General features: G+C 40.0%; 1 protein-coding gene across 4 annotated transcripts; it reads right to left on the bottom strand.

Moving 5' to 3' along the window:
• Positions 1-27447: 27447 nt before the first annotated feature.
• Positions 27448-139259, bottom strand: SGK1 (serum/glucocorticoid regulated kinase 1). Of its 4 annotated transcripts, XM_070461669.1 has the most exons (14): positions 138363-139259; positions 93511-93726; positions 55359-55434; positions 32632-32707; positions 32110-32185; positions 31593-31697; positions 31406-31489; positions 31174-31305; positions 30796-30908; positions 30336-30459; positions 29810-29905; positions 29194-29349; positions 29002-29091; positions 27448-28625 (listed from the first exon to the last, which is right to left on the bottom strand). In XM_070461669.1, exons 1-14 carry the CDS (start codon positions 138429-138431, stop codon positions 28458-28460), a joined length of 1581 nt encoding a protein of 526 aa, XP_070317770.1. In that variant the 5' UTR covers positions 138432-139259; the 3' UTR covers positions 27448-28457. The 4 variants fall into 4 exon arrangements, with proteins under 4 accessions (XP_070317770.1, XP_020763992.1, XP_020763989.1 ...); XM_020908333.2 differs by lacking the exons at positions 55359-55434; positions 93511-93726; positions 138363-139259 and adding an exon at positions 35481-35654; XM_020908330.2 differs by lacking the exons at positions 55359-55434; positions 93511-93726; positions 138363-139259 and adding an exon at positions 33749-34040.
• Positions 139260-144179: the final 4920 nt, after the last annotated feature.

Below are 144179 nucleotides of genomic sequence, written 5' to 3'. Positions count from 1 at the left end.
CGGTTTCATCTTAGGTCCATTGTAAAGATAGAAAGTGAAAGTGTTAGTCACTCAGTCATGTCCGACTCCTTGTGACCCCAAAGACTGTAGACTGCCCGGCTCCTCTGTCCATGGAATATTCCAAGCAAGAATACTGGAATGAGTCACCATTCTCTTCAACCCCTCAATAAATAAGTTAAAAATCCCCACTGAGAACTAAATATGTATAAAGTACCCAGCAGTATTTCACAGAAGGAGCAAACACCAAAAGCCATCTTGGTAGCAGAATATTTGGTTGTTCCTCTCCTGCAGACAAAGGCTGCATGTTTCTGGCTGGTAGAACAACAGTAATGGTCTAAAAGGAACTCTAAGAAGATTTGCAGAATTATGTAGACTTCTCAAAGTACAAGCAGCCTAAATCCCCTTAACATAGTTATCACATCATGGGAAATTTGTTGCCTACTTCGTTCCTGTAGTAACACTGAAAACTTGTCCAAAGAGAAGGAAGAAAAGTTCTCAGAAGCAGTGAGTGGAGGGAGGGTGATTGAAAAGCACTGGTCTGTTATATAAAGAAGCTCTGGGAACATTAGACAGTCTCTTGAGGAATCCCAAGGGGAGAAGGTACTCAGGAAGCCCTGGAAGAATTGAATTTAATTGAACGCCTTCTGAGGTGAAGAGGCCAATTTAAAGTAACAGTAGTAATTTTAGCTCAAAGTCCTTGTGACTGTTCTCACATGGGGTCACAAAACTATCCTCAGGGTCCCTGGAGGATCAGGCACATTCCCGCACTGTGGAGCTATTTCCTCCATCCTGCCTTGGCCCCACTAGATCTTTCTTCTTTTCATTCTCCCTGCTTTCCTGCTCTAAACACAGAAATACACACCCTTACTCACTCCCTTATAGAAAAAGTGACTGCTGATCTAAATAACTGTTTTCTAGGTATCTTTGGGCTTCCTTGGTGGCTTGATGGTAAAGAATCTGCCTGCAATGCAGGAGATGCAGGTTCGATCCCGAGTCAGGAAGATCCCCTGGAGAAGGGAATAGCAACCCACTCCAGTATTCCTGCCTGGAGAATTCCATGGACAGAGGAGCCTGACGGGTTACAGTCCATGGGGTCACAAAAAGTCAGACACAACTGAGTGACTAACACTTTCACTTTCACAGCATCTTCTATAAAAGTTCTACTCCCTCGCAGAGCTGTTCATTTTTCCCAAATGACCTCAGTTACTCTCCTCAGGCTTATCTCCCAGCTTCTTGGAGCAAATTCATCAAAGAACTGCACACCTTCCCTGCGTTCAGATGCAATGAATTCACAGATTTTACATGTTTCAGTTATTTTCATTGGAATCCTTCTCCCTCTAAAACATGTGGCATTTAGAGAAAATGTATCAGCAAGTTATTTGAAAATATTTGTGATTCTGTTTCGTGTTCGCATGAAAAGAAAAGGATATTCATTATAAGAAAATCATTCTTTTGCCTCAGAAACCAGCCAGCAGAGTCATCAACCCAAGAGCTCACTCTTAAGAAATCATTGGCATAACTCAGATTCATGCTAAATTCTTCCAAATGTAGCATTCAGTTATTGGAGACTGGTGGTGACGATCCTATTCAAATTTCTTTCCATAGTCACAGCACAGAATCAAATCATTTCATATTCTTGACTGGATTTTTGTCGGGAGGACATTGAAAACCATGAGTTCTTTATATTGGGGTCGGGGAGCTGTGGGCCACAGCTGTCCTCGGAGATGCACACGCCTTGCTGGAGAGGCCAGATGTCCTAGCATTTGGGGAAATTGGGTATATCCCGATTGGACCAAATAAAAGGGCCTCTCTGTGAGGTGGAAAGGGCAGCCAAAATGCAAAAGACTCTCTCTCTCTCTTATAAACAGTGAGTTACTGGACTTCTCCAGTGAATCATGGGACAGAGTGTCCTACATTTCTCAAACACTCCATAAACCAATGCAACTGTGCTTTCTGAAATACGTGGCTTCACAAGAACATTTATGTAGGGGGACACAAAAGCTGAATTCTGGAAAACAAGCTGGGGTGGTTCTTAGAAATGCTTTGAGAGGAACGGAGCTTGGGAAATGCTGGGAACAGAGTGGTGTGGAAGGAGCTAAAGTTACCTCCATGGGAAAATGAAAATATTTATAATAAAGACATCAGGAAGTAAGATCTGAAAAACCCACAGAGATACAAATAGAGTGAACTGTGGATTGCCTGGGGCTATTCTTGTTACTATTTCAGAAGGTCCATGAGTCCAAAAAGAGAGTCAATAATTAATTAATACAGTTAAGGTAATTCAAAATACCAGAGATCCTTTGTAGCTAAACTTAAATCCAGCTTTTCTCACACAACCAAAAATATACACATACATACATAAACACATAAATAGGTAACCAAAAACACACAAACCCACAATGGCACACAACCCTTATTCTTCCTTTCTGCTATTTGAGCAATTTTGTTCAGATCAATCAGATAGGTGGAGCAAGGCAGGTGTTCACACAGGTGAGGGTGACCACGTGCGACGTGCGTTCATGAGAAGAAGTAGCATCTTGGTGTGAAGTGCTGGAGCCAGTGTAGGACCGGTTGGAGGCAGCATAGACAGATGTCACTCTAGGAGAGTTGCTCAGCTCAGGTCATCAGAAAAAGGTGATGAGGACACCCATGCACGGAAGGGGGTGGCAGGAACAACAGGAAAGAGGCCCTCTCCTCCTCACAGAGAGGCCGTTTTATTTGCTCCAATCGGCATATGCCCAAGTTCCCCCGGGGCTAGGATAACAATAAAGAAAGCAGATTTCTCTTGTTGGAATGAGGAGTTACAATCATGAGAGAAGACAAGAACTAACTGAATTGGAATTAGAAAAACTGATGTCAGTTTGCTCTTTAATCTAGACAGATGAGAGAGATACGGAGCTAGGGAAGAGGCAGAGAAGGAGAGTGGGAGGGAGGGCGGGAGAGGGCCCAGAGAGAGAGAGAGTCCCAGAGCAGTCCTGGGAGCAGGGACACCCCAAGACTCAGCAAAGCAGCGAGCGCGCCTAACACCCTTGGTCTCTAAATACCGTTTTCCACTAAAAGAAACAAGAGCGTTTTGGATAAATGGCTGATTTCAGGGCTAGATTAACATCTCTTTTGCCAGAAAGTAATGTTCAAATAATATGGGGAATAGTTTATTCCTGGCTCTAACTATAATTATTATGTTCTTACCAAGTGTCATCAAACATTTAAATAAACAACATAATTTCAGCATAAAAAAATATAATATGGTGACCTGATTAAAGTACATAGAAATCCAGTTAGAGAGGTCCCCACATACCAAATTTGGGACAACTTGAGCACCAGAATAATGATAATGGCATTCAGTTCAGTTCAGTCACTCAGTAGTGTCTGACTCTTTGCGACCCCATGAATCGCAGCATGCCAGGCCTTCCTGTCCATCACCAACTCCCGGAGTTTACTCAAACTCATGCCCATCGAGTCGGTGATGCCATCCAGCCATCTCATCCTCTGTTGTCCCCTTCTCCTCCTGTCCCCAATCCCTCCCAGCATCAGGGTCTTTTCCAATGAGTCAGCTCTTCACATCAGGTGGCCAAAGTATTAGAGTTTCAGCTTCAGCATCAATCCTTCCAATGAACACCCAGGACTGATCTCCTTTAGGATGGACTGGTTGGATCTCCTTGCAGTCCAAGGGACTCTCAAGAGTCTTCTCCAGCACCATAATTCAAAAGCATCAATTTTTCGGTGCTCAGCTTTCTTCACAGTCCAACTCTCACATCCATACATGACCACTGGAAAAACCATAGCCTTGACCAGACAGACCTTTGTTGGCAAAGTAATGTCTCTGCTTTTTAATATGCTATCTAGGTTGGTCATAACTTTCCTTCCAAGGAGTAAGCATCTTTTAATTTCATGGCTGTAATCACCATCTGCAGTGATTTTGGAGCCCAAAAAAATAAAGTCTGATACTGTTTCCACTGTCTCCCCATCTATTTCCCATGAGGTGATGGGACCAGATGCTATGATCTTAGTTTTCTAAATTAGGACCTATTAAATAAGGTAAGAAATGAGTATATGTTGAAAAAAATGAAGGAATGAGTCAATTGAAAGTTTGATGTGGATGGTTTATTTACACTGTCTCAGTTCCTTCCTGTCACAAGACACTCATAGGGGCTTCCCAGGTGGCGCTAGTGGTAAAGAACCCAGTTGCCAATGCAGGAGGCATAGGAGACATGCTCTATCCCTGGGTAGGGAACACCTCCTGGAGAAGGGAGCAGCGACCAACTCCGGTATTCTTTCCTGCAGAATCCCCTTAGTGGGCTACAGTCTGTAGGGTCGCAAAGAGCTGGACACAGCTGAAGTTACTTAGCACATGTGCACAAGAAACTCATACCAAATATTTATCAAGTATAGGGAATAAAGAGCAATTTTATAGTCTACCACACCCATTTTAACAAGTAGTCCAAGGTAATATTATAGGGATTAGGACAATTTGAAATTCTGTGTCATTGAATAGAATGTAAGGCAAAACCCACTGTTTCTGTGATAATCCTGCCAAAGATGTGTAATTTGAATAGATCATGAAGAAATATCAACAAACTGACATTGAAGAACATTCTACTAAACACCTGGGCTGACATCTAAGATGTCAAGGTCATGAAATCAAGGGAAAGATGGGGAATAGTTTCAGACTGAAGGATACTAAAGACACGTGACAATTAAATGCAAGACAAGATTCTGAACTTTTGCTAGAAAGGACACTGGACAAATGGAAAAGCTAAATTGAAGCCCAAGGATATGTTAATGATAGTAATGTTATTAATGTTAACTTACTGATTTGGATGGTTGATTGTGGTTCTGTGAGAGAATAGCTTTATTTGCGGAAATAGACAGTAAAAAAGCTGGGGGTGAAGGGGCAACACATTAGTCACTCTGAATAATTCAGGAAAAAAAAATTTGGTACTGAAATTTTTCTTAGTTTGAGATTGTTTCAAAACTATTAAACAAAGTAGAATGGCTCAGTCTTACAGATTAACTGGTGGTGGGGGTTTAGTTGCTTAGTTGTGTCTGACTGTTACAACCCCATGAACTGTAGCCCACCAGGCTCCTCTGTCCATGGAATTCTCCAGGCAAGAACACTGGAGAGGGTTGCTGTTTTCTACTCCAGGGGATCTTCCCCAGCCAGGGATAGAACCCAAGTCTCATGTCTCCTGCATTGGCAGGCAAATTTTTTTACCACTAGGGCCACCTGGGCCTGGTTTTAAAGACTGGAGAGTCAGGCTCTCTAGTGAGGACTGATTTGCTCGTGATCTGATTTGCCTTGGGTTCCCTTCTCTGCAAAGCTTCAAGTTCAGTTCAGTTCAGTCGCTCAGTCATGTCTGACTCTTTGCGACCCCATGAATCACAGCACGCCAGGCCTCCCTGTCCATCACAAACTCCCGGAGTTTACTCAAACTCATGCCCATCGAGTCGGTGATGCCATCCAGCCATCTCATCCTCTGTCGTCCCCTTCTCCTCCTGTCCCCAATCCCTCCCAGCATCAGGGTCTTTTCCAATGAGTCAACTCTTCACATCAGGTGGCCAAAGTATTAGAGTTTCAGCTTCAGCATCAGTCCTTCCAATGAACACCCAGGACTTAGCTCCTTTAGGATGGACTGGTTGGATCTCCTTGCAGTCCAAGGGACTCTCAAGAGTCTTCTCCAATACCACAGTTCAAAAGCATCAATTTTTTGGTGCTCAGCTTTCTTCACAGTCCAACTCTCACATCCATACATGACCACTGGAAAAACCATAGCCTTGACCAGACGGACCTTTGTTGGCAAAGTAATGTCTCTGCTTTTTAATATGTTATCTAGGTTGGTCATAACTTTCCTTCCAAGGAGTAAGCATCTTTTAATTTCATGGCTGTAATCACCATCTGCAGTGATTTTGGAGGCCAAAAAAATAAAGTCTGATACTGTTTCCACTGTCTCCCCATCTATTTCCCATGAGGTGATGGGACCAGATGCCATGATCTTAGTTTTCTGAATGTTGAGCTTTAAGCCAACTTTTTCACTCTTCTCTTTCACTTTCATCAAGAGGCTTTTTAGTTCCTCTTCACTTTCTGCCATAAGGTTGGTATCATCTGCATATCTGAGGTTATTGATATTTCCCCTGCAATCTTAATTCCAGCTTGTGCTTCTTCCAGCCCAGCGTTTCTCATGATGTACTCTGCATATAAGTTAAATAAGCAGGGTGACAATATACAGCCTTGACGTACTCCTTTTCCTATTTGGAACCAGTCTGTTGTTCCATGTCCAGTTCTAACTGTTGCTTCCTGACCTGCATACAGGTTTCTCAAGAGGCAGGTCAGGTGGTCTGGTATTCCCATCTCCTTCAGAATTTTCCATAGTTTATTGTGATCCACACAGTCCAAGGCTTTGGCATAGTCAATAAAGCAGAAATAGATGTTTTTCTGGAACTCTCTTGCTTTTTCGATGATTCAGCAGATATTGGCAATTTGATCTCTGATTCCTCTGCCTTTTCTAAAACCAGCTTGAACATCTGGAAGTTCTCGGTTCATGTATTGCTGAAGCCTGGCTTGGAGAATTTTGAGCATTACTTTACTAGCGTGTGAGATGAGTTCAATTGTGTGGTAGTTTGAGCATTCTTTGGGATTGCCTTTCTTAGGGATTGGAATGAAAACGGACCTTTTCCAGTCCTGTGGCCACTACTGAGTTTTCCAGATTTGCTGACATATTGAGTATAGCACTTTCACAGCATCATCTTTGAGGATTTGAAATAGCTCAACTGGAATTCCTTCACATCCACTAGCTTTGTTCATAGTGATGCTTTCTAAGGCCCACTTGACTTCACTTTTCAGGATGTCTGGCTCTAGGTGAGTGATCACACCATTGTGATTATCTGGGTCATGAAGATCTTTTTTGTACAGTTCTTCTGTGTATTCTTGCCAGCTCTTCTTAATATCTTCTGCTTCTTTTAGGTCCATACCATTTCTGTCCTTTATTGAGCCCATTTTTGCATGAAATGGTCCCTTGGTATCTCTAATTTTCTTGAAGAGATCTCTAGTCTTTCCCATTCTGTTGTTTTCCTCTATTTCTTTGCATTGATCGCTGAGGAATGCTTTCTTATCTCTCCTGGCTATTCTTTGGAAGTCTGCATTCAAATAGGAATATCTTTCCTTTTCTCCTTTGCTTTTTGCTTCTCTTCTTTTCACAGCTATTTGTGGTCCTCCTTAGACAACCATTTTGCCTTTTTTGCATTTCTTTTCCATGGGGATGGTCTTGATCCCTGTCTCCTGTACAATGTCACGAACCTCTGTCCATAGTTCACCAGGCTCTCTATCAGATCTAGTCCCTTAAATCTATTTCTCATTTCCACTGTATATTCATAAGGGATTTGATTTAGGTCATACCTGAATGGTCTAGTGGCTATCCCTACTCTCTTCAGTTTAAGTCTGAATTTGGCAACAAGGGGTTCATGATCTGAGCCACAGTCAGCTCCCGGTCCTGTTTTTGCTGACTGTGTAGAGCAAAGCTTCAAATCTGATGTATTTTCAGGTTCTATATTTCAGGCTCTCCTTACTTCATTCTATATCTCACAGGTGACAATGAAACAGTTTCTCTTTTCTTTATTTTGCTGTTATAACTGCTTTGCCTAAGGCTAGACCATGACCAGCTACTACTGTGAAAATAGCTTTCCAATCTGAAAAAAATCTCCACACAAAATTTAATAAGATCTGTTATTCCCCAAGTAAGTGGATTTCCACTTTTTAAGTGGTAAATGTAAATAAGTTAGAAATGAATAAAACCAGGCTATAAGTAAGAGACTGTCTTGGATAACAAAGAGCCCAGAGTGTAGGAGACCTGCAGAGACCAAATCCTAGTTCTGTCACTCCCTAATTATGTGACCTGGGGTCACTTACTCTTCCCCTGTCTTAGTATTCTAATCTGCAGAAAGGTTTAAGATGAATACAAACATCATGGCATATTCTACCACAATTTTATACACTGCAATTTAAAAGAACAATGCCTTCATGATCTATTGTGGAGTGAAAAAGCAAGTTGGCATTATGATATGAAAGTTGAAAGTACACTGAATAATGCTGTATATTTGTGTGGGTCTACATAAATTCACATAAAACCTAAAACAAAACTGATTATGCAAGAAATTGTTACCTTTTTAAATTTTTTACCTTCAGAGGAAAGGAACTAGAGTAAAACTATGATCAAAGAGAATTTAGCTTACAGGTAATATTAGTTTTCTACAAAGAGAATGATTGTATATTATTTACATACTTAAAGGCTGGTACTAAAAATCATGTTACAGAATTTCTATATTCTTTTAAGCACGTGATCAATTTTTGATCAGCGTCATAAAAGGAAGCGAACAAAGTGCTTGGATCCAAAATATTAAGCTGGAGAGGAAATTCAACGTATTTTCCTCTGGGAAGACAAGAAACATTATTTGTTGACTTTGTCTCCAGCTGATTTCCAGCTTGGTGTTTCATAGAGACTAAGAATAAAAGCTGTCTTCATTTCCCGGGTGATCTCTAGCCTGGTGGGAAAGGACACTAGTCTGGAGTCACGAAAAAGGGGGGTGGGGGTGGGTAAAAGGTGCTATGAAGCCCTGGAGGTTTTAGCTGAAAGGTGACAGTTTCCTTCTTCGCTCTTCTTCGTTGTTAACTGCTGTTACAGCTTGGAGATCTGGGCTAGTTAAGGTTTCATTCTGGGGGTGGTTATGTTGAATAACCTTTGGAAGTAACCAGGTTTGGATTTCTCAGAGAGACTTTTCCAGCCCTGCATGCTTTGCGTCTCTGAATACATGCTTTAGAAGGCGAGGAAACATGTGGTAGTGAAGAATCAAAGCAAGGACCGAGTCATGTTCACAGGGAGCTTCCACCAGTTGCCCTTCTGCAGTGTCTGCACCAGCACAGAAGTTCATCTGTAGCAAGGAAGAGGGGATGGTGACCTTGCTGGTACAATGGAAACGGGGAGCCAGCATCTCCCCTCACAACAGCAGGGCCTCACATCCGGGCTGGAGAGGTCCCTTGTGCCTTAGCTCTAGAATATTTAACCTCTCATTTTTCCCACTTGTAAAGTAGGAATGATAATAGCGCCAACACATGTAACCCAATGCCCCATTTACAAAGCACTTCTAACTCTTGGATTAAAAAAAAAAAAAAACTTAGAAAATGCATCTGCATTACTCAGTGGGATAATGGACCAGAAATAGCCTCCCTTTGAAAAAGTTAAACTAATAACATTTTTACTGGCTATTTGATCTCAGTATTTGTGCCCAATGCAATGGATATAACACGATTTCTTATGTTGCTTGCATTTTTACTATGAAGCCACAGAAAGTTCAAAATCAAACCACTGCCATTTTTGAAGGTGGAGAAAAGAATATAAAACAATTTTTCCCGATTTGATAAAACTAAAAGCCTTGACTAAAGAGAAAATACAGTGCTTATATCCATTTAGTCAAATGCCTGAACGTAAGACTGATTTAAAAGGACCTGAAATTCAGGAGTTGGCAAAAATTGGAGACAACCAGAATGCCAGATTTTTCTGATGGGCTCTAAGGAGAAAATGGAATAGAAGAAGCCAGCAGCCAAAGACTTCCATGAGAAGCAGAAATAATCCATACACAGTAGGTCTCAGAAAAGAGGAGCTTGAGGGACAATAGCCAGTCTCTTCAGTGCGTCTGCGAGCTCTGTCCCTCCCTGACCCTCAGGAATGATGCTAGACTCCTGGGAGTTTCTTCCTGGACATTAGCTCCAGGTTTGGATTTGGAAACTACTTCTCATCGGTTAAGGGTTACTCACAATTCACTTTAATTTTTCTAGCTATAAATTGGATGTGACTCAGTACACTTGGTCTGTAATTTTAGGCAAGCACAAGAGCTGGCACAAACCGCCTCCAGAAAGAATGTTATGAAGTTGCCACATACTCACATGCTGGCAAATGGAGCAGACTCGGTCTCCATCTGAGCCTAGTAACTGCCTTGCATCCTCGTCAGCACAGATCTGCATCTGAAGAGACTTGTTTTATCCCAACCGTGTGATCCTAGGTTTGTGTCACTTTTACCTGAGCATCCATGATGTAGGTGCTAGAAGCAGGTGTGTTTTGGATGATCTAGATTGCACAAAGTAATCTTTCTCAGTGACTGCTTTAAATTGCCCCCCAACAAGTGAGGATCTAGTGTATTTTTTAACTATCACTTCTAAGGAAGGGTTTTGTGTTCGGCCTCCTGCACACTAACTCACAACCCACACTGATGGGGAAATCTGTGATATGAGCCGTGTACTCTCTTGTGAGAGTCTGGTTGGAGATTGGGGAATGGAGGGTGGGAGCCTGGAGAGTGTCTATTTCCAGGCTGTGTCCCAGGCTGTTCTGGCAGCTGCTGTGATACTGGTTCAAAATAAAAGTTATGAGGCTTTTCCCAGACAATGCCTTAACTCTAATTTCCCTGAGGATTCTTTTGTGAAACATCAGTGGCTGAAATAAACATAACTCTTCAAGCCTCTAAGAGAATGGGATGTGGTCCCCTTGTTTTGGCAGGAAATAGTCTGTCCCAGCAAGTAAAGTACAGACATGGCACCTCTATATCATGATCACCTAAAATAGTCAGCTGAATGGCTTTTTCATTTCCTGGTCATAATCTGATTCTAGGACCCTTTCTTAGTTATTTCAACGAATTGTGTGAAAACTTGGGTTTAAGTTATAAAATATCAGCAGAAATTTTTAATAGAAGCTAAAAATAATAGATTTATGTCTTTAGAGCACTTTGCTATACTTCTAAATGGCTTTATTTGATTCTTAACATTTCTGAGAGGTTATCTGAAGTGTGAAATATTTAGAACTAGAAGGGAATGTGGGAGTTACTTGTCCAGGTCTCTATCTGATGAAGGAATTTCCAGTACAAATTGCCCACCACTTCCTGCTCCCACCCATCAAAACAGTTTGAGAATGTGATGGTTAATTTTATGTGTCAGCTTTTATGTGTCTGAATTCAAGGATGCCCAGAGAGCTGGCAAAACGTGATACTGGAGTGTGTTTGTGAAGGTGTTTTTGAAAGAGATCTGCATTTGAATTGGCAGACTGAATAAAGAATATTGTCTTCACCAATGTGAGTCATCATTAATGATTGTCATCATCTGGTCTGTGGAGGGCCTGGAGAGAACAGAAAGACCATCATCTCCTGTCTTCTGACTTCGGTGCTCAGGGACTTTGGACTCGGACTGAATTCTGTCACAGGTTTTCCTGGTGGTCCAGTTTGCAAATGGCAGATGGTGGAACTTCTCAGCCTGCATAATCACATGAGCCAAATCCTACACTAAATCTCGTGTGTGTGTGTGTGTGTGTGTGTGTATGATACATAACATACATATATAAATATGCATGCATGTACGGTAAGTCATTTTAGTTGTATCCAACTTTTTGTAACCCGTTGGACTTTAGTCCGCCAGACTCCTTTGTCCACGGGGATTCTCCAGGCTAGAATGCTGGAGTGGGTTGCCATGAGCTCCCCTCCAAGGGATCTTCTCAACTCAGGGATCGAACCTGTGTCTCCTGCGGCTCCTGCATTGCAGATGGGTTCTTTACTGCTGAACCACTAGGGAAGCTGCCTATATGTATGTCCTATTGATTCTGTTTCTCTGGGGAACTCTAATAACTCTGGGGTCACTACCAATATTTCGCTGTCTCCTCAGATTGCATCAGCCTCCCTTTGACCTCCACCCATTTCTAGTTCTGTCCTGCCACACAGCATGGCAAGACATGACTAATTCCACTTCTGCACAAAATTTTTGTAGGAAACTATCATGCTGTCCATCTGCATACCCTCTTTACTCCCCTCTCAAACCAAATATCTCCCCAAACTCCTCCTTTCCCAGCTAGATAGATGCTATGTTTGCTTATGGAACCTGCTTTCACTAACTTTGCCATCTTGCTCCTTTCCATCTGAATGGTTTTCTTGGAATACCTTGCTGTTGACAGAAACAAAATTTTTTTCTCTTGGTATTATTTATTGTTAAAAAAGGTGGAGGGGAGAACTGGCTATTTTTTTGGACACAATATTTCTGCTAAGAGCAATTTGATTTTTGGAAGCTTCATTTGCACTTAACTCATACTGAAAATGTGAAAATGCAGTCAATTAAGTTGGCTAATGTTCACATGTACAATTTTTTTAATTAATTAATTTTTTTGGCTATGCTGGGTCTTCATTGTTGCATGGTCTTTCTCTAGCTGTGGCGAGCTGGGGCTACCCTTCCTTAAAGTGCCACTCTCAGACTGAGTTGCTCCACAGCGTGTAGGATCTTCCCAGACCAGGGATCGAATGCATTTCCCCCGTGTTGGCAGATGGAGTTTTATCCACAGCACCATCAGGGAAGTCCTTCCATGTGCTATTAAGTCCAACATTTTTGTTAGAATAGCTGTGAAGTTGATTCTTTCAAATTTTATCTGAAACTCTCTATATATTTTATAATCATTTTTCATCTTGTGTGATTCAATAATTGCTTTGAATTCTAACTCTCTCATATATCATGTTATAGGTACTTTTTTGTCTCAAGTTTAAATTTCAGGCTATTGACTTGTTTTGTTCATCATTTGTTTTGTTGTTTATTTCTTTGTTTTGACTAATTGGCCAGTTGTCATGGATGTAAGTACTATCCTCCTTGCTTTTCTAACACAGAGATGTTTTTTAAATGTATGGGAAGTAGTGCACAAATGAATGATTCACTCATTCATTCAACAAACACTTAATGAACACTTACCATGTGCCAGGCACGGGCACTGGGGGTTCCATAGAGATCTGCTTGATAAAGTTTCTGCCCTCAGGAGGCTTGCATTTTACAAAGAGGTGTAAATAAATGATTGCAGAGCACGGTATAATAAAGGAAGTAAACATGGTGGGGAGACAGAATAATTTCCAAGAGAGCTGCTTTAGACAGGATGGAGAGAACACATCTTGACCGAAACCTAGAGCAGGCGAGGCTGCCTTCCAGGAAGAAAGTGAAAAGGGAAAGTGAAACTTGCTCAGTCGAGTCCGACTCTTTGCGACCCCGTGAACTATACAGTCCATGGATTTCTCTAGGCCAGAATACTGAAGTGGGTAGCCTTTCCCTTCTCCAGAGGATCTTCCCAACCCAGGGATCGAACCCAGGTCTCCTGCATTGCAGGCAGGTTCTTTACCAGCTGAGCCACAAGGGAAGCCCAAGAATACTGGAGTGGGTAGCCTGTCCCTTCTCCAGCGGATCTTCCCGACCTAGGAATTCAACCAGGGTCTCCTGCATTGCAGGTAGATTCTTTGCCAACTAAGGTATCAGGGAAGCCTTACAGGAAGAGAGAAGAGCAAACAGGAAGTCCTGAGACAGGAAAGACCTTGACCAGTATATCCAGGGCTGAGATGCATGATCTAGTTTGGTCTCTATCTGTCCTGTTCTGACTCTGACCTTGACGTCCAGCACAGGATTTCTTGGGATTGCTCCTGACTTCACATACCAGAGGGGTTCCCTTGTGGCTCAGCTGGTAAAGAGTCTACCCACTTCAGTATTCTGACCTAGAGAATTCCATGGACTGTATAGTTCATGGGGTCGCAAAGAGTCAGACACGACTGAGCAAGTTTCACTTTCACTTTGGGCTTCCCTGGTGGGTCAGATGGTAAAGCATCTGCCTGCTCTGCGGGAGACCCGGGTTCGATCCCTGGGTCGGGAAGATCCCCATGGAGATGGAGATGGCAACCCACTCCAGTATTCTTGTCTGGAAGATTGCATGGACGGAGGAGCCTGGTAGGCTACAGCCCATGGGGTTGCAAAGAGTCGGACACGACTGAGCGACTTCCCTTTCCTTCTCTCTTTCAGGTATCAGAGCGCAGCGAGGAGCCGTTCCCTGGAGCACGGCCCTGGGTGGAGAACACCAGCGGCTCACCAGCCCTCACCTGGCGAGCGTGGGATGCCTCTCTAATGGACCGTGTCACGGGACATCTCCATTTGAAAGAGCACGTGCCTGAAGTCCCAGGCTGAGCAGGCCCAGATACAAGGCATGGGTTTTGGAGAGTCTCCGGAACCGCGGAGCGCCACGCGCCTGTCCCTGCCCACGCTGGCGCATTGCTCTCACAGCTCAGGACGCCGGCCATCTTGCAGACACAGTCCTTCCACTAACCTTATGGCTGCTGCCAAGTCGCTTCAGTCGTGTCCGACTCTTTGTGACCCCGTGAACTGTGCCGCCAGGCTCCTCTGTCCGTGGGATTCTTCAGGCAAGAATCCTAGAGTGGGCTGCCATTTCCTCCGCCAGGGGGTCCTCTCCACCCGGGGATCGAACTTGAGTCCCCTGAGGCTCCTGGCTGAAGGCAGATTCCTTATTACCTGAGGCTCCTTCCCTGGTGGCTCAGACGGTAAAGCGTCTGCCTACAATGCAGGAGACCTGGGTTCAATCCCTGGGTCAGGAAGATCCCCTGGAGAAGGTAATGGCAACCCACTCCAGTACTCTTGCCTGGAAAATCCCATGCACGGAGGAGCCTGGTGGGCTGCAGTCCATGGGGTTGCAAAGAGTCAGACAGGACTGAGCGACTTCACTTTGACTTTCCTGAGGCTCCTGTGTTGCAGGCAGATTCCTAACCTTATTACCTGCTTTCAGTCTTCTCATGTCACAGAGATATTATGCCAACTCAGCAGCAAAGTCATCTGGAAAATTAATATTGAGGCCTCGTGATACCAGGCTCTTGCCCAGGTTAGCTCTGCGCCCCAGTTTTCCTTCTTCCCCACACCATATTTGACGAGGAGGACATGAACTGAGGAGGACCCGCCCTGTGGGCCTTTCTCAGAAGTCCGTGATGCAGGGGGAAAAATAGCAAAAATATGGTCAGAGCTCCAGAAGAAGAGAAATAGTAATAAAAACTCAGTCCACGTGGATTTCCTCCAAGCAGACAGTAGAAAACCATGTGTACTTATTTTGACAGCGCTGCTTTGATTCTAGTAATGCTCTGAGAGGGATTTTAACCTCCCCGACTTCCTCTGTAAAAAATGAAGAAACTGACATTAGCAGCCTGCAATTTCTTGATGCCACGTAGAGTAAGGCCAGTGATGGTTGGGTGACTGGACGTCATAAAGAGGGAAATATACCCAGGTTAGAATGAAACATGCTCTGTTTTCATCTGTCAGCCTTCTGACTGGGAAGCAGTGGAAATATCAGAATCTCTGGGGTCTGCAGGACTGACCTGAGGCCTGTCTTTGCGGTTTACTATCTCCACGGAAATGTTATTTGCCCTTGCTAGCCCCAGGTTTTCTCCGTAATTCAGGAATGATAGTGCTTACCTGATGAAATAAGATATGTGTCTACAGCGCTTAATACATAGGTAGGTTTCACCAGATGTCTGGAGAAGGAAATGGCAGCCCACTCCAGTGTTCCTGCCTGGAGAATCCCAGGGACGGGGGAGCCTGGTGGGCTGCCGTCTATGGGGTCGCACAGAGTCGGACGTGACTGAAGCGACTCAGCAGCAGCAGCAGCAGATGTTAGCTCTTTCATCTTTCCCTCCTTTCTGAGCTATTTTGAGTTATGTCCAGGACTGTGTATACTTTCAGCAGGACAGAAAACTCTCATAACTAGAACAGCATTTGATACGTTTCCTCTGCTCGAACATAAGGGGGAGTGACCTGAAAATCTGTCTGCAAGGCAAGCCTTCCAACAATGTTGGGAAGACTTCTCTGTTCACATTGTTTGGATATCCAGAAGTGGCCATTCTTTCTGATGGTGTTTAAAGAGACAACCCAAGAAATAAGAGCCATGTGTTTTAGTTCCATTTCTGCTTTAACTAGTTATGAGACCTAAGATAACCAATTAAGTTTTGCTTCCTCCTTCATTAGACCAATTGAATTTGAACATCTGTCTAAGTCCAACTCTTAGGCTATTAAGAATTTCAGTATAGTCACTAGATGTTTTGGAATTGTGAGTAGCTTTTATTTGCATTCAAAGACAACAGTGTTATACACTATGCTCTTAAAAACACTAATTTCTGCCTGCTTTTACACATTTACATTTTTTTCTTATTATTTTAAACTTTTTGTACCACTTTAGGGGCCAGTGAAATATGAGTGATGCATTAATAATCATGGGACCTTTTAATCATATATTATGTATCATGCACTGTAATATTCATGGCTTTCTCTCATCAAGGCAGGTATCATCATTATTTCCAATTCATAGAAAAGAAAAAGTGTGTATCAGGGAGATAAAATCATTTGATTAAGATCGCAAGGCTAGTAAGGGAGCACAGCTTTATTTGGTGTTTCTGACTTGACATTTCACTGCTTCACACAATTATACTGTAACAAGGAGAGCACACGTCTTAATTTAAAAAACATAATAATAAACAGAATTAATTTAAACAAAAGAGCTTCAATGTCTTCCACTGCCAACCCACTGCCCCTCAAACACCCAGATGTATATGAGGAAAAGTTAGACTCTTGATATTAAAAAAAAAAACAACATTAAAGACCACAGTGAAACAAATATTCTCATTTCCTGAGCTAAGTAAGGCAATAACTTTTGTACTGTGAATAAAAACGGTGCCTGCCTATCTGGCAACAGAGGATGTTGCAGCCAACAAATCACTATTTGCCATCCCCTCCTCACCCCCTACCATGCTGAGCCCTGGGGGAACTGAGGATGATGACAATGGGTTACTAGCTGGCAAGCCCTCAGCCACGCCCAGAGATGCACCCAGAGGGCGCTAGGGATGGGAAAGAACAGGACACTGACCTAGGTGGCTAAGATGCACGTCTAAGCAATGATTTCAATGAGCCCAGCCTCTTACATCTTCCCAAACAGGGAAAAGTGCTAAACTCATTAACTCAAGATACCTGGTTCTCCTTAATTAACAGTAATCATTTGAAGCTCTGACTATCTAGACTTTGTTGCAAAAACTCCCATATATGCTGGCTCCTCCCTTGCCTCTTCAGAGCAGTTAGCTGAGAGGCTGCATCGTGGGCCTAAGTCTTCAGTTTTGTCTGCTGAACAAAATGTAATTCTCAACTTTCACTTTGTGCTTTTTATATTTTTCAGTTGACAGTGTGATTATTTTAATTATTGTGTAGGTCTTTGACTAGATTGAAAACCCCCGAAGGCAGGGACCTTTGTTCCTTTCTGACTGGCATTCTATCACTAGCACTAAGCAAAACATACTCAGTGATTTTTGTTTTTAATTAAAGCAGTGCTTTGCATATGAATGAGCGAAATATAACAAGACAAGCTGCAGGTGTGAACTCAGCAATTGTAAGCACAACTTATGGGCCAGTCAAGAAGGAATAGGACGGTTCCAACAACACTCCCAGCTTATCTCTTCATGTTAAATCACAGACTGTTTATCAAACACCTGGGTTGCAATTCTCATGAGGACAATTACAAAAGGTGAAGCATTCTGAGTGAAATATGAATTCGTGACCTAAAACTTGGCTTTTTTTTTTCTTTCTGTCTTGACTTATCAAAATAAAATTCACTTCATATAAACATTATTTATAAATAAAAAATCTGAGAGAAATGTACTGAATGTGAACCAAACGCCTTCAGTAACAGACTTGTGATAAAGATAATGAGTCAGGCATCATTGCGTCCACTGGGTGGCGCTGCAGACTGATGCTGACCACTTCAGAGCGTCAGAAAATTTCTAGTTACCCCTGCATGAAAAAGTTCCTTTCATTTGATTCTCACAACAGCTCTATGAGGAATGTAGCCTATGTATTCCTATCCCTTAAACACCGACTTTAGACGCCATTAATCATTAGAAACCGCCTTTCTAGAGATTTGTAATATATATTAAAGGAGATTTTCTCTTTAAAATGGCCCATTCACCTTTGAGCTGTGTATTCCAAAGCTATTTATTTGTAACCTTTGGTTCCTTTCTCCACTTTCCAGGGTCTGTCTCAAAAAGACAGTCTCTGTGGAAGGGAGACTGAAATAGCTGGGCTGCACATTCCTGGGGGGGGTTCACTGCTCAGTAAAGATACCAGGGTACTCACACAAGGTCTGGGGTCAGAGCCATGAGCGTTTATTAATTTAAACTTTTTAGAGGTTCTATTTTAGCATTTGCAAGAAGGGAATGGAAAATTTTACCATTTGCCTCACTAGTCTAATACATAAGATGAGTTAATATGTAATGGTGGGAAGTGTTCTGTAAATGTAGGTTTTCATTACTTTCTGGAAACTTACTCCATTTTCATTAAAATTCTTCCCATTCTTTAATGATGTTCAAACCAGGAGTCCCATACTGAAGACTCTCTTAGCTTTTCAAACCCGAAGGTGGCAACTTGCTATGTCTGATCATTAGTTAACTAATCAATAGCAGTATATTTTTTTGGTATTTTCTTTTATTGGACTTCTCTGCTCAGACGGTAAAATGTCTGCCTACAATGCGGAGACCTGGGTTCAATCCCTGGGTCAGGAAGATCTCCTGGAGAAGGAAATGGCAACCCACTCCAGTATTCTTGCCTGGAAAATCCCATGGACGGAGGAGCCTGGTGGGCTACAGTCCATGGGATCGCAAAGAGTCTGACACAACCGAGAGACTTCACTTTATTACCTTTATAGTTTTATCTTTTGTATTTAGGTCTTTTTCAATCTAAATGATGTTTATTTTTAAATGTCATGTGAAATAGAGTTCTAACTTATTTTTCTTCAAATAATGAGCTAAATTTCCTAACATCATTTAGTAAATATTCTGTTTTCTCCAAAAAAAGTCCTTTTAGATTTACACTGGAAATTTACTGAACATAAATTTTGGGAGGATCAATATTTTTGCAAATTATGACATCCGGTCCACTAACATAACATACATAACATAATAGAGCTAATCTTTTTTTCTCTATAAACACAAAAAAATTTTTTCCCTGTATTAAAAGTTAGAACTTTTATTGCTGGTAAAGAAACACTGATTTGTATAGGTAGATACTGGATAAGGCATTCTTGATGAGCTTCCAAACAGGCTTTATAGTTTGTTGATCCCTTTGGCATTTCTGTGTAAGTAATTACAGCATCTGCAGCCATGACAATGTTCTCTTCTCTTTCCTGATTCTTACACTTCTTATGTCTTTTTCTAGTTTTATTTTTATTTATTTTGCATGGCCAGGACCTTGAAAACTATGTGGAATATGTTGAATAATGACAAGGATTCATGTTATCAGACTCTCCTTTTATCTCTCTGTCTCTTATCACTTTCTCTCCCTCTATTTCTCTGTCTCTATCTCTCTGTCCCTTTCTTCATTTGGGATTTTCATTTAAACAAAGTTTAAAAAATATTGAAATAGAGACTTGTATTTTCTCTGTTTAGCAATATCTTTTTTTTGTTAATTAATACTCAGCCTACAATTTACTGGTTGCAACTGGAAGTGTGGGCATCCCTGAGAATCTGAGCACACAGACTGTTCTCCATGCTGCCAAAGGCACACAGCAAGAGGAGCTGATTGGAAGCCACGTTTTAGGTTATGACACTTACAGACAATTACAGACAGAGGTCCCAGCTCCTCACTCCCCAAGCTGGTACCAACAGCACCATTATTTACTGTCTTGTTAAATTAAAAATACATTTTTTGCACTCTGACACATTACCTCAGATCTTCTACAGTATAAGAGAAGTGCTTTTAGTCCTAATTTGGGAGAAAAGAAACCAAGGCTCAGACAGACTGGGTTTCAAGAATTAGAGATTTTCCTAATTTATTACACTGCCCTCCCTCAACATATCTCTTCTTGGCTTCCTGTTCTTTGGGGCCCAGGAGAGCCTGGCCATCTTTTTCCTTGTTCTTGTATAGAAAATAGAAAAAATTTTAGATGGTTATACATAATGTGTGAGTCCATGAATGGTCTGCTTTAAAGAGGGTGCCTTAAATATTCCTGGATCATAAACCAGGGAGCCTCTCTGCTTCCTTTCCAAAGCTGGTGATGGAATTCTGATGGACATTGGGGCCACCAGGTGTGTGCATATGATTAGAAGCTGGGAACAGTCTCTGTCAAGCTGGAGTGATGGATTTTGTGTTATCTAATGCCAAACTGGGCCTTCAGTGGTAAAGAACCCACCTGCCCTATAGGAGACAAAGGAGACACGCGTTCCATCCCTGGGTCGGGAAGCTCCCCTGGCAGAGGAAATGACAGCTCATCCCAGTGTTCTTGCCTGGAGAATGCCCACGGACAGAGGAGCCTGGCGGGCTACAGTCCATGGGGTTGCAAAGAGTAGGACACAACTGAGCGCAATGCCAAATGAGTGTCCACAGAAGCTTCCTTCCTCACTGCTGCATGGCTGGGAGGAGCAGAGCTTTCAATCCTCAGTTTCTGGGATTTTGCTTATAGTTGTGTTGCTCCTGTATGAACAGACAAGAACGCAAAAGAGAGGATGGCCCACTGAGTTTTACATAATTGCATATGACATTAGACTATCACACTTGCAGAAGTTTCTGGCCAGAGACTCATTTCACTTGGCCAACTAGCGGTTTTTGGTTTTGATTTTAACTATGATTTTAATTTCAGTGCTTTTAAGAGAAAATACATGCTCATGGCTTCTTTTGTCTTCATTGAATCTGATTTACAGCCCTGGCTCCTGGGTTTATGACCCCTGGAGCTAGTGGTGACTCCCGTGTCCTGACATTTTTATGGTTCTATGATATTGGAAAGGACAGGACAGTTGATAGAAAGAATGACTTGAAGGAATGTAGGCATGGTTGGAAGGGGAAGTATTATCCCCCTCCTCAGGTCACTTTTATGAAAACATTCAGGTATGCTGTAGGTATGAAATAGCTATCCAGTAACTGGAAAATCAAGATGATTTCTAGCTGTGTTAGAAAGAATGTAACCAGAGGGGGGTTGCTGAATTGTTAGGCTTTAAGCATTGTGGACCAGGCAAAACTCATGCATAGCTGCAAAGGGCAAGCTTGAAAGTCAAGTCCCCTGTCTCAGTGAGCTTACTGTTTTGTTTGTTCTGCAACATGAAACCAGATTGCTGTGTCTTCATTTCACCAGATGAAAAAGTTGACAAGCAGTATAAGGGTTGCATTACACAGAAATTTTTTAAGCCCTAGACTCACACAAGTGAGATTTTGAACTTTTAAAAAGTATGAACAATTAGAATAACTTAAAAAAAAAATCAACCAGCAACCAAGACACTTCCTCTGTCCCGCCTTTAAAATCCTAATTCTGAGTTATTGGAAGCCTTTATGCTTGCCTCTACACATCGAATTTCTGAAAGGACACACAACACGAGTTTACTGTTGGTTATCTCCAACAAGGGAAAACTGGGATGGGAATTGCTGAGCATCGAGACAATTGTGAAATGATTACTTATTTTGACCCATCAAGTTTTTATTTATTTACTTTAACAATAGCATGTTATCCATTTACAAATAAAAAAAGAAAATCTAAGGAAGCATCATGTATTTCATATTCTTTCCTCCTCCCTAATTATCTGTTCTTCTGTTTGCTATGATTTTAACAGTTGTCACATATGTTTGAGAGACTGTATTTTCTCTAAACTTATCCCAAATTGTCCATTATTATTAGGTAGCATATAATCTAATTCAAGCGTCGGATCTTTTCTGTATGTCCCTTTTCTGTGATCTTTCAGAGGAAAATATAATCATTGTTTGCAATTAGGACTCCAAGTTGTTTCCAGATTAACCCTAATTAATCTAATGAAGTGAACTCTAATTAATTATCACCAAAACAAATAGAGTTGTCCTGACCTTCACTTGCAACACTGCCACACACTTGAAATCAGATGGCTTAGGTCTGGCTAGGGAAGGCGATGACTTTGGCCTCTGGAATGCCAAAGTGGCAGTAAAATGAGGCTGAGCAGAACCATGTTAAAACCAACCGGATGTCACGAACACATTGGCGGCCACTCATCTGTTTTATATATGTGTCTGTAAAGTGACACTATGTCTTCATGCTCGTAATCCTTGTTCTGCTGTTGACCAGAGTGATTATCTGTCCGTGTGTTTTTTGTGAACAGTCTGTACCCTCTATATTGTTGTTATAGCATCGTCATCGGGCCTGCTTTGGTACAGTAGGCGGGGCCCAGAACAGACCACACAGAAGGAGGAAACCTAGAACCCTGCCTGTTGGAGTCCACGGTCTCCAAGCTATCCAAACACAAACATGATGTTATAGGCAAACCCTGAATAAGCATCTAGGACTGCTCTGGGCTTGTTGCTAGAGTCCTTCACAGAACAGGTGTGGAAAGTAAACAAAACACACACATATATATATAGAGAGAGAGACGGAGAGGGAGAGAAATGAAGCGTGTTCTTATAGAGCAAATATGCATTGGCCAAAGCAAACTAGGAAAGATCATAGGTCAGTCACACAAAGTCTAAGCGAAAATAATTTGCTAGTTTTGGTGACTGGCTAACAATTTTCATGCAATGTGAAAACACATTTAACCAGTTTTTCCAATTGGGTTTAATTAATGTGGGTGAGTGTATTTTTCTTAATAGAAGTGTTGTTCTGATTCACACCAGGTTAGGTTTAACATCATTTTGCTCCCAGTACAAGGCTTGAGGCATATGGAGTAGGATTTTAGGAGCATTTTGATGGATGAGGTGAGAAATGTCTTAACAGGATGGGGTAGCGATTGAGTACAATGAGTAACATCTCGCCTTGCCAAGTACACTGATTGATTATCCATCGGCTGATTCATCACATCCTGGGGATATTGGAGAAACTAGTGGGTGGTTTTTGTCCTAAATGGTATTGTTGCAGCTGAGACAACCACTCCAATAAGTGGAGTCAATTACGTTAAAGAAATAAACTACATTAATACATCCTTCTTCTTCCTTCATTCCCATCAGTTCACGAAGTTCCATTGATTTGAGGCCTTCAAAATCTCTGTCCTTTTTTTCCAACCACCAATGGAATGATTGTCAGAAGTCTCCTAAGTGGCTTCCTTATTATTTTTTTAATCCCAAAGTTCTCCCCACGATTACAACTCTTGCCAAGAGTCACCAGAACGTGCCTTTTGATCATGCCTTTTCCTCATGGAAAACCTCCAGGTGTTTCATTTTACTACCTAATGAAATCTGAACTTCACGAGACTTTCAAAAACATCAGTCACAGGTCCATCTCCCTATTCAAAATTACTTCTCACCATTCTTTAAAACATTTCCCCCCTATAATCTGCTAAAGAGAAGAGGAAATCGAGAAAAGTAATGAGTGGGGGAAGATGAAATTAACTAGCATTTTAAAATTCCAGTTCCTTCTGACCTTGTCTCATGCATAACTGTGAAAAAGCAGGCAGGGGATGCACGTTTCCCCCCTAAAGAAACTGAAGTTAGGAGATGTTTGCCCAAGTTACTACTTGCCCAGTGCAACAAAGTGGGTTGGGGGAGCTGGAATTCTGACCTTCGTCTTCCCGAGCCCCACCCTTTTCCCAATGCTCCACTCCTCGCGTTCATACAGGTTCCCCTCTGGCATCCCCACCTCAACTCCCCAGACCTGGAATGCCCTCCTTTCTGCCTCAACTTCAAGATCCAGTTCCTAAGACACTCTACCTGCGCCCTCAAGATCTCCCCAGGCTTCTCTGTCCCAAACTCCCTGAAAATTCAACCCCTTTACTTGACCCCCAAACTGGAGAAGATGGTCCTCCTCTGGGTTCCCATAGCATCCTATTTTTATCACAGCGTGTGTTTTTCAGCTTTGTGTCTTTACTCTCGGCTATGCTGGTCTGCTCGCTGGGCACGGGCTTCCTCTGGCTGTGAGCGCCGGCTCCTCTCTGGTCGCACTGCATGGCCTCTCCTTGCGGTGGCTTTTCGGGCTACAGAGCGCAGGCTCTGGGCATGTGGCTCGGTGGTTGTGATATACTGGCTTAGTTATGTGTGGCATGTGGGATCTTCCTGGACCGGGGATGGAACCTTTGTAGCTTGCATTGGCAGGCAGATTCTTAACCACTGGACCACAAGGGAAATTCCATATATTTTAAAATAAACATATTTATTGATATATAACAAGCATATAGAGAAGTCACATAAGTATTTAGCTTAATGATATATCAAAAAGCAAAATCAGGCCTGTACCACCAAGATCAAGAAATTACCAGCAAGCAACCAGAAGACCAGCCCTCTTAATTTTTATCTCCATTCTCCCCTCCCCAAAGGCGATCAGATCCTGACTTCAGCTTTGCTTTGCTTGCCTGCTTTCAAATTTTATACAAATCAAATCATACAGGGTGGCTTCTATGTCTGTGATGTTTATTCCCTGTTATTGTATATAGCAATTATCCATTTGTTTTTATTATAATATGGTATTACATTATATCTATTCATTTTACTAATTATATTTATTTTGCTGTTGGGAGACATTTTGAATTGTTGCCATTTTGAGGCTTATATAAATAGTCCTACTGTGAATATCATTGCAAACTTTTTGTTGAATATATGTGCACTCTTTGGGGTACATATACCATGGAGTGAAGCTACTGGATCATAGGTTATAAATATATTCATCTTTATTTAGTAGAAAATGCCAAACATTTTTCCAAAATGGTTGTACTGATTTATACTCCCACTGCAATGTGTGTTTCCCCCTGCATCTCATCTTCATCAACAACTTATAAATGTCTACGTTATAATTGCAAATTCTTTTTTTTTTTTTTTTTTGTCACACCACACAGCGTGTGGAACTTCTCTGACCAGGGATCGAACCCATACCCCCTCAGTGAAAGCGTGGAGTTTTAACTACTGAACCATCAGGGCAGTTCTATAATTGAAAATTCTTTCTTTCTCCCTCCCCACCCCACTTTCTCTTTTTCTCTCGTTACCTTAGCATGACACTTAGAAGGTATCTGGGTAAAAGTCTAGTGAAATAGTAAGTAAATGACTAACAAACACAGAAGTGTTGGCTTCTATATTCTTGTCACTTAAGTGGTGACATTATGCAGAATAGTGTAGTGATTACAAGCATAGGCTTTGGGACCAGACTATCATGATTTGACTTCTAACCTCACCATGTCCCCACAAATTACCTTTCTGTGCTAATCTCTTCACTTTGACATCAGAGAGTCAATGAATTTTGTATAAAGTACTTAGAGCAATGCCTGGCATATAGTACGAATTTTATAATATTAACTATTCGTGTTGTCTAATTCTTAAGGCTTATATCCTTTTAGACTCCCTAGAAACAGTCTCTAGGGAGACTCTAGTAACCTAGAGAGTTTAGGAGTCTGCTCTAGGCAGCCAACCCCACAGAGAACTTCTAGATTCCTGAGGTTCCCTTTAGCCTTCATTCTCCACCGGCCTTATACCACGGGTGGGTGCCCCAAGTAGATGGCAAATTCCCTAAGCATGGTACTTGAGTTATCTTCATGGTCGCAGCGGTTTAAAAGCCCCACTTCAATTTGTGGGAATCTTAGCTGAACACATTCCCCCTAAATCCATATTTGAGCAGCTATCCGGCTGAAAACCTATGAAGTGAATTGTTCCTTTATCCACCATCACGTTCAAATGTAGTTTCAAATGCTGACAAAGATGCGTCCCACACCCCTAGATAGATACTTCTGCACATGTACTACTTGACATCATAGTGTTTAGCAAATATTTGCTTTTCTTTTTTTTTTTTTAATATATTGATCCCTTGTTCTTTCTGGACTTACCTGTTCTGGCCCTGTTCCCTTCCCTCCCACTTGTGTTTGATCTAATTTCCTCCTGTTTGTGTGACAACACTCGGTCTCCTCTGGCTCTTATTTGCTCTCCAGCAATGTAAATCAGATCTTACATAGCAACTGACTGAAGCCAGAAGCCACCTTTCTACCCTCAAAAGATTGAAAAGCTGTGTAATCCATGATTAGCTCCTCTGAGTTATGTTTAATTAGATGGGAGAATGCCAGCTTGAAAGATCCATGTTCAGATAAAAATGTTTTAAGTACTTATTGTTCATAGAGGGGCTGTTAACTGTTTTTCATCATGAGAATGAGGGGAAGATACACAGAAAGCCTTTCTGTCAGGACTAGCATCAATCTTTACTAGGACTTTATAGATTTTCTTTATCATTGTAGTTGATTTTTGAGCTTCCCAGGTGGCGCTAGTAATAAAGAATCTGCCTGCCAATGCAGGAGATATAGGAGTCACAGGTTTGATCCCTGGGTGGGGAAGATCTCCCGGAGAGGGGCACGGCAACCCACTCCAGTATTCTCGTCTGGAGAATCCCCAGGGACAGAGGAGCCTGGTGGGCTACAGTCCATGGGGTCACAGAGTTGGACATGACTGAAGTGACTTAGCAGGCATGTAGTTGACTTTGGCATTTGCGGTAGGTAAGGTTTAAAATGCAGCTAGTGTCTGGAGGGAAGAGCAGTAACTCAGATGCAGAGCTGGATCAGGGGCTACCCTTCAGCAAGATATAAGAGCCATGATAAAAGGGAAAGTGACAGTCCCCAGAGAAACCCCTGAGCAAACTGAGAGGTCAAGATAAAGGGTGTGCAGGCGGCTTAGCGCAGCAGCAAGACCAACTATTGCAGGATCCCGTGTATGCCAGGAATTTGTGGAAGGCCTAGAAAAGAGAAAAAGTCCAAACAACTTGATGCAAGATGATGATCTCATAAAATGCTCTTTTCCCTTCTCCCACAGGAACTATTCCAGTGGCCCGAATACAGGTGGGCCCACGCAGTGCCGGGTGCATACCAGCTTCACAGGCTTCTGATCCAGGTAGGAGATGTGTCCCTTTAGGCTCCTTCTCAGAGCTGACACTGGACTCAGTTCAGCTCTGGTTACTCTCAGGAACCAGGAGTCCTGCCGGCTCAGCATTTTGGGAACATGGCCACTTATCCTCATCCTCTTCCGTGGCATTCTCCTAGACTTGCAGACTATTATCTAGATTTACATTTCAACAAACTGCTTTACTGATCAAGTCAGCCTTTCCCATCAGGCTCTGTAAGGGCAGAGGTGTGTCTTGCTTTATCTCCAGTACTTAGAATAGAGCCTGGCCCAGTGAAGGCACTCAAGTACTTGTTAAAGAATTACCTGTTACTTCAGACAAGTCAAAGGTCAGGACAAGCAGCCAACTTCACAGGACAGGCAATAAACATAGGGAACATTACTTCATATGACTGTCCTTGAGGCAGTTAAATGGACAAGAATTTGTTTGGATGGATTTTTGGATAATGACTCACATCATAAAATGTTGGTAAAGCCCCCAGATAGAAATTGGCTTTAGGGAATTCCCTGGTGGTCCAGTGGTTAAGACTCAAGGGCTTCCACTGCCAGGGGCACGGGTTTGATCCCTAGTTGGGGAACTAAGATCCTGCAAACCACACAGTGTGGCCTGAGGAAAAAAAAAAATAAAGACTTTAAGACTGCCCTATTCTCTTCTGAAGTCAGAAGCTGATGCTTCTGGAGGAAGCAAGCCACTGTTGATCACAGCAGCATTTCCCTGGTTTTCGATTTTAAATGGATCTACTATTGTTCCCTTAACTGAAATATACAAAATAACACACATGACACAATTTCTGTAAATATTTTTCAAGGTTTTATTGCAAACCAAAGTTGGTTTATCACACACAAAAAGGTGTGTGGTAGGGAGGGGAGAAAGAATTGTACATATTATAACCATGTTAATTACAGTACATTAAAATGGTGGTTTACATTACAAATAAGCCTGTAAGTTTAAATATACTAGTGTTATAACCCAATGTACAGACTTTCTTTATACAATACATACAATTATCAGGAATGCAAAAAAAAAAAAAACACAACATAAATAATGCCCATTTTATAGGTGACATTTTAAACAATGAAAACACCAGGCTCTGACTGACAACTGGGGCATTGGTCCATAAAAACCCTTTCTAAAAATAGAAATATTTGTAGCAGCAATGCTTTCTTTAAGCATCTGGATACAAGTCATTGCAAGACCATTTTCAATAAATTTTAGTTATTAAGTATATCTTACAAAAAAAAAAACAGTCTACACATAAATTTATCTTCCAAATATGGAAGAAACAAACAATGTCCCACGTTGTCGTGTTCTGCGTCACATTGATGCTTATAACTGAGTCCTTCTGGGAGCAAGCATACCACACTCATACGGCGGATCACACAGGAGTCCACAGGAGAAACGGAACGAAAACACTCGGCAACAGGAAAAGCTTTGGAGCTAACACGATCTCATCAGAAAAGGCACATTTCATAAGATTCGTTATCGTGGCCCCGACAGGCCTCCAGAAGCGCCTTCTCAGAACAGCCAGTGAGACCACTGCCATCTGTCTCGGGCGGCCTTCTACTGCTCATTTCAGAGATAGCACCACATTGGAAGGAAGAATAAAGAGGAGAATCTCACAAGCTCACTGAGGAGGATGTGCTCTTCGAAAAGCTTCCAGCAAACAGTGTGCAATAAGACTGCCAAGATGTGCAAGCTTCCAGGGATGTGCAAATTCTCTTTTAAGATGTCCTGTCAGCTGGCAGCTCTGCCAAAAGGTTAACTAAGAAAATCCTTTGCAACCAACCCTAAGACCGTTTAGAGGAAAGAGTCCATGGGAGGTGCATAGGAAAAGCCCAGAAAGGCTTCAGCCGCTTCCTTGACGCTGGCCGTGAGGAGGAGGCTGTCCGGGGACCGGCCGATGGAGTTGGGGACCGGCTCCTCGGTGAACTCAGGATCAAAGTGCCGCAGGTCGCTGGGTCCGCTCTGTTGCGGAAGAGGAAAACAAAACAAAACAAAACATGCTCCATGTCAAGAATTCACAGTGGAGATGAGGCAGGGAAATTCTCGTGCAAGCTTTAGGCGCTATATAGAGACCATCACAAAACCCACAGGCCATGTAAAGTTTAAACTAGGAAGGTCATGTTTTGTCTTTCGCTACTTTAATTTATAAATGTGCTGAAAAATTATATGAGTTTCATTGAGATAGAAGTTCTACTCTTCTGTAGGGTAAAATAATGGTTGATGAATAAATAGCTGCCAATTTATTCCTTAGGGGGCTCCCCACCCCCACCAATGCCATCAACTCTGACTTAAAAGAAGCCCTTGCTTGGGTTTCCATCCATGCCTGAGAGCTACTCACCACATTTGGGTTAAAAGGGGGAGTAATCTTCTTATTAATGAGATCTTCCCAGTTAATTAGGGAGAAGAAGACATGATTCTTAATCTCCATCTGTTGAGAAGGAAACATGAACTTAGATGCCTGAAATTCAAGAAGGGCAGTGAGGTCTAGTGCTCTCCCAGACAGCCCAGGAGGACAGGAAAAGTGACTCACAAAGTCATCCTTGGCACCCAGCCTCTTTGTCCTGTCCTTCTGCAGGAGCCCTTCCAGGACGTGTCTTGCAGAGTTTGTAATATTTGGCTTCAGCTGGAGGGGCTTGTTCAGAATGTTGTCGTACATCTCAGCTGTGTTCCGGCTATAAAAGGGAGGCTGAAAGAAGGGGCAGGACCACTTACTAGTCAGCCTCAAGTCCTGGAGAGCACTCACTACCAATAAAGACTCAGACTAGAATGCATGAGGCTGGATTTGACAAAGTCTATCACTTGATAGGTTTTCTTTGCCCTGGAGTTTTCAGTGTCTGTATTTTGCCACTCTGATGGGGGGCGGGGTAGATGCTAATAAGCCATGCTTTTCACTCTCAAATATGTGAAGTGTGGGCAAACCTAGTGAAGTGTGAACTTACAAAAGAAAAATCCACTAGGTAAGGGTTTATCCTAAGACACCTATAATTTAGCCAATACGCCCGTCACATCAGCATCTGTTAAGCTTACTGATAAAGGGCAAGACACGATGATCAAGTCTGCAAAAGGGTTTGTGTGCCCAGATGAGTCTGGAGGGAGAAATATATCCACCCAGGGCAATATTCTCTGATTTTCAATGGGCTACTCACCAGGCCATACAGCATCTCATATAAGACGGCCCCCAGGCACCACCAGTCCACCGTTCTATCATAGGGCTGCTTATGAAGCACCTCAGGCGCCAGATACTGAAAGACCAGGAAAAGAGAGCTTAGAGCCCCTGAACCAGGCACTGCCAAGACCAGGGGAGCGCCTTCAAAGACACACTGGGTCTACTTGGAGGATATATTTCTCTAGACTACTTCCTGATAAAATTGATGCCTTTGAGGCTGACTGTCCACTTATGTGTCCGATATTTAGAAAGCTAGTGGGTACCCCTCAGCTATCTTGAGAATTTAGAAACTTTCTATGATCATGGATCTTATCAACAGTTCATTTTAATTAAAGCAACATGAGGCTTTGGAATTTCTCATGCCTCCAAGAGTAAATGCATTTTACTTGCACTGAACTGGACTAGAACACTTCTAAGAATACTCTTTCAATAGTTAAAGGCACTAGTGCAATGATCTCCTCCTGGAGGAGTGGGAAGACCAGGCACCAAATCAAGAGTGTGCCTACCTCGGGCGTGCCGCAGAAGGTGGAAGTCGTGCCATTATGTTCAATGTTCTCCTTGCAGAGTCCAAAGTCAGTAAGGACAATGTGTCCTTGTGAATCTAGCAAAATATTCTCTGGTTTTAAGTCTCTGTTAAAAAAAAAAAAAAGTAGTCACATAAATTAATTTCACTGCATGAGTAAAGATCATTGCTATAAAGATCATTGCTAGGGCTGTTAGGAGCACTTTATATTTACTGTATTTGTGTTAGTAAATCTAAAAGGGAGTCCTTGTTCTGTTAATCTCTTCTGAATTAGGCACAATCCGCATTGGCTAGCTGCCTAGTGGAAGGGAGTCAAGACCAGTCACATGCTGGAGATCTGGTTTTAGGTGAACAAGTTATGCCTAATATTTTAAGGTGCTGTCAAAGCCTGGGCTATGGTCCCCTTTACATGAGAAGGGCACCTTAAGAGCTCTTCAACTCACCTATAAACGATGTTCAGAGAGTGCAGGTAACCCAAGGCACTGGCTATTTCAGCAGCATAGAATCGAGCCCGTGGTTCCAGGAAGCATCGCTCCCTCTGGAGATGGTAGAACAACTGTAGAAGACAGAACGGAGTCAGCCCGGGCTGCCAAGCCAGAGGACAATGCATTGAACCAGGCTTGACATATACATAACTAAAGAGGACAATGGCAGGAAGCAGCCCTAAATAGTCTATTAACTATCTGAATGCCGGGAGGTTAAGGGAAATGCTAATGCTGTTAACTTTTCTCCTAACTATCTTTTACAAACTTTCCTCCCAAATTAAATGAAGCGGGCCACGCACAGACACCCAGCAGTCGGCTCCCACCCCCTCCGCTAACCTCTCCACCGTTGATGTAGTCCAAAACGAAGTACAGTTTGTCGGCCGTCTGGAAGGAGAAGTGAAGGCCCACCAGAAAAGGGTGTTTCACGTTCTTCAGGAGAACATTCCGCTCCGACATAATATGCTTTTCCTAGAAAAAGGACAATGAAGATTCAGTGGCAAATTTCAACTTGGCGCCAAGATTCCAGTGTAATGTTAGTGACCGGCTTCTCTCCCAGCCCAGCTCATACCTCCTTCTTTTTCAGGATTGCCTTCTTTTGTAAAACTTTAACTGCATAGAATACTTCTTCTGCTTTGTGTCTTGCCAGGAGAACCTGAAATTTAAATTAGAAATCATTTTCCTGTTCACATCCAGGGAGAATGTAAAATTAGCGTATGAAAGACTATAAACAACAAGAGCTTCAGATGTGAAATTACCTTTCCAAAACTGCCTTTTCCAATTACTTTCAAGAAGTGAAAGTCAGACGGTTTAGCATGAGGATTGGATGATGGGCCCAGGTTGATTTGCTGAGAGGGACTTGGCTGGAAAATAAGAGATTTTCCTTTAATCTTTTCCTTGCTTCAAAGAAAGATTGTGATAGTAAAGTACAGGCAATGTAAGAGATGGGATATCTGCAAATGACTAGGCAGGTCCCCAGACATCTATAAACACATTTCAAAATACCTTTTGTCCATACATGTGCATATTGCAAAACAGAGTATGGAAATTGTACACAATCATACTGTTCTTAAGCAGATAACACTTTTATGAAATACGCCTTTCAAAATGCTCCACTGATTCATACTTAAGTGCTTATGTCAGTTGTCTGCTATGAGCTAACAAGGCATTCCTGCCTTGATACTAACTAAAATGCTATTTAAATTCATCCACGTAGAGATACTGACTCATTTTTAAGATCCCTCCATTGATGTTTCACGAATAGAGAACACTTACTGGAGGAGAAGGGTTGGCATTCATAAGCTCAGGCTCCTGAGGTGGGGAGATTTTCAAAATGGACTGAACTTCAGGGCTGCAAAGAGGAAAGGAACAATTTAGAACATCCTAACTCGCCACAAGGGGGCAGACAACACCAACAGTGAATTTCTGGCTCTACTCCGGAGGATTCAGTGTTTAAAAACACCCGAATCAATTACTGTTAAAGAAACTAATAGCTAAAATAACAAACCCACTAAAACACAGAAATGGGGGTTGTTCTTCAAGGAGAGAGGAGGTGAATGGGGAAAATATGATAGTTTTATCTTGCATCTCTAGTGCAAGCCAAATCAACAAGTTAATTTTAATGTTTGAAATGTCTTCAATAATTAGAATTTAAAGAGAAAAGGGATCCCCACCCGCGGGAAGTCTTTGGCTCCCTGATCAATATATTAATGGGAAGTGTATCTTTACTGCTGGTAAATGGAAACTTCACTACTTATTTATATTTCCCCCAATTCCCCCCCCCCCCCCGAAACTTACTGTTTGCATGCATAGGAGTTATTGGCAATCTTCTGAATAAAGTCGTTCAGGCCCATCCTTCTCTGTTTCATGAAAGCTGTGAATTAGAGAGGAGAAGCGTTTAGACAAAGGCTTTGTAAATCCAACGCCACACACACTAATCTGATCCTGGGCATTCAAAAACTTCCACTTCGCGTAACCTAGAAATAGCCTAGAAGTTCAGCCGTATCCCTACACTCACCGATGAGAATTGCTACCATGCCTCTCATTCTGGAGTAAGTGAGGGTGTCTCTAGCAGCCTCGGTTTTCACCGTCATCGCCAGAGAGCGCACGGGGAGTCGTTACAAAACGGAGACCGGCTCAGCCAACGTTGCGCTCAGGCCCGGTCTCCAGCCTTATAAGCGTTGTGCCGCCGCGGGGGCGGGACACACGCGACAAAGAGTCCGCGGGGCAGTCCGGCCCCGCCCTCAGCCCCGCCCCCAGATGCTGCGCCGCGCGACTGGCGGCAAAGGGGCAGGCGGCGGGCGGTTCCGCCCCCGAGGAGAGGGCCAGCCGGGAGCAGGGGTTGGGGGGCTCGGGGACCGCCCCGGGAGGGCCCGGCCCGAGACTGTTTTCCGCCTCCCTCTGCTCCCGGGCCGGAGACTGGGAAAACCGCAGGCGGAGGGGGTGGGAGGGAGGGAGCAGCCGGGGTAATTTTCCACTTTTCTCATTTATTCCGCCTTGCGAGGAAATCAGAGTCGCGGCAGATCAGGAAATCAGAGCGGTTTCTGCCCGGTGCGCGGCGATCGGGGTGGCTCTGCGCCCGCTCTGGTTTCTCAAACCCTCAGTTCGGATTCACCCCATGCCCCGGCGCCGACTCTGATCCTCTCCCGTAATTCACACGACAGTCTCCCGAGCCCTCGCCGGGCGTGCAGCGCGCCCTCAATAGTTATCTCGGGCGCAGAACGGCAGCGCCCGGGGAGGGCGGCCCCGCACGGTCTTATCTTCGGGGTCAGCGTGGTCCCCTGGCTCCCGCCGCCCTCCTTCCCCGGTCCCATCCTCAGTGCAGCCCCAGATACCCAGCCCCTCTTTCCCGATCCGAGCAACTAGTGGAGGAGTGCGCAAGGCAAGTCCCCCGCGTGGCGGCAGCCGCGCTTACCCAGTCCGGTCAGCAGGAAGGACTCGCTCCTTTTCTGCGCCTCGGCCCTCTTTTTGTGGCGGGGCCGGAGCAGGGACTCGAGCCGGGCCCTGGTCAGCGCGCCCTGCATCTCCCCCATGGGCAGCGGCGGCCGGGCGCGCAGCGGGCTGGGGCGACAGCAGAACACTGACGTTTCCTTGAAGGAGCCGCCGTGACTCAGGCCGGGCAAGATTTCCTGCCCCGCGTCCCAAAACAAACAAATGGCCCTTGTGCACCGCCGAGCCGCTTCCGAAAACGCCTTTTTTGTGCTTTTGGCCCAAGCCAAGCAAGGCTGAAAAATCCCAGAACTTGGAAGAGGAGGAAGGAAGGAAAGAAAGAGGGAAGGGGGAGGGAGAGAGGTCAGGAATGTGGGGGGAGGGGGCGGAAATAAAATTCGTCTCTGCACTAAGGGGGAAAAAAAAATCTGCATTTCACTTTTTTTTTTCTCCTAATGTAATCTTTGGGAACATTCTGTCCTTTCCGCATGTAATTTTCCCCCTTGCATTTTTAATCCCCGCCATGGCAAGAACACGTGAGGAGGTGGCAATTTAGGGGACCACCTGCCGTGACCCCGGATTGGTGCGGAGCCGGCACCGCGGGGTTCTCCCGCTCCCCGAACTCCGCTAGGTCGCACCCCATGGTCTTAGGTTGTACGCGTCTTCCCTAGCCCTCCTCCGGTTTAATTCAAGGCAGACCCTGGAGTTTTACCACCTTGCTCTTTCTCTCGAGCCCCTGGTAACTGTAACTCTGGAAAGATTAGCCGGGCGCCTCCTCCGCTCCAGAAAGCAACGGAGGGAGGGGAGCGCTGCAGAACGGCCGTGCGGTGCCTTCCAGTAACCCCGCCGCTCCGACAGGCCTGGGAGCTGCAGCTGGACCGCCGGTGCGAGGACTCGCGCCAGCGCCGGCAGGAAAGCCAGGAACAAGGCGGCTGGGCCAGGAGCGGGAGAAGGCTGCAAGCGACTAAGTTCGCAGGGTCGGGCGCCTGTCTGCGGCGGCTGCCCTGCCATGACCCCTTACTTGCCAACGGCCTTGCCATTTTGAAGTTGCCTACTGGATCTGACACACTCCGAAAATACCAGCTGTCACACCAAGAATAGCCTGTGAAGGGGTGTTTCTTTAGTCTTGGGCAGGAATTTGTTTTGCAGGCACAACCACCTCGTTTGCCCGAATGTGATCTGTAGCCTCAACTGCTTCTTGGTTTATTCAGTTACAACAGCCCCAAACTGGCAGAAAACAACACATCCTGGAAACTGGCCGGGAGATTTTGCTCAGCACCCACTCTTTATTTTTTTAAGCACCCACTCTTTAATAAGCACTTACCTACTGCCTGAAAGGGACACTTCCAACCCTAAGCAAGGTTTTTTAGAAAACTCCAAATCACAGAAACTGGCCCATTTCTGCTTCCTCTTCCATGGATTCATCATATAACATGACTCTATGATTGCCCATGCCCCCATATCCCATGCTCCACCTCAACAAGTCTAGCCTGGGGCCTGCTCCCACGAGGTTCCTTCCCCTTTTGAGAAAGTCAAAATTTTGAAGAATGCCCAGAAACACCAAACTGCACCAGTTTCTGCCAGTTTGTTTTTTAAACATTAAGAAACCTCCAGAGACTCACTTCCTGTGCCCACCCCATGCCAAGTAACCCCAAATCCTCCGCAACATCTTTATTCCACCCATTCCATCCAAATGATAGTAATAAAAGCAGACAAACCTTTCAAAGGGGATTTTATAGCTTCCTCTTTCATTCCTCAGGTTGCCTAGGATATAAAGTTTGGGGATTCCTTTCTGGAGGCTGGAGGTAGAGCTTAGTTATGGCTAGAGTAGCCTCCCTGCTATGTGCCTGATAAGACTGGAAGCTGGGATGACAAGGGAGCATGACTCGGAGGCGACTGTCCCAGCTTCGCTATGAACCCACTTTATATAAAGGCAATTTCCATACAGGAAGGGAACAAGCTGCAAAGTTCACCACTGGGCCACTTTATTCCCTTCATTGCAACATCACCCAGAAAATTATAGTCATCAGTGTCCTGGGTTTATTACACCCCCAGCAAGACACACAAGAAATGTAACCTGACTGATTATCATCACAAATCAGTGCAGAAAAAATTCAAAACACATGCACAGGGTTCATTTTCTCTCAAAGACGCTCTTTCCCGCATTCCAGGAGGAACGAGGAATTTAAGTCAGAGGGCTCTAAGTGGAATAAAGAGGCACAACCATATGATTTGTGGTTGGAACCGAAAGGCATCCTCTGATGTGCTCACCCCTCCCCCTCCCCTAATGTACAGCCTTTGGAGACAGACGGTCTGCTAAACTTATCATTTAACGGGGAGAATCAAGTTGTTGAGACTGGCTTTTCGTCCAACCGGATACCTGATGGGTGGAGCAGGCGCCCCCTGTTCTGTCCCAGCAACCTAGTAAGACTTCCGAACAGGAAAGTGACACACGGCGGCGGGTGGATGGGGGTAGGGGGGAGGTAGGCGGGGAAACTGTGTGACGCGCGCCTAACTCTGCACAAGCTTTAGGTTGTCCTGTGGCCACTGTTCCGACGCTTCATCTCTTCTTCCTTCCCGTCGCCAGCCTCCTTCTTTGGTTCAGACAGTGCTCCCACCGGGAGGAATCCGGCCCCTTGCCTCCCACTCCGTGGAGGTGCAGTGGCCGGAGTTGCGTCACCAGAATCTGTCCGTAAATACAGTCTAGAGGGCGCTCGCGTTCTCCCGGAGAAGAACTCCCGAAGGCGCGTTTCCCCCGCTTCTCTCCTGGGGCTTAATCAGTTCCAGGTAATTCCTCTACAACACCTCACGCAAAGAAAAATATATAGACCGCTTGATATGAGATACGCTAATCACCTCCCCACTCCCCCAAGCCAATCGTCTCCTTTATTCCTCATACTGGGGAAACTGCAATCAAAACTCCCTAACGGGAATTATTCACTGAAACAAAACATTTCCCAATGTATGTGTATCTTAATACGAAAATTATTTTAGCTTTTCTTCTTAGTGATTAAGTAAAATTTTTCCTGATTGATGAACTACGAATACTGCGGCCTGAGAGTTTACTGAGATATGATTCTTTCCGTTTAATTTAAAGGCCCAGAAAACAAATTCTTGGTATTTCTCAACATATTAGAGAAAGTATTTTGAAACATAAAAAGACTTATTTTTTTAACTGTTAAAGTGTTTTAATGTCAATATAAAATAAAATCAGGGTTTCATTAGCAAATTTCAGAACATGGACATTGATTTCTAAAATTATTTATCTTCTTTTCAGAAGTCTAAATATGAAAACATATAAATCTTAGGGGTTTAAAAAGATATGGTATTTTTCCCCATTTTAATACAATTGCAATTTACAAACATGCAAAATAATTAAGCTCCCCTCTTGAGTTACTTCTTTAATAATGTGTGTGTTAGTCTTCAATCCTTCATTCCTAGATACAATATCTTCCATTGATAATACAGCAATATAATTATTTCATATTCTCAAAGTGTCATAAATTCTAGAACAATCCTGCGCACAGTTTAGGTTCCCATATTTATTGGTTTATTGGTTAATGCATAGAAAATCTTTTCCTTGGAACATCACCAAAGAAAGGACATCCAGAAAACATAATTATTACTCCAGAGAGCGACAAAACAGATTAGTTTTTGTTGAAGGTTGTCACCCAGTGCATGTCTTTTTTACCGTATTCATCAATTAGAAAATGATGATGACAAATGAGCCCATTCAAGATAGCTATTACTAGCAATAATAGTAATAGTAATAATGGTTGGATGGCATCACTGACTCAATGGACATGGGTTTGGGTGGACTCCAGCACTTGGACTCCAGCATGGGAGCCTGGCGTGCTGCAGTTCATGGGGTCGCAAAGAGTTGGACACGACTGACCGACTGAACTGAACTGAATTACTAGCAATGGTGGTTAAATCAATGTCTATGTATAGAACACAGGTTCTATAGTGATTATTACCTCCCCTATTCGTAATCACCAAAATTGACATGCATAAAGGAGTTAGGAATGTGATACAGCAGATAACTAAGAGAACACATTATCTAGAATAGTAGTGTTGAGTTATTAAAACCCACAAAACTACAGGCTTTATTTATGCAGGGCTTATTTTTCCCCTTCGACAGTGGTTTTGAATAAGCAAGACTGTACACTGTAAGATCCTCAGAATAGAGTTCTGTTAAATAATGGACATGTAGCTGTCTAGTCTGCAGACCTTCCTTTGTTTCCTCTAAGAGCATTTGTTCGTTATTAAGGATTAAGCAAGTTCTTTTACTTCTGAGTTGCACAGATGAGAGGCAGAATTGTGAAGTAACAATGCTTGCTTTGAAGACCAGATTTATCTCCTTGCAGCAGCCTTACTTTGTCACTGAAGTAGACTCCTATGCCTCTCCCACCTCCTACCCATGGCAGCGGCACACTCTGTGGTCCCCCAAACTCTGAAATATTGCCTCCTAGCTCCTTCCTGTCAATGCCAACTGCTGCAAAGCCCTGCTCTCAGCTAATCATCACAGGAGATGTTGAACTGATCCATCCTTCATCTCTTCCTTCCTTTCTTCCTCCCCCACTGCCTCCTTCCTTTCCATTTATTCATTCCTGCAAGCATTTAGCAAGCATGTATCAAGTAAGTAAAAATACTGGGTTTGGCCAAAAAGTTCCTTCAGGTTTTTTTCCTTACCATCTTACAGAAAAATCCAAACGAACTTTTGGCCAACCCAATATTAAGATCAAGGAACATAAATTTGAGTAATATGGTTATCTAACTTCTAAGCACTCATTCTAAGTGGGGAGACACACACATAAATTATGATATGACATGATGACTGTTAAGAGTCTGAGAAATCTGCCATAGAACAAAGAGGAATTTTCTACTGGGGAGGGCAGTGGACTCAAAATTGTTGAGGAAGGTCTCCACAAAGAAGTGATATTTGGGTTGATACTGGAAAGACCAAGTAGGTACAAAAGAGAGACACCAAACTAGGCAGGGGAATTAGTGAGCACCACACTTTAAGGTGCTGGGTAGCATCTCTGAATAATTTGGAAATATGGTCCTTAGTCAAACCTCACACACAAGCAAATGAATATGTCGCTTTTGCTGCTACTGCTGAAGTGGGAAAACAGCACTTACAAGTGAAATAAAAAAGTATCTTAGCTGCCTCTCCCCTCTTCCTCTCACTGCACCTCCCCCTCTCTGATAACATGGAATTAATAATGTCTTAGAAAACATACTCATTTGAAGGCGTGCTGATTATTAGCCTGAAGAGGCACTTCTCTATCTGATACAGCTCTAGGCATGGTGGAACTCATTTGATTCATTCATCCACAGATTCTTCTAGAACTATGCATCAGACATTGTGCTAGATGCAGGAGATACAGTACTACACATGATCTCACCTGGTAGGGGCCAGGTGCAGAATTACCTACAAAGGTAGATTGAGCCCTATTGTGAATAGATCTGAAAGTCACTGAGGAAAATCCCTTTTAAGTAGCAAAACATTACAAAGTGTTTTGGAAAGTTAATTCAAACCAAAATGAGACTGGTCACTCAACTATCACTCACTCCTTAAAAGGATATTTGCTTTTTTTTCTACCCCATCTCATTGAAACTGAACAAATTTGCATACACAAGCATATATAAAGAAGTGTTGGAAGTTGGAGTGGAGAAATTTATGTAGTTGGAAGATGGATGAGTGAAAGTTTAGACAAGCATAGTTATAATCTAGCAGGCGTGTCTGCATGCTAAGTCACTTTGTGACCCTATGGACAGTAGCCTGCCAGGCTCTTCTGTACATAAGATTCTCCAGGAAAGAATACCAGAGTGGGTTGCCATGCCCTTCTCCAGGGCATCTTCCCAACTCAGGGATGTAACCTGAGTCTCTTATGTCTCCCGCATTGGCAGGCTCTTTACCACTAGCATCACCTGGTATGGGCCACTTAATCTGCTGGGTCAAGGTCAGAGCAGTTGGATGGGAATTCCTTCAAAGGCTTGAAAAGGTTATCCTCTTTGTTTTTCAAAGTCCTTCGTCCTCCCTTGGTCTCCATGCATACAGTGTTCCAGAGTAGGCAATAAAAAAACTAAATGCCATGATAACAGAATAAATTCTTACTACCAAGTGTTTGAAATAAAAGCTAAATTTTAAGATGGAAAAAGCAGAGAGCTAAACCAAGCTAAAAAGCTAAACCAAGGGAGTTTTTGCTTGCTCAAGGTGGATGGGAGATAACAGAATGTAAATACAGGTCCATTGAGAGGGGAGGATCAATGAAAGCAGATCAGAGAAGACAAGCAGCACAAAAGATACATCTTCTAGTTGTTTAGCTCATATCTTTCAGTTACAGAGAGAGGTACAAACTCCAACCGATGGTGGCCTGTTCTTTAATCCTTCAGGCCTCCATGGAGCACCTCTTTTGTGCCAGGCACTGTGCTAAAACCAGGATCTAATAAAAATGCCCAAGATGAGCAGTGTTGCTATACTCAGGGAGGGGAAAGTCTGTATTTAAAATGTTAAATTGAGCAGCACTTTCCCAAAAGCACAAGTATGCTTACATATATATTCTCCTTTTCCTAAGGCCCTGCTATGCCTTAATGCCATTACAATACAAGCTTGGGCATGTTGAATCCTTTCAATTATCTACTTTCCCAAGTGAATGTGCAGGAAGTTTTCTTGCAATTCTCATAGTGTACAATTCTGTGATATCCAGGAAAAGATAAATCGAAAAAGGCGCTTCTGAAGGCCCATGTCATGTGACTTATTTTAATAATGCTCCATACTCAGCTAGTCCTTTGCATGCCTCTCCCCTCCCTCCATTGTCAAGGATTTTGTGCTGTTAGTCATTTAAATCTCCAGGGTCTTATTTAGCTCTCAGGTGTCTCTCTGGGCTTTGAGTTCCTTGAAGACCAGACAACACAAACAATTCATGTTGCTCCTATGCCTAGCTATCACTGATTAGATCCTTCTTTCTCCTTTCCCTTCCCCTTCCAGATTTTGCCATCTAGGCTAGCTGTTCTTCTTGCAGACCAAGCTTGTATCTGGCTCAGAGAACCTTCTGCTGTGTCCTTCACCTGGAATGCTTCCCTCCCTGGGTGCTCACATGACTGGGTCCTACTTGACATTTGTCTCTCAGAGTCAACACCACTTACACGGTGTCACTCATGCTGTTTCAGTGATCTGCATATTAGTTTTATTAGCTGACTTTCTGAGCATTTGTTATATATCTCCCCCAACTAAAAATAGTCTCTGTGAGCCACAGATAGTACCTACCTCTTCTGCAGAGTAGCACTGATTTAAATGTTAATCTCACACAAGAAATACTCTCATAGAAACATCTAGAAGTGTTTGACCACATACCTGGAAACTACGGCCCAGTGAAATTGATACATAAAATTAACTACCAACAACCCAGCCCTTGTCAACTTGGACCCATATTCATCTCCTTAAATCTTACTTAATCTCTATAAAAGGACAGTGACAAGGTCATGTTTCTACCTGACATGATGCAACTATCCTGCATACAACCCAAATCCTACTAATTCTTGAGTAGAGGATGCAAAGGCCTTGCAGGTTGTTGACTGTTCTTCTTGATCACGGGTTGGTCTTATAATCCCATGTCTCCTTCCAAGCAAAATGAGGAGCCAGGTGCACTGCTGTTAAATTCTGCACACGGAGAGCATTCTCCTTCACTACTGGCCCCTAGCTATGTCCCAGAAAGGGGCTGTCATATTGGAGCTATCCAGTTTTGTGATCAAAGCTGAGGACGTGCTGATTCTGCCAGTAACTCTGTGGTGTCTTCCATCACATGAGGGTAGGACACAACTTCATCTCACATCGTGATATGAAAATGCAAGAACCCACAGACTTGATACTAAGCACCTGGATTTTTATTTCCTGAGGTTTCTACATCTCCATTTGCTTTTTCTTAGTGCCTGGTAGATTTGGGTACATTTCATTTTTAAAACATTCCTGCTGACTTTACTATTTGGGTTCTGTTGTTTTGTAGTCCTCCCACTCTCTTTTTTAGCTAATAATTTACAATATTCTTTGTAACTTTATGAAAATTGGGCACTGCAACGGTTCATCGAGCAAAAATTCCAAGAAAGATCACTGTGATGCACTAATTATACTATCTGACATCTACTTAATATAATTTGAAAATATTGAGTAAATGTATGGAAGGCATTGTCGTGACACTACACAGTTTTTGTGGGACATTCAGAAGGTCACCTAAAGCACATAGTATATTTTACTCAATGACACCACAACTTGATAATGAGAAGTAGGCAAATACCCCAGATGTCAGGGTATGACATCTTTAGACCTTCTGATGTCTAAAAAGCCCCAACTTCTTGATCTGCTACTTTGGGAGGTGCCCATTATATCTCTATAATTGGCTGTTCTGAGAATTGCAGAAGTTATGGTAGGAACCCCATTTCCCCACAGCTTTTCTTTAAGTTTTAAAGCTCATCCCCATCTGTGAAGACTACCAATAATCTCATTGGTCTTGTCACCACTAGCAATGGCTCCCTCAGCTGAGCAGGAATTTTAGGAATTCGTGCACATGTTTATATTTTTCTAGTAACTTGAGACGTTGAAGAGCGGAATTATTTTGTGTAACTGTCTTTTGTTCCTTCCTAACATATGCCTTGCCTGTAATCAGTGTTCAGTAACTATTGGGTATATTTGATGGATAAATCTCTTTGTTGAACCCAACATAATTTCTCCTACTTATCTTTATTTCTCAGATTAAAACCCTAAAATGGACATTTAAAGATTCAGTTCTTTGTTATATTATACATTTCAATGAGAAATGTTTATTCTAGATTTGTTAATAGGAGTAAGTTTATTTTAATTTTCATTATTATTTCCTTGACAAGAACTTCCAAGATTAAGTACAAATGTTAGCTGCTCAGTTGTGTCCAACTCTTTGCCGCCTCATGGACTGTAACCTGCCAGGCTCCTCTGTCCATGGGGATTCTCCAGGCAAAAATACTGGAGTGGGTTGCCATGCCCTTCTCCTGGTAACCACTGGAGCCTAATTCTCTAAGGGCATATGGTCATCCCATCAGATGATTTTGATAGCACTCATTTGTTTTGGAGTTGAAATTATTGAGTGTTTTTAAGAGGATTAGTTATTTTTCTGTCTCTGTCTCCCTTTCTCTCACACACACGCACACATAACAGACGTAAAACTGTTTGGGACTTCCCTCCTGGTCCAGCGGTTGTAAGTCTGCCTTGTAGCATGGGCATGTTTGACTCCTTTTCGGGGGACTAAGATCCCACGTGCCGCAGAGCAACTAAACCCCTAAGCAGCATCGCTGAGCGACCACGGCAAGGGAAGATCCCACATATGCCAACAAAGACCCGCAACCAAATAAATAAATATTTTTTTTTAAAAAAGGAAGCTGATGGTTTGGCCAGATGTTTCAAGTATATTAGCTACTTCTGTTATTTACTTTTCCGTGTTGTTTCATAGTCACCACTTCAAGAAAGGTATAAATGACATCTAAAGGAATAAAAATAAGCTTTCTTTTAAGATCACAAGAAAATTACAGAGAAGAAATTAAACAGATGTGAGCAAAAGACAGGAATCATGAATAATACTTCCCTTTCTACACTAAATAAATATGGTCACTGAAGAAGTTCCTATGGTATTATTTGTTTATAAAATTTTATGCTTAAAATTGCCTAATATTCTATCCTCATTTATAGAAGATTTAAAAGAAATCAGACTGTTACTATCATTAATATCTACAATGATTCTATTCCACAATTCATAAACTATTCCTTAAAAATCTAAAACCTTAGAACACAAACATAGATCATCATGAGAAACCTATTTGAAATTCATTCTTCAAATCATATTGTTTTTATGTACCAACTTAAATCCAGTTTGGCAAGTTCTGTTTAACAAGTCTTTGAATTTACCTTTTAAAAGCAAAAGCATTTTTCTTTTTTCTCTTTACCTCCTTGTAAATACTGTGCTTTTATATCCACAGCTGCTCTTGTAAGCAACACTGATGGCCCACGGCCTTCTGACTTTTCCCTTTTAATTATAACAAATAACCAAAGAACAGAAAGGAGCCCAAGGTACATAATTTCTGTCTAAGCCCCACTTACCACTCTTTTCTACCTCCTTTCTATCTCTTTCCACTTTCCATATTCTTTTCTTACAACTTTCATTATTTAAGATCATCAGTTTTTATGAGGTTAACAGGAACCTTATAAGATACTCCAAGATGACTATTCTTTTTCCATCTCTTTTCTTAAAACAATTATAGATTATTATGTACATGTATATATATATTATATGTAATATATAGTATATGCCAACATTAATATTATTTAAATGCTAAAATTTTAGGATTTAAAAAATACTAGAAAGTACATTTCCAGAAAGAGGTCAAAAAGGAACAAATATATCAGATATAGGTAGACTACTTCCAGGAATAATAGTAAAAGTTTCTAACACAGGTAGTCTTGTTAGAACATGGTCTAACATATTGCCTTCCCCAGATAAGCCGATTGTTTTTCTTCACAGAGCAATTTTTTCTTATTCACAGTCTGCTTTCTGATCGTTTATCTCACAAAGAGATTGGGTGACGGCATGTGCCTGGACCATTATAGACCCATTGCCATTTCCAAAAGTAACCCCACCACTACTCACCATAGATCTACTGTATTCATAGGCATGTGTACGAAGGATAGAGTTCATAGTCAGCACATTAAATGCTCCTTTCCTCTTTGTTTTAAAGTTTGAAACCGTTGTATGTATATGTGGAAGTTGGAGCTTTTATCTGAATAGCACCTCCAGCCTCATTTCATGCTATGCATAGACTTGTGAACGGATTCTGTTGGCATTAAAAGGATCCTAAGAACTCTGAGCCTATGATATTCCTGACAACCATTTGTTCAGTTTTCTCTTTTTCACTAGACTTACCTCTACTTCCAAGGCTATCTCCACCATTGCATCAGTTGGTAGTGTTTTTTTCTTAGACTATGTTCAAATATCCTTATGAAATTATTTTAAGGAATAGCTCTCCTGCATGTTCTAAAGCCAGGCACTTAGCCAGATGATGCTAACATGCTAATAAGCAGAAATGAACATGTTCCTCCCTGTAACTTCCACAGTTTAGGGCATTTATTATAGTAGCCAACATTGAAGGATTATACTAAGTGGCAGATATTATGCTTTAGTGCTTTTTATACAATTTCTCATTTAATCCTCATAATGACCTTATGAAAAACTGTTATAAACCCCTTATTCATTCTTAAGATCTGAGGCTTAAAGAGATAAACAACAGTAGCTAGTATTAGCAAAACCAGAATGCACAAGGACCTACTCTATAATACAAGGAACTATACTTAATATTATATAATAACCTATAAATGAATAAAATCTGAAAAAGAATATATATATACACATATATATGTATAAATGAATCATTGTGTTGTATACCTGAAACTTACATGATATTATGAATCAGCCGTAGTTGAATAAAAAAATTTTAAAAAAACAACAAAACAAAACAACCAGGGGACTTGCCTGGTGGTTCAGTGGTTAAGAATCTGCCTGCCAATACAGGGACATATATTTGACCCCTGGTCGGGGAAGATCCTACATGCCCAAGCACCACAACTCTAAGCCCACACACCTAGACTAGAGCCTGTGCTCCGGCCACCAAGAGGAGCCACCGCAGGGAGAAGCTGGACCATAGGAATAAAGAGAAAGCCCACGCACAGCTTTGAAAACCCAGCACAGCCAAAAATAAATTAAAAAAAACACCAGAATGTAAGTGTAGGTTCTGATACCAAAAGCTCTACTTTTAACCAGTAAAACAATCTGCCTCTCTGTTTTAAAAACCAATCCCAAAAGCTCTACTTTTAACCAGTAAAACAATCTGCCTCTCTGTTTTAAAAACCAGTCCATCATCTGCAGGCAACTATCCTGATTTTAACTTGTATTTACACTATTTTATTCACAGCCTACCAGTGACTGTCTAATTCGTCTACCTAAGCTTTCAAGGCAGAAAACTGTGCTTCCTTGTCCATAAAGTGCCAGGCACTCTTCCTCCTCCTAGCAGAGTGCCAGGCAGAAAGGGATACAGTATATCTAATTTCTGTAAAACAAACCCCCTCTTTGCCTTAATTTTCTCCTTTTCGCAAGTGCCCCACCCAATGGCAAACTCACAGGTCAGTTAGAATCTTCTCCTTGACTGCTGTTTCCTCAAACACTTGTGTTCAATTCAAACTCCTTTCATTACAAAGCTCCCCACTTACCTTTCTGAAGCAGTAGAAAGAGAATTGGAGGAGTTTCCAGGAGATCTGAGTTTCCAGCTGGGTGTTTTAGAATGCCTGACTTAGTATTTAGCTTTGGGCAGAGCACTTAACTTCTTTTAACTGTCCTCAGGGTTAACACCCATTTATTATAGCTAATCCCTCAGGGCGATTGGAAAGATAAGATTAGGTCTGGGAGAACAATTTGATAACTCAAGTATGTTGTGTAATTTAATGCCTGTAAGAACAGTGTAGCTGAACTGTTAATATAAAATTTTCTTCTAAGAGCCAAAATTTTAATAAAGAACTGATTGCCATATGTTTCTGAGGAGAAAGGGTCAGAGTTCTCAGTGCTACATTCATTGAAGTCTATTCCAAAGGCCCCAGCCCTCTCTAAACCATTTTTTCCCCTAAATCCTTTTGCATTTTCTTTTTATTTTCAAATTTACACCTTCATAGAATACAGGAACTTCAAAGTAAGAAAGAATCTTAGAAGGGATTTACTTCAATAAATTCTCATTTTACAAATGAGTTTGCTTGGGTCTCCCTGCCCTAAATTTTAATTCTGTTTTCATCTCTGAGTATCCCGATTTACGCAAACTTCCCTCTCCCTAGTTACAACGGATCCATCCTACCCGTTCCTTCCGTACCCTCACTCCTTAATCCTGCACCCACCCCTCTCTGGGCTGTTTCTTCCCAGCGGAAACCCATTTTCATTATTGTCATTGGCCTATTCTTCTTCCTACGTACAATTTTAAAGTTGTAAAATCATTTTTCTTCAAATTTTGTAAGCTATGTTTATATTTGATGGGGCTAAAATATTTCTGTTATGATAAAACAGTCCAAAACCCTTTATTCAAATGATACAGATGAACTTATAGAAGTAGACTCAAAGACACAGAAGACAAACTTAAGTTACTAAAGGGGAGTGTGGAGAGAGGGGTAAATTAAGAGTTTGAGATTAACATACACAGCAGTAAGACAGAAATGTATGACCAACAAAGGCTTACTGTATAGCACAGGTAACTACACTCAGTATTTTGTAATAACTTATAAGGGCAAAGAATCTGGAAAAGAATACATATGTATATATCTGAATCATACTGTTGTACACATGAAATTAACACAAAATAGTAAATCAATTATACTTCAATAATAAAATTTTTAAAATCTTTTTTTTTTCATTTATTTTTCCTATGATATACGTATTACCTCCTGGATTGTCTTAGGTCTATGCATCATGTATTGTAGGACACTTTCTTGGGCAAAAAGAAAGCTGTCAAAAGCTGAATATTTCAGCATGTTTAAAATAATAAAATGCATGAGGGCATTTTAACATTAGCTGTAACTAAAATCCACTAGATTTTTAAAAATCTATCACATTAGTCTGGTGTAAACTTATAAAATGAGAAAAGATTTATTAAAATATGAGAAAAATAACTTAGCTAAAATTATTAAGTTGAGTTTAATCTATTTTCCTTATTTATTTTAAGTGAGGGAATTTCCTGGTACCATTTCACCTGTTGACCACAATATAATGTCCTTTAATACTATGGAAATCAAAGATCTTAGACATGAAAAGAATGGTTTGGATAAAATGGGCACAAGGAAATACTATGATGTGGAAATATTTTAAAAGAATGTTAGGGAATCAGAAAAATCAGCCATTGTGAAAAAGTTGCTAGTGTAGCCTGGAGTTTCCCACATGGCACAGTGGTAAAGAACCCACCTCCCAAAGCAAAGACAGGAGATTCAGGGTAGATCTCTGAGTTGGAAAGATCCCCTGGAGTAGGAAATGGCAATCCACTCCAGTATTCTTGCCTGGAAAATTCCATGGACAGAGGAGTCTGGCAGACTACAGTCCAAAGGACTGTAAAGACTCGGACATGATGGAGCTGAGCAGGCACAGCCTTGAGTCAAACAGCAGAAATAACAAGTATAATAATTTTGGCCATAATCAAGAGGAAGAGAAAATCATGAGTTTAACAAGGAGAGAAACAGACTTTTTTCTAACTGTAAAGCTTAATTAACACAATTCAAGGGAGAGAGGGGGTGCTTCTCTGGACTGAACTGGCTGAGTCTATAGCTCTACCTTTGTTCATTCATACACCAGGGAGCAGGACTGTCATGAGAACAGATTTGATAACATTTTGCTGTCAGACTTAAATGCTAGATGCCCATGACTCTAAGTATCCTTAAACAGAAAACTTTGGAAATGACATTTTGTTACTCACTTACTTAAAGAAATAAACAACCTGTCCTTGAACTTGGAACCCTCTAAATCAATTTGAACCTTCTAAATCAGTGTAAATGGTTAAAGTCATGCAAAGCTAAGCATTTTTGTTTTTTTGCTATATACGGATCCTTGCTGACAAAGTGTGGTATTTTATCTAAATGACAAGGCAATGTCTAAGGTTCTTTCCAGTTTGAGGGTTCGTTCCAGTTCAACCATATGTTTATTTTCAGAAAGCTTATCAGTGCTGTGTGTGGGGACCCAGAAAACATGGATGATGAGCTTAGTTTAGGGAGAAGAAAATAAAATAATTAACAAGCAATGGGTTGAGAACAGTAGGAAATACTGAGTAATGACAAAATAAAATGTACTCTTCTTCCAACCCATAGTTTGCAGACCTTATATACAGCAGGAGGATGGGTGCTCAGGTTTGTAGAAATGACATAATTCTTTCTCCAAATAAGAAGAGTCATCATAAATTGACCACTAACCATATGCTTGACAGAGCTCTAAATTATTAATACCTTTACCTGAATTATCTCCTTTCTCCTTCACAAAAACTATGATCTATTATAATATTCTATTTTTGCACGTGAATTCATTTGTGCAAAGTCACACAGGTAATAAGCATTGAACCTAGTGGCAAACTCAGGCGGCCTTCCTCAAGAGCTCACAACACTAACCACAGCAGAAGGTCAAGTGTTGAGTAGTTTTCTGCTGACCCATGCATGGCTCACTGGGAGGCATGACCAGATGGTTTGCCGGCCAGCTCTGATGTGAGTCCAATTGACGGAAAGAGATGTAGTTCAGGAAACTGAGGATGATTGTGGCTTCCTGATCAAAGATGGGGGGAATAAATTACCAAGTGTGATTTTGAAAAGTTTGAGTTGCAGAGATACGGGAAGTCAAAAGCATCCAGGAATGCAGAGTTCGTATGATTATGCCCCTGTCCTTCCCAAAGCCTAGCACCATCTTGCTCCCACCAGTGAACACGCACATGGCTACTCAGTTGTGTCGGATTTTTTAAGGCTCCATGGACTGTAGCCCACCCGTCTCCTTTGTCCATGGGATTTTTCAGTCAGGAATACTGCAGTGGGTTGCCATTTACTCCTCCAGGGGATTTTCCAGGAATCAAACCTGCGTCTCCCGTGTCTCCTGCATTCCAGGCAGATTCTTTACCCACTGAGCCATCAGGAAAGCCCTTCCCATCCATGACATTATGTGTTATTTGGAATTTCTTGCTGTGGGTAAGATAACTTTCATTACTGAGATAGCTACTTTTTTTTAGTTAGGAACTGAGTAAATGAGGTCAGTCTACCTGAGATCTTCATGTATCCACAGATTTTTATTAAATGGTTTATCTCTAATAGCAAGAGGCAAAGTCTATACTGGCCAACAAGTATCAGATAGAAGGTTTCCATTGTAGCAGAGTGTGTTTAAGTTTTCTCATATTTGAGAATGTATTTAACATTCTCATAAGATAATGCCATATTTGAGGGATGAAGCAACTGTTTCCTATATATTAAGTATGAGAGTGTTATGCTTTTTAAGAAAAAAAATCTAGAAATTATGTTTTCTTCATTTTAAAAGATCTGTGGAATGAAGTTTTCCCTCTCCTTATATTAATTCAATGATCTAATTTTATGTATTCTCTGAAACACTGAAATATTTCTGTAGTCCATATGTTTCTAAACTATGAATCATTTCATTTCTACATTTGGTGCAGAAAATATTACTGCTCCCAAATAAATATGAATAATCCTCTTTATATTGATTTCTACATCCCCCCAAATTTGCGCTTAATTTTAAAATGTGATGAATCATTATAAAATAGAAAGAAATAATGATAATCCTGAAAATAAAAGGGAAAATCTAATTTTCCCTCTGGGAAAAATTTAAACAATAATGAAACTTGCTCCTTAACTTTTGCTTGAATGAAATCTAGACATTTTGAACATCCCAAAGGTAGAATTGCATTTTGTTAAAAGGTGACTTCAAGGAAGAACCAGGGAGAACATGAAGAAGCTACATTTTCTTACCTGGCAAAACAGGTGCCCATTAAAATCATGGCCCTTGCAAAAGAAACTTTATTGTTTAACCACTTCATTATCTGACTTCCTCTAAATAAAGACCATTATCTGTGTTGCTAATAATAATACCTGGAAAAAAACACATTCCAAAAGTGTCGGGAAACTCATCCTACTTTGAAATTCTCGTTTAAGAGGATGTTACAGGATACTGCAGGACCAGAGATGGAAAAACAAAGGTGTGCAAAAACAAACAAATCAGGTTTCAAAGCCTAAAAACAAAGATAATAGGAAAGAGCCTAAACCTGTGCAGCCTGTTTGATTTTTGTCAGAACAAATCTGGGAATGAACGAGAGAGAGAATGAAAGAAGTGTGGTGGGAAGATTATGGGTGGTTAATTTTCCATTTCTTTCCTGTAATGAACATATGCTACTACTTTTATATGATGTATTTTTTTTAAAAAAGCTTTTAAAAAATTACTTTTGTTTCTCCCATCACCATATATATATATATATGGCAACTGAGCACACCTGCCCCATCCTCTGGCAATCATGCAAAAAGATATTGAGTATGAAAATTCAGGCCATTTCACCAGATTTCAAGGCAAGCTAACCCTCACTAATTCCCTACTTCAAAACAAAAGATTTTTAAATTTAACTTCCATTTCTATCAAACCATCTTGACTAGTTATCTTCAACACTGAACTCTACTTAAAGCAGTACATCAAGAGACTGTACATTAGATTAAATGAAAATAAAATACTCTGATTATGGCTTTGAATGGAAATATTCCAGTCACTGAAATATATTTTCTGGAGGAAATGATGGAATCATTTCATCACCATTGTTTTAGGAAGTGGTAAAAATTTACTCTAATAAAGGGCTTCCCTGGTGGCTCAGATGGTAAAAAATCTGCCTGCAATGAGGGAGCTCTGGGTTTGATCTGTGGGTTGGGATGATCGCTGGAAAAGGGAGTGGTAACCCACTCCAGTATTCTTGCCTGGAGAATTCCATGGACAGAGGAGCCTGGCGGGCTACAGTCCATGGGGTTGCAAAGAGTTGGACACAACTGATCAACTAACACACACATACACCCTAATAAAATTCACACTGGAACTACAGTGTTGTCTTTGTAAAGAATCCATTTGCAGGCTCATAAATTTGCATGTTTCAGAAGGACAGCCAGAGTTGCTCTGGCTTGTGCTCCCACTTCACGGAACTGAAAGCATCGAGGAGAAGTTTCAGTTGGGGTGCTGATGTCCTCATAAAGAAAGGGCACGCTACGGTGTAGAAACTACAACTGAAACAATTGCATCCCTCAGATTCAAATTCTAACAAAACTACTCATAGACTAGAAGAGTGTTTAACTTTCTAAAGCTCAGAGATCAACATCTTAAAGAACACTGATTCTAGTCTAGATGCATCATAGACGAACTGATAAAAAAAAAACAAAGATTAAAAACAGATTAAAGCAGCCTGTAAAAGACAGTATACTATAATCAGGATAGCAATAATTTAAATCATCACTGACTTCTCATTAGAAACTATAGAGACCAGAAGGCCATGGCCCAAATCTTCAAAATAATAGAAGAAAAAAAAAGTCATCTACTCAAAATTTTATACCTAGAAAAAAAATCCTTTAAGAATCAGCAGATGAATGGATAAGGAAGCTATAGTACATATACACAATGGAATATTACTCAACCACTAAAAAGAATTCATTTGAATCAGTTCTAATGAGATGGATGAAACTGGAGCCCATTATACAGAGTGAAGTAAGCCAGAAAGAGAAAGATCAATACAGTATACTAATGCATATATATGGAATTTAAAAAGATGGTAATGATAACCCTATATGCAAAACAGAAAAAGAGACACAAATGTACAGAACAGACTTTTAGACTCTGTGGGAGAAGGCGAGGGTGGGATGTTCTGAGAGAACAGCATCGAAACAAGTATACTATCAAGGGTGAAACAGATCACAGCCCAGGTTGGATGCATGAGACAAGTGCTCAGGGCTGGTGAACTGGGAAGACCCAGAGGGATGGGATGGAGGGAGGCGGGAGGGGGGATCGGGATGGGGAACACATGTAAATCCATGGCTGATTCATGTCAATGTATGGCAAAAACCACTACAATATTGTAAAGTAATTAGCCTCCAACTAATAAAAATAAATGAAAAAAAAAAGAACAATAAGAAGAGCCTTTATAAAATAAAAAGAGTTCCCATCATTAAATATTGAAAATAAGGATTAAAAAAAAAGAATTAAAAATATTTTCATTTATAAAAGCATATCATAAAGATAAAAGCAAACTGAGAGATATCATTGCTAGAGAATCACTGCATCATAAGAAATGTTAAAAGAAGTTTTTCCAGGCTAAAAAGAAATGATTTCCAAGGAAAACTGGATCTTCAAGAAGAAATAAAGAACATCAGAAATAGTAAACATCTTGGAAAATACAAAAGATAGTTTTCCTCTTGTTTTCCTTTAAATCTATTATACTGTAGATTTAATTTCATATGTAGAAGTAATATACATGTGAACCATAATGTAAAGGATGGGAGGATGAGTGGCACAGCAAGTTTTCTATAACGGTTTTGAAAACTTAGTTATTAATTAATCCTCAGAGCCATCACTAAGTCAGTAGATGCATTAATATTGAATTCTAAAAACAATCAAATGATTTTAGAGAAGTCATAAAATGAAGAACAGCAAATGAAGAAAAGAAGGAACATGAGGAAACCAAGATGGTATAGTTACATCTAACAATTTCACTAAATTTAAGTGGTCCAGACTTTCCAAGTAAAAAGAAGAGATTGTCAGATAACCTTTAAAAGAAAAACCTAACTATATGAGGTCTGTAAGAGAAGAACTTTATAAGACACAGATAGGTTGAAAGTAAATGGATAGAAAAGATATATACCATGTGAAAAGTAGGCATCAGAAAGCTGACTTGGTTAGATTAATATCAGAAAAAAAAAAAACGGAACTTCAAATGAAGATTTACCAGAGGTAAAGAGGAATACAATTCATCAGGAAATTATAACAATTATAAAAGTGTATGTGCTTAATATTAGCACTTCAAAATAGGCAAAGCAAAAATTGACTGAATTTTAAGAAGCAAAAGATCATTCTACCACTACAGGTAGAGATTTTAAAATCCATGTCTCAGTAACTGAATAACTACCTCCTCCAACCAAAGCACTAGACATAGACCTCAGTCTCAGAATTGATTATTGGAAAGGATCTTTATAAGATGACCTGCTACGACAGAAGGGATATTCTCTTTGTAACCCCACTGATGAGACAATTTTCAGAGTTTCTAAGGTGAGTAGTTCTGAATGATTCCTATCACCATTTCTGTACATGTCCTGCATTCATTTTTCTTGTAACAATTTCTTTATCGCCAAAAATTGCCTGAGCATCATTTTCTGGATCTGGCCTGTAAAGATTCTCTTCTCATCTCATTCTCTTTACTTAACTTTAAGAATCATTTATATTTTAACTATAATGTTTTGCTCTATATAGCTTCTTTACAACATAAGTGCTGTAGATCTTAACAGCAGTATTAGCCAGTGGATGGTTTATTTTCTGGCTCTACTAATACTAATGGACTGCAATGATGGCATAAACAGGCCAATTCACTTTCATGCTTCTTCATCTTTCTTCAAAAGACATAAAAAAAGAAAGAACATTTTTTTTTTGACAGATTAAACTGATAATAAGTTTAGACTATAAGACTGGTCTTTGAAAAAAAAAAAAGGCAGCAGAGTGTTTTTCACTCTCCTCTTCAACCCCTCCCACTTTTGCAAATAGGCATGGTCTTTGACAATCTTTTATAAATAAAAGATTAAAGCACCAATTTAGCTCATGCTGCTTCTCAAAGGAGAGCTACTTCTTCCTAGGGAGAGTAATACAGAACTGAGCATGCAGGCTCTCCATCCTACCACCAGCCCCGGTGTTCTCTGCTCATCAGTTTTGGATGTCAGCTACCCTCTTTCAGCACCTGATCTCATCTCTCACACGGTGGAGTGTAAGGACAGGCTGCCCCTCCTATTTCACAGGGTTGGCCCAAACTTTGAATTGGATTTTTGCAAGCATACTTTGTAAAACCAGGAGACTTAATACAAATAGTAGGTGTCACCAGTGTTCTCCATTTAATTAGACCCTATTTAAATAGAGAAGGTGAAAGCTCTAGTATCACTGTCTTAATTATTTTGCTTTTTTCTCATTTCTAGTGTCATTACTTCATGTCATTAGGCCTCACGGCTCAATGTGTTTGTGAAAAAGAATGAAAAAACATCTTCAATTTCCCGTAAAAGCACACTCTACCTTTGGTCGGAGAGTGCAGTTTTTAAGTATACAACAGAGCATATTCTCCAAACTCAGAAAGTGGCATTCTTCTGATTCTGATTAGATGTATACTTTGGGATTGATAGCACAAGTCATACCTGCCCTCCACTGAGAATTTGGAATATGACTTGCCTTAATGGGCTTCCCTGTGGCTCAGCTGGTAAAGAATCCGCTTGCAATGCGGGAGACCTGGGTTTGACCCCTGGGTTGGGAAGATCCCCTGCAGAAGGGAAAGGCTACCCACTCCTGTATTCTGGCCTAGAGAATTCCATGGACTGTAGAGTCCATGGGGTCACAAAGAGTTGGACACAACTGAGCGACTTTCACTTTCACTTAGGATTTTTAATAACTTTCTTACCCTGGAAGAGACACTGGAACCCGTGTATTTGCCCACCTTATCCTATTTCTCTGTCCTCTACTCCATGAAATAGACTCATTGCTTGGTTCCCTCAACACTTAGATATACATAATTCATCAAGCTGGATTTAATGGTATAGATGCTTTAGATATTGAAAAAGAAGAGATAATAAAGGGACTTATAAAAAAGTGATTGTGAAGTACATTCTAGTGTTGCACTAGGTATAATGAAAAAAGCAAGCACAGCCAAAATTTTTCCTCAAACCTTGCTTTTGTGTAGGGTTATTACTAGAGCATGCTTCCTGTAGAGCATAGGGCCAGAATGTACTTTTTCAAAAATACCTGAGTCATCATTAGTCCAGAAGGTTCTTGGGTCAGGCTTGGTCAGGATGTTGGCATGATTACTTGGCTCTTTCACCTTGAAAACATAAGGAGGAAAGAAGTGATGTGAAAAAATGGCTTCACGGTTTCAGGCCTACAGATCAATGGGCAAGATTCCAAGGCTGAAGTTTGCACATACAGCACATCTCTGCCCTGATTAAGGTGACCTACCCTCCTGGTGCGTCCAGGACTATGCTGCTTGTAGCACTGAAAGCCTCAAATGCTGGCAAACCCTTCAGTCCTGGACAAACTGGAATGGATGGTGACCCCAGGCCTGATGCAGTTTCACTGCCAAGGTGCATGGGAACTAGAGTTCCTCTCCCACTTTCTCCCTCTTCCTGCTCCTTTTGTGGTATGCAAACTGCACGCCTGGATGCAAAGTCCCTCCCCACCGTGATTAGCAAGGTATCTATGTAGTGTATATTCTTATATCACAGAAAAAGCATTTTGGACTTCTACATAACAGAGATGGTACTTTCAGTATATATGCTTGGGAAAACACATAATAAGGAAGAGCTACTTTTAATCCAGTTGCACTTTAAAATGAATTCTTATATTTTATCATTATAACAGAATCTGGATTTTAAAATCATAGCACATGTATATATGCAATATATATTATTTATTCAAACTAAAGAATGCCTAATGCACATTCAACTAATAGACTTTTTCAATAAACACCAGAGACCTGCAATGATCATTTTATTTAATGTTTTTGTGTGTGTGCGCGTGATTTTATGATTGTGATGTTTAGCTTTCAAACATATTTTCAACTGGGGAAATACAAATATTAACGTTAAAGTGAAAGTTACATTTACATATATATATGTATATATAGCATTGTGATATTTTTATTACTGTGAAAATTCCCTAGTATTTATTATTTAAAGGATAAATTTCTTCCATCCTAGCAATAGTCAAAGTACTCTCAAGACACTCAAAATACACCTTCTATTGCAGCAAGACTGTCACTAACTATACTGTTTAGTTCTGTTGACATTTTCTTTCCCTAGCAAGTCTTTATTGAAAAAGGAAGCAGTGTGTTCATTTACAACTTGGCACAAACTCTTTCTCTTGTTATGAACTACCATCAGGGGATGTGTAGAAATCAGGATCTCAAAGGGTTCTTTGCATCCCCCACATTCACTGCAGCACGACTCACAATAGCCAAGAGGTAGAAACAATCTAAATGCTTATGGACAGATGAATGGATAAGGAAAATGTAGTATATACATACAATGGAATATTATTCTGACTTAGAAGGAAATCCTGCCATATGCAATGACATGAATGAAACTTCAAGACACTATGCTGTGTGAAATAAGCCAGACACAGAACAAGTACTGCATGTTACTACTTACTAGAGGCATTAGTAGTGAAACATGTAAAAGCAGAAAGTAGAATGTTGGCTGCTAGGGTCGGGGGGAAGGGGAAATAGGGAGTTGCGATACCATGTGTATAAAGTTGCAGTTATGTAAGAAGATTAAGTTTTAGAGATCTGCCCAGCAACATTGTGACTATAGTTAACATTACTGTATTTCACACAAAAATTTCTTAAGAGAGTAGATTTCATATTGTTTTCTTACCCCCACCCAGAACAAAAACATCTACTAATAAATCATCATCCTGTGTCTGTTAGTGTATCAGATACACACACAAAATATTTCATACATAAGTACGTACGTGGTCTACATTTTATTAATGGAATTTTCTGGTAATGTTGCTGCTCTTCAGTGGCTCCTGTGTCTGACTCTTTGCGACCCCGTGGACTGCAGCACACCAGGCTTCCCTGTCCTTCACCATCTCCCAGAGCGTGCTCAAACTCATGTCCATTGACTCGGTGATGCTATCCAGGCATCTCATCTTCTATTGTCCCCTTCTCCTCCCGCCTTCAATCCTTCCCAGCATCAAGGTCTTTTCCAATGAGTCAGGAGGCCAAAGTACTGGAGTTGCAGCTTCAGTATCAGCCCTTCCAATGAATATTCAGAGTTGATTTCCTTTAGGATTGAGTGGTTTGATCTCCTTGCTGTGCAAGGGATTCTCAAGAGTCTTCTCCAGCACCACAGTTTGAAAGCATCATTTCTTCAGCGCTCAGCCTTCTTTATGGTTCAACTCTCACATCCATACATGACTACTGGAAAAACCGTAACTCTGACTAGATGGACCTTTGTCGGCAAAGTAACGTCTCTGGTAATGTAGTACATTTTTAATTGATAGGAACCATAATTTCAGAAGTCAAATCGTGGTGAAAATTATCATTAAAATTTAAATCTCAAGGGGGAAAAGAAGAATATGCAGATCAGCAGCATTCCATGGATAACATTTTGAGCAGCAAAGCAAAAACCCTCCTCAAACTTCACTAAACAGCCCCAGTCTAAATTCCTTCAAAGGATTTACATCTTCCACCGAAATATTTTTCCCTTTGTTAGAAAAGTCTTTACAAGTTGAACTGAAATCTGGATACTTGAAATTTTCCTCACTGGTTCTAGCTCACTCATGAGTTACATAGAAAAGATCTACTCTCTCTTTGATAATATAATACCTAGAATATTGGAAAATAGATAATATGTTTCACTCTAGCCTTCCCTTCTCAGGTTAGCTGATGCTCTTTCCTTCCAATGTTCCACATGAAATGGTTTTAAGTCTCTTTATTGAGATCACTCTACCCCAGAATAAATCCTCTTGGGTCTGTGAGCTAATTCCTTAGGAGCTCTTAGGCCAGGGCCAGATAATAGCCCCAGAAACAAGGAACTGGTTTTGAGGAACAACTTGGGAAGGACTACAAGCATTATTTCCAAATGTGAGCAATTAAAATGTTTCCCAAGAGCCTGTAAATTGAAAGTACTGTGAAAGTAAAGAATGCACTGTGACTTATCCACACTTTGATACTTCTTTACCTGAAAAGTTCTAACTGATTTTATAACTATGGACCCATTAAGGAAAATTGCCATGTAAGATCATTCTTCCTGCATTCAGCGCTAATTATGGTGTTTGTGTCAGACATCATTCTTCGAAATCTCATTTACTTATGAATAATTCTTTATCACTTTTTGTTGGAAAAATCTTCTACATTGTTGAAGTTGCTTCTGTTAAATTCAGAGTTATCAAGAATGCCTTCTTGCTTTTTGTGTAAGCATGATTTTTTTTTCATGATTTTTTCATGATTCCCAAGCACCAAAATACCCACAGCAAGGTATCTATAGAGTTCGTGGAGTATATTTTTAGCATAAGTTTATGCAAATTAATTCACAATTATATAAGCTGCAATTGTTTGTAAGTTATGTTCTGAAACTGATTCCTGTAGTTTTAGGTACTTCACAGAATGAGAAAAGTCTAGATCAGATGTCAGTCCTGCTGAGTCTTCACAAGACCTTTCATAAGTGGCTGAAGCAGTGATAAATCAACAATAGGCTCTTTGGTTTTTTTCCTTCTTTCCCCTCTTAGGTTACATGATGTTCAAAAGTAAGCAAGAAAACTTTATATCCAGAGAAATGAAATTTTTCTTCTCAAATAGCTGTTGTAAGGCTTTAGAAATGTCCCTTGGACACTACCACAGGATGTAAAACCAATCTGCAAACATTAATTTTGAATTCAGTTCTGTGAATCTGGGAGGAAGAAAACACTTCCTTGATCTTTTTCTCTTGGATGGGTTTATTACATCCAAAGCATATTTATTAATCATTTATTTAAATACCAGATGCAATCCTGATGTTTATAAGGACACAAAGGAAACTTGATCATTTGGATTTTGTGTTCTGATTTGGGAATAGCATATAGACAACCACAAAATCATATGCAGCCTGATATCAAGTACCTCCAAACCCGACGTGAAGCATGTGGCATAGCTATTAAAATTGGTCAGTTTAAAGGAGGCAGCAACAGTGTTGGCAAAGCTGTCAAACAAGGCTTCAGTGGTGAAGATCTGACCCGCTTTCAAAATAGTGACAGGACTTCCCTGGCGATCCAATGGTTAAGACTGTGTGCTTCCGCTGCAAGGGGCACCGGGGCACATATTTGATCTCTGGTTGGGGAACTAAGATCCTGCGGGCCGTGTGGCATGGTCAAAAAAAAAAAAAAAATTACTGGCAATATTTGGATTGGTGGGTAGGCAGCAGGAAAGTATACAAATTGGCAGAACCATACAAAGGTGTGGAAGCACGATTTAACCAAGTATGTCTTAGTAACTGTTGGTTGAACAATTTCACGGGAGTAGAAGGCTCCTGGGAGAAATGATTGGCGACTAGGTAGAAGCCAGATAGTGGAAGGCTTTGAATGTCAATGAGTCCTTCACCCTGAGGAAATTCAAGAGCCTTGGCAGTTTGTGTGAGAGGCCAGAGTCAGAAAAGACTCAAACTGCGGAGATTAGGGGGCTGCTGTACCATCAGAGGGTAGTGGGTGACAGCAGGATGGGAATGGGGACTGTGAATATGGGAAGGAAGGGATGGTTATGAAGGGGGACTGGGATCATTTGGGAAGACTTAAGAGGCTAAACATGAGGGAAGATAGAGGAGTCCAGAACATTTCAGAACGTCAGAACTTGGTGAACAGGAGGACGGTCAAAATGTGGTCTCAGCTGTCCACAGTTTCTGGCAGCTAAAGGGATCATTTTGCACTGTGCTTAAGCTAGCATGCATGGCAGGTTTGCCAAGCCCCTGTGGTCCTCTGTGTATGTGCCAGGTCTTCAGTCCTCCTAGGAGCACCTGCTTTATCTCTAATTTGCTCAGACTACAACCCCTTTGGGTGCCTAGTGGTGAGGTTTCAACTTACATAGTCAAGGGCAGGTAGGTTTCTCTGGCTTTCACCCCTGGGCTACAATCCTCCACCTCACATAGGGCAGGATTAGAATGCACTCACACTATTTTACTATAGCAAACATCCCACAGACCAGCAGATCTGGTATTACTAACCTCCACCCTCATAAAGATGACAGTTTGGGCAAGGACTGCAGAAGTCTGATCGAGAGCTTGGTCGAGGAATCTCATCAGAGATCACAAGTTTCTTTTTTCTATTTAATAATTTAATAAATTATCTCTTTATTTTTGGCTTCACTGGGTCCTCATTGCTGTGCTCAGGTTTTCTCTAATTGCTGTGAGTGGGGGCTACTCTCTAGTGGTGTGCAGGCTTCTCATTGTGGTTGCTTCTCTTGTTGCAAAATGGGCTCTAGGGCATGCGGGCTAGGGCATGTAGCATTCAGGCTGTAGGGCATGGGGTCAGTAGTTGTGGTGCCCAGACTTAGTTGCCTGTAGCATGTGGGATCTTCCTGAATCACGGTTCTAACTCGTGTCTCCTGCCTTGGCAGGTGGATTCCCAACCTCTGGACCACCAACCAGGGAAGTCCTAGAGATCACAAGTCTTATCATTTATAAGCTAGGGATTCATCCTCATCTAGTTGCTCGATGTTAATTACATCCCTATACATACCAGGGAGCATAGAGACTATTCTTGGCCCCTGAAGAGACTGTGGTTCCAAGAAACTAGACAACTGATCTTCTGGTGGCTTTATTTCACTTGTATTCTTATTGGGATTTTATATTTTTCAATTTAGCCCTTGTGACTTGCCTAAGGCAATTTACCACCCAACCCATTTTTCTTATGTATGTTTCCTGTCTGGCCCAGTGAGAGCTTCAGTTTCATAAAGTCAAGATATCCAGGTTAAATTTAACTCTATTAAATTAGATGTTTGCTATGTTCTACGACAGTAGAAGAGTTTGGAGGATCAGCAATTTGAGGAGCTGGGAGGAATCTTTTCTCTCCTTCCTCTTTACTTTATGGATGAGAAAACAGGACTAGGGAGCAGCATAGCTTAAGTTAGTGGCAGACTGAGGGCTGGTGTCCAAGTCTCCACTGTTACATTTCAGTGGAGAACTGATACAGGTTTCTTAAGACTTAGACCTATCCTCAGTTTTGAAATTAATTTAATTATCCACTTCATTCAATAAATATTTGTGGGCAACCAATTGTATAGTAGGTACAGTAATAGGAGCCACATGCACAGATGGGTAACGGACGTGTCCCTGCCCTCATGGAACTTATTTTCTAACGCTGATGATTGAGATGAGCATGACGGAGGTAACAAATAAGATGAAATCAGTAGGGAGTACAGCAATATATGATCATTTGGGATGCTTTAAGGTAGTCCATTTTCTTACATATTTTTTCAATAATATTGCCAGAATCAACAGTAACACATCTGCAATTATGAGTTAAAACACAAAGGAAAATAGGCACACAGAGTTGGTTTGACTGGAATCCAGGTCAAACCTTTATAAATTCTATACCAAAGCATATAATTAAATTCTTAAGTAAAAACTATTTGGGGTCATGGTGTTTGTAGATTGTGCCTATCTCTGCAAAGACAATCAATGCATGTTTATTGACTGTGCCACTGATTTCAGTTCAGTTCAGTTCAGTTGCTCAGTGGTGTCCGACTCTTTGTGACCCCATAGAACTAGTCTGTTGTTTCATGTCCAGTTCTAAGATTTGGTAGGACTCAAAAGATGTTAAAGTGGCCAAAGTGAATATATCACTGAATAATAGTATTTTGTGTGTAGAAAGGATTTAACAAATGACTTAGTTCAGCCCCTTATTAAACAGATGGGAAAATGGATTTCTGAAGAAGGAAGTAAAGTGACTTACAGAAAAAGATACAAAAGTTATTTATATTGTTTATAATACATCCACTGTGGTTAAGAGAAACTTCCTTGCATTTACTGTTTATTACTCTCTGTTGCCGTGCACAGGCTTTTCATTGAGGTGACTTCTCTTGTTATGGAGCACAGGCTCTAGGCTCCTGGGCCTCATTAGTTGTGACGGGTGGGCTCTAGAATTCAGACTTAGTAGTTGTGGCTTATGGGCTTAGCTGCTCCACTGCAGGTGGGATATTTCTGGAACAGGGATCGAACCCATGTCCCCTACGTTGGCACGTGGATTCCTGTTTACTGTACCATCAGGGAAGCCCTATTTATTTTAGATCAAAGTTGACAGAAATAGTAACATATAGCTGTTTAGATCATGGGCTTTGGAGTCAGACAGACCTGGAATAAAGCATGGCAGCCCCACACTTGACTGTGCATCTGACCCTGGACAAGTTACACAGAGCTCTCTTAAGCGCTGTCTCTTTATTGGAAAAATTGGCAAAGTTAAAATTAGGGTTAAATTTAGGGTTAGATTTAGCTTCTTCTAGGTTTCAATAATTGGTCAGTTTTTGTCCACAAGTATACAGTCAAATGTGTTAATAGGAATATCATGTTAGATGGTGCGTGGAAAAGAAAATCTTTCGATAGAAGAAGTTTACTCTGTTAATTGAATTATCTATGCATAAATAATATTGGCAAAAGTAAAAATACTTCTTTCTAGGCACTGTGATTGTTGGGCACTGTGATTGTTGAGCACTGAAACTGGAGTTTTCTCTACTTCAATATCTGTGTAACTTTAATCTCCTTCAGGTTTCTGTTTATACATCACCTCTGCAAAACCTTTCTGATACCCTGTTTAAAATGAAAACTTCTTTCCCCTCCTGCTTTATATTTTTCCATGGTACTTAACACCATTTCATATGTAATTGTCTTCTTCATTATTTAAAATGGTCTCTTGTAAGTTTCATGCGTCATAAAGGTTTGCTTGGCACACAGTAGGTATTCAACAAACACGTGCTGAATGGTTGAGTTTTTAATCTCTACGCCGTTAAAAATAAGGACCACAAATCTCACTCAAGCTATTCAAATTAAAAAGATAGTCATTATGTCAAAATAATGTGGTTTAATACGTATCTTTATTTCCACTAGCACTTTAACCCTTCTGAATTCTTAGTGTTGGGGGACTGAAATGATTTAGAGTAGGATCAACTCAGAGTAGCTGATGTTCCCATAAATAATTAGGAGTGAAAGAAACTGCTCCCCAGCCCAGGCTGCCCTGATACTTAGTTCTTGACATTGTCATCCAAACTATTTTTTTTCCTTTTCATAAAAATGCAGAAAATTGTGTAGGCTATACTCCATTACTGAATATATTTATTGGAAAAATTATTAATGATTGGCTTTTCATCTTTCAGATTATTGTCTGTGATAATAACACACTATGTGGCTGGGAAAAAGTAATCTTCAAAACTATCTGTGTAGATTCAGACTCCATTTGATAAATCATTTGGATTTGTCCATGACTGATCCGTGTCTAGTCCTCGATTAGATTTCTTTCCTCCATCTAAGCACATGCTTTCCAGTGGCCTTCAATCATGGAGGAACTTAAAAAATAAACACCAGCATCCGGGCCACAGGCAAGAAGAGAGGAGACTAAAGTGTCAGTATAATTTTAAGCTCCCCACAGATCTCTAACATGCTTAAACCAACTTCAACCAAATAGAAATAACATGGATTAAATCGTATTTATCTACTGGGTACAGGGGAGAAACTAAATATGGTTATTTCAAGGTCACTGTACATTCTAAAGGTAACATAAAGAATGATTCCCAGACTGAAGTTAAACGATGAACAAACATCCACACCTAGGCTTTCTGGGGAAAACAAATGTTTTGAATATCTCATTGCAAAAGACAATATATTTCTTAATAATTTTCTCCTTGAGCTTACCTCCAAAAAGGTACTTGACAGGAGGGGAAGAAAAAATAGAATCTTTTTATTTGTTAATCTTATATTTCTAGGATCTAGAAAAAATAGGATATAGACTTTGTGTGAGGTTCTAGGAGAAATATTTCTACTTCTTCTCTATACAGAAGCTATGTCAGACTCAAGGCCAATATGATTATAATCTGCTCTATGCTATAACTCCTAATGTTTAATTTTCTTTTAATAAAAAATTCTGATATTCAATTTTCCAGTAAAACTTTAACCATAGAATCTAAATTGTCAAATGCAGTTGCTAACAAATGCACAGTTTATTTTTTTTTCCTCTGTGAATGGAACTAGACATCTTCATTTAAGTGCCCACTGTTTTTCTCATGCAATGGACTAACTGTACAGTATTTAATGGTTTACAGGTCTAAAAATATTTCTTATATGCCTTGGCTTACATACACTGCTTCTGCAAAAACAGTTAATAATCTTTCCCTCCCATGAGTCCAGAATGTTAATTTTTTACAGAGGTTCCCAGATGTGCTGGAAGACTCACTCACAGCAGATCCGGCCAACATTTTTTTTTTTTTTCAGCTCTCATTTGACCTTTCTTGTATCTGATATGAAACACATGTTAAAAACAACACCTGACAATTATGAAATGCAGTTTTTGCATAAGCAAAACCATCATAAATACATCTTTTACAAAGTTTTGAATGGCAGAGATGGAAGGTTTTCATTGCAAAACTGTGTTAACGTTTAGCCAAGTTAATCATACATCTTGACAACGATTCTTTATCCCACATCTCTTTGGTATTCAGTGGGTAGGTCATCAGGCCCATGGAGAAATAAGTAGGAGAATGTCCAGGGAATGAAAAGACATCTATATAACATGTGGAGAAGTGGATAGTTTTACTGAGTACTAAATTTCAACTTCAAGAGATGCAAGGTTCTGATCCCAGCCAGATCACTTGAGCTCTAACTTCTGGGAAGTAAGCAGAATAACAGTGTGAGTCTGTGAGTATTCCAAGGAGATCCTGCATGAGTTGTTTCCCTTTGCAGGTATTCCACATGCAGCTTTACTTTTACCTTTTCTTTCTGTCTATATTTTCTTTTCTATTTATTCTTCAGTGGGTCCTAGGAAATCCTTACGTGAATTGAGTTCATATTTTATCATTCCTTATAGAGATCCTGTAATATTTATGAAATATAATTGTGGATCCAGAGTTTGGCCAAGGATCAAATAGACATTCCAGATATTTAAAGGCAAGAGACTTCTTTGAAGAAGCAATAGTGCTACCCTTAGCTATCTTAAAAGGGAAGTAAAGGTTACTACAATCTGGTATTGAAATTTTCCCTAACTTAGAATATCAAGCATTTCAAGTCAGTTTATTTCAGTATAATAATTACTAAAAAAAAAAAAAAAATTATGGACTGTTTGCAATGGGCCAGACACATTAATTACCTCATTACTCAGTTTAGCCTCAGAACAACCTCTGGGTACTCTTGTCTTTTTTGCAGGAAAGAACAAAGTATGGACAAGCTAACCTCCAAAATTTTATCTAGGAAGGTGTCATCAGCCAAATGGCAGAGCATGCACCTTTAAGATCCTAACCCTGACAGAAACATCAAACAGTAAACAAAAACTGTCAACTAAATTTGTTAAAACTCCGGAAAACAGTCAAAGGTTTACAATCAAACACAATAAAACAACCAAAAACAATAAAAAAGGGAGAGGGAGTAAGTTAAAAATTATAAGAAAGCTTTGTAATGTTTTTAGCTGCCTGCACTCCACCCCATCCCAGTTTAGTGACCATCTTAAAGAGTCAGAACCGCTCCCCCCCCCCCCCCAACCCACATTCTTAGTCCTTGGTCTCAGAAGGTATGTTGGTTGCTGAATGTATGTCCCTTAGAACTTGTCTGGTAGTTACCTAAGGGCTGAAGCAAAGTGAGAATTACCCATCCAGTTCAGAAAAATGGCAGGTATTGCTGGAAAACCTTGTAAGGAGATAAATAAGTCGTAGCTTTCCAGGACAAAAGACTACAGTGAAACCAAAGAAGGAAACACGTTGTGATCTATGTGTTTCACATACACTAACTTGCTTTATGCTTACAGCATCCTTCTGAGAAAGGTATTATTATCACTATCCTCACTTTACAGATGAGGAAACTGAGGTACCTTGGAAAAGGTAAATGCAGCCATCAAGCCCATTTTAATTGTTATACCATACTGCCTCCAAATATATATAGGTACTTGAAGTCAAATGACTTATAACTATTACACACGAGTATATTAATAAAATCTTATTTGAAAATTTGAAATATATTTTTTTGAATGTAAGGGCTTTATATCTGCCTTTTAAAGCTGTTTGAAAGAGAAGAAAAAAATGAAATTCATTCTCAGTAGCATCAGTGTTCACTCTCTTCAAAGGTGATATAAAGTATATTATGGTTTCAATCATTAGTTTGTTGTGGGGAGATAAAGATGACATTTTTTTTACCCTAAAAAAAAAAATCAATATTGAATAGTCATTGAAAGGACTGAAACTGAAGCTCCAATAGTTTGGCTACCTGATGCGAAAAGCTGACTCATTGGAAAAGACCCTGATGCTGGGAAGATCGAAGGCCAAGGGAGAAGGGGGCAGCAGGGGATTAGATGATTAGATAACATCACTGACTCAACAGACATGAATTTGAGCAAACTCCAGGAGACAGTGGAGGATAGAGGAGCCTGGCGTGCTGCAGTCCATGGGGGACAAAGAGTCGGACAGGACTTAGTGACTGAACAACAAAAAAGATGATACCTGTTCACAAAGTAGTCCTAAAAAATTAAGTAAAGATAAGTTTCTATTCATAGGAAATAAAAATAAAAAAGGGAGAGAGAGGAAGCAAAGCAAAGCACAAAAAGTATACTTCCTGAATAAAATGGGTTTTTGCCATTGCTTATTACTTATAATTTAGATCTTACTAGGTCATAAGTTCTGTAGAAAAAAGACTGTGTTCTGAATTAGTCACGAGTTTCCAGTGCTATATCATAGTTTGATTTTACTAGCATCAAACTTAGTAGGCAATCAATTGATAACTTCATATATAAAAGAAAGGTAAACTGTGGTTTTACATTTAAACACATCTTATTACTCAGTTTTGCTCAAAACAGAATTGTGTCCTAGGCAAATAGATACAGGTGATTGCTCATGTTACTTTATTTTCTGTGTATGCCAAGGTTTCCCATGGCGAGTTCCAAACACTCTTTACAAACAGAAGGAAAATTCAGGACTTACGTCTGCTGTGGTTGGTTGCTACAAATCACTGGAGTCACAGAGGAGAGAGATTGGGGGATAGATTTATGACAAGGCTTGGCTTCACGTACACTGTGGTTGTCAGTTACCTTGACTTGATCCCCAAACGCTCTCTTATGCTTTCTGTTGAGTATTTTAACCTAACAAGAGTAAACCTGTAGCTGGATTTCCCTGGTGGAACAGTGGTTTAGACTCCACGCTTCCACTGCAGGGAGTGTGGGTTCAATCCCTGTTTGGGGAACTAATGTCCCACATGCTGTGTGGTGTGGCCAAAAAATATTTTTAAAATATTAAGAAAAAAGGAAGAGGAAACCTGCAGCAGTCAAGTGCATAAAGAAAAATGAATTGGAGCAGTCTGCTACATCAACGTCTGCTAAAGTCACTCCACTTTCTTACATTTACTCTATGACCATTTATATTGGTCACATATGCTTAGTTTTTAAAAAGCGATAGAATAGTCTGTCTGAATATTCACGGGAGTGATACATTTCTTAACTAAATTGATTATTAAGGGGAAGGATTACTCCTGATTATCTGTCCCCAATCCTACACCACAAACTGTTTCTCATGGGTCTTCCAGGAAAGGCCCAAGGACATGGACACAAACATATATTTACAATGAGGTCCTCTGTGTGTGAGTGCGTGTGTGTGTGCGTGCATGCTTGCACATACATCTCTAAATTTTGCTCCCTGTAGAAAAGAGCAAGAATGGGGCGTTAAGGTCAGAAATGGGGAAATCAAATAAAAAGGAAAAGGTTTGCTTAGAACCTTTGCGATTCTTTCCAGACTCAACACTTCTTTCACCACTACTTTGTTTCCCAGTTTAAGCCACTAAGAAGTCTGTACACAAAAAGGCATTTAGCTCAGGGCATAAGAGTATAATGTGATAATTAAGAGAATCTGACCTTGAATTAAAACTGCTGAGTAAGGCTGGAAGAAAGTCATTCGGAACACATTGGTTTATGTAACTCTCCTTGAGATGATAAAGTCTCCTTGAGACTTTAGCTTTTGAAGTTATGGAAAATCTGCCTCAAGGATTACTCAGGTAGGTTATGATTGAAGACCATGCACTGGTTTATCACCACACTCCTCAAATAATTCAAGCTATTCATTGGAAAGCTTAGTGGAAAATGCCTGCTCAAATATTTTCAATAAAACTTATTTGAGTCTTCCCCATGTAAGAAGGCAAGGTTAGCAATGATGGTATTTGGTTAGAATATTCATGTTTCAAAAGATAGTTGTTTTCATAATAACATTTAGATTAATTTCTAATGGCAATATTTAATGCTGGCAAGGGTTTAGGAAGACTAGTATTCTCATAGGCTGTTCATTTTAATTTTCATAACACTTTCTGAAAGCTATTATAACTTATTTAAGAATTTTAAGATCCTCGATACTTTTATTTGCTTCATTTTAGTAATTTGTCCTAAATAAATAATTCATATGATATATATGCACAAAGCCGTCTTAACATTGTTCACAATTACAGAACAGTGGAAGCAACCTAATTTTTAACGAAATGACTGAGTAAAGAAAGACAGAGCCACAGTTCACATGGTGCCTCTGAAATGTTTCTGATGATGTGGAGAAATGTTACCTATATTATGTTAAATAAAAGAAATCACAATATAGCATTGTATTTCAACAGTGTACAAAGGATAGACAGGTCAGTGCTGAGGCAATGTTTGTTGTTTTACTGTAGTGGGGTTATAGATGCTTTCTTTTATTTCTTCTTTGATTTTTAGTAATATTATATTGTCTTCATAATTTAAAAATTATCTAGCATCTACGTCTATAAATGTCTATCTATCTGCTTATCTTAATGTAAACAGAACTACTTTGTCCATATCTAGGAAGTATAGTATAGGAATGAGTGTCCTAAGGATCAAGAAAGGCCCTGATAAAAATAATAAATGAACAAGTGGTATGCCTTTTGCGCTATAATCTCATGCTTCTTTCAGCACAGAGTTATTGATAAACATGTGTCTATGTGTACCTCACCTCTAGTTTTCTCTTCTAGTTTGGTGTTCTCAAATTTCTCTGGGTCTGTGCAAAGAAAAGGCCCTCTAGCACAAATTCATGACAGGTTTATTTTATGTCATGGAGAAAAAGGGGATGGGGAGTGTCAAAGTTCCCCTCTGAAGATTTTCCTTTAAGCTCCAGGACTTTATTTCCATTATTTCCATTGCCTACTTTCCCCATGGAAATAATTTTTTCCATTGCCTACCTTTCCCCATGGACCTGATTCTCTTCCAAGGTAAATGAAAGTACATACGCCAGGGCAGCATTTTACTGAACTTCCCAAAGACCCACACTGAATAATGCCAGTGTCCGTCAAGGTTACCAGTTACAAAGTCTGCAACTTTAGAGGGATTAACAAAATTAATGGACTACAAATTGTATACTTGCATCTACTATAATCATTTTCAGCCTGATATCAAAAAAATAAAAAAGGGAACAATAAACCTGAGATTCAAAGTATAATTCATGCAGAAGTAGCTCAAAACATTCCAAAAGGCTCTAAATTTGTTCATAATCACACTGATGCCAAATTAAATTGGCCTAGTTATTGTACTGGTATTATGCAGCTAGTTTCTGTTTTTTTTTTTTTTTTTTGGCCAGAAACTTGCTGGGAAAACATAGAACTGGAAAATTCATCCAACATTAAATGGAGAGAAATATTAGGAACAAAAATTAAATAGAGAAACCATAAAGATATTTTAGCTCTAGTTATAATTTCTATAGATGTTTCCTGGAGAAATTTTATGTATGTTATGTTGCATTAAAACCTCTACTCTATTTAGACACCCATACTTGAAACCAATCAGTTGCATTCAAAATAAATCTGAATCTAGATTCAAAAATCATGTTTTTTTTTAATAATAAGGCTTTTAAAAAGACCAATATAAAAGTAAATAAGTGTAAAATGAGAGTATGATGTGAAGGAGTTGTAGATGATCTTAATATTATCCTGAAAGCATGAACTCTTGGAATCTATGTTTGGAGATTTAATTGGAGAACTTAGAAATTATTTAAAAGATAACCAGGAAGATGGTAAGAAGATTCAAGTAAACAGGACTGCTATTCATTTTCTTGAAGAGAAGTCCAGATGGTAATTGAGCACATTCTTTCGGTGTAGGGAGAGCTTTTTTATTAGGAGGTGGTGGGCTATCTGCATTATGCATGAAACTAGAGTAAACAGGCTGGGTTTGAAGTTAAAAGGCTTTGGTTAAACAGAGCAAGGCCTTCCCTGGTGGCTCAGATGGTAAAAAATCCACCTGCAATGTGGGAGATCTGGGTTCAATTCCTTGGTTGGGAAGACAAAGTTCCATCTAGTCAAAGCTACGGTTTTTCCAGTGGTCATGTATGGATGTGAGAATTGGACTATAAAGAAGGCTGAGCACTGAAGAATTGATGCTTTTGAACTGTGGTGTTGGAGAAGACTCTTGAGAGTCCCTTGGACTGCAAGGAGATCCAACCAGTCCATCCTAAAGGAGATCAGTCCTGGGTGTTCATTGGACAGACTGATGCTGAAGCTGAAGTTCCAATGCTTTCTTGCTACCTGATGTGAAGAGCTGACTCACTGGAAAAGACCCTGATGCTGGGAAAGATTGAAGGCAGGAGGAGAAGGGGACGACAGAGGATGAGATGATTAGATAGTATCACTGACTGGATGCACATGAGCTTGAGTAAGCTCTGGGAGTTGGTGATGGACAGGGAAGTCTATTGCGCTGCAGTCACGGGGTCGCAAAGAGTCAGACATGACTGAGCAACTGAACTGAACTAAAACAGAGTAAGAGTATTTCTATGTTAAAATGAGACTCAGGTTGAGGTTGGGCAATCTTCTGTAGAGCCATAAAAACAATTATTGTGTGGTATCTTTGGTTGGCTCTTTCTGAAGGGAAGGGACATACTCGCATCCCTTCTAGGACAAAGATTCTAGTCCCTGAAGAGAATCTTCTTCGAGCCAGGGAATTACTGTACACTCTGGAACCAAATTAGCTGAACACGGTGAACCAAAGAGAAGAAAGAAAGCAATTAAGATAAAGATGAAAATGTAGCTTCAAACTGTTTTTAGAAAAAAGAAAAGGGATTACTTAAAAATCATGAAATTCACTATTGAAAGGTTTAGAAAGAGTTTGACAGGAAGGAAGTAGAAAAGAATAACTATTGTAAATAAAGTAAAAGAGCAAGTGTTTCACCTAAATTATGAGCTCAGTACTTCTAATCAACTCATTTTTCCGAACACACCATTAAAACTTAATTTCAAAAGAGTTGGACTTCCCTGGCAGCCAAGTGGTTAAGACTCTGAGCTTCCACTGCAGGAGGAAGAAATAAGATCCCACACACCATAGTGCATGGCCACTAAATAAATAAATAAAAATTTTAAAATGTAAAATTAAAAAAAAAAAAAACCACACAGAAAGTTTAGGTCGGCCTGGACTTGGAGGCCAGATGCTCCATGGTAACACGGGGCCACATATATGAAAGGTTCCTTAGTCAGTCTTATCTAATTATTCCATTAGTCTCTGACTTTTCTGTGTGAATTCTAATGTTTAGTGAAAGGGTTGTACTACTGGCAGGTTTGTCCCAAAATAAATTGCGAGTCAGTTGTGAAGAGAGGATTCCAGGAACTAGAATTTAAGAGTGAAAGAAGTTAAAAAAAAATTTACATATGACTCAGTTCCAACATATTTTACATACTATTGAGTATTTACTCTTCCTATAATAGCTTCTATGCTTCATCCCCAGAGTTAGCTGTTTCTATCAATAGCCCTAGATAAGTCATTTTTAAAAAATCATTAAGAAATGACTATTCTGCAGTAGCTTGCCAGCAACTCAAATATCCGAAATAGCTACATTGTAACTAGTGACTGCTAAAGGTTTTTGAGATAATTATACTAACTGCAGAATGAATGGTCTGCTACCTTTTCAGTTCCAGTTTTCTTCTTAAAAATCAGGGGGATATTAACTCCCAAATGCTAATGGGATTTAGGTAGAAGCCACTACTGCTATTTTTTTCCTCACACCTCCCACATCATTGCAGTTGAACAACAAAGCTCCCACAGCAAGCATCTCTAACGGTGCTGTATTATTTATAAATAAAATCATTGTTGAGTGAACACATTCCACTTGTGAGATTCATTTTCATTGGCCTTATTTTTGTAAAATAAACTCAATTTCAGTTATCCATACACTCACTTCTTAGGAAGGTTTTACTTTATTTATGTCTGCTTGTCTGGTTTGAATTTACAGAAACAGCTTGCCCCCAAATACACTCTTTTCTCAAGCAAAGGTAGGCTGAAGGGAGCAAATAAGTTAACATGTTTGCAAACCCAGAGAATCTAAAATAGAATAAACTTGCCACTGAGAATAGTATACTGTAGATAAAGGGCTTTCCAGGTGGCCCGGGCAGTAAAGACCCCTCCTGCCAATGCAGGAGACACAGAAAACACGGGTTTGATCCCCGAGTAGGGAAGATCCCCCGAGGAAAGCATGGCAACCCACTCCAGTATTCTTGCCTGCAGAATCCCATGGACAGGGGAGCTTGGCGGGCTGCAGTCCATAGGGTCACAAAAAGCTGGACACGACTGACTTAGCACACACATAGCACATACTGTAGATAATTCACATAACTCACAAAATTTTGTACCTGTCAATGTGTGAATAGAAACCTTATCCCCCAACATGAAGGCTCCCTCAGTTTATGTAACTTAATAATTATTTAGAGTATGATTGTTCTGGAATCTAAAAAAAAAATTTAAAGAGATTATATATTTCTCTGGGAAAGGACTGCCTTCCAGCTGGAAAGATAATCTTTCTTCCATTCTCCTACCTTTGCATAGAAAAGTAAATAACTGACTTCCTGCCTAAGCACACCTGGATTATTTCTCATGAGAGTAACAAATGGGTTGATTTAAGAATTAGAAAAATGACCCTAAGGTCTTAAAGAATCATTGACTTTAGATGTAAGAAGGATCCTGAAAATCTGGTTTAACTCCTTCATAAATGAAAAGAATTCGGTATGAAAACTGCTTTTCAGAAGCCTATTAGCTTCAGGAGGGAGGTGTGTCTCCTTTCAGCATTAATTACACTAACTGCTATATAAAGTAAAAGAATTCTGGCAACTACTTCCCACATGGCACATGGCAGAAGTCCAGAACAGACCTGAAACCAAAGAAGTAAGAACGAAAGTCAAATGGACTGATGTAAAAAAATTTTTTAATTGAGACTAAAGAATATCTAAAGTTCTCTCATATGATTCCCAAAGTCAGTCAGTTTCTTTTTTTTTTAAACACCCTCAAAACTTTCATGCATCACAAGATGGTCTTGAGATACTAAGATGAAAATAATTAGTACTTTTAATTAGTACAACTGGGAAATAAGGCAGACCAGCCTTAATAAGGGTTTTCAATCTGCAGCACATTAAAGTAAAAACTTTTTTTCCCCTAATATCGAAGTATATCCTACTGACGAACATGCATAATGAGTTATTTTGCAAATTGGAAAGAGTATAATTGAATTCAGAACAAGTTCGATGTGTTAAGAAAGGAGACATTGTGGAACTCTGGGAATCAGATTGTCTCAGATATTCACTAATACATTTCTAGAACACGCTATTCATATATCAGTGTTTGTTAACTACTTAAACTCTAAATATCTTTAAATACTAAATAATGCCTATTTTGAGGATCAAAACAGAAGATGAAAATTACCACATGTATTAAGAGCATGCCAAACAATATATCTGAATATAGTCTAACAGCTGAAAACATACTTGGCAAGAAAAGAACTGGCATCACATTAGCCTAGATCAGCGGTAGCAAGCACATCTGGAATCCTAATGATCCCAGGAGCTCTGGGGCCTCTGGGGGACAGCCATCTGGTGCAAAGGAAATCTAGACTGAGTGTCCCACCCAACAGAAAGAGCCTCATTGTGCTGCTGTGAAAAGCAGTGGGCCTTCTTCCCTCTGATTACATACAAGCTTCTCAACCAGCGAGTGAGCAAGAGAAATCTACGTGCACGGGGGGTTCGTAACAGACTTAGATCTAAAACCACAACAGTGTGGCAGATAAAAAATAGGCAGGGATGTAATGCGGAAGCAAATCTCTTTTTTTAAAGGACATCAGCACATTCTGTTACCTTTATCTAATCTTTCTGAAATTTCTTTTTGATAATATCAGTTTGTGGGCTTCTTCAGGCCTCCATTCTTTATCTGTAAAATGAAGGGTTTGGGCTACATGAATTTTATGGCCCCGTCTAATCTCAACATCCCCAAAGTTTGTGATTTTAGAGGATATACTCTGGGTGCAGAGAGAAGGGGCTATGGAGGAGTAAGGGATGACAGCAAACATGAAGCTGGTTCTGGGAGAGTTTGGTCCCTAGTGGCAGCAGATCATTGGGGGAGAAGGTGATACTCGAAGATTACCTCTCAGATGATGATAAACGTGCTTTATAATCTTGCCATGTTATCTAAACTGTCTACAAACTATGCCCCACTTGTTGGGTCCACCTCATATTAAACACACTGTAGGAATCTCTGGTAGTTAGAGAGAGGACCTGGCATTTCAGCAGATAAAAATGAGATCTCTGTGATGAAGAGTGGGGGCATAAGAGAGATGACTGGAAGGCATGATGAGGAGAAGGACAGCCAGTGAAACTGAGGGAGGAAGGACTTCCCTGGTGGTCCAGTGGTTAAGAAAAAGGCCTCCTAATGCGAGGTACATGGGTTCAATCTCTGGTCAGGGAACTATGATCCCATATGAGGTGGAGCAACTTAAGCCCATGTGACACCAACCACTGGACCTGTGCACCAAACCAGAGAAGACTGTGTGCCGCAACGTAGACTCAGAATGGCCCAAAAAAAGGAAAATGAGAGAGGAGGTGGGGGAGGGTACAGAAAGTCTTAGTCAAGAGAGAACTGCAGAATATAAAAACTTGGAGAACAAACAGTATAGGACAGTCATAAGATGCAACAAATGTCCATGCCTCTTGGTGATGTGAAGTGGAGGTACAGAGTTCTGATGAAAGAATTTGAATAGCTATAAAGCAGGGAGAACACTGCGGATCTGCTAAATATGGCTCTGAATCCCAGTTCTGCTACTTAATGTCCTGTGTAAACTTGGACTTGTTAAATGCTATTGTTATCTTCATCAGTAAATTGGAAGCAATGTCATGTCTTTTACTTACAATGCTTGTGGACATTAAATAATACATGTCAGGTGTTAAAGATACTAATTGGTGACCAGAAGACATTCAAAAATAATATATCAGTGATTATAACTACTACCGTTGTTATTTTTGGAGAAGGGAATGGCAATCCACTCCAGTATTGGAGAATTCCATGGACAGAGGAGCCTGGCAGGCTACAGTCCACGGGTTGCAAAAATCAGACATGGCTGAGCAATAGTGGGGATGGGAGGAAGGGAATGGATCTGGATTGTTAGTATTAGCTGAATCATACAGCAAATAATGAATTTTCACAGAATGATTGCTTGTGAAAGAGTAGAGAAGAAAATTATTAATCAGCCACCAAAGTGATTAAGGAATAGAAAGAAGTGTCCTGCAGGTTAGTAGATGATGACAATAACTCTGTGCTTGAGTAAAGGCGGTGAAGTTTCTCAGAGGTTAGAGAGCACCTGCCCAGTTCTTGGCTTCTGGGCAGAAAAAGCTGGAAAAGAGGCCAATTCTGCTCAAGGGTTCGGGAGAAGCTGTGTCATCTCCAGTAGAAAGCCAAGCCACAACTAAGGCAGCAGTCTCCTAAGGATGTTTCTTCATAGGAGATTGTCGGGTCCAGTGAATCCAGATAATACTCAGGCTATTCTGTCTCAGGGATTCAGAGAGCACACTGTCCAAACGGAGCTGATGAGAAATCTAACCTGGCTTTCTCAAAGCACGGGCAACAAACCCTCTTTAGTACATGGCACATATTGCCATCTTGCATAACAAGGTAAGAATGTGGAGCGAGCGTTTTGAGGAAAAGTTGATTGATGATATGATGGCCTTTACGGACAACAGTCCCAGAGGATGCTGAAGAAAGGGAAGGTGATGGGGGTTGATGGTGTTGCTGAGTGAGAAAAACAACAGACCAGAGATGGGTGGGATGAGAACTGAGACAGGGATTGACAGGGCTGGCGTGTTTGCCGTGATGCTGGGACTCAGGCATCACCAAGCTGAAGGAGAGCAATGAGAAGAATGTGAGGGCAGGCAGATGGGCTGCTGATCTATTAACAGATGTCTCTCCGACTCAGTGTTGAAATGGAACTTTGAAACCCGGGATAAAAGTGAGGGCGATAGGTGATCTGGGCCCGTGGTGGAGCTATTTTGAATATGTGAAATTTATCCAGTGTTGCTTTATAGCTCTTCCAACATTTAGAATTTTTTGTTTTCAAAATAGTAACCTGTCCTTGAGTATAAACTAAATTATACAGTGACAGTCTGAATTCCAGCTAGTGATAAAATTCCTTTAAAAGATTCTCAAATCTCCCAAATAAAAAAATACTTAAAAGTGTTGTTACTGATACATTTTCCTGTTTAGCTTTTGCCTTCTGGTATAAGAAATGTAGAATCAATAATAATGGATGACTGTGAGAATAATAAAGAATATATGCCATCTTTAACATACTAATGATTAAGTTTTAGCTCTAAATTGCCTGAATGGAAGCAAATTAAAAGTACATTACAAAAGTATAATTGGGGCAATTTATTATATACCAAGTTATGGCCTTGTTATTTTAATTCTAATTTACAGTTTTAACCTACTATCGTTGAAGAAATTAAATTGCTAGTGGTTTTCTAATCTATGCTATGCATTAACCATGCACAAAGGAATTCTACTGTCTGGCTTGTTCTCAGAAAGCTTAGGATGCTGCTTATTAATTTATAGATAATTATTATTTATGTTTTAAACATTCTATTGCATTTTTACCTTTATGGGCAAAGAAAAATTGTCTTGATAAGGTTAAAACTGAATGTGAGAAAACTCTAAAGAACAATCTAAAAAACTCTAGGAGCTGTGGTTTTATTTATATTTTAGGTCCTAATAGTTTAGTCTTCTAGGCAGTAATTTTTTCCTAGAATTAAAGACACACCTGCATGAGATAATTTTGAGATTATGTAGAAAATCCGACTTTCTGGAAGCTGCAGTTCAATGGGAAAAAACTGTCAGTGAAATTATTTTTCTGTGAGAATATTTCAGATCACATTGTGGACTGAGCAAATAATCTGTGTAGCTTTGTCCATTACAGGTATTCAGGAGAGACCTAGCCTTCAGAATTGGGCTAGGTAGCTCAACTGGTGAAGAACTGCCTGCAATGCAGGAGGCCCCGATTCGATTCCTGGGTTGGGAAGATCCCCTGGAAGAGGGCATGGCAACCCACTCCAGTATTCTTGCCTGGAGAATCCCATGGACAGAGATGCCTGGTGGCTACAATCCATGGGGTTGCAAAGAGTTGGACGTGGCTAAGCATAGCACGCAGCCTTCAGAATTGGGGATGGGAGAATACTAAAAATTTTGCCCTAAAGAAAAGCAACCTTGATGATCTTTCCTCCAGTTTTCCCACCAGTTCCATTCAAGAAATTTGGAAATGAGACTAGAAATAAGTTGACAGAATACCTTGACTAGTCAAAAGCTCACTTGTTTTAGAAAAGTGACATGGATGCAAGATCATTTAATAAAGCTGTTCTGCAACCTTTACTTCCTCTTTTAATTCTCTTTTTACTGAACAAAAAGACATAAGGCATGGCCTTTGATTAATAAGTATAGTAACCTATGCACACAAATTACAAAGTAAAGAGATATAGCACATTGGGCTCATGACACATAGTTCAAAATCAGCATATGATATTCACTGTTAGACCTGTTTAATTTCTTTTAGGCTTGGGAAGCTAGGAAGGGGTTTGAGGGAGAATGGAAACAGAGAAATGGAATCCATGTCTACACATTCTCTTGTTGAAACTGTACAGCAATCCTGCTCATTTTGTATTATTATCCATATTACAGATGAGGAAGTGCAAGAATACAGCTGGTGAGTGTCAGCACTGGGCTTTGAATTGAGATCTGACAATAAAACTATGCTGGATACAAACGTGAGCTGGTGATAATTTTTTTTCTTTTTTTAATATCTGTCACTATCAAGTAGGATGCCCAGAGACATGGTGGGCTGACCAGAGTGCTTAGGAGGTCTTGTTCTCACTGCCTCTTCTACACCATAATCCTCCAAAACCCACCGCTCATTCCCTTCCCTCACCGCCTGACCCCACCCCCTTCCCTGTCACTCATGACAGGGGAAATCACTAACTGTTTTGAGAACATTTTTGTACTGTAGAATTAAGGAAGAGGAAGGAAGCAATGTGTTCCTTCCAGAGAGAGGGGGAAAACCCCTCTTTGATGAGACATCCTGTGTGGCAATTGTGAAGCTTGGACTTCCCCAAAGTGAGGTGAGGGTGGCACGCTGCTGCCTGTCACATGGCCTCGGTTCAAAGTCACATGTGCTGTGGCCTTTTGTGAAATGTATCTATATATGGCCCACACAAGTCCACAAACACGGAATCCAGAACGGTATTCACCCCTGTAGTGCTCTACAGAAAAAAAAATAGCACTTTTTTTTTTTTTAATGAATTAAGTGTATGGTATACGCCACCAGAAGGAAATGAACCCTCTGAGCTTAAACTCGCACATCCTCTCAACCTGAAAGATTAATTTTGGTGGCTAAGGTTAATAAGACTACGGTTGTTTGTGTTTTGATATGAGTGTAACTTGACTGATTGGGAAAGCAGGTGCTGGGTTGATGCACCATCCCGGAGACCCATGAGTCATGCCACTGATTTACAAGCTGTCCTTACCATGAAAATGAAAGCCAGAGCCAACTTTATGTCATACAATTTATGCCATTCACTGAAATTATAGATAATTTCAGCCTGTGCATTTGTGAAGCAGTCTATGCTGTTTGTGCTTTAAACATATTTTGTACTTGGTATTTCTGGCTTGTTGAAATAAATATTATCCTCCATAATAACCATTACCAATCCATTATGAGACTTCATGAAAGCACATACAGCTTTTAGGTTTAATCCATGAAATAAAACCTTATGACTCCTCCTTGTGTCTTTGATAAATAGCCAAGTTCCCACAGCTGTTATGATTTCAATTATGAAGAAAATTGGAACTTTTGCATTCTCCAGTGGCTAAAAAATCACTATAAAACCCCCCACTTCTTCAAATGCTATTATTTTCTTTTTCCTCGTGTGTATTGAAAACCATGGTTCTGATTAGTGTAGCTGATTAGAGCATTGTGCTATAAGACCATGGCCCTTGTTTAAGCCCAGGGAAGGTCAGTCAGATTAACCGTCCAAGTCTACTGAAAATTTGTTCTATTAGTCTTCTGTGAGATTAGGCAAGAGAGTATGAACAGATCAAGACAAATCCAGTCTTTAAGCTAGGAACCATGCTCACCATTGATACAAGGTCAACGGTGTCATCTTCCCATACAAAGACTGATGACGCTGGTCCAGAGGCATTTTAAAAACATCCACTCTCCTTGGCCTTTTAGAGCTTTTTACTTATAATCACTCCCAACAGAGAGTACTCCCTAAATCTGGTCCACGTAGGCTCTACCTCTGCAAGACGCAGTTAGATTCCTCAAGTCAAACACAAAATGGCTTAGAGTTTGTTATCATTATATATTCCCTCTCTTGTTTTCTGTCTCCCACTCCCTCCAGCTACCAAACTCCTTGAAATTTTCAGTTCTTCCACATCTTAATTTTATCTTTCCTTTTCAGTCATTAAATAACGACAAACTCGGCAAATGACAAAGTTCATTCGTGGTTTCAGACTCTTCTTTTTTATCCTCCTCTCTATTTTAATAATGAGGAAATTTTTAGTAATTCGGTTAATGTTACCCTTTTCCAAATCTAGAATCCTTGTTTTTCTTTGCAAAACAAGAATCAAGCTTATTGTATTAAATCTCAAGCATATTTATTCACAACAGGGTCAGAGCCATAAACCTTAATCCAAAGCCATAAATCTCCAGTGGAAGAATTTCTGGAATTTGACTCTCTCCTATCCATTCTTTATGCCTTATGATAACACTGTTGTAATGAAAATATTTCAGTGGACCTTTGTTTCCTGAGGATAGTCATAAATTATTTAAAATGACTTGTGAAAAGCCGTAATGATGTGAACTCTTTGTGTCCCAGTTCAGGTTCATTTTCCTTGCTCCAAATTTACCATGCCACTTGAGTTTTCCAGGCTTTTGGTAACTTGTCCCATCTGCCTGGGTTTCTCTTTTTAATTGAAGTGTAGACGATTTACGATGCTGTGTTAGTTTCAGGTGTATAGCTTATGTATAAACTGAATCACTTTATGTGTATATACATATGGTGGCCTAGTCACTAAGTCATGTCCGACTCTTGTGACCCCATGGACTGTAGCCTGCCAGGCGCCTCTGCTAATGGGATGTCCCAAGCAAGATTACTAGAGTGGGTTGCCATTTCCTTCTCCAGGGGATCTTCCCGACCCCGTGATCGAATCTGGATCTCCTGCATGGTAGGTAGACTCTTTACCAAGTGAGCTATCAGGGAAGCCAAAACATATATATTCTTTTTCAGATTCTTTTCCATTATAGATTATTCAAATATACTAAATATAGTTCCTTGTGTTATGTAGTAGATCCTTGTTTATCTCTCTTATATATAATGTGTAACTATTAATGCCAAATTCCTAAATTGTCCCCTTCCCTCACCTTTCCCCTTTGGTAACCATATTTGTCTTCTATATCTGTGAGTCTATTTCTGTTCTGTAAATAAATTCATTTGCATCATTTATTTAAATTCCACATATAAGCCGTATCATGTGATATTTGTCATCCTCTGTCTGACTTAATATGATCATCTCTAGGTCTATCCATGTTGCTGCTAATGGTACTATTTCATTCTTTTTTTATGGCTGAGCAATCCATTATGTACGTACACACACACATACACATACATGCATATATATCACATCTTCTTTATCCAATTCTCTATCAACGGATACATAGGTTAACCTATTTCCATGTCTTGGCTGTTGTGGATAGTGCTGCTATGAACACCATCTTTCAATTTTTTGTTTACATTTCTGTCTGCTGACGCCTTCATTGACCATCAGCAGTGGACTAGGAGACCCTCTTAAGTGCAGTCTGTACCTTCTCCTTTGGTGCCATGTATCACTGTACTATAACTGCCTGGGTAATCAATAGAATTGTCTGCTCTCCTGGAAGTACCCTGTGAGATACTACTTGTTGCCTGACCTATAATAGAAGCTCTCAATAGACACGAGTTGAGAAAAAAAAAAAAACAAGGCTGTGTCATGGGTTGAGAGGAGATTCCACATTCCAGTATCCTTCTTAGGCGGTCACTGCCTGAAAAGTCTGCCTTCATGCTAATATCAGACTGCTTTTTAAAAAATAACTCAGTGCTGCCAATACAGCAATGCTAAGCCAAGTGGAGAATGATAATGGTCATTCATATGTCTCTTTTCTTATTTTTGTTTTTTCTTCTACCAAGTTAATGCATTTAGCATTTTCTAATCTACAAAGATTTAAAACTTCTGCTCCCTGTGTTACTTAACTAGGGAGCCACTCAGCCAGAGGTGTTTTCCCCTCACCAAGAAATCTAGATGAATCTCTTAAAAGGGCATTTTAAACTCAACTCAGAGAGAGAAGGAGAAATATTGTATGACATCTCTTATATGTGGCATCTAAAAAGAAATGATATAGTGAACTTACTTACAAAACAGAAAGAGACACACAGACTTAGAGAATGAACTTATGGTTGCCAGGAAGAAGGATGAGGGGAAGAGATAGGGCATTTGGGATGGACACATACACACTGCCATATTTAAAATGGATAATCAACTATATAGCACAGGGAACTCTGCTCAATATTATATGGCAGCCTGGATGAGAGGGGGTTTGGGGGAAAATGGATACATGTATGTGTATGACTGAGTCCCTTCACTGTTCATCTGAAACTATCACAGCATTGATAACAGCTATACCCCCAATACAAAAAAATAGAGTTTAAAAAATAAAATCTATTCACAAAGAAAACCACCTATCAGCACAAGAAAAGTGAATTGAGGACAGAATTGTTTATTTATAATTATCAAGGCTGATGGACATTGGAAAAGTACACTCAAATTATCAATAGCAAGCTGTAAAGTTTGGCTTGACTTCAAAGGGGTTTTTAATATGTTCTTAAGCCAATGTCTGCTACTCAAGGTCAATACAAGAAGTTTAATCTTCTTATGGAACACAGCTGAGTCACTTACATAATATCAGTGTACTTCTATTGGTTGTCATGATTCTCTGAAGAGATGATGTCACCAAATCAAGCTTTGCTAGAATCTTGCCTAGAAACAGATCGATTTATTTACAGGCTCACAAAGACAAGTGAAAATAGAATGACTTATTTATTGTGACCAACATGGACAAATGTGTCTTGGCACATTTAGGTGTTTAACCAAGTCTCTCTGTGTAAACAGAATGAACGAGAAGCAATTTACTTTGTGTGAATAGGAAATATCAAGGTGATATTAATCATTTTCATTTCCTTTGTCTTTAGAAGGTTTGCAAGAAGAGTCTTTTCAGGTCCCCAAAAGTGACGTTTAAAGTTGAGGAATACCATTTTAAGAAACTTATCAGTAAGTCGTGCATAAAATTCTCCACATTTTTGTTTAGCTTGTTCTTTAAAGGGTAGTTTACACTAAAGGGATATATCTTGATAAATTCTATCATTTCAATAAATAATCCAAGAAAAAATATAGGTGTAAATTTTGAGGAACAAGAAATAATGACACACAAAAAATCAAATGGCATACAGTTAAACTTGCTTTCCCTTAAATTCTGTTCTTGCTTGTAGGTTTTTAGTAGTTTGTAAAAAGCCTTCTTTTAAAAATTTTAAAGTCTCAAAACTACTAAGAAGGGATATTATTATAGTGGAAAATAGCCATATGGTTTCTGGGAAAGGACTATACTAAAAGGAATAAGTTTAATTAGAAGCAGGACAGATTTGGTTACATACAGCAAGAGCCAATGAATATGCTCCAATCCAAGGGTAACTGTAACACTGGCTAGAGATTTCTAGAGAAGACAGGGAGTAACTTTCCTGGAATATTTTATGTCCTAAATAGCCTGGATGCATTCCCTTATTCCTTTCCAGACTAATCTCCTGGGAAGGAGTCATTCTGGTGGGATGTACCTCATAGGAGAGCTTAGGTAATCAAAATGAAGTGAGCTCTGAATGCAGGCGTAAACTTGTTTTATTCCAAAGTCTGACTCTCAAGTGTAATTTTTGTGACTTAAATCATGTCCTTAAATACAGCAGAAGTGTGTGCCAGGCTGTGAAGAAAGCAATCCTTTGGTCAGTGCCTAGAGGGGAAAGCTGGTGACCTGGATGCCACGCTGCCTGCTCCCGTATTCCAGTCCTGGCAGAACGCTCCTTCCCCCAACCCCCAGCCGCCCCCAGCAAATTCCTGGCCCTGGCCTCTGGAGTCACTGAGTTGGATGAAGGTGGCCTCCTGGCTCTGAGAGCCCTGGAAACACAAGCCAGAAACACAGAAGTACTCCTGGAAGAGGAGAAACTGGTGTCCAGGTTAGCAGGCTGTCCAGCCAGACAGAAAAGGTCCACGTGGCACAGACAGGAAGCCACAGTCTCCCAGGACCTGGCGGTCCATCATGCGCTGCCCTCCTGTTGGCAACAGGGCCTTGCTCTGTACCTTTCTGGATGGAGGAGAGTGTGCTTATTTTAGCTTTAGGCTAACATAGATACTGGGCTTCCCTGGTGGCCCAGTGATAAAGAATCCGCCTGCCAATGCCAGAGATGTGAGTTCCATTCCTGGGTCAGGAAGACCCCTTAGAGAGGGAGGTTACCCACTCCAGTATTCTTGCCTGGGAAATCGCATGGACAGAGGAGCCTGGCAAGCTGCATTTTATTGGGTTAAAAAAGAGTCTGTATGACGACTAAACAACAACAAAATGTAGATACCTTCTCTCTAATAGTAAAAAAAAAAAACAAGCCTGTCTCATTTTTGTGGCTATAATAATCAATTTTTAGAATGGGAAAAAAAAATTGGCCAGAGATAGACTTGGAAGAAATTGAAAGAGAATGTCAAACTACATGGAAATAATTCATTTAAATTAGCAAAAATAAATGCAGAATTCTGACAGATAAAGAGGCAAGGATAGAACAAAACAGTTCCCATGAAGACTTACAAGTAATGAATTAAAAAATTAGAAAAAGTCCTTATGTTTTTTGGCAATGAAAGAAACGCATATCACATCACTGAAGTGTCATTTCATTAAATGAACAAAAATTAAAGCATGTCACTACCTTCAGAAGTAAAGCCCTTATGGCGCAGGTTTATTCATATAATGCTGGTGGCATTTTATTTATTTGACTTTTCCTAAATTGGTCATGAAAGTATTTTGCCAAGAACTATAATTATCTTTAAACTCTCCTCTGTTGCTTTGCATCTATACTAAGGTCCGATTTATTCTAACATCATTCAGATTGAGGGAAAAATTCATTTGCAGGCTTATCAAAAACAGAAAAAAAAAAAAAAGAAAATGAAAGACCTAAGGGTAGGTCTATGGTTACATTAAATGATATCAATTTGATGCAATATTAACTATAATAATTATTAAATTTATGTTACAACATAAAAATGTTTTCAATAAAGGTTAAGTAGAATAAAGGCAGCTTCACTATTATATATACACTATGACAAACATTATGGGTAAACCAGGTACCCAAGGAAGAAAACTGAAAGATAACATAGAAAAATGAAAAAGAGTTGGCACATGTAAAGTAACTGGAATTATGTTTAAACATCTCAATAATGTTACTATGATAATTCTCACCTAATTTTTGAAAATCATGGGGGAAAGTCAGAAAGAAGATAGATTTTATAGTAAAAGATATTTAAAATTTAAAAATGGAAATTTCAGCTAACTAGCGACTCTTAGCGAGGATAGCAAGGCAATCTTTCCTCTGGTTCTTAGCCACAGAGAAATGCTTGAATTGCGAGTTACTTGGGACACTCCAAATTACTGTAGAACAAAGGGGGAAAAAAAAATCAAAAACTGCCAAGAGAAATCAGCAGAGTTTCTCCTATTTTATATACCCCTGTCTGAAATAGATTTTTTTTTAAGTTGTTTTTCTAGGAAAAAACAAACTCTAATTTTTTGGGGAAATAAAACCAATTATTTTTTCCGATTCTGCCTCAGTCTTAGAACAATAATATTCAAATGAATATTGGCAATAGTAATCATAGGAGTTTTCACTCTCCCAAGAGGGTAACTAAGTCATTTTCAATGTTTCCTAGGACACATTATTTTCCAGGTAGCATTCTTTGTTGTTGTTGTTGTTACGATTATTATTATTAGGGAAGTTTGGAAATGTGTGAACACTTTGCTTAAGATTGATTTTGGGACTTCCCTGGAGGTCCAGTGGCTAAGACTCTGAGCTCCCAATGCAGGTTTGATTCCTGGTCAGGAACTAGATCCCACATGCAGCAACTAAAGATCCTGAGCACTACAACTAAGGCCCAGCACAGCCAAATAAATAAATATCTAAAAAAAAAAAAAAAAAAGACTGATATGCTTGTTTTAAAGTCTTTTTAGCTTTTATTACCCTTAAGTGTATTTGTCAACTAATAATATTAGTATTTCAACTGGGACTTCCTAGGTGACTCAGAGGTAAAGAACCCGCCTGCCAATGCAGAAGACATGGGTTCAATCTCTGCATCAGGAAGATCCTCTGGAGAAAAAACAACATGGCAATCCATTCCAGTATTCTTGTCTGGGAAATCCCATGGACAGAGGGGCCTGGAGGGCTTGAGTCCGCAGAGTGGCAAACATTCAGGCACTACTGAGTGACTAACACCAACAATGTTTCAAGTGCTGTTTATGGAGGGTTTGTTTTTTTTTTTTTTTTTGGAGTTTCTGCACAGACTCATTTGATTCCCATCCTCTCATCAGCTGGGTGAAGAGGGCAGCATTATTTTATTGTTCAGAGTTTGTAGGTCAGTCTGGAGATCAAGTTGCAAGTGAACGGTCATGCGACCTGTCAGTGGTAGAGCTGCATGAAGAATCCAGCTTCTCTGGTTCCAGATAGAAAGCCATTCACCCCATCACATCCCAGGGCATTTTCTTGTCCCTGCCTTAGAATTTCTCAAAGATGACATGGCTTAAAATTTGGTGCAGAAAAAGACTACTGTGTGTGATAAGCTTAGAAATCACCAGACGCCCCCGCCAGAGACCATGATCGGTCATGCTAAGACCAGAAAAATGGGGAAGAGGGCCATTGGAAGGACTATTACTTTATTGCCTATAAGCCTTCACAAAAACCCATTTTTATTATTTAACTTGAAAGAAACCAGAAATCTATAAAGCCATCTGGCTGACTCAAGTCTATCATTTATAGCCTTTTCTTAAGAAAGATCAGAAAAACGCCAAGACCATGTGAAAGTAAATCAGTATGGAAACTATTCCTCAGCTGATCATTTTACTACCAAGCTTCCTGGGCTTCAAAGGAACAGCTCAACAGTTTTGAGAAGAAATATAAAGGTAATGGTGTACCTCCCTGAGCCACAATAGCCTAACAGATGGAGAGAAGGCATCACAGACACTGAAAAAGCCACATGAGGCAGACGCCCTCCCAGAACTGTGTCAAGCTGGCTTAATTAAAAGTGCCTTCTATTATTGTCTGTGATGATTCGCTGAGGAAGAAGAAGAGGCAGCGACCTTATATTTAATCATGTCAAAGGCTCAACGTTAATTCTTGGGTTAGTAATGTGGTTAATAATTTCTCCAAGTTGGCAGCTCTTTCCAGGGAACTGACTTCACCGGGTCTGAAAACCTGTGCACTGTGCCCTGGTTTCAGTTGTTGGCCGCTGACTAAGCATCTTTAGAGCTATCTTCAGTTGAAAGACAGACAGAGAAATCTAACAAAATCCTCACTCAGCCAAATCTATCCCATATGAGAGGGCGAAGTTAATGAGAATCAGTCATGAGCCCTTGGCATGCAGTGCCTCTGCAACGTAAGTGATTTATAACCAGCATGGACTACAGTTTCTTAGTCTCTCCTTTTCATGCTAAAAAAATTCCATGAACAAAATTTCCATTCCAGCTAATAAAGGCAAAGAGGAAATAAAAAAAAAAGAGCACATTAACTTTGAGTATGTAGACAAGACCCAGCGAGGAGACAGGAAAACGAACATGTAAGATTTAAAAATTGTGGGGAACTGAGAGAATGAATGGATGTGCGTACTAACAAACATCACAAAGGGCAGGGGGGAAATGATTGACAGACAGAAGGACAAGCAAGCCATTGTGGGAGCACAAACATTGTATGTTTCCATTTTCCTCCAATGCCTCTCTCTGTGGGGTAGTGATGGAATGAAACCATCCACCATTCACACCATTCTCATGGTGTGAAACCATCTTTGTGATGGCGCCTGACTTTCAACCAACGCAACTCCCTCTCTACAAATGAGTTTTCTAGTGAGCATAATGTTCTCCAAACTCACAGGTAATACACTAATATGATCTTGAGAGGTTCAACCAATATTGACAAAGCTAAACTCCTTGATTACTCTCCCCCATCTCCTCTCTCCATTTGAATCCCAGGAGAGTTGTAATCACCATTTCAGTTTGATATATATACTTCCAGATCATTTTGTTTGCATTTACACAGACACACTCACACACTCATAGATTCACATACACATACACAAACATGAAGAGAGAAATGATAAATTAAGAAAAAGTGATGATGCTATAAACATATTCATCTTTAATTTGCTTTTCTGAGTATCAGTGTATCTGTCCCCACTATCAACACAATATAATGGTAGAGTTAAAAGGCACAAGATTTAAAAATTTTAATAGAGGATCATTGCTAAAAAATCCTTCCACTACTAGTGTTTTGGCCTAACTTTTACCATGACATTATCAATTTTTCAACCTTTGACAATCTGATGGATTAAAAGCGAATGGATTTCATTGTTTCAATTTGCATTTCCCTGGTGGAACTGTAGGCACTTAAAATAGTTTTTAGATTTAGTTTTCTTTATCTCCACCTTAAGCCCAGAGTTACAGGAAGAATGTTTGTGGATCCCAGGTGGGTGGGTGGCCGGGAACGGCAGTGTGACTCTCACACTGTTTCCAGTTTCTAAATTTATCAAATTGTAGTTAGCCAGTAGGGCCTGTGTGATTTCTGCTTTTTGGAATTTGATGAGATACACTTCGTGATCTAATTCTTGGTCAGTTTTTGTAACCATTCCCTATGTGCTTAAAATAGTAAGCACATAATATTCTTTACTGGATACTAATCTCAGCATAAATCAGATATGGTTAATTGTTGTATTAAAGTCCTCTGTCCTCACATATTATCAGTCTTCTTGAACTGGCAATTCCTGGGAGAAGTATGACAAAAATATTCTTCTATGACATAAGTTTTTCTATTATTTGTTGCTTTAAATATTTCCATGTTATGTTACTAGTGCATAAAGGCTGGTGACTATTTTCTTTTCTTAATAGCTATCTTTCATCAATGTGAAATATTCTTTGGTCCTTTCAAGTTTTTTTTTGCCTTACATTGTATTTTTTCTGATATTAATATTGTTAACCCCGTGGTGGTAGTGTAGTCGCTAAGTTGTGTCCGACTCTTGCGAACCATGGACTGTAGCCCACCAGGCTTCTCTGACCATGGGATTCTCCAGGCAAGAATACTGGAGTGGGTTGCCATTTCCTTCTCTAGGGGATCTTCCCGACCCAGGAATTGACCCCGGGTCTCCTGCATTGCAGGCAGATTCTTACCGACTGAGCTATGAGGGAAGCCCTGCTTTCCTTTTATTATGTCTTGTGTGGATCATCTTCTTTTTTTCAACATACTGTATTCTTTTGAATACAAAACCCCTACAATATTCCAATCTCTTAGATATGTCTTTGATGTGATCCTTTGGGACTGTCGTTTCTCAACCTCTTTCTCATCAATCCTACCTGCCTTCTGTTTCTCAGAGATCTTATCCATACAATGGCATACCTTGTTTTCTAGCACTATTATAAAAGTTAAGATGTGTGTGTGTTTGTGTGTGTGAGTGTTTTCTGTCATTTAAGGTAAGAAGAGACGACATTAAATGTTCAGGCTGCCATCTTGATCCAATCCTATGCTTTCCCTGACACCAGATTTCCTTCCCCTCTGCCACTCCAAAACACTCCTTTTTTGGGACTTCCCTGGTTGTCCAGTGGCTAGGACTCTGAGCTCACAATGCGGGGAGTCTGGGTTCAATCCCTGGTTGGGGAACTAGATCCCACATGCTGCAGTGAAGATTGAAGATCCCACATGCCACAGCTAAGACCCATCATATCCAAATAAATAAATAAATAAAAATAAATTTAAAAGAAAAACTAAAAAAGTAAAATAAAAGAAAAACTAAACCAAAACACTCCTTTCTTGTTTTCCAGCTAGGATGATCTGGATAATGGAAGTGCTGTGAGAGAGAAGGTGCAGAATAGAATTTATAGTTATGCTTAGTCAGCATGCACCCGTTGAAAACCTAGTATGGTTCCCATCTCTTTAGGAACTAAAAGTTGACTTCAACTCAAGTTCCTCTGGCATACATATTCAGTAACAGCATACACAGCTCCATGTTATCCTTTTCCCATCTCATTCCCAGGAAGGTCTGTTTAATAAACAGCCCATTTTTAGACAGCGCTACTGGTAACATCACGATATTGTTTTTCTAAGCGATTCACTGGCAGTGCGTATATCCCAGTTTCTTCCATGGAAGAGACACGTTTAAAGGCTACTAACTAGACAATTGGCAAGACCTAGCACAAATTAATAGCAATATATATTTTAGTGATATTTTGGCCATTAAAGGTAACATTTAGGCTGTACTATTTTTAAAGTCAGAAAAAAAAAACCCTCACAATTATTCATAAAACACTTGTGCTTTGTTTGCTTTCTTATTTATTTGAAATCTTCTCACCTCATTTTCTATGCTTTATCTTTATACATCAAATATTGTTTTTTCTCATTTATAGGTCATCAAATTCCAACCACAAGATTTCAGACTAAAAAGGGCTTTAGAGTTAATTAGGTTAAGCCAATCATACAGTGTTTAAGAGCTTTTGTGACATGTTCAAGTTCACACATTGACCTTGGGGCAGAGCTATAGCAGAATGTGGGTTGCTTGACTCCAGAACACTATATGTAAATTTATGTTTACATAAATTTTTAAAGACTTTTTAAACCCCATCTCATCTGCAAAATACCAAAAAACTCCTAGGAAGAACCTTGATGGCAAGCATGAATAATCTCAGTTTTCATAGGAGGGGACATTGAGCAGGAAGGATGAATTGATGACTTGCTTAAGATAATCCACATCAGGAGTTGTTGGGGACACTCACTACCAGGCCTCTGCATCTAACAAACTCTGCATCTCCTCAGCACACATCTCTGCTTCCTCAAAGGACAGAGGTGCCTTCTCAAGGAACTATTTCAGGGTTCAATTCCTAAAGGACACAAAGTATAGATTCACCTTTTTAATTTTTTTTGTAGAATCTCAGTTCCCCGACCAGGGATTGAACCCATGGACCTGGGAGTAGAAGCGTGGTCTTAGCCACTAGACTACCAGGGAAGTACCTAGATTCATTATCAGACTGTCAAAATAAAAGCGTCTCTTTGGTTTGTGATGACATTAAAAAAAAAACAAAACCCACCTAGTCAGAACCAGGTTGCTGCTCTTTATTCTCTCAGTTATGTTTGACTTTTTGTGACCCCATGGACTATATAGCCCGCCAGACTCCTCTGTCCCATGGGATTTCCCAGACAAGAATACTGGAGTAGGTTGCTATTTCTTGCTCCAGGTGATCTTCTCAGGGATTGAACCCACGTCTCCTGCACTGGCAGGCAGATTCTTTATCACTGAGCCACCAGGGAAGCCCGTGTCAAAACCAGGTAATCTACTGCAAATTGGAGACTGAGTCACCTATAATCCTGGATAAAGTAAAAGAAAAATCTCTTCTATTCTTTGTTTATTGTTTCTTCTTGAGTGGAATTTCATTTATTCATTAACTTAGCTCTCCTCCCAACAGCTGGGCCTTATAGTAGGTCCTCCACTAAACATTTAGGACTAGCCATTTGTGCTCTATATAGGATTTGCAGAGCTCTCTCTCTGCCTTTGAGTCGTGAATAGTTCTTTAGACTCTAAGGAGTTGGCAAACTCTTTTTAGACACTAAGAGTCCAAGAGTCTGCAAAGTATGGCTGGCTGGTGGACCAGCCGCATGTTTTTGTAAATAAAAGTTTTATTCGAACACAGTCAGGCCCATTCATTTGTGTGTTATCTATGGCTGCTTTTCCTCCAAGGGCAGAGCTAAATCAGAGTGACAGAGACTGTATATCTTACAAAGTCTAAAATATTTGCTCTCTGAATCTTTACAGAAAAAGTTTGCCAATCTTTGCATTTAAAATCTATTTATTGCCTTTAATGACTAACATGGAGTTGAACCAGTGACTAACTAAACAACAAATTTGTTGTTATTTTAGTTGGTAAGTCCTGTCCAATTCTTTTGCGACCCCATGGACTACAGCCCACCAGGCTCCTCTGTCCATGGGATTTCTTATGCAAGAATACTAGAGTGGGTTGCCATTTCCTTCATGAGGGGAAACAATAAATGCCTTGTGATAAATGTTAGTAGATCAGCAAACTTCGAACCTCCGCATGGAAGTCTAATTCAGTGTTACAGATTTACAGGCTTAGCTAAAATGCACACCAACAAACATAAGTAATAATGATTTCTATTTGCATGGCACTTTATAGATTATGAAATATTATATATGTATCTCATCTGATATTTCCAATAACTCTAGAAACAAGGGTCTTACTTTTTCAAGAGGTAACAGTTTCAAAGATACTACCTTTCTCAGTGTTAAAAAGGAATTCAGATTCAAGCCTTTTTATCTTTATTTTTTAGCAGTTAAAGTGATTTCTTTATCTCTGCAAATTGCTTGCTTTTTTTAAAAAAAAGGAAGGAGGAGTTATTAACATCATCTTATGATGCACTAACTTGAAATAATATAGTGGAAGATTATTTGCAATTAATTCTACATTGTATTAACACGTCCTGTTTTCTTACTGTTATGTTTTTATGTCAGTAAGTTGGTAATAATATAAATATATAATCTGATGGTTTAAAAAGTCAAAATAAATAAGACTAATTGAGTTTTAAGTTAAAAATACAATATTAAATCTTTGAAACCTTAGAACTATGAAATAAGTCAGTTATTTGGCTTTCTTGAATAAGAGAAATTATTATACCAACTCCCACCCCCTACCACCGCTGGAAAAAAACCTCATGGAGTGGTATAGAAAAATAAAAATATAAATATATATGAAAACTTATTGATAAAGTTCTCTGTTATGGGTCAAACCATGTTGAGCAAAAAATATTTCAGTGGTGGTTACAAACTTTAGATGACTGTTATATTTCCTGCATCATACAAGAATTGATCTCTGTGCAATCAAACAACTTAGGAGCAACTTCTAGTTGACAAAAACATTGCTGTATCAATCTTGGAATAGCATAAAAAATGAAGGCAACCTATTGGACGATTCCAATGGGTGGCATCTGGGAAAGACAAAACAATGGAGAGAGCAAAAATATCCATGCTTGACCAGTAGTTGGGAGAAGAGAGGGATGCTTAAGTGGAGCACAGAGGGTTTTTAGGGCAGTGAAACTATTCCATATGATACTGTAATGATGGATACATGTCATTATACATTTGTTCAAACCCACACAATGTGCAACATCAAGAGTGAACCCTTGTGTAAGCTATGAACACAACTATGATGATGTGTCCGTGTAGGTTCATCAGTTGTTAACAAATATTCCACTCTCGTGAGGAAGCTGCTAGTGGGAGAGACTGTATGTCTGGGGGTATGGAATGTATGGGAAATCTCTATACCTTCCTCTCAACATTGCTTTGAACCGAAAATTGCTCAAAAAAGTAAAGTGTTTTGAAAAAATAGCTAGTACAATGAACTAACACAGGCCACAATTCTATGTTCTCCTCAAAAGCTTTACAAATGTGCATTAAAAAAAATAATAAATTTCAAAGCATACTCTGGAATGGATACAAACACACACACACAAAGACCCAGAATCTTTTCAGGAGAATGGATCCACAGCAAACTTACTTCACACCCGGACTGAGTTTCCCACGAGCACGACTCCTTCTCCTGAGAGAGAACCCCTCTTTGGAAAGCATGGTCTCCCAGGCACGTCTGACACAAGGAAGGCTCAAAGTCTGGTTCCCCTGGTGGCGCGTGGACCGCCGAGGGGCCCGTGTACTTCAGGCTGGGACTCTGATGCTTGTCCACACTGACCATTGGGCTCTTGATCCATCTTCGTACCTACAATGTGCAAAGGAAAGAAAAAGTGTGTTTTACCTACTTTGATGTCTAATGGGGCTTTGGCGGGAAATTTGGTGGGATGGACACTCTTGAAAGGAGTCTCTCCATTTCTCTGTTAGGTCTTAATCTGAATCCATCAATGCTGGCTACTCACTTAACCAGAGTGTGTGGTTTTGGCAGATCATTTCAACTTACTGAGACTGTCTCCCCATCTGTAAGACTCGGGGAATAAAATTTCCCCCGAGGTTGTTGAGCCAGATGTTAAAATATTTGAAAATGTCCAAGTGTTTTGCCTGGCACACAGTGTTAAGTAAACGGTGCCAATTTTACGTTGACTCTTACTATTAAGTTTATGTTAACAGAAGGATAGTCACAAATGTCTGAGGAGAATTGCTAGGTATTGTAACCAGAGAAAACACTAATGCCAGAGCTTAGGATCTAACTGCTGCTAAATGAATTAATACATATTTCACTACTGTAAAAACTTGATTATAAAAAATGTTGCTCCTGGCTAGGAAATTATCTCAATTATTTTTTTTCTTAAACTTTTAAAACTCACCACTTCCCTTACTTTCATGTAGAATTTTTGTAGAGGAAAAAAAAAAGTAAAGCTATTCTAACATTAAAAGAATAAAATTTATGGGATTTCCCTGATGGTCCAGTCGTTAAGAATCTGCCTTCCAATGAAGGGGATGAGGATTCAATCCCTGGTTGAAGAAATAAGGTCCTGCATGCCAAGGGGTAACTAAGTCCACACACCACAACTGGAGAATGCCTGTGCACTTCAACGAAGACACAGTGCAGTCAAAATTTAAAAAAATAAATACATAATTTTAAAGGATAACATTTATATAGCACTTTAAATACGAAAGACATTGTTCTAGGTATTTAACAGGCAGAGTTTTGTTTAATCCTCAGAATAGTCTTACATAGTAAGACTGAATAGTCTGAATAGTAAGTAATAGACCTGAATAGTCTTACAGGTACTATTACTAATCCTGTTTTGCAGATGAGAAGACAGAGGCACAGAAAAATGAAGCAAGTTTCCCCAACACACAATACTCGTGTCAAGCAAAGGCAGGACCCAGCATCTTGAATCCAGAGTCTACTGCTTTACTAGCATGCAGTTTTAACAAGTGGTGGAGTACTTTATGACTTGTCATCAAGTGCTTGAAATTTATCCTGATTTAATATGTCTTTTTCATGTTCTTTGAAACTCCAGAGGATTCTTTTACAGTCAAACAATTGGTGAAAATAGTGTATACTAAAAGGATGAAAAAAAATAAAATCATAGTACTGAATTTTAGTCAGTAATACTGACAACTAGATTTAAAAAAAATTTTTTTTAAATACTGAGAATAAACTAAAATTGCAATAGCATAAGAATGTTTAAGCAATTTGATGGAATATTATGCCATCACTAAAAATAAATATTGTGAGGACCCTGCGGCAACATGAAAAATGTTTAGAAGGCAATTATACGAAAAAAGCCAAATACAGAATTGTTCAATCACTATAATTACAAATGTAAAAATACATGTACTATCTATAGCCAAAGCTATAGACAAAGCAAGAAAGTAACAGGCAGAATAGAAACTGATATGTTTCCTGTTAAGATCATGGATGCCTTAGTTCTCCTTCTTTTTATAGTGTCCTGTTCTTCAATTTTTTTTTAAAGAATAATTTCTTTTAAAGTATATAAGAATCTCAAGCAAATAAAGTCACCATATTTCTTTGTTTGGTTACATATGGATCTTTTAATTGTTTTATGTATAGGTATTCTTTTAAATGCCATTTAAAATAATCTTTTTACATTTACTACCCTAATGTTTAACATTGGGAAGATTTCCATCAGTATTTCTTGTACTCTGGGGTCCCATAAGCATGTTAGTGGGTGCATTCAAAGTGTTTGTTTGATTCAGTAATGAAAGTCTAAATGAAACTCTCAAAGACTACAGTAGAACCTTTCTTCCTGATGATAGTACCAAATGTGTTTTTGATCAATCTAAAAAGTACTAAGTTTCATTAGAGATGGAAAATAATTTTTATTCTTATTCTTCAGAGAGATTTGAGCTTGAAGTTTGGTAACCATTCCTGATTAGTTGCCAACCTTTTATTTTAATATCAATCTATTCTGGCTGACTTTCAATGTCTCTTTTGCCAAGTAGATTTAACTTAGGGGTTACTATGATTAGAATTTTAAACAGATTTATCATCATATAAATTTGTATGACCTTCCTAAGAATCTAGGTGTATTGAAATATAAGTTTCATATTTATGGACCATGATATCTAGATGAAGCCTTATGCAATATGGTCTTACAGTTGCTCAATGTATAGTGGAAGAATTTCCATGTGACTGAATCTAACTTTTCATTAAGTTATAGAAAAAAAAGGGGGGTTATAAAAAGGGACAAGAATTTAGAGACATCTCACTCCAGAGAATACAAATGATCTGTGAAATTTTGTATGTTAGAAATCATAGGGATTAAGAGTCATATAAAGGATTGTCATTTTATTTGACAGCAGCTAAGAATTTCCAAAATGGTTTAGATGACTGAGCATAGGCTGTCAAACAACCCATTCATTGTTGTTTTTCAGTTGCTCAATCAAGTCTGATTCTTTGCAACCCCTTTGACTGCAGCATTCCACACTTCCCTGTTCTTTACCATTTCCCAGAGTTTGCTCAAACTTATGTTCATTGAGTCAGTGATGCCATTCAACCATGTGATCCTCTCCCGCCCCCTTCTTCTCTTGCCTTTAATGTTTCCCAGCATCAGGGTCTTTTCCAATGAGCTCGCTCTTTACATCAGGTGGCCAAAGCACTGGAGCTTAAGCTTCAGCATCAGTTCAACGAATATTCAGGGTTGATAATTTGAGAATTGAAAGAGACCCGAAAATGTTAGCAATTTGCCCAAAGTCACAATGTAAATTATTAGGTAGGAGAACTACACATCTTAGTTTAAGCAAGTCAGTTTCTACTAGGATAAAAGCTGGCAAATTCAGTGCCTTCAGAGGCTGGCAAGAACAGGAAACGTGTAAAGCCTTAAGACTAGGGTATAAAAATAGGGAGTGTTGGAGATTGTGGCAAACCAGGAGTGCATGCCTTGCTAAGGGTTCTTTAAATTTAAATTTTAAAAATGAACAAATAAACAAATAAAATCCCCAAGCAAACAATGGTGCCCAAATAAAGCCCTAGTTAAATATACCCTACATCTTCAAGGATCACTGCTTGACCCTTGAAGTTATTCTTTCAAGTGCAGTATGTTTGAAATAGCATGCTATGAAGTAGAAATAAAATGATTTGGTATCTTCTAACTTAAAAAAGAATCCAGTAACTTCTACTCACAGGTTTATCACTCACTGTTGGAGACCAGCTACGAGTCAGGCATAATTTAGTCATTGAAAATTTGCAAGTCAGATCCCCCAAAACTTACCCTCATGGAGCTTGACTTATGACTAAAAGAATACATTTATTTATTAAGGGAATAAATTATTTAAATAAATGATAAGGGGGGAAGTAAAGCAGAGAAGAATGGTCAGGCTCATAGTGGGTGGGAGGACTCAATTTTAATTTTATGGGATTCTTGGGGAAAGAGTTAAACTGTAAAGCTGAATGAGTTGGAGACTTGAAACCAATAGCCACATTCTGCTGAAGTCTTCCAGGGAAAAAGCCCAGTGACTTGCCAGGATCTACTTGTGATGCATGTGTCATATCCTTGGGGCTTTGGTTATTAGAATCTATTATATTTCAAGTAAACTCACTGAATATATGATTTCCTCAAGTCTTCTCAGAGGGAGTGTCTGGAGACTTAACACCACCTCGCCCCGGGGGCAGGGAGTGGGTGGGGTGACATTTCATTAGAAAGGTCTCAGATTCCAAATGACCTTCAACAAAGTAACCCCCTCGGAGTCTCACTGACGCGTGACTAGGACCCGCCTTATCTTTCTACAGCGGATGTGGAGAGGAAAGTTTATAACTATTCCCTTTCTCCAGAGCCGTTAGGCGGAAAGGTGCTATAAAAATAGACAAAGTAGTACATTTGGTAACAGGACGGTGACTGGCAGCAATCGCCCGCCTTGTCTAGCAGTGGTTTATCCCCTCTGGCTAAGCCCTCATCCCGGCTTCCGCCCGCCCCTCCACACTACTCCGTTACACATTTCATTGCTCTGGGCTTCCCAAGTGGTCTCCCGGCCTGATCCGTGACGCGGCTGACGACGTGTGCTTGAGCCTGAGCGAACGGCTGGACGGCGGCGAGGACCCCGGCCCTCCCTCCGGCCTCGGACGCCGCCGGCAAGGTGCCCTCCAAAACTGCTGAGTGCGGGGCCGCTCCCGGCCCGAGGGACTTCCAGCTACCAGCGGCCTATTGTGTTCCTTCAGGCGATGCAGTGCGCTGCTGCAGGGAGTCGCTGACGGCGAGTGGCTTGGGGAGCCCCGCAGAGACCTGTCACAATGGCGCTCGGAAAACGAGAGCAGCTGCGTGTGTGAGAAAAATCAATGCCCGGATACAGGCTGCCGGCCCGGCTCCGAGGCCACCTGGTCCTGGTTTTATTCAGAGCCACACACCCGTTTGTGGCTAGCCTTGTAAACAAACACAGACTGGGGCTGAGACATCCTTCTGTCCCTGGACGAGTCAAGAACTCCCTCACTTGGGGCTTCTGGAAGCCTGGTCTCCAAACTGCACCAGATTTGTAAAGCCGCAATCACCTCCCCAGACAGCAGGGTCAAAGAGTAAGGCCTTTCTTTTAACCTCGCAGCTACTCTTGCTGAACAACGTGTATGCTAAGTATTAAGCCAATTTCTTAGCTAAATCAGTCTGTCCTGGTTTTGTTAATTTCTTTATGTGAAAAAACAAATCTCTACAAGCAATAATCCCTGACTAGAAAATCACCAGATGGGATTAAAGAGATTGGCCAGCTTTGAGGGATTTTCCACTAGTGCTTCTTTCCCATTACAAAACAGTAAACAGATATTATTCTTAATTTAATATGTTTAGCTGATAATGATGTCAACTGATGCAGAACCATTATAGTGTGTTCAGGTATACTTATCTGTGAATTCACAAGGCAGCATCCTTCCTTTTGTTTGTTGGGAGTGAAGAGCTGTCTTTTCCTTTAAATCTAAGAGAACTTGATGTTGGACACACTTTGGCAATTTCCGGAGGGGTGTTTTTTGTTATAGAAAACTGACTTTGTTTATATGATGCCACCATGATCTTCAATTCAGATGTATTCAAGCAAGCTTTCCCAGTAAAATTATTTGAATAATTCAACTGATTATGGAAAAAGATCTCCATACCTATTCCTTTTCCAGAGGGGTGCCTGCCAACAGGCTGGTTATGACATTAATGTAATTCAGGAGAAGGATCCTGGAAGGCAAATTCCTCTCCCTTTGGTGCCTGGGGCTGCTTCACAGCTTGAGTCCTAAAATATAACAGTGCTGTGAGACACGGTCAGTGATATTCATCTGATTTCTTCACTTCAGCTGTTTGTGGTCATCATCTAGCTTTATTTTCTTTGAACATCTGTAGTGTTTATTGCTTATATAAAACTGTGGCATTCTGGTGCTTCCTGGGACTCTGGTAATGAATCTGCTTGCCAATGCGGGAGACATGGGTTCGATCCCAGGTCCAAGAAGATCCCACGTGTCTCGGAACAGCTAAGCCTGTGTGTCACAACGACTGAACCTGCCCTCTGGAGCCTGGAAGCCACAATTACCGAAGCCCGAGAGAGCCTGTGCTCTGCAACAAGAGAAGCCACTGTGATAAGAAGCTTGTGCACCACAACTAGAGAATAACTCCTACTCGCTGGAACTAGAGAAAAGCCCAAGCAGTAACGAAGACGATCCAGCACATCCTAAATAAATAAGTAATTTTTTTAATTAAAAAAAAATGGGACCTTGATGCTCACTAGTTTTTATCCTGTGTCATCTGTCTGACTGGAGCATAACGGCGAGGACAACATCTCAGGCTTCTTTTTGATTCCACAGAGGCTGGCCTTAGGACTTACAAATAGTGGGCAATAGAAGTAGGAATTGTTTGATTATTTTGACAGTAACTATATTTATTCCTTTATACATCTTAACACTACTTTGCTACCATCCTCAATCACATATGCTCTGCATAACTATTTCCCTTACAAGGCAACAGCTCCACAGAGTAGACTCCATGAGAAGACAGAGTGGCTTCTGGAATTCCCCATCCTTTCATGCCATCACCCTTGGGACTTCCCGGTCCTTTCTTCTCAGCACTGACCGAGGTAGCTGCATCCTGTTCTAGCTTCTCAGGGTCTACCCCTGTGTTTCCCCAGGCCTAGGCTAGGGGTGGGGTGGTGGGGAGGGCTAGGGGGAAGAGGCAGCAATGAGAACGCCCACATCTCTCCGTTCTGTTCTGTGCTGCTACCAACACCCTCAGATCTCCTGATCTCCTGATCCAGCTGTATCTCCTGATATAGCTGCCAGCCTTCCCCTTTCTACCAGCATGAGGTTGTGAGGATTCAATACCAAACACGGTCCTTAGACTTCGGCTCTGTAAATCCCCTTCCTCTTCCACCCAATTGAGGACCCCACCCCACCCCATCCCACCCACCCAGCTTTAAATAGACACAGCTCAGAAGTCACTGACCTGAGTCATTCTTTGGAAATGGAGGTGAAGTTTTTCTCAGTCCTTTAAGTTCTGGGACTGAGATTTTAGTTTGAATTAGTCTTTCCTGGACTGAGAAAATTAAAAGAAAAAAGACAAAAAGAGGAAGTAGGAGGGAATTGTTTCAGGTAATATCTGTAAGGAACAGTATGTGCCATTTGCTTTTTGAATTGAAAAAATAAGACAGCAAAAATGGCAAGGCTGGGCTAATGCCCCGGAAAGAACCTGGCTAGCCTGGCCACAGCTAACCCACCCACACATGCTTTGGCTCCTCTGATATTCCCCTGTTCCAGAATTGTTTACTTCTTTCTTGGCTACTGTCTCCTAGCATATTGTTCTTGCAATATCTCTAAAAAGCCATCAAACTAACTAAACACATTAAGACCACCTTTTCACCCACCAACCTCCTGGTTCTAAAAACCCTTTCACCACCACTGCAGCCCTTTTCCTTCTTAGCTAAGCTGCATGAAAACATCATCTCCATCTCTTTACCTCTCATTTACTCTTCAACCCATTGCAATTTATCTGGTAAACAAATGTTATGCTGCTGCTGCTGCTAAGTCGCTTCAGTCGTGTCCGACTCTGTGCGACCCCATGGACTGCAGCCTACCAGGCTCCTCCATCCATGGGATTTTCCAGGCAAGAGTACTGGAGTGGGTTGCCATTGCCTTCTCCAAACAAATGTTATAGATCACTTTATATTTTCTGAGACTAAAGGGAAGAATGTGACAAAGAATCTTATTCCATTAAAACAAGTTTATACTGAGATACCAACAAACCTCATTCCCAAATCCAATGGATACTTCTCAGGAGTTAACCTGGTGGGCAAACTGCAGCACTTAATGGTTTTAACAAAAGTTCAACTCTTCCACCTGGCATCATGCTGGGTGGTGGAGACACAAAGAAATATAATTGCTTGAGTGACCTTTGAGTGCGGTTGCTTGCATTTCAAAGGGTACCGCCCCAGGAGCCTGTGGCTTATCACATCATAGTAAGTGTTAATGTAGCAATTAGTTAAAAACAAGAGCTCTAGAACCACACTTCCTGGCTGCAAAGCCTAGCATCACTGCTTAGGCAACTGATTGAGCCTTCTCAAAGCTCAGCTTCTACATCTATAAAATGAAGATAATAGTAATACCAATCTCATCAGGGTTTTGTGAGGACTAAATGAGACAGTGCAAGTAAACTCAGTGCTTGGCACTGGGTAAACACATGATTACTATATTAACTATTATAATTATGGTTCCAAGTCCTGAGAGAGTTTTATATAAAGTGGCATGTCAGAAAAAAAAATGGGAGGTATTTGGCCCATTTTTCCCATTGGGAGAAATCAAGGAAGGCTTCCTGGAGGAAGTGATGGTTAAACTGAGTTTTGAAGGTTGAGTTGAAGGAAGCCAGGTGAATTGAAATGAGAAGACACTTCCAGCAGAGAGGATGACAGAAGCCAAAACACAGAGATAAGAATCTGCATGGGATGTATTGAAAATAGGGCCAAAAAAAAAAGAAAAGAAAGAAAATAGGGCCAAAAAGGCGGAAACAAGCTTAATAGAAAGGCTGGGTCTCGAGGTGCTGAGTGGTCACTGAAGTACTTAATGCAGGAGAGTGGCATGGTCCAGGGTATCTTTCAGTGAAGTATGAAGGATGATTTGAGCCAGTCTAAAACACAAGTAACTGGATGAGTCAGGAGTCATTGATTAGAAAAGAAATGATACGGGCCAAAAAAAGAAGAGTAGCACTGCAGGTGAAAAGGGGGAATGAGTCAGCAGATCAGTCTTATCAGGCAGCTTTCAGGTCTACAGCCTTTTTCTCCATCTGAGAAACATGATTTCATTGTCTTTTATCTGATTTCTTCAAGCCAAGCCCTAAATAGCCTTGACCCTTTAATCCATTCTTACTGAAACCAAGGCATTTTTCCAAATGCAAAAGCTGATCTGTCCCAGCTTTAAGCTCTTCAGTGGTCCCCCCACTATGGCAGCAGTGGCTTTCAAACCTGGTGAGGATGGAGGTGCTATAAGAAAATCCCGTACAGTCCCCGGTGGCCTAGTGGTTAGGACTCCACACTTTCACTGCCATGACCTGGGTTCAACCCCTGGTTGGGGAACCGAGGTCCCACAAGCTGCAGGTGCAGCTGAGAGAGAAAAAAAGGAAAAAAGAAAATCCTGTGTGCATACACATATATAATAATGTAGAGAGATATAACTGAAACAATTGCTCTACCTCCAAACGTATTTTTTACATGAAATGCCCTGACATTTTCTATTCTAATATATTCATTTAAAATGCTTATTAAACATGCAACCCATTGACGATTCATGACCCCACTAACAGATGACATACAAATGGACGAACACTCATCTAAATGGTAAAGTCTAAACTCCTTGGCCTGGGATACCAATTCCACTACGATCTGGATTCTCCTTTCCCATCATGCCCCCAGGGCATCCAGTTCTTCCACCATGTCATTCAATTTGCAGATGTCTTAAAGACTGGTTTCCTAAGTCTTTAACTGGATACAGACTCTTCCCTCCAACCCACCTTGTCCATCTGGGTCAGCTTTGCTAAGTGTCACACGCTTGGGACAGTTGGCCACTGTCTGACTTCTCACTGGACCCGTTGACCCACCAGGGTATTTATTTGGTGAAATGGAAACACCCATTCACTCTGGTTTACCTGTCTGTTCCTCCTACTAGAATGTGAGTTTCACAAGGAGAAAGACACCGTTTTCTCATTTATTCATTAATGTAGCATTTACAAAGTTTCTTTTGTGTTCTCTCTTCCTAAGCCCATGGACTCCCCATTTCCTGTCGGCCTTGACTTTGAGCTGAAGCTTCCAAGGAAAGAGGCTGACTGTTAGGCCCCAGAGCACAGGATCCCAACATATAGTAAGTTACAAAGAAATATTTCTTTGTTGGCTTAAAGCCTGATACCATTTAAGGCACAGTGAAGAAAAAATAAGAAGTCATCGTCTTTAAGAGTCAACAGGGAAATCAACAGCTGTAAAACAGTGCTAAAGCTAGCTGTCACCATTAGGGACCACCAGGACACAACTGACTTCAGATTCACACACACACAGGACCACGGATGGGAGTTTGAGTAAACTCTGGGCGTCGGTGATGGACAAGGAGGCCGGGCGCGCTGCAGTCCGCGGGGTCGCAGAGTCGGACACGACTGAGTGACTGAACTGGATGGGTTAGAATACATCCTGGGGAAAGGCAGCATCAATTAGAGAAGTGAGCACTGCGTACAGAGGGCAACTTGGGGAGGCGTATCTTCTACATGCATTTCTAAACCCAGGGGAGCTTTTTTAAAAATGTAGGTTCACCAGTGATTTTTAACAATTTAATATTTTGTTTTCAAGCTCTCTGTGTCTGGGTGAAGGTCAGGGAAAACAATGAAGCATGAAAAGAATGGGGCCTTGGTGGTCTGGGGGCGTCGGATAGGAGGGCGGGAGGTGACCGGGGGTGGCGCAGACCCAGGAGGGGGCGCTGGGAGGCGTTATCCCAGATTAGAATGTAGAGTGGAAGTGCCTTCTGCATCCGCTGTCGGAATGCTACCTTATCATCCTTCAGATCCATCTCTCTCCCTGCCCCAAATGTAATATAGTGTCAGAGGTTTATTATTTCATACAACAGTTACATTCCTTGATAATCTAGGTACGGTGCTGGTTTAGTGGTGCTGGTTAGTCCCTAAGTTGTGTCTGATTCTTGCTACCCCATGGACAGTTGCCCACCAGCCTCCTCTGGCCATGGAGTTCCCAGGCAAGAGTACTGGAGTGGGTTGCCATTTACCGCTCCAGGGTATGTATCTTCCTGACCCAGGGATTGAACCCGCGTCTCCTGCACTGGCAGATGGATTCTTCACTGCTGAGTCACCTGTTATTCTGGAGTGAAACAGTCAGTTTATAAGTTATTTGGGTTTCCTCACAATTTACTGAACAGAAAAAACATTTAAGATATAGAAACGATCTTCTACAGAAATGAATGAACTGATTTAGGAGAACAGGGGTCTCATTCTAGCTCTGTAGTCATGTGAGGAAGTCACTTAATTTCGCTGCCCTTATCTGTGAGATGAAGAGCTTGGGGCAGGGAAGCCCCACCATGCCTTTCAACCACATCACAGATTCAAGGCTATTCCTTCCTTGGGTTCTGCTATGACAGTTTGGAGCTCCTACATCGACAGTGTGCTGTGCTTAGGCTGTTGAATGAACAAATGATCAAGTGACATTTGTTTTTACCCACTACATTTTCCCTCTGCTTGCCAATCCAGTCACATTCATCCCTAACTGTGTATTACCTCCATTAGATAAACTGAAAAGAAAAAAAACAACCTCACAGGGCTCTTAAAATAATCTTATGGTCTTAAGGGCAGTTGTTAGAAAATCCATTTAAATTGCAATGATACAGACTGAATGAAAGTCTCATTATTTGAACAGTGTACATTCCTTAATTAAATTGCAAGTGCTAAATGAAAGGGAGGATGATTAACATCCAAAATGGGGGCTTATTACTACTCCCTGATGTTCCTGCTTCTTCCTCGAATCTTCTTATAAAAGAAATTGCACAGTACAGTCAGTTTCAATTTTATGCAAAAACAGTTTTCCTCCAAATGATGCTTGTGCTGCATTGGTAATGCTTTCTATTTCAGTATTCTATTTTTTCCCTCACTTCATGTTTTATAAAGAAAATGCTAAGATTTAACTGTTCCCTGAAAACAAGAAGGGAGTCAAAGCTAATAAATAGATACTTAGTAAGTCTCTTACTATGTTTAGGGTTGTGAGGTACTGAAACTGTGGGAGATGGGAGAAGGGATTGAGAATGAATTGCAGATGTTTGAAAGTCCTATGAAAACTGCTGAAATCTGAAGACTCACTGCGACCTCAGGACAATTGAGACAGAGGAATATAATCATTACTATGAATCTGTGTCAGTGGAGAAGGAGAAAAAGACATTTTTTCAGGACAGATGAATTCTGGGGATTTGAAAAAAAAACTAATAATATTAAAACAAAGAATTAGAATCAGAGAGAGTCCAGCAAACAACATTATCCCTAGTGATCCCACACTCTCCAGAAATGCTGTAATCTGCCCATGGATAGCAGTACTTTGCATCATTAGCTGACGTGTTGTTGAAGGAAAAATAAGTAACTGAGAATGGAGAATATAATCCAGAAATACATATTAATGCATTATAGGAACATGGTCCTAATTAAACTCAAAAGGAAATAGCAAACTTTTCAGCTTTATGGGGAGAGCATCGTATATAACTTTCAGGCAAAGACAACTGTTTAAAATCTCATGCCTCTGGCCATGGTGATTGGTCCAAGAGTTGGCACGTGACCTAATCAGAACCAATCAGAATCCTTCTCTGCAATCTTTTCATACTGAAACTGGGAGGTAGAATTTTCTTCTTTTTGAATAGCAGATGCTAGGGAAGTGTCCGAAGGAAATATCAGCAGTCTATCTCTTATCACATGAAAAAGCCTGAGATAATAATCCACCTAGTGAGAGGCGGGACTGAGAGGCAGAGACACATCACACTCGGATTCCAGACAAAGTAAGCAGTTAAAAAAAAAAAAATTGTTTACTTTTATTGTAATTAGATGCAAGGAATATAATTCCCTGGGAAAAGAAATGTGCTTTTAGGTAGATATAATTCAAAATATTTCACCAGTTGAACAGCAGGGACACAGAACACAAGGCATTGTCTGTAGGACCCAGGCAGGTTCGTCTGGGGCTCCTACTGTTCCAATTTCACTTCTTTGCTTTTAGATTGTACAGAGTTCTTGAAGAGCTCTTTGGGGCAGGCAGGAAGAGCTGGGTTGGTTGGAGGGAGAGGACACTCAGAAGGCTCTGGATAGTGGCTATATTAACCCTTATAGAAATATTTCAGTACTTCAGAATCAGTATGTCTTACCAATTCATGTCAACTGAACATCAGTCCTTGTTTGGGGAAAGAGAAGATGGAATTCAGGTTATTCTCTGTGCAAATGACAGAGCAGACTGTGTGATGAAGACTGCATGTAGCATAAACACTGTCCAGTTGCTTGAACTCAAATTGTTCTTACAGTTTGGATTTTATGGTCTTTATTTATATCCCAAATCAATAATGACCAAAATTTCATTTCTTTCCATAATCCAGCTATCTCTCAACCCTCCACCAAGTGCCAGAAGATAATAAAAAGTGTTAAATCATTTGACTGGCCATGTCCAGGGTTAAATAAGGTAAATACTTTCATTTCATAAAGAAATATAGGGCAAATACTTGGTTTGGTAGCTCAGATGGTAAAGAATCTGCCTGCAATGTGGGAGACCTGGGTTCGATCCCTGGGTTGGGAAGATCCCCTGGAGAAGGGCATGGCAACCCACTGCAGTACTCTTGCCTGGAGAATCCCCATGCACAGAGGAGCCTGGCAGGCTACAGTCCATGGGGTCACAAAGAGCTGGACATGACTGAGCTACTAAGTGCACATTCTGATATAAAAGAAAATAATCCTAATTAATCAAAAAATAGGAAAGAATTTTTCAAAAAAGTGAAATAAAAGTTTTAAAATGGGTTTTGGTGGGTACTTTGGGTAATAAATCCACCAAAACAAAACAAAAATTCAGACGATATGAAAACAAGGAATTTGAATTCTAGGCTTGCCTCTAGTGAATTGAGTATTAAGGAAACACTGTTCACTGAAATAAGAACTGTGGTCAGCAGACAGTGAGCTCAATAGAACATTTTCTTTCCTCAGTAGCATAGGGAATGTTCTTTAGGAACCCAGGAGTCATAGGTTAAGTGGTGATTAAACACTATGGCAGCAGCCTACTCATTTCCCTTTCTCTTTCGCCCCCTTCCAACTTACCTTACACTTTCCTGCTAGTGTCTTCTTCCTAAAACAGTGTTGATTATATTACTTCCTTACTTAGTACCTTCAATGACTTTTTATTTTCTACTGAATAAGAGCCAAGTCACTTTGTTTAGCTATTACCTGGAATCTCTCCATGCACTGGCCCAAGTAACATTTACTGTCTGATTCCCCATGATTCGCCTACCTTTCTGCCATGTACCAGCCAACACAGATTATTTGGTCTTTTCTTAACAGAGCCTTCATTTTTTGACCATTGAGCTCCTGGATTCTCATATGTTCTTGTCAATAGGAGTGACTTTTATTCTTCATTTCTTCTCAATTTTGCAGGGTCAGATCTTACCCAAACTTGAAAACCTGGCTCTAAAACCATCTTCATGAAGGTTCATTACAACTCCATGAGTATCTTCCTCCTTGAACCCCACATTTTGACTTCACACTTCTCATGTGGGTCAGTATACAGTATGGCACCACGATTCATGCTCTCTTTAAAGATTCCAGCTAGTATTTATTTTCATGGATGATTACCATGAGGTATAGTCCCCTCTTGGGATTATGAGAAATACAGAATTTTTCACCATAATATCACACGAGAAGGGTTAGGAGAGAATAACTTGTCATGGGTATATGAACTAGGAGGACTTCATTTATACTCAGAATTCCCCTGAGGGTTCAGTCTGTAAGACTGATTCTTTGCCAGTTGCCATTCCTTTTTCTAAGGGACTTCAGGAGACCTTGAGAACTACTCCGAAACTTCTGACAGGTCCTTGGACCAGTGATTACCACAACAGTTATTTGATTTTTGACATTTATTTGACTTAGGGAATGATCAATGATTTACTTATAATTTATCACCAAGTGCTTTTTATTCATGGGTACTAATTTTGCCTCTTTGATTCTATCATGCTTTAATATTCTTACTTATCACTGTCTCCTCATTATAGCTATTGCCCGCCTAGTAATTTTCCTCCAGAAACAAATAAGAACCAGCATGAAAAGGCGTGGGGTTGGTGTCCTTGGCTCATTTTCGTAGGAATCCTCAACTCTGTTCTTGATCATTTTGCTCTCCCGGGTGAAGAGTGTCTCCCAGTCTCATATAGTCTTCCAGAGGCCTCATTCAGTCTTCCAAAGGCCTTTCTCTGCTGGAGGACATCGCTACCCTGCAGAGGATATTTTCTATTATCATTTTATTGCCTATATCTTATTCATGACTTTCTTGGGGGCACATAGAAATGTCTTAAGTATTTGTAGATGAATAGATGGGTAAAGGGGTGAATAAGCAGAAACTTAACTTCTTAATTGTGTCATTTACTCGATGGTAAATTTTTTAAGAATAAAGATTTCACTTTAAAGATCTTTTATTTCACTTGTCACCCCAAGCAGAGTCTTGCATGGATCAAGTTCAGCAAATATTTGGTGTGTTAGTTGCTAAGTAACTATCTGTCACTCTGTGGAGTCTGAATGAAATAGTGGATCCAGTCTTTGGAAATTTCACAGTCTCATTTTCTGTTCCAGCTTCCTTGAATTGAGACCATAATCATACTTTTATGATCTTGATTCAACTTTTTCATCCATATAGCCAATTCACAGTTTTAGCTTTTGTCAATTTTGATGTTTTTCTCACTATCTTAATACTGTTAGAAGGTCTGATTTCAAGTGTTGTTTCTTGAACTTAATAAGTGTGATTTTGAGCAGCTAACAAACTTTTGAGTACTTTCCCATGCATTACAAGGTAATGATCATACTTATCTAAAAAGTGGTAAGAATTAGAAGGCAACAAATGATAGTACCAGGAAGCCCTCTGTGAGCTCTCTGTGAGTATGTGAAATGAGTATATGTGTATCAGTTCAGTTCAGTTCAGTCACTCAGTCATGTCTGACTCTTTGTGATCCCATGAACTGCAGCATGCCAGGCTACCCTATCCATCATCTACTCCTGGAGCTTGCTCAGACTCATGTCCATCGAGCTGGTGATGCCATCCAACCGTCTCATCCTCTGTCATCCCCTTCTCCTCCTGCCTTCAATCTTTCCCAGCATCAGGGTCTTTTCCAGTAACTTAGCTCTTCGCATCAGGTGGCCAAAGCATTGGAGCTTTAGCTTCAGCATTGGTCCTTCCAATGAATATTCAGGGTTTATTTCTTTTACCATTGACTGGTTTGATATTCTTGCTGTCTGAGGGACTCTCAGGAGTCGTCTCCAACACCACAGTTCAAAAGCATCAGTTCTTCGGTGCTCAGCTTTCTTTGTGATCCAACGCTCACATTCATACATGACTACTGGAAAAACCAGAGCTTTGACTAGATGGACCTTTGTTGGTAAAGTAATGTCTATGCTTTTTAATTAGAGATATCAAGGGAAAATTTCATGCAAAGATGGGTTTGATAAAGGACAAAAATGGTATGGACCTAACAGAAGCAGAAGATATTAAGAAGAGGTGGCAAGAATAAACAGAACTGTACAAAAAAGATCTTCACGACCCAGATAATCACAATGGTATGATCACTCACCTAGAGCCAGACATCCTGAAATGTGAAGTCAAGTGGGCCTTAGGAAGCATCACTACGAACAAAGCTAGTGGATGTGATAGAATTCTAGTTGAGCTATTTCAAATCCTCAAAGATGATGCTGTGAAAGTGCTGCACTCAATATGCCAGCAAATTTGGAAAACTCAGCAGTGGCCACAGGACTGGAAAGGTCAGTTTTCATTCCAATCCCTAAGAAAGGCAATCCCAAAGAATACTCAAACTACCGCACAATTGCACTCATCTCACACGCTAGTAAGTAATGCTCAAAATTCTCCAAGCCAGGCTTCAACAGTATGTGAACTGTGAACTTCCAGATGTTCAAGCTGGTTTTAGAAAAGGCGGAGGAACCAGAGATCAAATTGCCAACATCCGCTGGATCATCAAAAAAGCAAGAGACTTCCAGAAAAACATCTGTTTCTGCTTTATTGACTATGTCAAAGCCTTGGACTGTGTGCATCACAATAAACTGTGGAAAATTCTGAAAGAGGTGGGAATACCAGACCACCTGACCTGCCTCTTGAGAAACCTGTATGCAGGTCAGGAAGCAACAGTTAGAACTGGACATGGAACAACAGACTGGTTCCAAATAGGGAAAGGAGCACATCAAGACTGTACATTGTCACCCTGCTTATTTAACTTATATGCCGAGTACATCATGAGAAATGTTGGGCTGGAAGAAGCACAAGCTGGAATTAAAATTGCAGGGAGAAATATCAATAACCTCAGATATGCAAATGACACCACCCTTATGGCAGAAAGTGAAGAGGAACTAAAAAGCCTCTTGATGAAAGTGAAAGAGGAGAGTGAAAAAGTTGGCTTAAAGCTTAACATTCAGAAAACTAAGATCATGCCTCTGGTCCCATCACTTCATGGGAAATAGATGGGGAGACATTGGAAACAGTGTCAGACTTTATTTTTTTGGACTCCAAAATCACTGCAGATGGTGATTGCAGCCATGAAATTAAAAGACGCTTACTCCTTGGAAGGAAAGTTATGACCAAACTAGGCAGCATATTAAAAAGCAGACATTACTTTGCCAACAAAGGTCCATCTAGTCAAAGCTCTGGTTTTTCCAGTGGTCATGTATGGATGTGAGAGTTGGACGGTGAAGAAAGCTGAGTGCCAAAGAATTGATGTTTTTGACCTATGGTGTTGGAGAAGACTCTTGAGAGTCCCTTGGACTGCAAGGGGATCCAACCAGTCCATCCTAAAGAAGATCAGTCCTGGGTGTTCATTGGAAGGATTGATGCTGAAGCTGAAACTCCAGTACTTTGGCCACCTCATGGGAAGAGTTGACTCATTGGAAAAGACCCTGATGCTGGGAGGGATTGGGGGCAGGAGGAGAAGGGGACGACAGAGGATAAGATGGCTGGATGGCATCACCAACTAGATGGACATGAGTTTGAGTAAACTCTAGGAGTTGGTGATGGACAGGGAGGCCTGGCGTGCTGCGATTCATGGGATTGCAAAGAGTTGGACACGACTGAGCGACTGAACTGAACTGAACTGATGCTTTTTAATATGCTGTTTAGGTTGATCCTAGCTTTTCTTCCTAGGAACAAGTGTCTTTTAACTACATGGCTGCAGTCACCATCTGCAATGATTTTGGAGACCCCAAAAGTCTCTCACTGTTTCCATTGTTTTCCCATCTATTTTCTATGAAGTGATGGGACCAGATGCCATGATCTTTGGTTTTTGAATGTTGAGTTTTAAGCCAGCTTTTTCACTCTGCTCTTTCAGTTTCATCGAGGCTCTTTAGTTCCTCTTCACTTTCTGACATAAAGGTGGAATCATCTGTATATCTGAGGTTATTGATATTTCTCCCTGCAATCTTAATTCCAGCTTGTGCTTCATCCACAGGCTATGTACTCTGCATATAAGTTAAATAAGCACAGTGAGAATACAGCCTTGACGTACTCCTTTCCCTATTTGGAACCAGTCTGTTGTTCCATGTCCAGTTCTAACTGTTGCTTCCTGACCTGCATACAGATTTCTCAGGAGGCAGGTAAGGTAATCTGGTATTCCTGTCTCTTTAAGAATTTTCCACAGTTTATTGTGATCCACACAGTCAAAGGCTTTGGTGTAGTCAATGATGCAGAAGTAGATGTTTTTCTGGAACTCCCTTGCTTTTTCTATGGTCCAACAGATGTTGGCAATTGGATCTCTGGTTCCTCTGCCTTTTATAAATTCAGCTTGAACATCTGGAAGCTCTTGGTTCACATACTGTTGAAGCCTGGCTTGGAGAATTTTGAGCATTACTTTACTAGCGTGTGAGATGAGTGCAATTGTGCAGTAGTTTGAACATTATTTAGCATTGCCTTTCTTAGGGATTGGAATGAAAACTGACCTTTACTAGTCCTGTGGCCACTGCTGAGTTTTCCAAATTTGCTGGCATATTGAGTGCAGCACTTTCACAGCATCATCTTTGAGGATTTGAAATAGCTAAACTGGAATTCCATCACCTCCACTAGCTTTGTTTGTAGTGATGCTTCCTAAGGCCCACTTGACTTTGCTTTCCAGAAATCCTGGAGAGCATCTTTCATTCTGTGAAGTGCCCAAATGATGCTTTTTTCTTTGGTTCTAGGCATTAAATGAGTCTCTTCCTTACAGCTCTTTTATTACTCTTTGAAATTTTATTTGCTCTTATAACTGTTCTTTCCAGGCTTTGCTGTGGTTCATTAAATAATATTTCTAATTTGTGGACCATTGTATTAAACTCAAATCTCCTAGCTGCATATTCCTCCTCTGAGTAAATCTTCTCACATGGTTCTAATTTTGCAAAATATAAAGCTAATGCTTTTCTGAAGTCATCCAACCATTCTGTAACAGAACAGGACTTGGAGAAGGTTAGGAAACTTATAAACTTAAATAGCAGAGTTTTTCTTAGCAAACTAGGTGTCATCTCTAGGCCAAATGGCTTTAGCGATGTACAATTTCCACAAATTTTTCTATGAGAGTGTAGCCAGAAAAGCAAATTCTATTCTATAAAGATAAGCATAGAATCCAGAATTTTTAGAATTTTTGAAATGCACAAATGGCATTATAATGTTGTCATGCCTAATGCAACTGTCTGCATTTCTCAATACTATTGATGGAATCTTATGAAAATCACTTCAAAGCTAGGTGACTTAGAAATCAGCCTGCAAAATACATATTAAATATGTGCCCTGTATACCCAACCCTGATGCATGCAAGCCATTCTCATGAAGGACTTCTCCCTCGAGTTTTGCATTCCTTGATGTACACTTCATAGAATTTCTTGCTGTAATTATTTTTCCTACTCTTCAGCAACTTTGGCTGAAATATGGAGCCAGTATAGAATATAATTACAATATAATAATCATCGCTTACCACTGGAGATGAATATAATGGATTTTCTCATTTAAAATGAGACACCTTTTAACTCTAATCATTAGTTCTTAGACAGAAATTATGCCTGTTTAAAGTCTCTTATGTCTAGCTATCTTGAAGGATATTGTATGTATTCTGATAATGGTTAACAAAAGCTTGCTTCTGTTCTCTTTTATTTCATTAAATTATATGCAATTATATTAATTCAAAAGAATGTAGAGTTTGAAATATTTTTAAAAGGTATTTCTAAAAGCGTATTATTTTATATTGATCTGAAGAGAAATCATAAATCTTAGAATTGAATATACTTTTCACTACTATTTTCACCTTCTAAAATCTCCATGCTGCCCTTAATTATTTTCTCTCATTTTCCTGTAAATGAAGACATTTTTAGCAGACATATTAAAAAATGTCCAGATTTTGCATGTGGTGAAAAAAATATTTTTAGTCCTTGACTAGAAGAAGTTTATTCATTTGGAATTTGAAGTTACTCTAAGCTTAAGTGTAATTGACATTAATTTTCTAGTTAACCTGGGTTTTCAGACCTTATTTCAGAAGATAGTAGCCTGGTAAAGAAAGCATCATTTCAGAACAGTGATTAAATGACTAATTTTGGTTACTGCATATAAAGGAGCAAGCAGAAAAATATTAACTGTTCTTTCTAAAGTCTGTTTTCATAGAATTTCTTGCTTTCCTCTCAGAGACTAGATTTCTAAGGGGGAAAAAAATGCTATCAAATACACTAAAATTCAAACGATCTTTCAAGAGGTTGTTTTTGTTTTCATTGAATTTTTGGTGCCATATATTAACAGTGAGTATGTAAAATGTCATGATTTGTGAGTGAGGTAATATCTGAGGTTACAGAACCTGAGTTTGATGTTTCTTCCCCATTCTAGATTCATAAATGTTCAGCATTCATTCAAATAAAAACTCTATTTCAGTAAAAATGATCTCAAATTTCTACCAATGATTCCATCAATAATGTTTTAATACACTAAAACCAGTTTTCTATTACTGAAGAACTATTATGTCCCAGGCACTGTGCAGTTATCACCTCTTATGCATAACACCCCACAAGGCCAACATCATCCCTATTTTTTATATTATATTTATATTTACATATATATTTATATATATATAAAATACTAAGGCTCAGAGAGGCCACTTGACCTGCCTAAAGTCACATAGCAAGTAAGATGCAGAATCAGGTATGACATTTTTCAGAATCCTATCTATTCCCTCTTGCTGCCTTGCCACAAAATGTACTACACCACCACAACAAATACAGAAACACCTTTTTATCCTAGTACTTGTCATATACAGTATGCTTGGTGTAATTAAATAAATTATTTTCAGCAAAAGTTCTTTGAGCTTACTCAAATTTATTGAGGAACAAACAGAAACATCATTACCATAAATATATATGATGATGGTATATTAGAGAGGTGTTTATTAATTCTGGATGCAGCCCCCCTCTGCTTCTTCAGAGGAAAATCCAATAATGTGATTTTTTTCCCATTGGCCACAGTCGATTGAATGAAAACTAGTCTAAAATGAAACATCTTATCCAGGGCATAAAACAAAATATCTTTGCAGTCAGTTTTACAAATTGGTTAAGAGGTATTCCCAACTATTTTATGATGAAAAATACTTTTTAGTTCGTCCTCAGAGGTCCCTTAACAAAGAGGAGAATGTGTGTGCAGGGTTGCCGTGGGAGAGCCTCCATGAACCATAAGGAAAACTGCTCTAAACCTGAAACTGGCCAAAACGAAAGAATCCATGAAATCACAGATGTGGTGCTGGGAAGTCCTAAGTACTTTTTCCCTCATAGCAGAAGTGCTTAGAATCTTAATAATTTTTGCTTTCTGTTTTCTTTTCTACGTGCTTAATAATTTTCCTTAGTCTGTATCTCATCATTAAAAAAGACGAAGTCAACCCTAGAAAATCATAGGCAGGAAACCACATTTTCATTCCATCACTCCTAAACCATCACTCACAATACTCAGTGTTGGTATAGCTATAGCAACAGATGTTAAAATGCGCATTGTAACTACAAAGGCTCTTTTAATGTCAGTTTAATTTAAACCTTAACCACAGATTTTTTCCACAGATACAGCGAGAAACCACAAGGATCCTCTCGTCTTAATGCTCCTTCCACATACTGCAATAAAAATTCTTGTTTTGGAAACAGAACAACCTTCTGAATCATACGTCATGACCCACTGTGTCTGCCATGGTCAAACCACATGTTCTGTACATAAGCCTTCTTGGGGCCAAGGGGGAAAAAACCTGTTCCCCTTCCCCACCCATTATTTTCACTGGGGAGTTTTGGCTACACATCTCTAAAAATGACAAGTGTATTAAAATTGCAAAGTACTTTTAAAAAATACTTTAGAGAATGGCAATGAATTTAAACGGTATTTACTGAGTCTTTACTATGGACAAGCTAGCGTGTTCCGTAGGGGAAATAAACAAATACATAATTGAATAAACATTCACTATTCAGGAAGTACACAGTTTAGAGGAGTGTTGTTTACTAGAAATATAATGTGAAGCACGTAAGTATCAATAATCTAAAACGTTCCACTAACTGCATTAAATAAAGCAAAATGAAAGAGGAAATTAATTTCAATCATATAATTATTTGGCTTCCCAGGTGGCACTGGTGGTAAAGAAGAGAAGTGGGTTTGATCCCCGGGTCAGGAAGATCCCCTGGAGGAGGGCATAGCAACCCACTCAGTATTCTTGTCTGGAGAATCCCACTGACAGAGGAGCCTGGCAGGCTGCAGCCCATGGGGTCAAAAAGAGTCAGACACGACTGAAGGGACTGAGCTTGCACATGTAATTATTTAACCCAACATAATCAAATATTATCATTTCAAAATGTAGTCAATATGAAGTTATCAATGCAGTATTTTATGTTCTTTATTTTTTTTTCATACAAGTCTTTAACCTCTGGTATGTACTTTAACTTACTCTCAATTCAGACTAGTCACATTTCAGGTGTTTGATAACCCCATGGAACTGGTAGCTACCCTATCAGACCCTAGAAGTGTCGTACTTGAAAGAGATAAGGACCTAAATGGCTTCAATACAAGTTCATCTGGTTTAGGGAGAGGAGGAACTTTTCCATGGAAGAGATGGCTATTGAAATTGGTCCTCGAGATAATGCTTATGAATTGGAGAGATGAAGAGTGTAGTTCACATTTCAGAAACTGCAGAAGCACGAACTTGGGGGAAGGAAAATTGCAGGGAATTGCAGCTCTGTTCAATCAATGGAGCTTCTCCTTGTGCTCAGAATAATAACACAGCTATGCAACACGTTAAGGAAGTCTGTGAGGTTCTATTGCTTTTTTTGTTTTTTTCACTTTATTCCGCAAACTTGCCCCTACTTTCAGACTCTCTACTCCAGCTGCTCAGCCTATACATCTCTTCTCGTAGATTCCTCACTTCTTCCCACCTAGGTCTTTATATAAGTAGTGCCCTACTTGGAGCTTCTTTGGTTTGGCTCATCACTGCTTCTAGCGCCTTACAACGTGCTCAGAGAGTCAGTCCTCAGTAAATACATTTGAACAAACAAATGAACAATTGCAGGGAACATGAAGAAGAAGAAAGAGGAGGAGGAAGAAGGGGAAGTAGGGCAGAGGAAGGGGAGAGGGAGGAGGAGGAGGAGGAGGATTAGAAGAAAGGCAAGTGGGAAAGAAAGTTAAGGTGGCGCTAGTGGTAAGGAACCCGCCTACTGTTGCAGGAGACTCAGGTTTGATCCCTGGAGAAGGGAACGACAACCCACTCCAGTATTCTTGCTTGGAGAATCCCATGGACAGAGGAGCCTGGCAGGCTCATGGGGTTGCAGAGTTGGACACGACTGAGTGACTTAGCACACACACAATTGGGAAAGCATGGTGACATGCTGCTGAGGACCTTGGGTTTAAGGGTTTGAAATGAATTCTGGAGCAAGCCAGTTTCACACCTGTTTGTTGCATGTGAAATGTTTGTCTGCAGCTCAACCATGTGTGGGATAGTTTGTGGAGTGAGGAGAGCTGGGCAGGGGAGAGCCCTGTTAGGAGCCTTTGGAAAGAGCCCAGATGAGAATTCATCGGGTTGTGTGCTGAGGGAGAGTGGTAGGTGTGTGCATTGGTTACAAATTACACCAAGAGAGAAAATCATTCCATAAATCATGCTCTTAGAGGTGATAAGAGCTTTTGCCACTTTACAAATGAGGAAAGCAAGACTCTGACAAGTTAGATTCCTTTCCTTTAGTGAAACCATGGGGTTCATTACTGTTCACAAATGAATTTCATTATGAAAATAAAGCCCAGGAATAGATTACATGTTGTAAGAGAAGGGATTATTTTATATTAAATTAAATATAGAAAGTGGAGAAAAGAATGAAAAGGATTCAAAATTCATCTAAATTATGAAATTTAGATTAAGAAATTTAAATTAAGAAATGACTTTTAAAAGTTTTTGACACTAGACATTGCTGACCTTAAAACCCTGAAGCTGATAACATATTCAGTCAAGGATTCTGATTTTAGCAGTCACTTAAATATTTCCATTTGCTAAGAATGTTAGAAGTGGTACTAATACATCCTCACAATGATTGAAATGTCAAAGGGTTCCTATCTGAAAGAATTAAAACTGATCCAAAGAGGGAAATTAATGGTAGCACCATGATCACAGAAGCTTGTTCTCTAAGTCACATGTCATTTTTACAATTAGATAACTTGCTTGTTTCTAGATTGTGTTCTCAATTCAACTCCATGTTTTTTGTCTGAATGTCTCAGAAGATGGTAAGAAGAGGGAAGGAATATTTTTAATATTTAAAGAATTCAGCTCTGGCAATCTGTACTTTAGGATCTAGGCAAGATAAGATGACTCATCATTTGCCAGTTTCCAGTAAGGTATGAAAGTCTCACTATTTCATTGGGAATGATTTGTGAGTTTTTAAAATCCTAAACAGTTTTTATAACTAAATAAGAAAACATTACAAAGGAGTAGTAGATAGAATATTTCATGAGACTTTTCTGGTTGCAGTGTCCTGGCATGGCAGAAACTTTAGATTAGAGGCAAACAAGAGGATTAGGAGCTCTGTGTTTATTTATTTGTCAAAATATCCTTTAAAAAAAAATCAACTAGGCTCTGTGGTTGATATTGCAAAGCATAAACAACCTTGACTGGATAGAAGTTTCACTTTATAGCCAGTTGTTTTGATATTTTGTAGGTCAAACTTTGAAATCAAACCTTTAAACCTCAAAATTTGATAGTATTTACTTGAATAAAAGCCTGTATTTTAATAAAAAAAGAACAAAAGTCAAACTGCTCACTGAAAGATTACAATTAGACTTGGACTCCCCATTGATTATCTTTGTGAGTTAGAAAAATAAATAGTATAAAACCAAACTTACAGAAGCATGAATATTAAGGTGATTTATGAGGACCCAAGAGACATAAATCAGATAAAATTATCTGATTTTTCAAAAATGAATCCTATTCACCTCCTCAAATGGTCTCATAATTCTTTGATGATGCACGGCAGAGAAGTGCTTATGTCAAATTGAAAAGTGGAGGAGAAAGATAAAATGGTAGGTTCAAGTAACAATTAGAGATGCCAATATTCTTCCTAAGGATTTCCCTCACTGAACGTATGCTTTTACCAGAAGGCATTAGGGGAATGCAAGGCAACCAGTTCTTGGGAATTTAGCAATGCATGTTAAAAAAAAAAACTACTTTGGTATCCACTGCTGATGATCATATAGAAGAGTCAGGTCTTTCTGAATCTTCTTCCAAAGAGGTGGTCTGTGCCTGAAGCTCAGACCCTCAGCAAAAACAAGCAAGAAATCCTGTACCTGAGGCTTCTCTCAGCCTCTTTTCTCTCAGGCCTTCCTACTCCCCACTTCCCATCTTTACTTTTCTCCAGCACATTTCCCATCTAATATAGTGTGTTTTACTTTTGAAAAATTGTGATGAAATATACATAACCTTTGCCATATTAACTATTTCAAAGTGTGCAGTTCATTCACATCGTGGTGTGACCACCACCATCCATCTTCAGACCAGTCTTCCTAAACTGAAAGGCTGTACCTGTTCAGTAGTAACTCCTCATCCCTCCTTCCTCTCCTCACCCCTGGCAACCACCATTCTACTCTTGGTCTCTATGAATTTGACTACTCTAGGTACCTTGTACCAGAGGACTCACATAGTTGCTCTTTTGTGACTGGAATGTTTTACTTCATAAATTTTATTTATTGACTAGCTCACTTTGTGAGCATGTAAGCATCTAGGTGAGGAATTTCTTTCTGTATTATTCTCTGCTTTATTTCCGGTGCCTAGAGTCTCTGGGACCTAGGAGATTCAGAGTAAATGTATGAATGAATGGCACTGATGGCATGCTGCTAAAATGGGGTGAGAATCAGTTGAACAGAGGACCACTGAGCACCTCTACGTGTTGGACATGGTGGATATAACAGAGATAAAGCCGCTGGGCTGGCCTTGAATGTGTGTTAGAGTCAGTTGATTGAAAGATAATCATACCATAGTGAAATAAGTCCATAACTGAGCAAAGTTCACTGCCAACAAAACAGACGTGAAGTTCTCCCAATCTTGGAGGACCAGGGAAAAGCCCTTCAAGGGCTACCTTTAAATCCTACCCTTGGGACTTCCCTGGTGGTCTAGTAGCTAAGTCTCTGCACCTTCACTGCAGGGGGCACAGGTTCAATCCCTGGCTGGGGAACTAAGATTTTGTATGCCTGCTGAATAACTAAACTGAAAGAGAGGAAAAAAAAAAAAAAGGTATAAATCACATTCAGGGAAATGAATGAGAGTTGGCCAGGTGAAGAAGGTGGAGTTCAAAAGAACATTCTAAGCAAGGGGAACCATGATGATGGGGATCTTGCCTTTTCTGGGCCTTGAACCCTTCTGACAATCTGGTGAAGCCTGGGGGTCCCTTCCTAGAATAAGTTTTTAATGAATAAAGTAAAATACATAGGATTACAAAGGCAATTGATTGTATAAACTGCAGTTAGCAAAATTTTTAAGATATTTCAGTACTATATACTCAGCACTATATGTGATTCTTTCTTGCTGTATTAGGTACCAAGGTTTAGATGAGAGATAATAACAACTATAAATTTCTCTGTAATGCTAATCATACATAATATACTGTAGTACCTTCAACAGTTGCCATGTGATATGAAAATATATGTGATTTCTATTAGTGATAAAATTACAGGTCCTAATAATACTACTACCATTTGTGGGTTACATTCATAACTGGAGGAAGTACTAAAGTTCATTTAGTTTGGTGAAAATAAACATAAGTTTTGTCCATCCAAGTTTCTGGATTCCATCCAGAGACATCTCTCTCTGTGAACTCCAGATAATGAGCCCCAGGATTGATGGTGAGATATATAGATGGAAAAAATTAAGTTATTCAACATGCTTGGAGAATGAAATTTGTGGATGAGGAAGGAGGAAAGAGAAAGATGGGAGGGGTGAGTGAAGTAAGCAAGGGCCGGGTGTTGGTAAGCTTTACATACAATACTAAGGAGTTAGAATTTTATTTTGAGAGCTATGATGAAATATTGAAGTGTTAAAAGTGCGGTTATATCAAGCTCCAACATGTGTTCTAGAAAATTCTTCCAGACTGCAGTTTGGAGGATTCTGTGGGGGTAAAACTGGCCACAGGAAGCCAGTTTAACAGTGGTAGCAATTCTTCAGGGAAGAATGGAGCGGGGCTGAGCTAGGGAAGAGGCAGTGCAGGCGCTCAGTAAGTAAGGAAAGTGGGAGCCAGAGCTATTTAGAAGATAGAATTGACCAAAAAAAAAAAAAAAAAATCCCAGACCAAAGAATCTGACAAATGTTAGCAGGAAAATAAAGAACTCCATTTCCATTTTCTGAAGTTCCTGCAATAATAGATGATGAGTATAAAATGCCCATTGAAAAACCACAGCAGTTGCTAGAGAAGTGATGTGATGTAATGGAAAGAGAATCTCAAATGTCACCAATTGATGTGGACCTTCTTATCTGTGTGACCATGGGGAAGTTACTTAATCTTTCTGATGCCCAGAATCCTTGTTGGTAAAGAAAGGCTAAGGACACCTACGTGCATTGCTGAATTATTAGACACAGGGAGAAAGAAAGCATTGAACATTTTCTAAATTAAGGGCTATAAAAATGCTACTTGTGCTAGTAAATATAATCAGTCACTAAAGGGTAATTATTATAAGTCAGAATTTACTAAGAGTTGAAGAGGCATTTGAAGAAAGTATCCCATGCAATTTCTAACATCTGGTTAAGTGTTATGGATCTCATGAAACTATAGTTGACTAGGAAAAAAGTGTAGAATTTAGCTGAGTGTGAGTAAGAGTGAGGGATAGGCAACGATAAGACTTCTCAGGTAGAAGAATGGTAAGACTGACATGGAGGCCTAGTGCCTGTCTTCCTGAGATAACAGAGGTGATGAGTTATGCCAAGGAGTATGGGGTATAAGGTATTAGGGATGCTGAATGTGTCCCAAATGTGGAGGACTTAAACCATCCAAGGCGGTCAGCTGACATTATAGTAAAACCTATGCAAAACTATGGTTCCTAATATTAGTTTATGCTTCTGCTTCATAAGCCAACTAACAAAGATTTCCAATTTGGAAACAGTGTCTAGATATGTCTGTTCATTCTAGTTTCAGAGAAAGAATTAGGCCATTTCCTTCTGACAGGGCTTTGAAGCCTCTGGTAGCTTTGGGATTAGCAAAATTATGACTTTATTTTTGCCCTGTGGTAGGTGGGGATGAATAATGTAATTTAAGCTAAAGCATATTAGCATCAGCTATGCTCAAGAGGGCCCAAATACCTCGGTTCTTCACAAAATGAAATACTTCTTTGAATAAAAAAAAAAAAAAAGTACATCAAGAAAAGGAGAAAACCAAACAACAACAGTAGATATCTGAAAGAATTTATTGCCACAAAGAAGGAACTTCAGCTTCTAAGGCCAAGTTTGCTACTTCTTCTACAAGACTCTGGAGAAGTTCTGTCCCCTTTCACTGCCTTTTTTCCTCAAGAAAATCTCCACTATAATCTGACTAAAGTGCAGAGATTTCTTAATGGGATAGTCAAGGAGGGAAAAGGCAAGGAGGAGTGGATTTAGAGATGAGAGTGAAAAAGACTTTTTATTAAAGAGTCCAAAAGATAAGGTGATGGCGGTGGCTTGCACCAAAGCCCTGGAAATAAAGAGAAGGGGATTAAAAACAGAAGTCATTTTAGAGATAAACTCAATAGTATGTGCTAATTAATTTATTGCATTGATATTGGAAGGAAAGAAAGAGGAATATGTTTCGGTTTCTGGCTGTAACAAATCAGTCTTTGGCAATTTCAGCTACTGAGCTGGGGGAAATTGGAGAAGGAATAAAATTAGGAAGAAAAATCAAGAGTTCAATTTTTGGACATGATTAATTCAAGTTATCTGTGAGACATTTGAACAGGAATATTAAGTAGGCAACTGGGAATAGGAATCAGACATTTAGAGAACTGATCAATTTAAGAAAGACATATGGATTGAATTTAAAGCACAGGAATGAATAAATCGGTGTGTTGCAAGAAGAGGGAGGAAGGGGCAAGAAAAAAGAGTGGAAAACGAGAAAAATGGGGAATGAGAGAGAGAGAGAAAAGAGAAAGAGATGGTGAGAGAGAGAGATGGGCAAGTTAGCCAACCATGCAACCTGAACCACTCTCATATTCCCCCAGAATCCCATAGAATGGAGAGGAGGAGCCTGAAATGGAACTGAGAAATAGCCCAGTGGTAGGAGGACAGCCTGGCCAGCCCTGGGCCATGAGCTTTTCATGCAAGCGTGGTCCACTGGGCGGCATGCCAAGAAAGAGGAAGTTGAGATGATGGATAAATGTCCACAGGACAAGAGAAATACCAAAGAGCTTGATCTTAGAGTTCAAACAGAGGGATGAAAATTCATTGCAATCCAAGTTTCTGGACCTTTAATAAGAGATATTTTCATGAAGGGGAGGCGGAAAAGAATTTTAAAGTCATCTGAGTGTTCATGAGTTACAATGCCTTCTGATTTAGAATTTCAAACTCTCATCAAGTCTTGACATGTCAATGCAAGACAGATTAGAAAGGAAAACCTGGCATTAAATTCAGATCAAATGGCATTAATGACTGATTACATGTTGGACCTATGGGTTTAGGCATCTGTTCTTTCCTCAGTGCTTTGTGCACATATAGCTAAGGAAGCAGAGTAATTTGGTGTCATTTGATTTAAAGAGATCTTGGGCAAATGAAATATCATTTCAGCAATGAAGCTGGACCACTGCAGTTGCTCTAGGCAGAAGTATCCATAGAAGATAAATTAATTGTGTTCACTAGTTCTTAAGCCTCTGGAAGCATCTAAATAACTTAGTAAAAGTGTGAGCCTACTGACCATGCAGAAGTCTTTTGAGAAATGACCTTTAAGCAATAAAATCCAAAAGCAAAGTGGTCTGAGAGCAGCATGCTTACAAGTAGACTTATAAGTAAAATTACAACTTACGCCATAACAGAAAGTGTAGAAAGGTAGGCTAGAAAGGTAGGTCATAATATTGAGGTCTGTCTTGATAATATCTAACATGCTTTGAGCACTTAGTATATACTAGGCACTGAGGTCAAATGCTTTACACACATTATATCATTTAATTCTCACAACAGTTATAAGAGGTTAAGAGTTGTCATTAAAACCCATTTTACAGATAAGTCGATAGGCTTAGAACTTCCCATCTGTCCAATATTACAAAGCTGGTAAGAATGCAGCTAAGAATCTAACTGGTTTTGTCTGATCGCTATTAGGAGGACTTAATAGTTTTGTCCTATAAAAGTTTGGGTGTTTCTTCTACTTTTTGGGCTTCCCTGGTGGTTTAGATGGTAAAGAATCTGCCTGCAATGTAGGAGACTTGGGTTTGATCCCTTGGTTGGGAAGATCCCCTGGAGAAGGGCATGGCAACCCACTCCAGGATTCTTGCCTGGAGAATCCCGATGGACAGAGGAGCCTGGTGGGCTACAGTCCATGGGGTCACAGAGTCGGACGTGACTGAGAGACTAAGCTACTTTTTAGTATAACTCATGATGTTTTGATTTCAGAAGTTTAGAGGTGGGACTTCCCTGGCGGTCTAGTGGCTCAGACTCCAGGTTCCCAATGCAGGGGGTCTGAGTTCAATACCTGATCACAGGGAGCTAGATCCTGCATGCTGCAACTAAAGATCCTGCATGTGCAATGAAGATCAAAGATCCCACATGCTGCAACTAAAACTTTATGCTGCCAAATGCATAAATTTAAAAAAATGTTTAGAGATAAAATCAATGCAATTGGACACAATTTGGACAACTACGCTATGGCTAAATGGCACAAATAGAAATATTCAATAGTAGTAAAAGTAAATTGCTGCTCTTTCCATTGAGAGGCAAAGTTTATGTTTCCACATCTCCGATCTGAACTGGCCCTGTGACTTTCTTAATGAATCAAATGCAGTGGAAGTCACACTGTAGAACCTCTAAGTCTGGGCCTTATGAGATTGGCAGATTCCACTTTGCTCTTAGAATATATCCTCTCAGAAGCCAGTGGCCCTTTAAGAAGTTTGACCGTCTTTAAGCCCATGACCCTGTGAGGAAAGTCAAGCTACATAAAGAGAGAGAGAGGCCAAGAGAGAAGCAACGAGGAACAGACATGAGAGTGAAGCTTTCTTGGATTTGACCGCCCAGCCTAACCACCAGCTGAACGCAGCCCAGGAAAGGACCCAGCCAACATCATGGAACAGTGCTACTCTGATGAGTCAACCTGAATTCCTGATCCATAGGATCATAAGCCAAAAAAAAGAAGAAAAGGGGGGGGTGTTTTCAGCACTCACTTTGGGGTGTTTTTCTGAGGGGGGTTATTTTGTTATGTAAACAATAGACAACACAAACATAGTACATTTTGGGTGAAAAAAAGTATGCTCTCTTTTGGTGGGACAGAGAGGAAACATTCCTACAGTTTTACTTTGAGTCCCAGTGGCTGATGTAGGACAGCCAAGATGATAAACCCATTAGCTCTGTGGTCCAGTGGTTAATTTCATTAGGTCTGAAACAAGCAGCATTTTCAAGAAGAAAAACTAGTGGAGAAGCACTTCATAGTTTAGAACTACATTGTCTTCTGTGTATGCTGTGTATCATCATAGTGATGCATCTGTGTAATCATTATCCACTTTTTTAATAGTTGGAACTCATCCTTGATAGGTCCTTTTTGCTTTTTTTTTATATTATATATACCATCTATCATGGTTTAGAGACCATCTGAGGCAGGTTACAGTGAGAAACAACAGAATTAAAATAAAAATACAAGCTCAAAACCAACTTTAGCAATTAAGAAGTCATTTCTGAAGATTTGTCTGATTTTTTCACTGAAATTTACCTTTAAATTTAGCTTTGAGTTTCCTGGCAACTGAGGCAAACCTGTGGGATTATATCATGCTAACTGTGATTTCTTTCAGAAAAGAAGAATATTTCGCCTACTGCTAAATTATAAGGGCAATTTATTATGTAGATCTCTTCACAGGGAACAGTAAATGATAGAAAAAAAAACCAGCTTCCAAAGACATGTCGTTTAGAATATAAATGTGTCTCAGACACAGAGTGTTCACATATGCCTCCGCTTAAAACAAAGCAGAATTAAATATAAGGGACTTTTCATTTCAATAGGGGTTTTAGATTAACTCCTCTCTCTTCTCTCCCATTATTAGAATTTCATAATATCCTATCTTTTTGTTTCAATTTATTTTTTAATAAATAAATTGGAGTTATTGATAACACTCCCAGTGCCAAGCCCTGAGGGCATAATTGGAAACAAAAGAGAGAGAAGGTCCTTGTCCTCATAGAGATCATAGTTCAGGAAAGTGAAAGTAAAGTCATTCAATTGTGTCCGATTCTTTGTGACCCCATGGACTGTAACCTACGAGGTTCCTCCATCCATGGAATTTTCCAGGCAAGAGTACTGGAGTGGGCTGCCATTTCCTTCTCCAAGGGATCTTCCCAATCCAGGGATCAAACCTGGGTCTCCTGCATTGCAAGCAGATGCTTTTACCCTTTGAGCCATAGTCCAGGAGGATATTAATCAATGTTAAGGATGTTAATTTTAGATATACCAATATGTGATTACAGATTTACAAGTGCCATAATAAAAATTACAAGGCATTATAAAGAGTATATACCAGAGAGATGTGATCCAAGTTCCTGGGGATGGGGTAAGATGAGGAGACTGAAGGTAAATATGCTTTCTTTTTTCTTATTTTTAATTGAAGAATAGTTGGTTTACAATGTTGTGTTAGTTTAAAGTGTACAGTAAAGTGATTCAGTTATATATAATTTTTTAGATTCTTTTCCCTTACAGATTATTACAAAATTATTGAGTTTAGTTCCCTGTGCTATAGAGTAGGTACTTGTTAAAGGAAGATATAATTTTTATATCTGCATTCATACCATAATGCCTAACATATATAGGTGCTAAATTCATGGTGGCTGTTGATGATGATAATACAAAAAACAAAATGGGGGTAGTTTCAACACTAATTCTGAGCCTGTTATTTGAAAGATAGTGACTTTAGAAAGAAAGACAAGGCTAGAAATTTTCATTGTTCTGATTTTTGGAAAAGAATAAAATACATAACGCAAGAGCTGTCAAGATATCAGATTAAAAAATTCCATCTAATTGAGATTAGGTCCAAGGGTTACTCTCAGATGACTGATTTAATGTGTTTTCTTTGTCCTAGAAGACTAATTATTAGCAATGGCTTCAGCATCTTATTAGTGGCAAGGTGAGAAGGTGTGGGCCCTTTTACGTAGAAACTGACTAATAGACAAATAAATTAGATATGACTGCTTTGTCATATCTGATAAGCAGAGCTGATAAGCAAGGCCTTGCATATGGTAAATGCCAAGTCTTGGTTCTTACTATGTAACATTTAATCTTTTAGGTTAAGTGATTGGAAGAGAAAGCAATTATATTGATGTTCTTTGGAGAAATTCATTTACAGATCATTATTATTTATTTGCAAGTTCTTTGATTCTGTATTAGACATCTAATCAGCCATCTAGCTCCTAAAGCTTTATTACATAACATTTAGCAGCAATTTTTTTCTCTAAATTATACTTACTTCTACTTCTAACACATCCCCATATTTTTAAAAACATATTGTCATGTACCAGACCCCTGTATATAACCTGATACTCTCCAGTGTGATAGATTTCCTGCAATATTTTGTTTCCTAGAATTTACAAATGATTTTGACAAAGTAAAAAATTATACCTTAGAGTCCATCCTGTTGGGATGTTCTCCATTTCATATATAACTGAAACTTCAATGATAAAGAAAAACTTTGGTCATGGGTTGAACTGTGTCCAGCTTCCAAATCATTATATTGAAATTCTAACCTTAGAACTTCAGAATGTGAACTTATTGGAGATAGAGTCTTTACAAAGGTAACCAAGTTAAAATAAGGTGGGCCCTAATCCAACTTACTAACATCCTTATAAAGGGCTTCCCAGGGGGTGATAGGGTAAAGAGTCCACTTGCCAGTGCAGGAGATGCGTCCCCTGGGGAAGGAAATGGCAACTCGCTCCAGTGTTCTTACCTGGAGAATTTCATGGACAGAGGAGCCTGGCAGGCTACAGTCCATGAGCTCCAAAGAGTCAGACACGACTGAGTGACTGAGCACACACACAATGTCCTTCTAAGAAGGGAAAATTTGGACAGATAAATATAGAGGGAAGATACAGGGAGAAGATGGCCATCCAGAAGCACAGAAGAGAGCCTGGAACACATCCTTTCCTTGCAGCCCTCAGGAGGAAGCAACTTTGCTGACCCCTTCCTCTGAAACTCTTAGCTTCCGAAACTGTGAGGCAATACAAATTTATTGCTTAAGCCACTCAGTTTGTGATAGTTTGTTATGGAAGCCCCAAGAAACTGATGGAAACTATTTCCATGAAAATCAAAGATAGTTTCTGGAAGCTTTTCTTACTTCTCACCAAGAGATGAATTAGAAATTCTATATTCTACCTCCATGAATTAAGTGCCATAGATGTCTTTAATCATGGCAAACTAAGATCATGGCATCCAGTCCCATCACTTCATGGCAAATAGTCGGGGAAACAATGGAAACAGTGACAGACTTTATTTTCTTGGGCTCCAAATTCACTGCAGATGGTGACTGCAGCCATGAGATTAAAAGACACTTGCTCCTTGGAAAAACAGCTATGATCAACCTAGACAGCATATTAAAAAGCAGAGACATTACTTTGCCAACAAAGGTCCATCTAGTCAAAGCTATGGTTTTTCCAGTAGTCATGTATGGATGTGAGAGTTGGAATATAAAGAAAGCTGAGTGCTGAAGAATTGATGCTTTTGATCTGTGGTGTTGAAAAGACTCTTGAGAGTCCCTTGGACTGCAAGGAGATCCAACTAGTCACTCCTAAAGGAAACCAGTCATGAATATTAATTGAAAGGACTGATGCTGAAGCTGAAACTCCAGTACTTTGGCCACCTGATGCGAAGAACTGACTCACTGGAAAAGACCCTGATGCTGGGAAAGATTGAAGGCAGGAGGAGAAGGGGACGACAGAGGATGAGATGGTTGGATGGCATCACCGACTTGATGAACATGAGTTTGAGCAAGCTCTGGGAATTGGTGATGGACAGGGAAGCCTGGCGTGCTGCAGTCCATGGGGTTGCAAAGAGTCAGACACAACTGAGCGACTAAACTGAACTGACTAATATCTTTGATATCTCTTAACTCCTTAAGCCTTACAATTCTGTTAAACATTTTCCTCAGTAAAACACTAATATATTCATTCAGCTTTTCTTGTTGTTACAAGGATATTTAAAAAATCGTTTATATCTAGCAGCATAAAAATACTAACCCAATCATCAGAATAGAATCCAGTTTCAAATTCTGTGCTCAAATCTAGTTTCTACCAAGCCTGACCAAACAAAAACATTGTTTCACTACCTGTGTTAGAGTATTTTCATTCATTAATGCCTTGGGTTCTAGTTCTTCTTCACTTTTATGGGTTGTGATGTTGGCACTATTTAAAGCAGTGAAAAATGGACATTAAGATTCTCTTTAAATTCTTTCTCATTATCAATGCCCTCTCTGTTTAACCAAGTATTGTTATTATAATTACACTTCATCTGCCCTCCCCAAGCCCTTTTGTTTTTATTGATCCATTAAACATATACTATTGACATATGTTTACTACATATATACTATTATGTACCAGACACTCAGGCAAAGCTCTGAATAAGACAGACAAAATCTCTGGGCTCAGGGAGTTTATATTCGAGGTTTCAGAGAAGCTCTAAGAGACTGTAAAGAGAGTTCATTTCTAATGTCTTTACTTTCACATTACCTCTCCATTGTTTTGTTACTTAGCTTTACTTGAATCTTTTTTAACTACTCTAGAAGCTACATACTGAGTTTTCTTTCTTATACTTTTTTCCCCCCACAAATAACTCAAATTAGTACTGTTCTAGAAAGATTTAGGCTTCAAAGGATATTCAATTTTCAGAAAGAGCAATCTATAGAAAAGATATTTGTGACTAGAAAACGTTGAAAATACGTACTTTTACATATCGAACGATTTAATTTTTTTTCCTTCTTGGAATATTTTAAAGTTGGTTCCACAAAAATTTGAGTCTTCAAATGTTTTAACTATTTGGGGGCCCTTTTTTTACCTTGCTATTTCTAGAAACTAAAATTTTGGCGCTGTCAGGATCTTTGAAACTGGCTGATTTCACTCTACCAGACTCGGAGGTGGCAAGACATTCCTGAAGCTGCTGAGCGAGAAGAACGCAGGTTCCCTGTTCCCTGTGGCACATGAGTCTGGGGGTATTTTCTGTCAAGCTTTCCTCTCTGGCCTTGATGTGAGCTTATCTTTCAGAGACAGGAGAGAAAGAGACAGAGAGGGTTGGAGGGAGAAAAGGAAAAAGAGAAAAGAGGAGGAGCGCTAGAGGAAGAGAAAAGAAAAAGAAACTTATGACTAGTCATCCCCCAAACAAAGGCATTTTGGGTGACTGCCCTGACTTAGGAGGACAAAAGAGACCAAGGTGACCCCCACGCTATAAAAATAGCTCAGCGGACTCTTCCCAGAAAAATGTCACAGCAGGCTCTGGAAAGCAATTAGAGTAATATTTTGGCATCTTGCATCACCAAGGGGAAGATTCTCCTGCCGTCCTAGTTACAGCCTTGATTTTCATTTCTCTTTGTTGTAAGTACTTATGAAATCATTTCAGAGCGCTGCGAAGAAATGGGTGAGAGAGAAAACAAACACTAATAGGAACCCTGTCCGCAAATGCCGGAGCCGCTGCAGAAGGAAGCCAAGGCCGCGCCTCACCGCCGGCTGGCGGCTCTCTCCATTGCCCTCCTCGCCCTCCTTCTCCTCTTCCTCCTACACAGAAGCTTTCAAAATCGGCCAGCTCACTGTGCAGGCTGCCAGAGGAAGCTGGCCCATGGCTGGGGCCACCTGCCTTAGACCAAGGATCTGGGGAGGTGGCTGGAGGTGACCTTCTTGTTCCCAGGTCTGGCGGATACACTGAGTCTAAGCACCTGGGCAGCCTGCTCTTCTGCTGGGAAGGATTGGACTTCTGAAGGAGGGGACTCTTCAGAGAAGTAGTGGCCACTGCTCCACCTAAAGCCCTTTGAGAAAATGTATGCCCTGTGAACTTAGCCTTCTTCAACTCCATGCAAGGGACAAACATCCTTACCCCATCATTGGTGGGGATTCTATGCTCCAAGCTAGGAACCAAGGTTCTAGTTAGCAGGTAGGAACCAGCATCCCACATAGTCAGGAGGCTTCTCTTTCTCTGGCAGTGTTAAGAACACTGACTTCAAGAATTCCCTGGTGGTCCAATGGTTAAGGCTCAGCATTTTCACTACTGTGGCCTGGGGTTCAATCCCTGGTCAGGTAACTAAGGTCCCACAAGCTTCAAGGAACGGCCAGGGGGAAGAAAAAAAGTATTGCTTAACTGTTTGGATTAAGTAGTGTGCATAAAAATATATCACACTTTAAAAAAGATAACATCATGATATTTCCTTTAATAAAAAAACTATCTTTAACTTCACTTAAATTACTGATTAAGCTTTTCTGTCCATTCAGTTCCTATCAGTTCTTCCCCTTATACTTCTATAATCAGAAATCTCCAAATGAGGGCATGTGTTTCAATGATTCGCCATGCTCCATTTTAGATTTGCTTTATCTTGTTAAGCATTTACAGATCATAAGATATGGGTGCACTCAGAATGTCTCTTACAACAGCTTATATGTATTTGTTCTCCAAAAAGTGGAACTTTTAAGGAACTCACTTTCCTTTCACAATATTTTCTAAGCATTGTGGCAAGATGAGAACTTAAGTATCCTGGGCTTTCTTGAGAACTGCGAAAGTGACAAATACCTGCTACTCTTTACCTGTGTACGGTGCTGCTGAAGAGTCATCCCCAGCACAACCAAACCTAGCCAGTCCCTGCTCCAGTCCAAACCCCCTAAGACTCAGTGTGCAAAGCAGGAAAGACCTCTTGACTTCAAAGTTCTCTTCACACTAAGGGGCTCCTAAGAGCACATTGAAAAATGAGGAAAAACCATAATAATTAGGAAAATGCTTTAAGGATTCTAGGTAAGAGAATACACAATGCATAATGTATAGTGTTGAAGTCAGTGATTTATATTAATATAAAATCAAAAGAGAGTAGTGAATCATGACTGTGTCTGTCTTGTTTGTCCCGACAAGAAAATCATTACACAAAAGAAGTTCTGGTGTGGGCACTGATCATTAAATGATCTGAGTTCAAGGTTCCCTGCCAGCTGCTAAGTGTAGTGACAACTTGTCTTCGAGTTGGATTTAAGTTATTTTTCAAAGTCCTCACATATATTATCCACATCTAAACACAGGACTAAAATGCATTACCTTCCTAAGCCATTCATCTATCTCAAGACAGAAACAGGAGGACAAGGCAACCGCTTAGAGATCACTTAATACAGGGATTCATTGATTTATTTGATTCATACATTCATTTAACAAATATGGTTTGACTAGTAAGGAATATAGAAGTGGCTCAGATGGCAAAGAATCTGCCTGCAATGCAGGAGACCCAGATTTGATTCCTGGGTTGGGAAGATCCCGGTAGAAGGGAATGGCTATCCACTCCGTTATTCTTGCCTGGAGAAGTCCATGGACCGAGGAGCCTGGCGGCCTACAGTCCATTGGGTCATGAAGAGTCAGACACGACTGAGCAACTAACACGCACACACAGGCGGGGATACAGAGAACAAGATAATGGGTTCTCCAGCCCTAAGGGCCTTCCTGCCCTGGAGGAACTCCAGGCGGGCCCTACCTTTACAGCATAGGGTGACTGCAGTTGTGTCCTGTGCCCTCGAGTGCACACAGGGGTGACTCAAATAGCTCAGACTTCCGCTACTTCTGAAGACAGTGCAGTAGAACCCATTGAAATCTCCACTGTGGTTTCAGGAAGTATTAAATGTATCTTGGAGAAATCCAAGACAGACTTCTGATTCCTACTGCCTTCCAGTGGGAAGTCATTCTAGGAGTCCGGGGGGAGACGCCATTCACCACAGCTGTGACATGATCCTCTCTGGATGGAATTTACAGATTTCAGTGGGAAAAGCCGTCCCTACAGAGGCCATTGCCCCACTGTCATTTCCTGCAGTGGTGCGAATGGAAATACCGGTGGTGCTAAAGCTGACTGCCTGAGTTTGGATTTTGGGGATACCTCTTTCTAGCACCATGACCTTGAACCGCTTACTCAGCTTCTCTGACTCAATTTCTTTGGCTGTGAAACAGGCATAATGGGGTGATTGTGACCATTATACCAGTAAAGTGTTATACTAGCGAGGCTTGACCCTCAGGAAACATTCAATAAACGTTAGCCCCCTGAGAAGACGTAAAGAGCTCCCCATAAGAAAAGGACTTTTATTATCATTCCAATTCAGCTGCTTTCAGGAGTTGAAGGACAGGGAAACCTGACATGCTGCAGTCCTTGGAGTTAAAAAGAGTCAGACACGGCTTAGTGACCGAACAGCAACAAATAGAACAGTCAAGGGAAGTAAAATATTAAGGGATGAAGTTTTTGAAACGGTGGTGGAGAATAACCACTTCAGAGGAGGTTGATCTTGTTTCTCTGTTCTGCTAGAGGGAACATCATAACTAGCCTGAAACCCTTTGCTTTATTCCCCATCATTTTTAGAAAAAGGAGGAAGCTAGGGCCATCAGACCTCTTCAAGTCTCCTTTGACCACACTGGATTGTTTAACATCACAGATAGGATGTGCAGTGGTGAAGGATACAGACTTTGCAGCCAAATGCTTTGATCCAACCCCTGACTCTCCCACAAACTAGCTGTATGATGTAGGATTACTCCCTCTACTTCGGCCCATGACACTTCTTCATCTGCCATATTGGGATAACAATAGTATCTCCCACAGACTTTTCATGTTTGAGAAATTAAGTTAAATGTGTAATATACTTCAGCCTTTGAGAGCAGTGATCAGCAATATTAGGGCTGTGTAAGTGTGGTGGTGGTCAGTCTCTCAGTCGTGTCTGATTCTTTGTGACCCCGTGAACTGTAACCTGCCAGGCTCCTCTTTCCATGGGCTTTTTCAAACAAGAATACCTGAGTGGGTTACCATTTCCTACTCTAGAGGATCTTCCTGACCCAGGGATCAAATTCTGGTCTCCTGCATCTTTGGCATTGAACTCGAATTCTTTTACTGTTGAGCCACCGGGGTAAGCATAAGTGATAGTCAATATAAAACATTGTCGTCAGTAAAGAACAATGCAAAAGATTGTTCAAATGCACAAAATCATGATATACTGAGTCAAAACAAGTTAAACAAGAAGTGTCTTGTCAAAATTGGGGGTCACGAGGCAGTTAGTACTAGGTAGATGAACTGGATTTTGTCCCTACTCTATTTCTTAAAGAATGAATGAATGAGGCCTGAAGCGCTGAGCCAGTTTGAGAGCATAACAATTAAAAAAAGACACTTGATCTGGAAGTGAAAACCCTACCTGTGAGGAGTGGCTTAGACCCATTTTACTTGAGTAAATGATTCACCTGACAAGCACTGGTTCTACATCTTTAAAATAGGCAGGTCAATGCAGGTCAATAAGTTTCTAAGGTGCATATTCCAAACCCAAAATTCCATCCCACCTAGTTATCCTCTGAAATGTTATGAAAGATAATGTGATTCTGTCTTTAGAAGTCTTAAAAAGACCCTGATGCTGGGAAAAATTGAAGGTAGGAGGAGAAGGGGATGACAGAGGATGAGATGGTTGGATGGCATCACCGACTTGATGGACATGAGTTTGAGCAAGTTCCGGGAGTTGGTGAAGGATAGAGAATCCTGGCCTGATGTAGTCCGGGGGTCGCAAAGAGTCGGACATGACTGAGCGACTGAACTAAACTGATTTACATACCTAAGGAATTTTCAAAATGGATTATCAAGTTGAAGATAATATCATTTTTGGTGTTTTCTGAGTCATAATGCTGGCTTTCCTGGTGGCTCAGATGGTAAAGTATCTGCTTGCAATGTGGGAGACCCAGGTTCAATCTCTGGGTTGGGAAGATCCCCTAAAGAGGGGAATGGCTACCCATTCCAGTATTCATATCTGGAAAATTCCATAGACAGAGGAGCCTGGCAGGCTACAGTCCATTCAAGAATCTGAACCATGAAGAAATCTTTAAATCCATGAAAATGGATTATCTTTAGCAAACACTATACCTTTTAAAGTTCTTAGATTGTGACAATAAAACTGATAAGGACATTTTCCCATTTATCTTAAATGAATTTTTCAGAGATTCTAAGAATAAAAAATAATCCATAGGCATCTAATGTTAACTTACCATTAACACATACAGAATGAAAGTAGAATTCTTACTGAGTTTAGCTTAGCTATTCTCAAGTAAATGAAATAAAGCTGATTTAGTTGAGCTTTTAAGACATGGCGGTGGGAAGCATAAATCCAAAGGATTTGGGGGAACTAGCGCCAGGACTGCCTTTCTTCAGATTGTGTTCCTTGAGGCTGGGTTCCCCAGAGCTGCCTCAGTCATGACTGAGGGTTGGAAAGTAGCTTCGAGAGAGCCAGCTGAGGACTAGTCCCCTTCATAGGTTTTATAAATTGCATAATGGCATAAAGATTTTACTTGGGGAGAAAAAAGATTCTGTTATGGAAGAAAAAAGGGGGTGGGAGTGTGATTCAAAAATAGAAAGTGTGGATTAAGAATATGGGCTTTGGGTCAAAGAAAATTTAAATTTTGGTTCTGCTACTTTTTAGTTAAGTGATATTGGGCTGGTCGTTTAATCTCTCTTAAGCCATGCTTTGCACATTTAATGTTTTCTTACTTCACAGGATGACTCTGAGGATTTCATGAGCTAATACATATAAAACACTTGACCCATAACTTCTAGAACATAGCAAGCTCTCAATAAATGGTGCTACACCATCCTAAATGAATCACAGGGTGGATCATTCTGCCCTCCCTTTTGGCGACCTTCTTAGGCTTCTTGTGAAATGTCTCAGAGGTGTAGGAAGCACTAGTTAAGCTTTCTGTCGTCAAAATTTGGGTCCAAACCTCCATGTTTTTAGTAAGCCCTAAAAAATCTATGGGTTTTTTTCCCCAAGATCTATTCATGGTTTAATGTGGGCATTGGACAAAGGTTCATTTTGTAAGACTGTCTAAGTAGGTTAAAAATAAAATATGCAGAAATCTGTGGAACTTCAACAATAGAATATAAGAAAAATGGATTATTCTTAGCTGAGAACAAAGGCATTCTAGTATACAAATGTGCATAAAGATGCATAGAGAAGATCTGGGAAAGATAGATGCCACCATTTACCTCTGGATAAGAGAGGCAGAGGGATTTACCTGTGTATTATCTTAATGTTTTACACATTTATTTACATATCAGCTGTGTAATTAAAGGCCCCAAACAAACAAAGGAATAAAAAAGCAAAACCTAAAGCAAAGTCATGGTACAAACTGAAATGAACTTTCAGAAAAGAAAATGTATGGACAAGAATCAAAGACTTTATCCCTTAAGGCCCTCCATGACTTGACACAAAGGCATATTCTGCTGTTTTGTCCTTGAAGAGTAAGGACAAGAGGGGAGGTTTCTGACACTATCTCCAGACAATGATAGACCCAGGTTCAAAGGCAAATGAAGCTGCTGGGCTGGATGCATGTGGGCGTGCTAAATTGCTTCAGTCATATCTGACTCTGTGGGACCCCGTGGACTGTAGCCCACCAAGCTCCTCTGTCCATGGGATTCTCCAGGAAAGAATACTGGAGGGGGTTGCCAGGCTCTCTCCTCCAGGAGATCTTCCTGACCGAGGGATAGAACCCATGTCTGTTAGGTCTCCTACATACCTTGGTTTCAAGTTCTTTCTCTCTGCAAGCACTCAGGTTAGACATCAGTACCCTGGCTAGTTCTTTGCAAAATGCAAGGTCTACAGAGGCAGCAACTGAAGGCTACCATTAAATTCTGCTTTTAAGCAAAAAAGAAACTAGATAGTAAATTAGCAGTTATTATAGCACATTTTGATAGCAAAGAAAATAAGAGAAAAGTTAAAATCTACCTGACAGTTACTCAGTTGATTAAATATATCTGATTGAGAAGTATTAAAGTAAATAAATAAACACAAGCCAAAGGCCAACCAACCAAAAAAAAAAATCACCATCACTGTCCCCTCAGTACCACCAAATTAATTAATTAAATGAGAGTAAAGAGTTTTAACTACTGAGTTATGAGCTCTGGCATTGTTTATTTATTATCAAAACATTTGGTTACTGTGTTGGAAATTGTTTTTTACAAAGTGCCCTTTCCTTGGAAAGAAATATCTTGGCTACAGGGAAAATGAAGAAACGTGGTGGACTCTTGAGAAGTAGCATCGCCTTGCTCCAGTTCAACTTGAGTTTCCTCCAGCGGGAGTCCTCCTTGCCAGCTGCCGAGGCCTCTGGAGCAGAAGCCAGGACAATGTGGGTTTTGCTTTGGTTTTAATGAATATGTTTTGACCCATGGACTTTAGGGAAGGTTTTGCTCTAGTGATGGGAATTCAGTCACAGGTGTGTGGGAAACTGTGTTAGCCCTCTGGCCTGGACTGACATGCTGTTCCCAGCCCTGCCTTCCCAGCTTGCCCGCTTGGTGCAGGACGTAGTCCAGCCCAGTTCACTGTGTTTTGGTGGTTTAAGTGAAGGGCAGTGTTTCCGGAGCAGCACTTGAAAGACCTGAATGAAGGAACCGAGAATGAATGAAGAGAATCATTTTGATGGAATTGCCCTAGGGTATCAAATAGACCAGGGCAGCTGGGGGCTGGAGGAATGTCAGTCATCAGTTGCTTAACAATCATTCATTTCTTACCTCCCACTTATGTGTAAATTTGCAGATTTACGCAGACCACCAGTGGGACCATTACAATGAACTGAGTTTATTGTGAAACACAAGGAAAACCCCCTCCCTTTTCTTTGCTCATTTACAAGCAGTGAACATTAACGTCCTGAATACAAGAACAAGAATTTAAGAAATAAAAGTATACTGCAGCATAACCCCATATTATCACTTGAATTCACACTGCCCATGAAAAGAAAGACGGTTGTACCAAGTAAAATTGAGGCAACTTGAAATAGAGGATTTAAAATGCTGGACTCCATCAGTTCTCTGAAAGGTCATTCTCGTCCTTTGCTATTTTTACTATAGAGACTCAGCAAGTTATTGGCTGGATGGATCTGGGAAGCTAGAAGCTGCTGCCTCTGAGGCAGGAAGATGATAAAGCTGCACTTGAGACTGAGTGAATGAAAGGTGTGGGAAAAGTTGAAGCCTTCAAAGATAAGAGAGAGCGAGAGCGCACCACGGAATTAGTCCCCAACCAAATCAACTAGCCAATAACTGTACCCAGGCCAATTCTCTTTGAAACTGCTTGTAATCTTGTGGCTTTGGTTGGGAAATTCCCTTTCCCGGCTCTAAACCATCCTTAGGGCATCTCAGCCCAACCCCCTCTTCCCAAAGCAACTCTGCCTAGGTGCCCCCACCCTCAAATCTGCATCAAGTCAGGTCTATTTCCCAGCTGGACCCCTGCCACCAGACACACACGACTTCCATTCCGGGCTTTGCCACCGAAACTCGGGCTTCCCTCCGGCAAGCAATCAAAGGCATTTCAGACAAGAGCAGAAAACAAAAGAAGCAAACAAAACCTGTCCTTACCCGCTTCTTAAAAAATTGGAAGGCTGAGCATTTCTTGACTGGGAATCCATTCATGTCTTTGTTTACCATTTTCCACAGTGGGGAGTTCACGGTTAACAGATCCAGGCTGGCCCCCACCTGGTCAATGCATCTGGTTCCCGACTTGCCTCCTGGAATAGTTGACGAAGACGGAGCGGGATGGAGAATCCAGCGCGGCTCAGGTTTTCACTCACACATTCTGCAGCACCGGCTACTGCAGCAACCGCTCCCCGCTCTCAGTTTCCACCGACAGTGGCTCTTCTCTTTCCATCACGGCTCCGAAAGGCAGGCATCACCGCAGCAGGACCCCAGGATGCCCCGGATTCCGAGGAGAGGCTCTGGCTGCTGCCCAGCAGGAGAAGGGCACCCCCTGCGCGCCCCCAGCTACCTGGCGGCTCTGCGGCGTGTGCACTGGGAAAGTCGCTCTGCTCCAGGTGATGCGCTTGTGGAGGCTGCCGGAGAGGAGAGCTGTTTTTGATTGTGCAAGTTCCAGCGGGAGCTGTAGTTAAGCAGCTGAGAGAAGGAGTAAGAAAGAGCAGAAGCCAGAGGAAAGGGAGGGGGGAGGGGGGCGGGAGAGCCGCGCCAGAAAAGCAGAGGGAGAGGGAAAGCAGTGCTGGAAGACGCAGCGATTCATGAATATCTGAGCAGCGCGGATGGAGGGTAGGCATCAGCGCAGGATGCACTGAAAAGCTGTTGGCTCCCTTCGGGAGGTTTACTTTAATAGCTCCCCCCACCCCCTTTTCTTTTTGTTAGGATCCTTTAAATCAGACTTTCTTATAACATGCAGAATGTTTTAATTTTGTACTCATTGAAATTCTGTTGATACATATTCCTGGGGGCGGGGAGGGGACGGTTCTCAATGGAAATTTAATCAAATTTATTCCCGATCTGTCCAAATGTGGAGAAAAATAAAGTGTAACGATGGATGATCTCTCATTATGTAGAACCTTGCTAGTGTCCTCTTCCTACTTGTCATGAGATAATAGGCAACTGTGAACATTAGTGTGTGTATGTGTGTGTTTTCCACTAGAGGAATCTGTTTTAAAAAGCACACAATGGGCATATATCCAAAGTGGCTTATGCAAAAAATACAAAGGGCATTACCAAAAAGTGTCACTGAATCCATTTAACAGAAGGGAGGACTCAAAATGAATAAGAGGGGAAAGAGTTTTTTTTTTTTTCCCATCAAGTGAAAATCTACCCTTCCTCATTTTTTACTCATGTTATTCTTTGCACATTCAATTCATTTTGAAGAGCCATGTGGTTTGTGTGTGGCCAATTTTTCCATGTTTACTTTTTCCTGTCGATATTTTATGGGGATTTTTTAACAAAGTTGATAGCTAAATGGAGAAAGCAAAGAAAACAATCTTAGCATCCAATTGGGCACTGCTACGACATCAGTGTGTGGCTTTCTGCCAGTCAACTGACCTCACGGTGCCTCTCAGAAGGTGCCTCGTCCATGAAATAGAGGCAGTCACTCACTCGTTCATCACTCATTTATTAACTTAGTCATTCACTTGTTTGCTGCGTCATTCTGTGTATCTATTATATCCAAATGGAGCAAGTGTCCCCAGGATGTAGAGCCTTTTCAATGTCACCACAAAGGAATATAGTTAATAAATGAGGGAAAGGCACAATGTCTGCTTGATAAAATGAATGGCCAGCTCATTAAAAGCGATATGCCTAACGTTGTTAACATATTTATAAGACGGTCCGTGGCAAGGTTAACTGGAAAAGAGATGCACTGATTTCATTGAATGGGAATATACATCTTTAGAGCTGGGCCAGGGTTGGTGGGGAATAACAATGAAATCTTGTTAGCTAAATGCCTTGAGATTTCCAAAAGAAAATGTAGCATGACCACATGATGGTATTATAACTGAAGAAAAATACATGCTTTATTTTAGAGAGATATGTTAAGTTGTCCGAGATGCAAGGAGTATATATTGTTTAAACTCCAGCACGTATAGCTTGTTGTGGTTCTTCTAGAGAGTTCATTAAAATTCTGGTAGTTTGAAGAGATTTTTTTTTTTTTTTCGTCCCCATCAGGCGGTTTGTAGGACCTCAGTTCCCCCACCAGGGACTAAACCCAGGCCATGGCAGTGAAAGCACAAAATCCTAACCACTAAGCAACCAGGGAACTCCCCAAAGAGAATTTTTGAGGCAGGTAGAAATATCCTTTATCATGATGATGGGGTGGATTATATGATTATACATTTGTCAAAATTTATCAGACTTTATATATGAAGGAGGAAAATTTTACTCTATGTAAATTACAGTTCAATAAATCTGATTAAAATAAACCATAGCCATTCAAATTCTTTCCTGCTTCTCATACTGCCCCTTCCTTAAAAGTATTTAAGAGATATTAATTGAATTTGAGTGATATGCAAAAGAAGACCTCTCTAAGCATCCTGTTGGAAGTGGGAACTAGGGACCTTGCCTTGATTCCACACCGATATAGCACACATACTGGTTTTAAGTGCACTGTACACTTATTTGGAGTGAAGAAGGGAAGGTTAATAGAAACCAGAGAGGAGGAGGTGAGGATAAAGCTAAATCCTATCCCTCCTCACCACTATATGCCACCCCCTGGAGCTGCTACATTGCCTCTGAGCCTGTGTTAGATCCTGTGGTAGGTCCCGTGAGTGCAAATATCAATAGTTCATGTTCCTAAGGAAGTCACAGCCTACTGAAGAAACACATATTGTGGAAAGAATGATATATTATTGTATGTTATAAATGACATATATTATGTAATATATGCTGTTGTTTTTCAATCACCAAGTCATGGGTGGCCCTTTGTGACCCCATGGACTGCAGCATACCAGGCCTCCCTGTCCCTCACCATCTCCCCAAAGTTTGCCCAAGTTCCTGTCCATTGCACCAGTGATGCCATCCAGCCATTTGGATATATCCTCCATATCCAACATATCCTCTGTTGCTGTCTTCTCTTTCTGCCTTTATATGTTATGTAATAAGAATATACATATTATATATGATTCCATTTGTACAAGTGTTAACTTCACCTTGGTTCGGAGGGGTGGCTGAGTGGTTTAGAGAGGAAGGCCTGGGAAGTTGTCCTCAAAGTTAGTTCAGAACTTTAAAGAATAAGTAGAGGTTGGTCAGAAGGAGAAGCAAAGGGCAGGGGTTCTGACCGGATCAGGTAACCTATTATTTGAGATGATATTTTGATCACTGTAATAATAGATCAGTGTGTTTAACTGTACTGTGTTGGCTTCTCAGGGAAAAGCAAGCATCTCTCATCTATTACTTCTCTTTTCATAAATAAAACTGCCTGCCGGTAGGCTCAGAGTAACTACTCTTTATAAATTTCTCCTTTGCCAAGCTCATTAGTATCTACAAAGGACCATAGACTACCTCTTATGGTAGAACAGAAAATAACTCCTGGACTCTTATAATATCCTGCTTACATATTAAACTTGTTTCAATTTAATTCATTTATTTTCTTACTTTTTTTTTTTCATTGAACATGCTCATTCATTTCTGTAGCTTCAGCATACAGTCATAGTGCCTGGACCATGCTAGGCACTCAATGAATGTTTTTTAAATGAATCGAAAAAAACAAAGACACTGTGTAAATCTAACATCAGTGACTCTGGCACCAGGCCATTAGTAAGAATTGTTAAATATTTTTGAAATTCTTAAACCATAAAAACTCCCATCATTATTAATGTGCTGTGCTCTAATTAGACCCAATAATCCTAAATTCTTCCCAGTTCTTTTAGAGTCAGTAACATTGAGACCCTGGGATGACACATCTTTTTTATTGAAAAACTCTCACGTTAAAAAGAATCTCTTAATACTCTATTTGCTTTTTGGAATATATTTACTTTTCCTCTCAAGTATAATGTTTAGACTATAACACAAAGAATAAAATAAAGCAAATAGGTAGGACTGACTACCAATATATAAAAGACATGGAGAGAGGCTATGTTGATTTGGAAGATCTGGTTACTAATCTCCCTTCCCTAATTGTATGACCTTGAATGCTGCTGCTAAGTCGCTTCAGTCCTGTCCGACTCTATGTGACCCCATGGAGAGCAGCCCACCAGGTTCCCCCATCCCTGGGATTCTCCAGGCAAGAACACTGGATTGGGTTGCCATTTCCTTCTCCAATGCATGAAAGTGAAAAGTGAAAGTGAAGTTGCTTAGTCGTGTCCGACTCTGCGCGACCCCATGGACTGCAGCCCACCAGGCTCCTCTGTCCATGGGATTTTCCAGGCAAGAGTACTGGAGTGGGGTGCCATTGCCTTCTCTGATGACCTTGAATAGGTCCCTTCAATTTACTGAACTTTAGTTTCCTCATCTATAAAATAATAACAATATGCATTCCATCTACCTCATAAGGCAATTGTCAGTATCAATGCAAAAAATAAATCTCACTGATGGTTGATTTACAATGTTATGTTAGTTTCAGGTGAACAGCAACGTGATTCAGCTATACATATACATGCATATTCTTTTTCATATTCTGTTCCATTATAGGTTATTGCAAGATCCTGAATACAGTTCCCTGTGCTGTACAGTAAGTCTTTGTGGGTTATCCATTACATATAAAAGCATGTATATTCTAATCCCAAACTCCTCATCTATCCATCTCCTGCTTGCTCCTTGGGTAACCCTAAGTTCTTTTTTTATGTCTGTGAGTCTGTTTCTATTTTGTGTGTAAGTACATTTCCATCATTTTTTTTTAGATTTCACATATAATTGATATCATATGATATCTGTCTTTCTCTTTCTGACTTACTTTACTTAATATGTTAATTTCTAGGTCCATCCATGTTGCAGCAAAAGTATCAAATAATATGTATTAATAAAAAGGCCTTGTAAAATAATACCTAACTCTACATTTTTGGTTTTACTGAAGTAAGACAGGTATACTGCTGTCATACTTTTTAGAAAGTTCACCTTCCATAGATCAAATTGTTTTCTGTGTCATACACTTAGTTGCTAAATGGAATGTGAATTCTTTTTTTTTTTTTTTCCACAAAGCAACCTGGAAAACATAAAAGATAAACAACAAAAGATCTATCTATTGACAAATGTCCCTAAGGAGAAAAGGACACAAATAGACCACATGATGAGAAATGTTTTACATTTCTATTTGACCCAGATGACTGGATCATTTGCTTAAAACTCCAGCCACAGTAGTACGTATGCAATTAGGAGTTAGGAGGACCCACTGGGAATTATGGATTTATATTTGTATGTAGGAAAGAATCTTTCTTTTAGTTAGAATTCTTTGGTTTCACCAAATTAGTTTTCATTTAATTCATGCATGTAGCAAATGATAGGTTACAAAAGAAAAATCAAGCCTTGAATATCAGTTCATTTTTTTGAGAGAGAAAGAATTATGTACATAAGAAGAATCAATACCAGAATGGATTCATGGAACTTTGCAGAAAAGATGCCGGTAACTATGGCATCCCTTTTGTAGATAAGAGACTAAGTAAGGCTAAAAGTACTACATCCTTACAGTTGGTTTTCAGTCTAACTACATTTACAAAAGAAAAAAAAAAGTCATGCAATTCATAGATATCCAGCTTCCTCATAGAGATAATATTTATTAACTATATTCTTCTAACTAGCAAAAAGATCTAATTGGCAAATATATTTTCAATGTTATTTGATTTGACTTATCTATTGATGTCAAGTATATGCTAGTCATTATAAGAAAAAGAACAATATAATACAAAGACCTGTATTTGTCTTAGCAAATCTTACCTAATGATAATATTTAATCCACATTTAAGGCACTTGACATTTTTTTTCATG

The sequence above is a fragment of the Odocoileus virginianus genome, chromosome 34 (genome assembly GCF_023699985.2).
Source record: "Odocoileus virginianus isolate 20LAN1187 ecotype Illinois chromosome 34, Ovbor_1.2, whole genome shotgun sequence".
Classification (NCBI taxonomy): Eukaryota; Metazoa; Chordata; class Mammalia; order Artiodactyla; family Cervidae; genus Odocoileus; species Odocoileus virginianus.
This window is presented reverse-complemented; position numbering and strand designations above follow the sequence as displayed.

Bases quoted from the DNA above. Each gene is read 5' to 3' on its own strand.
- SGK1 (XM_070461669.1), bottom strand. From the start codon at position 138,431: ATGGTAAACAAAGACATGAATGGATTCCCAGTCAAGAAATGCTCAGCC. The intron at 31,698-32,109 runs GTAAGTGTTCTC...CTTATTTTCCAG, and splicing joins ATGCCAACCCTTCTCCTCCA to CCAAGTCCCTCTCAGCAAAT. The intron at 29,906-30,335 runs GTAGGCACACTC...CTGGTCTTTCAG, and splicing joins CCTTCTGCGGCACGCCCGAG to TATCTGGCGCCTGAGGTGCT.